This window comes from Chrysemys picta, chromosome 20, assembly GCF_011386835.1.
Source record: "Chrysemys picta bellii isolate R12L10 chromosome 20, ASM1138683v2, whole genome shotgun sequence".
Classification (NCBI taxonomy): Eukaryota; Metazoa; Chordata; order Testudines; family Emydidae; genus Chrysemys; species Chrysemys picta.
Window position 1 is genome coordinate 21,473,600 of NC_088810.1, and position 120,669 is coordinate 21,594,268.

Consider the following 120,669-nt stretch of genomic DNA (forward strand, 5'->3'; position numbering starts at 1 on the left):
GCCGTCTAGATTTGTCTTGTTGCCAACTAATGGCAATACTAATTAAAGAATTTAGCCTCAAGGTGGGGGGATGGAAGCCTCCAGGTAAATGTGGCTGGTTGCAACATAATAATTAATGAATGATAAAATATCCAGCTTCTAAGGAGTTATGAACAATCAGGCAAATAACGATACAGGATTTTGGTTCACGGTTTTCAAGGTAAAGCTACAAATATCCAAGGACAGTTTCCTTTCTCCTCGCCCCAGAGTTAAGTCAAAATCTGGCCCCCAGTCTTGCAAAGATTTATACACCTGCTTAACTTCACCTATGTACCAACTCCACTGACATCAATTGAATTTATGCCCAGGCGCAAAGTTAAGCATGTGGCTGTCATCAGGGCCTGAGCTGATTTCAACTTGTCTGCTACCCTGGTCTTGCAAAGGGCGGCATAGCTCATTGGCCTGCTATACCCAGGGTTGTGAGTTCAATCCTTAAGGGGGCCATTTAGGGATCTGGGGCAAAAATCTGTCCGGGGATTAGTCCTGCTTTGAGTAGGGGATTGGACTAGATACCTCCTGAGGTCCCTTCCAACCCTGAGATTCTATGATTCTGAAACAATTTGCAGGATCAGGCTTTTGTTTTAAACCAAGAAAAAATAAATGTAGTTAAGATCCCCATTTCCACAACCGCTTAAGCACCCAGGTAACTTTCCATTTGTGAGTAGCCCCACTGAGTTCCTTGAGGCTTACAACGAGTATTTAAGTTACTCACTCACGTCAGTGATTTGCAGGAGCTGGGCCTAAATGTGTCTTGTGGCAAACAAGGTAGGAAAAAAAGAAAATACAAGACAATCCAACTCAAGATACTTTATATGGACAGAACGTTCTGGTTCAGTGCTGCTATTGGTCCTGTACAAATAAATAAGTAAATAAAGTTTCCAGCTACAGTTATGAACAATGGCACAAATACTTAAGGCCCCAACAATGAAGCTACTTATGTGTATGTGTCAATGTGGCCAACTCTGGCTATATTTAGTGTGTTCCTTAAAGCGGGAGTCATAGGATTAGGTAAGAAACTTGGCTTTCATTTAAAGAAGAGATGTTTCTAGCCCTTTTGGTTGCAAAGAAAAGCTTGGAAATGTGACCCTCCCCTCCCTGCAAGGCTCCAAAATGAAAAGGGGGATAAAAAGAACCCTAAACATGTCGTTGTTTACAATCGCATGATTTTTAAGCCAAGGACCTGCTTGTGTGGATCCGAATCCAGGGTCAGGGCCTTGAATAAAGGGACTACTCACAGTGCGTGAAGTCAAGTCTTTGCAGGATGGCAGCCAAAGTTGTGAACAGACCAGAGAGTTTGAAGTCCATCGGGGTGGGAGGTTATTGAGATGTTAATGTCTGATTCATAAGCTCCCTCTACCACACTTTTCCCCATCACTAAAATTAAAAGCAGCCAACTTAAATCAGGACTGAAACTGGTGAAGGTCTGAATATCGGGGATTTCCGCTTCTGTACTCCCCCTTCCATTTCATCGACGGACAGTCGAAAGAGCAGGGCCAGGGGTTGAATGGGGAGAGCTCCTGGCAGCTGAGGGCTTGATCTTGCAAGAGGCTGAGATCCAGCTCCTCAAAGATAATTACACACCTAAACTCCCATTCATTTAAAGAGGAGACAGGCACCTAACTACCTTTGAGGATCTCGGCCTGACTGCTTTGGCCTTGATCCAGCAAAGCATTGAAGTGCATGAGCAGTTCCATGGAGTTCAATAAGACGCCCCATGTGCGTAGCTGTAAGCGTGTGCTGAAGTGCTTTGCTGGGTGAGGATCCAAGTGCTTGCCGGATCAGGGTCTTAGCTGGTAATTTCCCCCCCAATGGCTTTAATAATCACCTGGATCGACCGATCTTCAGCTGTCGTTAAGACTGCGCCGATCACAACACATCTGCCATTCTTCTCGCATTCTTGCCTTTCTTCTCCATGCTCGTCCGAAACGTTTAACAATGTCATCTTCCCGTCTTCTTGGAGGCCGACCAGGTGGTCTTTTCTGGTCTCGCGGGTACCACTCAGGAATGATTGTGGTCCACCTATTGTCCGTGAACCGTGCTATGTGGCCCGCCCATCGTCTCTTATTATATCTGCTTTCCGTGACAATATCTTTCACACCGCTGCGTTCTCTAATCATTTCATTTGGGATACGATCCAGAAGGGAAATTCCCAACATCGCTCGTTCCATTGCCCTTTCAGCTACCGACAGACGCTGTTCTTCTCTCTTCATCAGTACCCAGGTTCCACTGCCATACAGCATGTCTGGCAGCACTGTTGAATTGAAGATATTTGTAACACAACGGGGACTTGCTCTCAGTTGAAGCCTTTAGCCACTACTTTAATACTAATCATTAATTATTTATTAATTGTAATTAATTATTATGGCTTTACTAATAATTAATACATAGTTAATCATTAGTATTAAAGTAGTGGCTAAAGGCTTCAACTGAGAGCAGGTCCCCGTTGTGTTAGGGAGTAGTCACACACACAGCAAGAGACAGTCCCTGCTCCAGGAAGCTTCCAGTCTAAACAGACAAGGCGGACAAAGGGCGAGAGGAAGGAAATTCTATTATCCCCATTTGCAGGTGGAAAATCCAGATTTAATTCAAAATTTAGGTCTCTATTAGTATTAATTATTATCATTTTTCTTGTATGTGTATTACCATTAGTCCTAGCCCTTGTGGTCGCAAAGATAACTTCTGATGCAGGAACCGGCTGTAAACCGAATTAGTGAGGTCTACCTGAGTTTGCCACCCACCTGAAACAATAACTCCAAGAGGTCTGAACTTTCCCATTCATCTCAATGGGTTGATCATTCTGAAGACTCATGATGACAATGGTAATGCTAATGCTGCTAACTACAGTATCTCACTGCTGGAAGAGAGGGAGGAAGGCAACCGTTTTATCTCCCTGGAGAAGACCCATTCCCAGCTTCTTAAGAGTTTCCTTTATCGTCCGTGTCTAGAACCATCTGCTTCCTGAGTCACTCGCTCAGCCCCAAAGTCCAGATGCTTCATCCCATCTGGTGATTGTGGTTGGTTCCCCAACAGTCCTCCTTCAAGTTCATGCTGCATTCTTTCACCTCCCGATTTGACAGAAGACAGAAGGGGCTGTTTCTTACCGTGGGCCAGATCATGCTACTGTCACTCTCACTAGATTGTGCCTTATGCTCAGCATAATCTCATTGGAGTCAAGGGGGCTACTGGAGGAACAATGTACTACTCAGTGCGAGTAAGTGTGTGGTAATTAACCCTCTGTCTACGTACAGCATCTAAAACAACATCCTGGCTGAGGCCAACCCTTAGAAGTCCCAACTAGGGTGACCAGATGTCCCGATTTTATAGGGACAGTCCCGATTTTGGGGTCTTTTTCTTATATAGGCTCCTATTACCCCCCACCTCCTGTCCCGATTTTTCACACTTGCTGTCTGGTCATCCTAGTCCCAACTGAGCTCAGGGGCCCATCATACTAGGCACTGTGTGTGCACACAGAGAGAGACAGCCCTTGCTCTGGAGATCTTTGCAGTCTAAATAGTCAAGACAGACAAAGGGGGAGAGGGAAAACAGACACAGAGTGGGGAACAGCTTTGGCCAAGGTCAAACAGCCGATTTGTAGCTGAACTGGGAATACAATCCAGGTCTCTGACTTTGTCTAGAGAGCCCTAACCACTAGACCAGGTTGCTGGCGATGATAACATAATATAACGAATTATAATTATCTACGTAAATCAACCAAACGGATAGAGGGAGAAATCACTCCTCCCCACTATTCAGAGTTCACACAACCATATAAAACCAGCCACATCACAAACATAGTAACCAAAGCCCCTTCCGCCAGGTTAGAGCTCCATAAATCTGAGGTATAGCTGCTCCGTGTTGCCACCTAGTGATGTGGACTTGTGAACATCCCAAAGAAGCTCCCACAGTATCTCTCAGGACAACCTCTCTCCTCTTTTGTTTTCATTGCCTTGCATGGATTTGGATGGCTTCTGGCATTGAAACAGCCCTTGCTGGGAAATGATTTGGGTTCAGTGGTGTAATGACAGTGCAAATGTGTTGCACAAGAGACATTTTTACGAGCAGGCATGTTTAAGGAACTACCACAGGCAAAAATACCATGGAGGTGAAGGAAAACTACAGAACATGGGATCAAAAGGGTACGTTAAGGGAGCTCTAGAGATCTCTTGTGAAGGGGCACTGCTGGTTGTAGTCTTTGGAAGCTCAGGATAGATTTTTGAGATGAGCGTCAAAGGAGGTGGGAGTGAAGTCCTGACTCTAACTTCATTTATGACACTAAACTTCCGTTGACTTCAGTGGGAGTTTTGCCTGAGAAGTGACTGCTGAAGTGGACCTGATAAGAGCTTCCATGACTTTTTGGTTGTTGTAAGTTTCAGTGGAAATGGTTTTCATTAGCTTGTGAAGACAGAGAGCGAGAGAGAGAGAGAGAGCAAGAGCAGGAAGAAGATTTAAACATTTCCCAGCTCTGATGGAAACCCAATCTCTTTTATGATATGTACAGTAGCATATAAAAGCCCCAAGATCAGGGCCCCGTTGTGCCAGGCACAGTGCAAACATGTAGTGAGAGAGAGACAGCCCTGCTCTGAAGACTTTACAATTGAAATAGACTAGGCAGAGGATGGGTTAATATTTCTGTGTCACAAACAGGGAACTGAGGCACTGACAGGGAAACAACTCTGTGAGGTCACACTATAAGACTGCAACAGTGGCAAGAATTGAATCCCGCTCTCCTAAGTACCAAACCGCTACCTTAACCGCTAGACCAGTCCTCCTCTAGCATGCGCTAACATGACCAAGAAAGTAAAACTGACTAAAAACAAGAGTGAAACCAACCAGTTTCATTTTGCTGTGCCAGTTCATAAGAAATGGAGAGAAATTCACAATAAAGATCATAATCAGTGAGAAGTAAATTTGGAGGTTAACCTTCTTTCAGCTTCTGAAACCTGAGATCTTCATAACCCAGGGGAGAACATCCATTTTTAACACAGCAGGGACTTGCCAGTTCTTCAAGCTAATGTCTAGGGGCTGGTGACCAACTGCAGATTAGCCAATACCCAACCCTTCCAAAATGTAAAATGAAGGCACTGACATCACAAAATGTATTTTGCTCATTTCTCTTAATTTCACTTTAATTATTTATGTTAATAGTTCACAGCATACTAGCAAATGGGCTTCAGTAGGCTTTGAATCAGGCCCCACGTTTTCAAAGAATAATAATATCTCAAGTCTTCATTCTGCTCTTGTATGTCAGGAGGACCTCCATGGAAGTCAGTGGAGTGATACCAGTGTAAAAACAGCATGCATGAGATTATTATGATTATTGGTTTGTATTGCAGTAATGCAAGAAGCAACTTGCCTAAGCAGCAAATCAGTGGAAGAAATGGAAATAGAACCAGGGTCTTTTTGATCAGAATTCATCCCTGGGCCACACAGCCCTTCGCTAAGCAAGATGAGAAGTGGGATTTTTGGTGAGAATGATTCCGTTTGTAGCTAACCCAGATTCAACCCTTTCTGGTCCAAATCCTAGGCACTGAGGGATTTGCCTGGGTGATTTGCACTCGGTAGTATTCCTGTAAACACGGTGCAATGATATGGCAAAGCAGCATGTGCAGTAAGACAGAAAGGCTGGGAGCGCGGAATCCAGTACGTGTGCGTAAGGGAAGTAGGTATTTTGATTGGGAGGCCTGTGCAAAGATGGGCCCAGTTACTGCGTAACTATTTTATGTGCTGCCAGCGGCCTGCTGCTGCACCCCGTTTGACATGTGTAACCTTAATAGTAAAATGGCTAAGTGCTAATGCCCCTAGCTGTATCACTGGAAACAGTGCACAAGGTGAAAATCGGTGGCTTTTTATGTTGAGGGAACAACAGAACGGTTTAGGGGAGCAATGGGGCTGTGATTAAGAGCATGACATTGGGAGGCAGGGCTCCTACCCCTGGTCCCCACAGCCTTGAGCCCCTAACTGAATCCCTGACACCACTCACCACACTCGGCTTTGGGGTTAGCAGTGACTCTAGGGTGACCAGACAGCAAGTGTGAAAAACCAGGACAGTGGATGCGTGGTAATCGGTGCCTATATAAGACAAAGTTCCCAAAATCAGGACTGTCCCTATAAAATCAGGACATCTGGTCACCCTAGGACATCTGGTCACCCTAAGTGACTCCGAGAGGAAAGTGCCTGCCTACTGAGCCACTCACCCTGCTCCCTACACCCCTAGCACTGCATTGGGGCACTGCAGTTGGCACTGGCTCAAAGGGGAGATCACCATTTGGTGGCCACGGGGCAATTACTACGAGTCCCAGCATGCACTACAGCGCCCCCTGCTGTTAGGGAGCGAGAAGAGTCTCCCTTGGCATTGTGGGAGTTGTAGTCCATCTGCCATAGGGCGCTCTGGGTCCTGATTTGGCGATTAACTAACAGTCCTGGCACGTATTGCGTCAGGTCCCTCTCTCGGCCAATGAAGAGTTCGCCGTGGTGCATTGTGGGCGTTGCTGTCCACCCACTGCAGTGCACCATGGGAGTTGTAGTCCTGTCCCTATGAACACAACTCTCTAGCCGACCTTTTTTTGCAGATAATAAATGGTGGGGTAGGAGAGGGCATTCATTACAATGCATTATGGGAGTTACAGGTATTTGAGTCTGGGAAAGCTATTAAATCCCGACGGGCCCAGTGCACTCTGGGAGCGGCCTATGAGACAGCGGTGAGCGTGACCAAATGACTACAAATCCCAGGATGCCCAGCTTCCGGTCTCTGTGGGCATCAAGGGCGTTTTGCCGCGGTGCCCTCTGGGATTGGTAGTCTTCCTCGACTGAAGGGGGTCCGTGAATTGGCCGTCGGCCGCGGTGCGTTCTGGGAGTTTTAGTGTTCCTGGGAGGTCGGGGCAATGCTGTCGTAACTACCGGCAGCCGCGGTGCACGCTGGGAGTTGTCGTCCCGCCTTTGGGTGAGCATGGACTCCCGTTCCCGAGATGCAGCGCGGCGGCCCCCCTGCGGAGAGCCAATGGGGTCCGGCCGCGGTGCCCTCTGGGAGTTGTAGTTTTGTTGTGCTGAGGCGGGGGGGCGCTCTCGGCGGCCATTAGCTGTGTGCGCGCTGGGCTGGCGGAGAGCGGCTGGGTCGGAGCCTTCGCCTCCCCTTTCCCCCCGGGGGTGGAGCTGCCATGGCGGCCCGCGCGGCTTAGCCCCGCTCCCCTCCCCCCCCCCCAGCTACGGTAACCGAGGAAGCGGGCGCGGCCTAGCCGAGCGGGCGGATCCCCGGGCTCGCGTAGCGGCCGCTGCCGCCCAGGGCTGCCCCTCGGCCGGCCGCGGGGCGGGGGCCATGTCCCTGGTGGCCTATGGCAGCAGTGATGAGGAGAGCGAGGCGGAGGAGGCCTCCGGCGAGGAAGAGGAGGCCCCCCCCGTCCAGCCCCCCCCGGGCCGGGGGCTCTTCTCTGCCCTGCCCCCTCCCAAGCTCCCCCTGCTGCCCCCCCACCAGCTTCTGGGCTCCGGCTTCCCCCTGCTGCCCCCGCCCCACGGGGGGCCGCCCCCGCCCTTCATGCTGGGCCCCCCCCCCGGAGTCAGGGGCTTCAGCACCCCGCCCCCAGGCATGAGCCCTGCCCAGGCCTCTGCTCTGGGGCTGGGCCTGCCTGAGCCAGCAGCCTTGGGGAGCCTGGGGGGGGAGCAGCCCAGGCTGGGGGGGCTCCCGCTGCCCCCGCCCAGGGACCCCGCCGGACTGAATCTCCCCCCTCCTGCCATGGCCTCGGCGGCTCCCCCCGGGGCCGGGGCCGGTTCGGGCCTCCCCAAGCCGAAGAAGAGGATTGCGGCGCCCGAGCTGCACAAGGGGGATGTGAGTATGAAATAAAGTCTTGTGTTCTGGGGATCCGGTGACGCCTCCACCCTGAGCCGGGGGGTGCCCCCGTAGAGAGGCATCTCCCGGAATGGAATGGGGGCGCCCCCGGTGGGGGAAAACCCCTTGGGAGAGTGGTCCTGCAACCGTCCCTCTCTTATTGGGGTGATCCGATGGTGCCCGTGAAATGTGGCCATGACCCCAAGCATCCGAGCACGAGAAGGCGCCGAAAAAAGTTGACACTGACATTGAGGTCTCTCAGGGGAGACAGGTCCTAGCTGGCAACTCTAATCCTAAAGTGCTTTGCAGAATTCAGTTAACCTTATTTACAATCATCATACAGCAAAACTAGATCGTCCATAGTCTTGTTCGTTAGAAAAGTTAACTAGTTAATGAGTTGAAGCCTGACTCTGCCAGTTTTGGGATAGCCAAAATAATTTTTATTTTGCTAGCCCAAATTTCACGTCAAAACTAAAATTTGTTTATTTAAAACTAATTATCTGAAGGTTTTAGATTCCCTCTGGGACATTTAGGTAATAGGTTATCTGTAACTTGCCTTTGTGTTTTCACAGTGTTTCTGATCCATTGGGTCCCTAAGCACCATGAAATTGCAACTAATTATGTGCTGTACAATAGGGAGGGGAGGAGAATATTCTTGGTGAAGAACAGAGGGTAACCACTCCCGTAGAAAAAGGCCTTCTCAGGGTATGCAGAACTGATGGGACCTCAGTTTCTCTTTTGAAAGAGTCTCCACAAAACTCAGTTCTTTTACTGCTAAAGGATTAGGGAGCTAGTCCGTGTTGCTGGGATTCAAACCTTTGATTCTAGGACATACATATGTCAAACCTAATAGTGAAACTAGTTGGGTTAGGACTACTCCCATCAGCAATGCCTTCTATTTGGAAAGCGTCTGTAATATTTTAGCGTAAGGGCTTAAATTTAAACCATGTGTGGGAATGGAATTGATCTGTATACCAGTAAAATGCAACTTCCTCCTGAATGGAAAGTGACAGCTTTTTAACAGTGCCCTGCAATCCTATTTGATAAGACTACGAAAGGAAGTGGAAGAATATCCTAATCCAATTGCTCTTGTGGCAAAACTTAGGGAGGAAGATTATAGTTAAACCCCACAAAGGGTCAGGACTTTGTTTTAGGTCTCTACTGAAAGATGGCATTTTCTCTGGCACACTGTCTGCCTGTTCCCTGTCAAGGTGTTACCTATTTTATATTGCCTCTCAGGATGCAAAGAATAATCAGCAAAGTCCTGGAGAGACCACAGACTGTCTATTTTGAGACAGGCAGCTGCAGGAGGTGGACACTGAGTATGAACTTATAAATAGTTGCAGGGATATAATTGGTCAGCCAGCATCTTAGCCTTGGGAGAACTGGAACTGTGTCAATGTCAATTCCCCTCTCACCTTGCTAGGAGTCTGCAGGGATGTCAGAGGGGACATTGAAGAGTGTACACTGTTCTCCATAGTCCCCACAACTCAGGGCGCTGGTTTGCCTGTTAAGTGGCATAGCCTAACAAATTCCAGAGCCATAGATCCCTCTGCCAAGATGACCAAAACATAAGATATGTGGCAGAGAATATCTTGTTGCTATACCTTGGGACTGTTTATAGTGAACTTGAATTTAGTCAAAGCATTGACAAACAGCAGGACAATTCATTCATTCCACTTCACGCTGCTTTGCAATGTGCATGCCTCCATCCCAGTTAGGGTGATAGGGGGAGGAAATGGCTTTGCTTTAGGTGTGCTTCACTCTATCCATCTCTAAAATCCTGTGTCATAATCCTCTTATTTCTATCCCTTCTGCTGGCTCCAATGATGATGTACATCTGTTGGGCAATGCAATGTATTGATCAGTCTTGTTAGCAAACTCATTAGTAGCGTTCTGCTTTCTCACATCTCCTGTTTGCTCATTCCCTTCTTCACAGCATCTGGCTGAGAAACAGACATTTCATAATAAAACAGATGCCAACCTATTGCAGTAAAGTTAACGAGGAGGCTTATTGACAACTCTTGTGGGATAGTCTTACATGAAAGGGATCTGTTTCTCTTAATGTATTGATCTCCCCCTCCCCCCAATATAGCAACATATTAACTTTGAACACTTATGTGGCACAGATTATCACTAGCGATCATGTTGATGAGCAAGGGTCAGTAAAAAGAAATGCATAAAAATGGGGCCATTCTTAATTCTTCACTACTCAGTACCTCTTTTCCATTGTGACAGTCGTCCTAATCTTTCAAACCCCTCCTCAAAATTCCCTTCTTTCACCTTGCATCCCACTGGGGAATTCTACCTCAATTTCTGCTTCAACATAAAAACAGAACTCATCATGTAAGTTCTTGTAACGCTTGACTCTCCTTAGCTGTTTACTTTATCTAGTTTCATGTTCTACGTTTGTATAATTTAGGTAGTAAACTGGGATGAAGGCCATGTCTCCCTTAATCTCTGTAAATCACCATGGAAAGCTATAGGACTGTCTACATCTTTAGGGCTGGATTCTCTTGTACACTAAGGCCCCGTTATGATGGCAGAGCGTGGAAAGGGGCCTCAAGTGTAAGAGAATCAGTCTCCAAACACTAATTTCTAATGGGACTTGGGTGTCCAAAACTTCTAAGCACCTTTGAAAAATCTCCACGCTAAATTACCAGATCCACAATGTTATGAGTTTCTTTCCACTTTGGTTTACATTGTCTAAACACAAAAGCAGAGGGCTGTCAGTTTTGGGGTGGGTATTTTTTGTGATTTCAAAACAGAGCCTGACTTATAAAAGCCTCAAACTGAGTTTTGCCTCAATGTTTTGTTTCTTATATTAAAAAAAAAAACAAAACAGCAAAAAACTAATCACTGGTGAGCAGTTAAATAGGTGTAAGTTGTGCCTCTCATTTTCTCCCACTCACTCCTGCTTTGTAACAGTATTAAAATGACAGTCTTAATATTTTAAATCCTGACTTAAAATTAAGTAAATGGGTTTTTTTGGGTCCACATACCTTACAGATGAGCTTAATCTTAAATTGGACAAAACATTTTCAGTTGCGTTGAAATTGCTCTTATGAGCTTTAAAGATCTAACACCAGTGTACGTGTTTATATAGCTATAGTTTTTACAGTAGCTTAGGGTTTTATACATGGCCCTGTCCAAACTGCACTAGTTACAACTGTTGCTAAACATAGCGGCAAGTAGCACAGTCTTGCTTCCATTGTGGGCAGTTTGCTTATCTCTCATGATAGTAACCAGGGCTAGCTTTCAACAAGACAGCACTTCTTGACCTGATCTCCCCATATCAGCAGGACTGGAGGTGAAAGAACTTCGATCTCCTACTGCCTTTTCAGCAGCTAGGGTCCTTGCAAATCAAAAAGCTGGCCCTGCTGCTAACATGATCTCTTTGATAATGAGTACATTTCTTCTATTTTTTTTTTTTAACTGTCACAAGTGCTACTTAAATTGTTTTTTTTTTCCTTTCTCAGTCAGATTCAGAGGAAGATGAACCGGCAAAGAAGAAAAATTCTCTTCAGGTAATGACTTAAAATGTAATTCTCAAACTTATACTTCCTGTGGAAGCAACTTGATTGTCACAATCTTGGGTTTACAGCTGGGGCCCTCAGGCAGGCTCCTATCAGGACTAAGGGGGCACTAATGTACAGTAGCAAACCACCAGAGTTCCTAGAGGAGACTGTTTTTGTGGCATACAAGTATGTTATATTCAGGCTCTACAACAACTGGTTAGGCTGGTACTAAAACTTTATCAGTCAGTTGAATCAAGTTGCCACAGGTTAGATGACATATGAAACTTAATCTCTAGTACCAAACATAATTGGCAGACAGTCAAGTCACTTGGAACTCTGAACCTGCTTCCAAGCCCATAAAAATGCGGGAAAGTAATCAGACACTTGATTATCACAATGCAGCAGACTTCAAAATACTGTACTTCAGAAAAACGACGGTAAGCCCAACCCTGCTGCTTTTGAAATTGAGGCAGTGCATTGACTTCAAAATGGATGGCCTTTTGGTCAAGGCACCGGAAAGGGGCTTGGGAATTGTATGTTCAGTTCCCGTCTCTGTCACGACTCTCTGTGTGACCCTGGGGACTTAGTTCCTGATCCTGCAACTTGTTGCACTTTGGCAGCAAGATTTCAGTTCAAGGACCCTAAGGGTCCATTTCTTTATTACTTAGCCTCTAGACCTCCACAGACAAGCTGGTTACTTCAGTGTTTTCAAACTACCAGCCAAGCAAGCCCTATCTCCAGAGATTGGTGGTACACCCCGACCCTGATATAATGCGACCCGATAGAACACGAATTCGGATATAACGCGGTAAAGCAGTGCTCTGGGAGGGGTGGGGCTGCGCACTCCGGTGGATCAAAGCAAGTTTGATATAACGCGGTTTCACCTATAACACGGTAAGATTTTTTTGGCTCCCGAGGACAGTGTTATATTGAGGTAGAGGTGTAGTTCCTAATAGAAACAATGTTTAAAAAAGAGTAATATACTTGCAGATGCATTGTAGGTTGGATAAACAGGAGAACTGAAGGTAACAGTTTATTGCTTCCTGTCCTATATGGGTCTAAACATTGTTCAGGAGTGGCTGATCTATTTAAAAAACACCTATCATGAGAGGCAGTATGGCCTACTGCATAGAATATGAGACTAGGACTCAGGAGACCTGAGTTCTTTTTCTGGCTCTGCTACTGGCCTGCTGGATGACCTTGGTCAAGAGGCTTCATCGCTCTGTGCCTCAGTTTCCCTTCTGTAAAATGGGGATAATGATAGGGACCTCCTTTGTAAAATACTTTGAGATCTAATCACTGCATGCTCAAAAGCATGGGGCTGTAGGGGCAATCTTTTAGTGTCTTGCTCCCCCCAGTATTCTGCCTCCCATTGCTTCCAGATGTGAACGTGATGATGGAATTTGTTATGACTTCTATTACGATAGCTCTGATGGGCCCAGTCGTGGATCAGGGCCTCATTGTGCTAGGCTTACAAACACGTCAGAGATTCTCCCAACCCTGAGCACTTACGCACTATTCATGCTTAGATTGTAATGTGTGGCCTGCAGGGTAAAGACTAAGCTGTGTGGTGTGAAAAGCTGGCACAAACGCACAACTCCTCAATCTCTCCCTTACTTGCAATCAGCCTGTATATATGAAAGCTGGATTAAACCCCATACTGGAGGGTCTAAGGCAGTGGTGGGCTGCAGGTTGCCCACCACTGGTCTAATCTTAAAAGGTTTCTTTAGGATAATGCTCTGAACATGGCTTTAATTTGGAGAACATAGACCGATGCCTTTGAGAGCTATACATTCACTTAAAAGTCCCCTCTTAATTTTGGATAAGGAAGCCTCTGGCATTTTCCCCCTCTCCGTTGTAGAAGTGAAATAAAGCCTCAGTTCACAGCGCTAGCATTCTGCAAAACCTGGTCCTCTGGTCTGTCAGATTTTTCTGTCACCCCCTTCAGAGCAGAATATCGCTCCTTTGTATCTCAGGCCAATGTAATTTTCAGTCCCCGCAGTGCATGCTGAGTAGTGGAGGTGCCCATTGGCAAGGTTAGATAGAAGTGAAATGGGGGGAGATATTGGGCACTGGGTTAGGAAAATAAATTCGCTCATCTATTTTCTTGTCTCCTATTTTTATGAATCATCTTTTCTGAATGAAACGACCAGGGACTCAGCGAGGGCACTGGCTTGTCTGCTTTGCTTCCTCAACCCAAAAACTTGACGGTGAAAGAGACAAACCGGTTGCTTTTGCCCTATGCTTTCTCGAGGAAAGCGGCAGAAAACGCCCCTGAGTCGAAGCCAGCTAAGGCTCCAACCTCCTCCTCCAAGCCAAAACCTCTGTCCAAGCCCGCGGTGGCCACGACTCCTTCGCCATCCGCCATCAAGGCGGCTGCCAAGAGTGCTGCCCTACAGGTGACCAAGCAGATCACCCAGGAGGAGGACGACAGTGACGAAGAGCTCGAGCCAGAGAACTTCTTTTCTTTGTCTGACAAAAGTGAGCCCAGCGTGGTCAGCGCGGACACGTATGTGTATTCCGGCACCGTGGTGACAGAGGATCTGCCCCCTGGGACGGAGCCGGAGCCTGAATTCCAGGATGCTGCCGCTAATGCCCCTCTGGAGTTCAAGACGGCTGCGGGTTCAAGCACCACTCAGCACAGCTGGGCCCCCAAGCCCGGAGAAGACTATGGCAACCAGCCATATAACCAGTTCCCTGGCTACAGCGATGCCAATGCTCCCGGGGCATACTATCAGGTAAGAACCAGGATTACCCATGGGCAAAATACAATGGGCTTGGTTTCAAAAGCCGCCTTTGAATGCGTGCTGTAAATTACCCACCAGAGCAGGTTATAGCACTTGGCGCTTGAATCTGTGCGAGCGTTTTCGGGCTAGCAGCCCCGCACACTGAGGCCGCGGCTGTGAGGAGGTCTCGAGGCATGACTGCAGTATTACCTAACTTTTGAAATGCATCCACAGAATTGCAGCTGCCATTGTCTGGGTGCAAAATCGGGGGCCTGTTCAAGGCCATTACAAAACCTGGGGGCAGTGTCTGAGAGAGGGTTGGTTCTTACTGATCCAGCAGGAGGGTTATGCTAGGGAAGTAGCAGTTGAATACATGTAGCCAATAATAGATCTTAAAGGGGAAAAAACAAGGTGTGTGTCCTGTTTGCTGCTTCATAATGTCTGAAGGTGGGCTAGAAACCTCTTTAAGGGTCTCTAGGTTTTTTTTTATTTTTACCGTTGGGAAAGGAAACGAGGAAGCAGACACCACACCCAGCTCAAACTGCAGGGGTAGCGTAGGCAGGTTGAATGCAGTTTCCACGAATGGGATCCAAGGAGTTAACATCTCTGCTCTTGCAGAAGGTTCCCTGCGTTCTTGGACTTGGTTTTACTACAACTCCGAATGCCTGTCATTAGCACAGCACCTCCTCACGCTGTGCTGGGGTATTGGTTTGATGTGTTCTTCCCACAACCCTACTTCTCGAGCCTTCTGAGTCTGCCTCTGTGGCCTCACCTGCCCGCATTAACCACTCATTAATCGACTTTCCACATGAAGCCAAAGGGTGGGGAGAAAGCCTTAACGGATTGTTCGTGTAGTGGAGTTCAGGAGCTCCCCAAATATTCACATAGTCCTTTTGAGGGCAGAAGGAAATCCACGCATGTCGGTGTATCCTGAAAGTAGGCAAAGGTGCAGTGAACAGTACATCAGAGTGTTGGGGTGGGGACACTTTAGGTGTGGTTATGAAGACACAAAGCCATGGCTCCAACCAGAGCTGAATTGACTGCAGTCTAAGGTAGTAGTCGCCACATAAACATGTGTAAAATGCCACTCAGTCCGATGGTGCTGCCAAAGTAGTGATGAACTGGGGAAAAGGGTTTACGGCAGGATGAATCCCCCCCGAGCGGGGAAATAAATTCTCTTGTTGGGCCCAGGGCAGGGCATGTGCATGCCTCAACATGGGCATCAACAGCCTAACACACCTTTAAGGTCAGGTGATATCCCTGAAGGCAGCCTTTTAAAGGTACCTCACCCTGAGGGCATCTGGTTCCAGATCCAGAGCTGCATCTTGGTATCTGTGTCCAGTTTTGTTCCAGTAGCTGTCTGATCGCACCTTGATGACAACCCTATTTTCCTCTCGATTACAGGATTACTACACCAGTGGCTATTACCCAGAGATGGATCCAGCCCTTGGACCACCACAGGAGATGGGCACCGACTCGTCCTTCATGGATGATGAAGCGGTTGGCATTTATTATACCTATTATACTATAGCATCCTACCACAGAGTTCACGTTTAGATGTTATAGGAACATAGGATCTGCTTGGCAGTTCAAAACACTGGCCACTCAAGCCTGGTGTCTCGTGACTTGCCATGCCAGATCTGGCTGTTGTTCTTTCAGGTCTAGAATCCTGTTATGGGCCGTGGTCGATACCTGCTGCTGCCCACTTCCACTCTCTTGAAGTACACACAGTCAGTTTGGTAATACCATATCTCATGGGGAAAGGGAAGAATTCCTTAAATGAACCAATAATACATTTGCTTTTAACGGTGTTGAGTGCCTAACAAAAATATTAACACCCCTCTCAATCATCCCCTCCCCCCTCCAGCTGGATAAGCAACATAGCCAAATAAGAAGAGATCAGAAGCAGTATTAACATTGACTGATCTCACCCCAGTTCCCAGAAATAAATCAATCTTCCGTGCAAAAGAAGAAAACTAACTCTGGGTTGTAAGTCAGTGGAGCTCTGCTGACTTTGATGGAGCTACAATGGTTTACGGTGAAGTCAGTGGAGCTACACCAGTTTGCATCAGCTGAGAATCTGGCCTTGTTGCCTGTATATAAGAATGATCATACTGGGTCATACCAGTGGTCCATCTATCCCAGTATCCTGTCCACCGGCAGTGGCCAATGCCAGATGCTTCAAAGGGAATTAACAGAACAGGGCGATCATCAAGTGATGCATCCTCTGTCCTTCAGTCACAGCATCTGGCATTCAGAGGCTATGGGACAACCAGAGCATGGAGTTGCATCCCCGACCATCCTGGCTAGTAGCCATTGATGGGCCTATCCTACATGAACTTCTCTAATTCTTGTGTTTCTGTTCTTGGAAGAATGTTTGGCATAGCCAGGGGCCCTGACCACTAGATATGTCATTAGGCTTTCCTGCCTTTTTCCCTCTTATACTAGTCCGCGTTACGAGATCGCTGATTGCAAGATAGACAGCTCAGAAGCACTTTTTCTCACACCCCAGCCCCTTCCAGTGATCTCCAGCTCTTCTGCTCCAGGTGATCTGGTTTGCTTTATAAGCTGATCTCCGCTATTTCCAGCCGGAGACAATCCAGCAAGTCCAGCGTAATCTTCACTCAGGATATAGCAAGGAGTGGATGTCACACACCACATGGTGTGGTATGCACAGGTGCGAGCTGACTTACAGCTGCAAAGCAATACAACAACTGCCGCTAAAAGACCTCGGATCTACCTGCCGTAATGCAGCAATGTGCTCCCTTCATGTCCCAAGGGCTCAGCAGCTTCAGGTCAAAATCCGTTTGAAATGCCCGACAAATTGCTGCCACTGTCCAGAAACTGGAATCAAATGATGCTGCAGAAAGCACTGGCTGTTGTGTGCAGTCTCTTCCGGCTGCCTCAGCTCTTTTCATATGCCACCACCCTGCTGCGTTGCTTTGGAGACCTGTTCAGTTGTGTAAGGTGGATTTGCCAGTGACCACATTTTCAGTGCTTCCTTGACTCTTAGAATGGGGGGGCGTGGAAGCCAGGACTGCTCCGTTCTATTCCTGGCTTTGCCAGTGACTATGGGCAAATGTTTTCACTTGCTTCTGTCTCTCCATCTTTAAAATATATTTCCCTACCTCCTGGGTTAGGTGTGGGGGAGAGAGTTTGTGGGGCTCACTGTTTGTAAAGAGCTTTGAGATGTGTTGATCTGTACAAGAGCAGAGTTATACTATAAACGAAGGACTCTCTGGATGGGAAAATGCGCATGGTCGTGGCCCAGCACCGCAGATGAGAAGCTGGATTGTTCCAAGCCCCAGTCACCTTTGCTTGGTACAGTGTATCAGAGCTGTGTAATACGAGTGTAATTCTCTTCTGACCTTTGTTTTAATTCCTCTTTCAGTTCAAGCGTCTCCAAGGTAAGCGGAACCGTGGGAGGGAAGAGATCAACTTTGTGGAGATCAAAGGGGATGATCAGCTGAGTGGAGCCCAGCAATGGATGACCAAATCCTTAACAGAGGAGAAGACCATGAAATCATTCAGCAAGGTATGGGTAGGAAGTATTGCCGAGTGGGTAGAGCACTAGACCAGGATGCTAAAGGCCTGCCTTCAGTTCCCAGCTCAGCCCCAGATCCGGGGCAAGTCATTTAATCGATCTTATGTCCCAGTTCCCCACCTGTACAAAGGTAATGTTGAGGATAAATCCATTAATGATTGTGAGCCACTCAGGTGCGGGTCAGATAAGTAGATGGGTAGCAGAGGGATGGCAAGCCACGGGCTGCTGTTCGGTTGTCCCTTCAGAGCCTCAAGGAACTTGTTTTCACATCTCTAAATTGCATTGGCAAGACTGCATCCATTTCTTGTGCTCGCGTTTTACAAGGAATGTTGAAAAATTGGAGAGGGTGCAGAGAAGATCTACAAAAATGATTTGAGGCCTGGAGAAAATGTCTTACAAGTGAGAGACTTTAGTTTATCAAAAAGATCAAGAGAGGATTATGGTGTAGAGCACTTTGATGGGGAGAAAACACTGGGTACTAAAGGGCTCTTTAGCCAAGCAGAAAGAGGCAGAACAAGAACCAATAGTTAAAGTTAAAGCCAGACCTATACAAATTAGAAATAACACGCCCCATCAGGAACAAATGGCCAAGAGCAGCGGTGGATTCTCCCTTTCTTGAACTCTTCACATCCAGACTGAATGCTTTTCTGGAACATGCCTTAGCTAGACACAAGTTATTGGGTTCAACACCGGGGTAGCAGGGTGAGCGTCTCTGGCCTTTGAAAGACATGAGATCAGACTAGGTGATGTAGTGGTCCCTTGTGGCCTTACAATCTGGGACTAATGTAATGGTGAATAGGAATGAAAGGATACGCCTTTCCAGTTATCCAGCTGCAAAGGGAAGGGCATCTGGGAAGCATTCAGGAACGCGGTGCAACCTATATGGTGGTGCCGTTCCCAAGCCGATCACTGAAAACCAGCGGTCATGGGACAGCAATGAAGTTTGCAGGGAGGTTGTTGGGAGTGAACAACTGAAGCAGGAAGGCTCTGGAGATGGCGCCAAAGTGCTGCTAGACCTTGAGAACTTAACCCACAGCTAGCTCACTGCTCAGGGTAGGGACCATGCCTTGATTTGTAAGGCACTCAAATCTACAGTTATGTAGGGAGTATACAACCCTGTATAGTGTAGAATGGATTTGTACAACACTATGCACAGCATAACCCTGATCCTAACCCGCGCCTCTGAGCACTCCCCTAAGAGAAATAGTAACAAACGCTTATTTACTGCAATTCACAGACCACAGAAACAGAATTGCAAAATAAAATCTTCCCATGTAGCGGGCACAAGGAGGCAGCGTGGTCTGGGGATTGGAGCAGAGGACTCGGGATTGGGAGATCTGGGTTCTGTTCCCAACTTGGCTTTGACTCGTTGTGATCTTGTAACCCTGTCTCTGCTTCCATGCCCTTCTCTGTAAAATGGGTATATAACACCTAGCTCCTGTATGTGCTGTGCGGCTTACTCGGTGTTCATGCCATTCAGAGCGCGTGGAGGAAAGTGCTGTGTAAGTACAAAGTAATTAGGCACCGCATGGCTGCAGAGCATCTTGAAAGAGATGCTTAGCCCCAGTGTGTGAGCAGTGAAGACCGAGTAGGAGCTGCTTCAACATGGGATCTGTTGTATAGATTCATACAGTCCAAGCCCAGAAGGGAGCATCACGACCATCTAGTCTGACCTCCTGTAGCACAGGCCAGAGACCTGCCCCACAAAAATCCCTTTTAAACTAGAGCTTCTCTTTTAAAAGGAAAAAAAACAAAATCGCCAGTGATGGAGAACCTACCACAGCCCTTGTCAAGGGCTTTAAAACAAGCCAAACACTTCTGGTTTCTGGAGCATTGGCTTCCTGTCCATGTGACACCATCCCTCGCTGATTTCACTAGGCAGGGCAGTGTCTTTCCAGCACGGATAGTCACTTTGAATTTGTTTTTTCTTTAGAAAAAAGGAGAGCAGCCCACAGGACAGCAGAGACGAAAACACCAGATCACGTACCTGATCCACCAGGTCAGCTGCCTACCTTGGGTGTGAAAACATCCCTTGACAATGTTACAAATGTGCTATCACTTAAGAGCAGAGAGTATCAGTGGAAATGAGCTGATGGAGTCAGTAACTTCTGCAGTTACAAGAGAGAGGCCCCCCAGTTTGTCCCACATCAGGCAGACCTCAGTCGATGCACGAAGAATTCCCATTGCAACCTGCAGTGGTTTTGTGGGGGGAATTGAGGGCTGCAGCAAGCTGTGTGGGGCAGAGGCCAGGGCTTCCTTTGCTCCTTGCACAGACCTGAGCCCACTGTTGGTGTATCAATAATTTCTGGGGTTGAATCCATTTGTGGTGTTTTCTGAGCAGCCCTCATCTCCCTCTCTACTCTACCAGAAAGGGTCACTAGAGGGTAATGCAAGCCACTTCCCTTCTGCCTGTTTCCGTCCTCCCCAGCTGGGGTGAAGGTGCTGCCTCTGTTGTGCTATGCAGGCTGGTATATGGATGGCTGATCTGCAGAAGATAAAAGCCCTAGGAGACGACAACAAAGCCATGTGGTAGAGGAGAGGGCAGACACACCATGTGTGTCTGGAGTAGCAGACAGCCTTGATGCTTGTCTGAAATTACGGATTTGTTGCACCATGAGACACAGCTCAGCCATGGAGTTTTGGCACCAGGCTAACGGGGTCTGCCTGCAACATAGGGAAACAGAACAACAGAGGTAGGTAGAGAGGGTTCATACAAACAGTTTACAGCCTGGACCTCCCTTTGGCAAGCTTGCCGGTATGTGCATCAAGGCTGGTTACTGTGCACCTTCTCTGGATTCCCCAGCCACTCGATGAGGTATACCAGCCTCTTAGTGGACAGCACAGCTGTAACACTAGGAAACGCCATGCCCGGGCCAGCGGGAAAGGTGACAGACAGTACCTCTAAAGGTATTTCTGGTAGATCTCGGATAATTCCCCTGACCTCCCACACTGCCACTCCTCCCCGTCTGGGGCTGCATGTAATGGAGACCAAATGCTAAAGCCAGTAGTGTCTTGCCACTAGATGGCAGAGGGCCTCCTTTTGCTGGGAAATCACTACCACCACTTCTGGCTTCCTGGCTGGAGGGTGAGGGCATCAGTGCAGTTGCCTTCCTCAGCAGAATATTTTCTCCCACCTGAGGCCCAGCACCCCAATGTGGAGCTTTAGAGAGATGGTTTGTGTTTGGAGGTCAGTGGTGTGAGGCCACTGGGTTAGCCACCCACTGTTAAAGTTGGCTGAAGGGAGGGTTGACGAGTGGTTAGAACGGGGGCCTGAGAGTCTGGACTCCTGGGGTCTGTCCCGGGGTCTGTATTGACTCGCTATGTGGGTTTGAGGCACATTAACCTACTGTGGCCCCCGTCCTCACACTTTGCGGAGGGGGGAATGACTGCTCCACAGGGCTTTTGAGACTTGCTGCGTGGTCTGTGATTGAACCTCTTGGGGAGTCTCTGGGGTGAGACCTCTAAGGAACTAGCTGCTGCAGGAAGTGTTCTGTGGAATCAGCAGCGAGCCAGTGTCCCAGCACGAGTTGAAGGGTGCTGTGCTGCTGTGGGTGGGCCGGGCCACTAAGGATCCCATGGCACGTCTCACATGACTAGGGACTCGGAGCATTGTTCCAGCTTGGCTTCTCTGCATCCACCTGGATACAAGATTATACATTTCCTCTCGTAAATCGGGTCGCATTGCTGTGTGGCTGCTGAGGCTCCGCCCCCAAAGGAAGTGGCATTTCAGGTATGGGAGCAATGCCTAAGCAGCGCTTATCTATTCAGGTCTCTATCAGGATATTTATATCACACCAGTGGTTTTCAGCCTGTGGTCTGCACGCCCCTGGGGGTCCGAAGACTGTCTAAGATTTCCAAAGTGGGCCGCATCTCCCTTTGACATTTTTTAGGGGTTCACAAATGAAAGGCGATTGAAAACCCATAACCGTGGTGCCAGAGAACTAACTCAAGTGCTCTGAGCTTCTCATTGTGGAGGGACAGAGAAGGGCAAAGGACGATTAAAACAATGAACAACTGTTCTGATTTTGACCTCTTCTCCACCCTCTTTTCTGCAGGCGAAGGAGCGAGAGTTGGAACTGAAAAATACGTGGTCCGAAAACAAACTCAGCCGGCGTCAGACCCAAGCCAAATACGGATTTTAGCACCTCTCCTATTCTGTGGGCGTTAGCCCAGGTGACCTACCATGTCAGACTCCTCCTGGCCTACCAGGAATTGAGGAGGCCCCTGGATCTAACTGTGTGGGTGGGAGGATACAGCACTCCCCTGTCTGTGAAGAGAAAGGTTAAATACTAACCATTTCTGAAACCAACGCTGTAACTTTTTTAATGATAATATAGAAGGTTCAAATCAAGTCTGGTTCGTGCAGCTGGGGACTCTGGCACTGGACAGCCACAGGCTTGTCCGAAGAGGACGTGACTGGCGCAAGGTTGTGAGCTCTCATCCTGTAGGTGTACAGACTACCCATTTTTTTCTTTAGTCACCAGAACCTTAGGTAGAGTCTCAATAAATTTCCAAGTCCAACACTGCTCCTTTCTTTAGACCTACTGTGTGTCAAGAGTGTAATTTCCTTTTTGAAAGGCAGTTTCAAGGGCAAACTTTTTTGTAGTATTATTTGAAAACCCCTTTGGGATAGTTGTACATGTGTAGGCACATTTCTCTTCTTACAAGCAATCTGAGCAGGTTTGAAGTGTGTCTGCTTGTTTTGTTTTCCTTGCCAGGCCCATGCCTTCCTGTAAATTTTGAGTCCCTTTTGAGGGAAAATTTTTGTTTTCAAGGTGGATGTTGGCTAACGAGACTGCTTGTTTCAGTTTGAAAACAGCACACAGATACCCCCAATCTCTGGACTCCACGGAAGATATTCGGGTTTCCTCTGCCAGCACAAGAAGCGATTGTAAGTTCTGGGACATATAAGAATGGGGTAGGTGTGGGTGTGCGTCCCCAGGCCAAGGCCCAGAGCGCTGTAAAAGTCTGATCCAAATACTAGTTGAATCCAAGTACTTCTGGGGTGAGATGGTGCTGGCAGTGAACTGAAGTCACAGCAGTATTTCCTATAATAATCCAAACCTAGGCAAAAACTGCCTACAGCACATTTTTATTTTTAACTTATCAGCCTATCTGTATAACTCCTACTCCCTGCTGAGGCATCAACTCTGGTTTAAATGTTAACTCCACCCACCTGGCTGGAAAAGGGAGGCAATATCCAGACTTAAATGTGTTTCACAGTACACTTGAAAAACGAGTTTCTTCATTTCACTTAAGCTGGTGGACTTCCCAGAGGCAGAGACGGGCATGTCTGCAAATAATACACAGGCCAGCTCTCTGAAGATGTGTGTATCTAGCCATTCTTGCTGGCCTCACTTCCTAGTTCATTGTTTGCTGCCGAACTCTTACCATGCTGAAGCAAGGAGCGAGTCGGTCCAGTTCTTTAAGTTCCATTCCCGACATCAAAGGTTTTATTTGTTGTACCACAACTAAAGCAGTTGATTGAGGCAATTCCATTGAGGAAAACGCCAAAAGGCAATTTGCTCTCATCTGCTCTGTTCTCTCCGCCCCTCCCTCCCCCCCAAAAAAGTACCTGGTGAATGAAGTCTGATTGTATTTTAAAATCAGATTTATAGGTTAGTTCCCTGGATGTTTTAGTACATGGCAAAGCCCATTTTGAGTGTTCCAATGACCAGAAAACAGTTACTGTTGAGTAATTTATTCATATCTGTACAGTGAAATCCTCTGACAAGAGATTTGATAAAGGAATAAAACTTTTAAATGAACCAAACCACCCCTCCGGTTGCCTCTCCAGGGGATGGGATTGTTCACACGCTCTTGCCACTCTCAGGAACTGGATTGGCCCAGGAGTGATTAGATCTTACCGGTTTTAATACACTGAACCCACGGGGCCTGACTCCTGTACACCAAGGCCCTGTTGCACCCCACTGGCATGGATACAGCCTTAACTTACACCCACTTGAAGGTCCCTTCTGCCAGAGCTGTGAAAAAGGAGTGTTAAGGCTTGTCTACACATACATTGCTGTAGTAGCACTGCTGTAGTGCTTAAGTGAAGATGCTACCTACACCGACAGGGGAGAGCGTCTCCTGTCGGTGTAGGTACTTCCCCTCCCCGAGAGAAGCCCTCCTGTCCACGTAGTGCTGTGTGCAGCCGGAGTTCTGTCAGTATAACTGTGGCACTCGGGTGTAAATTTCCCACATGCCTGAGTGATGCCGTTGTACTGACGTAACTCTGTAGTGTAGACCAAGCCTTAGTCTCAATGAGAATCAAGGCCCGGACCCTGAACACCTGGGACTACTCAAAACATAGACACAGGCGACTTGGCAGTATTTCTACATCGGAGAATAGGTGACCCTGCTGGGCAAAAGGGGGACACCAGAACTATTCTCCCCTTCCCTGGAATTGAACAGGGAGACTTCAGGGCCATGGAACATTCAAATGGCTTCTCCCGGCGGAGCTGAATCATGGAGGGGCCTGTTGGCCCAGATGCTGGCTCATGTGAGCCCGGCCGTTGCTTTTACGCTGGTCTGTTCGGTGGTGGGGTTTGCGGCTGCCCTCCCCACAAAGAAATGGTAGGTCTTGGGGTGGAGAAGGGGGAAGAATCAGGTGGACACCAGAAGCTCTCTGGCCACTTGCTTAGTAGCCGTGTTACCAGGTGCACACGTGAGTCAGATCACCCCCGGGGGAAGGGGCTGCGTCGGGGAGGAAGCAGAGGTAAGGGCGTTGGGGGTCTTAGGGACCTTTCCCATGTTTAGGATTTCTTGTAAGTTTCACCTTCACTCTGAATTTTCTGGCTTTGAGAGATTTTGTTTGTTCCCAACTGCAGCGTTTCCTGGGCCTTTCCTCTGTATGTTACCTAGTGGAACCCTCAGCCGCTCTCCCCCAGGCGCTGAGACTTCTCGCAAAGCATCCTTGTAGCATGCAGTGTTTCCTGCCTATCACCTTCCACGATCCATCCATTTCGTAGCCCTGCCACTCTCTTCCCACATCCCCCAGTACCTCCACCCTCTGCGCCCCTCCCCAGGCTGCTCCTAACTGGCAGCTGTTCCTTGAAGCAGCGATGACACAGGGGGGTCCTGTCCGCTACTGTGCCGGAGCCTAAAGACCATCCTTCCTCTCTGAAAATGCTGCCTTTGAACCTGCCTGTCGACCCGTCCGGGTGGGGAGAGGAGGAATTACAGCTGTGCTTGGGCTGAGCCGCATCCGGATCAAATGCTTTTCCTTCTCTTCGTTGTCTCTGGGGATGCTAAGACACCTTAAGGGCAGTTCCCGGCTCAGTGAAGGCCCATCGCTTTTATTTATAGACAGCCCGTGGCGGTGACCAATTCTTGCCCTGAGAAGGGAGAGCGAAATACAGCCCATCGTGGTTACAGAAAGCAGCAGAAGGTCCATAGGACTTAATGTGGAACTTAAACCCTGAGTCCTGCCCTTCATTTAAGCAGGATTTAAATGCCGCCCACCCTGGAGGCAAGTCAATTTCATCCCATTTGCTTCTGTTTATTCCCCTTATTTAAAAATAAGGATCCTTCTTATCTGAACAGCTCTGCAGCGTCAAGTCAGTGGGCATCTCCGTCCATGCCAGAGGGTGTTCGTTACCCCATTTGGACTTGGTAGTTCCACCCCATGAAGCAGCTTCTACGGCCGCCCAATGACATCAAGAAGCAAGGACCCTGCTCCAAGGGGAGGAGGGAAGGAGATGACATCATGGGTCCAAAAAAGACACAAGTCTTGAGTACCAAGCAACCTCTGACTGAGAGCAGGAGGGATGGGAAAACCGATAAAGCTGGTGTCGTAGCTGTGAGGAAGAGACTGTGAGCCGAGGACCTCGCTGGGTTTTTTATTGGCGTTGGATCTCATTGGCCTTTCCATGGAAAGATCTTCCCTGCTTCCTGAATCTCCCACCCTTGGAAGTGGGGCAGAGCGCGAGTGTGTGTGATCCTTGAATTCACGGTGCAGGCTGCTCTCAGCACAAACGTGAGAGAGGCGGTCGGAGCAGCGGTGTCTTGAGGGCGTATGTCTGCAGCAACTCTGTGTCCTAGAGAGCAGCTGATGGGGAAGAAGTCTTCTCCGGCGGCTCTCAAGCCCTGGAACCCTTGGCAGGGGGTGTCCTGCCGGCTTGCCTTGAATGTGGGAGGGCTCTGAAAAGAGTGAAAATGCTTGTGTCACGCATCCCAAAGAGTTGGGTGTTTGCCATTTTCCTCTTCCCAGCTCAGGGAGGGTGGGCGGGCTCTGCAGGGGCTGGGCAGCAGGGCTCACTGGGGGATATGAGGGGGCACAGGCAGCTTGTGGTGGGGGGTGTAGTGACCCAAGCTATGGAGCGTGTGACTTCTTGCTATTTAGGTGACAGAAAACTTAAATGCCTGTGAGAAAATCTAGCAACTTCCTAAGAGGTTAAGACCCCCCCTCCAAGTGTCCCCTCCGTCTCGTAATTCTCTGTCCTTTCTCTTTCTTCCCTCTGTTGAGGGTGGCTGTGGCTGGCTATTTTCACCGCACCAGTGTTAATTTTGTGCTACTGGTTTACAGATCAACTAACTAGCAAACAGGTCGGGCCCGTGTCTTTTAAGAGTTGTTGAATTTATATTCATCGCAGCATCTAAAACTGCAGCTCCATGGGCCTGATTCTCCGTAACTCAGCCCCACGGATGCTGGCCTGGAGTGTAACGGGGCCGCAGAGCGGATGGAAATGGCTGGCTGAGGATTCCCTAGCTCTCCGGGTAGGGTGGCGCTGGTGCCAGGGCCCTGCTCCCATCTGCCGGGGTAGGAGGTGAATTGGGGGCATGGCCAGAGAACCATAGAGGGCCCAGCACCTGCTTATGGAGAGTGCAAAGATGGCTGAAAATCCATCCCAGCTCCAAGCCCAGTAATAGGGCAACTGGTAATATATCCCCCTCCGGCTCTTATCACCCATCCACCTCAACGGGGGTCAGTATCATTATCTCCATTGGATGGATGGGGAAACTGAGGCACAGAGTGGCAAAGTGACTTGTGCAACAGCAGGCTCGTGGCAGAGTTGGGCCTAGAGCCGCTGTGACTTAACTCTGTCCTATGTGCTAGCAGCCCCTAGACAACACTGCCTCCCTTTCATGTTCAAGGCGGTGTTAAAATTTTAACCTGCCTTTGAAAGGATGCTCCCGTCAGTTTAGCCTACAAGTGGTTGGTGGTTGTTTTTTTTTTAATTAAAAAGCAGATTTTCCTCCCCAAAAGGCTACTACAAGAAATGCCTTTCCCCATTCTCCTTTGAGATTCATCAAATCCAGTCCGTCCCCCCCACCCGCCCATCCCTCGAGGGTTTGAGAGCCGGAACAGGCTGGAGCGTGAGAACCCGAAAGTGACTCACTTGCCCAGGGGTAGGTTCAGTGCTGCATGGGCCTGATGCTCTCTCTCTTTCTCTGCACAGGGGGCAATTCCAGCCACCGACGGCTTGGCCCTACCCCCGATGAAATCCAGGTGCATCGCAGTGGAGACTGGATCTGGCCCGAGTCCCCCTGCGCCTTGCAGTGTCATTTGCCCCAGTGGGTGTGAACGCTAGCTGTGGGCTGACATGATGCATAAGGGCTGACTGTCTCCTTCTGCCTACCTAATTTCTTCTGGATTTTCCCTAATACCTACCTAGGAGTTACTGCTCCCCGAGGCGTGCAGGCTAGGATGGTCTCCAGAAATCAGCTCGTAAATGTTTTCTAGACCTTCCTTTCCCCTGGTGGCTGCTGGTCTGGTCAGGCTGGCTGGCTTCCTGCTGTAAACCAGGTCATCAAACTCCAGCGGGGTCTGAGAGGAAGGAGGAGAGAGGGGGAAAGTGAAAGGGACGCAGAATTGCTGCGCGCCATTCCTATTCAGGCCCTGGGGAGAGGCGTGGGACGGGCAGCGCTGGGGACAAGGATTCCTGGTGCACCCACGGAGCAGGGACAGCAGTAAATCACCCTTCCCCCCCCCTCCATGCACCATTCCCCACCAATATTCCTCAGCCCTGACTTCAGCGGCAGCATGGGCCTGTGGGTAGGGCACTAGCCTGCAACTCAGGGAAGCTGGGTTCTGTTCCTAGCTCTGCCACTGCTCTGCTGGGTGAGCTTGGTCATGTCCCTGCTCCATGCCTCAGTTTCCCCTCCCACCCTCTGTCTTCTCGACATAGATTGTAAAACAGAGACAGGCTTTTGCTATGTATCTGCAACACCCAGCACACGGGGGCCCTGATCTCCGGTGAGGCCTCTAGGCATTATGATAATACTCCAGAATAGTGGAAGGTTCAGGGGAAATCAGTATCCTTGGCCCATTAAGCCCATGGTCCAGCAGAGGGGGGAAATAGCATTGGTGGGTTCTGTGTGAGCGACCCCCACCCACTAGAATCAGGACTGAGCCCCACCAAACTCATTGCACGCAGGCCCCCAAGCAGCCAGCGTATGTGAGTCACCAGCTGGATTTGAACCAGCGACCTAGAGTGTCTCAGGGCCCATCAGACTCGACTTGTCCTGCCCCCTTGTGGCCATTTAAAGCGCAACTCCCCACTTGTCCTTCCACCTGGCACCCACCTCCGAAGATGGCCCAGACGGCCTCCCCCGGTCCCCCTCGGCGGTGAGAGCTGCAGGCAGCCGCCTCCTCCGGGACCCCTGCCCCGACATGCTCCGGAGAAGCCTGCGGTGTCCTGGGGACGGCTCGGCGGGAGGTCTGGATGAGCCCCGAGGCAGGGTGGAGGCCGTGTCCTGCAGGACTCTGGGTAGAGCCTGGGGCCGGGGCCGGCCCGCCAGCTCCACCTCCGCGTAGACGTTCTCGGGGTCGGGGCTGGGCAGCGAGCCCCGCCCCATGGCATAGAAGGGGATGGGCTCGTCGGGTTCGTAGTAGATGCGGCGTTCGGGGGACGGGAAGCCCTCGCGGGGCTCGGCGTAGGTGTGGAAGCGCATCAGCTGCTGGTACTTGGCCTCTGCGGGCTGGGCCGGCGTGGGCTGCTCAGTGGGGACGGGCGCTTTGCTGACGTGGGCGTAGGGATCTGCAGAGGCCCCTGCCTCTTGCATGGGGCTACTCGGCCTCTGAGCGGGGCCAGCTTTGGCGGGGAGCGGGGGAACGGAACAGGGAGCCTAAGGGAGGAATGAAATGAAGTCAGCTTCTGTCTAAGCAGTCCTGCTCCTCCCCCCTTTGTCTGTGTCCATGTTTACCTCCTTGGAAGGGCATCCCTCGTTCCTTTGCCCTGCAGCCAGCGGGCAGGGGTGGGTCTGTTGGCCGGGCGCCTGGGGCTGTCTGAGAACCAGGCTGTATGCTTGGCTGCCTGCTGCTGGGGGGACATTTGCTGGCTCGGGTGGGGCGCCGGACCCTGCTTCGGCTCCAGCCGGGATCCCACCACTCTCTCGGCTCTTGTCGCTCTGCGGCAAATGGAAAAGCTGCTGAGCGATAGATGTGGCATTAGAAGAGAGGGGAGAGAGCGCGGTGCAGCGGTTAGGACCCTCTTTTAGATGTTTGTACAGCACCTAGCACTGGGACTCCTAGGTTCTACAGCAATACAAATAACCAACTGCAACAGAGCACAGGGCTGGGTGTCAGGACACCTGGGTTCTCTTCCTAGGGTGCCGGGCGTAGTGGGGAGAACAGAGCACAGGGCTGGGTGTCAGGACACCTGGGTTCTCTTCCTAGGGTGCCGGGCGTAGTGGGGAGAACAGAGCACAGGGCTGTCCTAGGGTGCCGGGCGTAGTGGGGAGAACAGAGCACAGGGCTGGGTGTCAGGACACCTGGGTTCTCTTCCTAGGGTGCCGGGCGTAGTGGGGAGAACTGAGCACAGGGTATTGGGACTCCCAGCGTCTATGCCACTGACTCATTGTGCCATCTGGAACAACTTGCCTTTCAATTGCCTCATGGTGGGGAAATTCTCCCAGTGCACTGGGGATCGTTCTGCGCTGCTGCATGTCTTGGGGGACACGATTCATTCAGGTGCTAATTACTGTAACACCTGTGACGGCTTCAGATTCCACGGCTGTCATGGTGCTGACCTCAGCCCCTGATGTTGCACAAGCCCAGACCCTCGCTGCTTGGCCTGGAGAATCCCCATCAGCAGTACAGGGCCTATGACACACAGTGGAGCAATTGTGCTCCCCTCCAGCAGAGGGCAGTGGTGACACCAGGCAGCCAGCACATTCCCGTGCCTGTCTTGTGATGGCAGTTGCGGCATTCCAGCGATCCCTGGGCACGCAATGGGATGCCAGGCGCTCTGGGCGAGTCGCTCTCTTACCCTGGGGCACGGTGCTGTCAGGAACTCATAGTAGGGGGTGACGGGGGCGGTGGTGTAGTGCTGAAGCAGACCCTGGAGCTCAGCGTGGGCGCTGTCCTCTCCTAGGATCACGTAGCACTCGTCTTCCAGCTGGTCGAGGATGAAGTGCCGGCAGCGATCTCTGCCCCTGGAGCCCGGAGAGAAATCAACACGGGGGTGGTGAAATTCCAGATGCACTGGAGCGAATGGGAATTATGCCACTTCCACCCAGTGCGTCTGGGTCAGCGGCGGCTTGGCGATCCCACCTACGGGGCTGGCTTAGGAGCAAAGGGCGGCCAGGTGACCTCACCTGTACGACAAGACAAATCCCACCGTGCTTTCACTGAAGCGAATCAGAAAAGAGCCCAGTGGCTTCTCCTGCAGCAGCTGCTCCGTGTCCCTGTGTGGGAAGGACAAACGGGGTCAGAAATAACCCGGGCGGGAAGCAGCGGTTCCTGGGTGAGAGAGGCGGCCTCATAGGGCCGGGGTAGGTGCTGCTGGTAGTTTGGGTACAATATCTCAGCCCCCCGCCACCCCGGCTAAGTGAAACTCCTTCCTTAGCCCTATCTGTGGCAGCAGGACGTGGCGCTGCCTGTGGGAAAAGCCCCAGGGTCCTGGGGACGCTGCTGTGGGGCCGAGGGCAGGCAGCCACGTACCTCCCACCGCCGGCTCCGGGGTACCTGCCAGGCACCCCCGGCCCCTCACCTCCTGCTGATGAAGCCGTGAAACCAGGGCGGCAGCTCCCCCTGCTGGCGGATCCGGCTCGCCTGCGTTCGCTCGAACCACGCCCGGGTTCGGGCCTGCAGCGCCGACGGGGCCTCGGGAGGGTCCAGGCCGGGCCCCAGCCTCGCCCGCGTCTCCACTCCATGCGCGGGGTCCCCGAGCAGAGACCAGCTCAGCTTGGCGCTGGCCGCCGGCCACGAGCTGAGAGGGGCCTAAGGGAGTGAGAGCAACAGAGGCCTAGATGAGGGGGAGGGTGGCGGAGATGGGGGCCATGTTCTTACACACACACACACACACACACACCCTTAGTGCCAAGCTGGGGCAAGCAGTGACTGAGGGGAGAGCCCCCCCACACCGGCCTGCAGCATGGTGGATGTGGCAGGCGGAGCGCCAAGCCCTGAGCCTGGGCGTGGCGAGGGCAGGAGAGGCCGTGCCCCCTTTGCCAAGCCCCTTCTTTCCGGCAGCCCCTTGGGGTTCCCTTTGTGCTGACGCCGCTGGGGAGCTAATCTCTGCTTCTCAAGTAGAGACTTCTGTTCCAGAGACCCTGAGCGGATCCTCGGGGGGTGTCTGTCTTTCTAGGACCAAAGGCCCCGGCCTCTCGGATAAGGAACCCGGGCGAGATGCCATGAGCGGGCAACTGGGCCAGGCAGGCGTCCCAGGCCGATTAACAATAACCCCCCTCCAGGAGCCAGCTCTGGGTGGCGAAGCACCCGGCACCCGCAGCTCAGCCGGAGGGAGGGGGGGTTCTTTGCAGCATTCTGCTAAGGCAGTCGTGAGGGCTTGGCCGCTTTGTGGGCATTGTGGGGGGGGGGGGGAAGCCAGGGAACAGGCCCCCCTGCAGAATTGGGGAATGGTCAGAGCCAGGCAGAACCCAGCACGTCCTGCTGCTATCATCAGCTGGAAGCTGGCGCCAGGGTCGCTGAGGGTCCCGGGTCTGCGAGCAGGGCTCAGAGCTGGGCTCACAGCCACCCTTTATGCCCCTTGCCTCTCCCATGCTCGGTGCGCCGCCCGCCACGTCCACAGAGCCTACGTGCTGGGGGCATATGCCCATACACCCACGGGGAGATAGATACTGAAGGGTGGCTAGGAATACGGACCGGTGGGCAGGTACTGTGGGGTGGATGGACGGACGGACGGATGGATGGATAGATACAGGAGGGGGAGACAGAAGGATGGACGGATGCACAGGTACTATAGAGTGAACAGATGGATACTGTCGAGTGGATTGATGATGGACAGATACTGTAAAGGTGGACGGATGGACAGCTAGTGAAGGATGGATGGATGGACATATGGACCGGTGGACGGTTGGACAGATACTGTAGAGTAGACAGACATGAATGAATGGACGGATTCTGTACTGTAGGGTAGACAGGCAGTATGGAGTGGACAGACGGATGGCTACTGTGGAGTGGGTGGGTGGGTGGACGCTGTAGGGTGAATGCCCAGTTACAGATGGGGGGCTAGACAGACGGATAGACAGGTGGACAGAAGAGGGGGCTGAATAAGGTACCTGATGCATTTCCCCCCCAGCACACACATTTGTTCCATTATTTAACCCGCTCTGGCAGCCAGGGCACCCTCCCCCAGCTCCCCTCATTCTGCACCCGTCAGACGCTCCCCGCACACCGCAGAGCCGCGGGAGGGGCCCGGCACAGCCCCGAGCAGCTGGAGATTGGCCAGTCCTACACCTCCCGGGTGCCATGACACGAAGCCGCAAAGGGCCAGCTCGAGGGTTCCCAATTCCTACCGTGGTATAGGTGCCTTGCTCCCTCTGAGAGCCAGGAGGCTGCTTCTCCTTCTGGGCCCCGGCTGGCGCTCTGCTGAGCCCAGCACTGGCGCCGTCCAGCTGGGGCAGCTCATCCGCGTTGTCGTCTTTGCTGAGACCGTTGGGTTTAAATGTGCTGAAGAGGAGGGGTCCCTGATTGTCCCAGACGTCAGCCCCTGGGGATGGAAACAAACAGGGCTCAATCCTCCAGCAGGGCCCCCCTGCAGGCGCAAGAGCCTTCTCCTCCGCAGCTCTCGTCCCCATCCCAGGTCTCTTTCCTGCCTGGCCTTTGGCCCCTGTATGCAAGCCACCTGGGGGGACTGCACTGGGCGGGAAAGAGGAGGTGGAGCTGACCTGCAATGTAGATCTGCATGGCCTCCACTGCCTTGCTTCCTATGGACCCTCCCAGACAAAACAATATCCATTGATGGGGAAACTGAGGCACAGATGGGCCATGCTCAAGGTCACCCCCAGCAAGCCAGAGCTAGGATTAGAACGCAGGTCTCTTCAGGGCCAGGCTAGTGCTCTATCCACTAGGTTACGCTGCCTCCTAAGTCATAAGCGCTGTCTGTCTATCCTAGCCCGACCCAGGCCAATGGGAATGTTGCCACTGCCTCCCTGGAGGCAGGATTTCACCTTGATGCTGGGAAATGGTGCCAAACGGGGGCTGGCTTGAGAGAGTGCCCGCTGAGCTGGAAAATGCCCCGGGAACAGGGCAGCCTGAGGCCAGCCAGCCTGGCCTTGCTACACCTGGGCTGGGTGCCGACCCTAGAGGTGGAGCTGATCGGGGCTGCTTTGTTCTGCTCCCATGGGGGTGGGATGGGGTTGGAGGCTGGCTGAGGACTAGGGCTAGCCGGAGCCCTTGCAGATGGAAACAGCCTGGCAGGAAAGGAGTTTGTTTGCTGCTCTGGTCGGCCTAAGTCTAAAGGATGCTGTTATGCGTTACCTGCCGAGTCTAATCTGCAGTTGGAGCAGTCTGGGGAAACTGAGGCAGGGTGGCTGCAATGCCGTGCTCTGCTGTGAGGGGGTGCTCTGAGATGGTATGTCTCGCACCCTTCCTTAAAGCCTCGCGGTGCTGGATTCTCCACACACCCGCCAGCGCTTGGGCCTTTATCGCTAGTCTCACAATTCTGGGTGTTTTTCAGCAAGCCCCAGCTCCTGGAGTCCTGTGATGAGGTGAGACTCTCAGCTCTCTCTCTCTTTGTTAAAATACATTTCTAGCTTGGGGTGTGTGTGTATTTTTTTTTTCAAAATATGAGCCCTGGTCTAATCCTAAAGGCCCAGAAAACTAGAAGGCAAATAAGAAGTTCCCAGAATGTCTTATTGTTTTAAACAAAATCTCATGATTTTCTGGGCTCTGAATCATGGCTTTCGAACTCTTCGAGTTGGCAGAAGTGCACCCTGTAGGTAGCCCTCGGTGCCTGCTTTCCCCAGGTGTCCATGATGCTGTGGGGGCGGAGGGGAAGGGAATGAATCCCCTGGGGTGCAGCCAGTTTCCAAACGCAGCCACTTTGCTCCAGAGGTGTGAGGCGGGGCGGAAAAAAATATCGTGCATCTTCTTCGCCCGAGCAAAAAGATGCAAACTAAATGCAGCTGCCTTGTTGACTCTTAGCTGAGGACGCAATAAGACAGCTGCTGTGCTGGGACTGCAGCTAGGTCAACTCAGCCTCCCTCTCCGCTGTGCCCTTGTGCTGGACGGCACCGGGAGCAAAGTCTAGAGCTGCCCCTGGGACGTTTTCCCTTCTAACAGGCAGTTTGGGGTTGCTTTGAAACTTTGCCAAACTTTCCCACGCTGGATATCTGAATTCTTGGGGAAAGTTTCCGCTAAAACCGTTCGGCTGTTTCGGAGAAAGAGGGTAGGGAAAAATCCGTCCTACCCATGCAGAAAAAATGCTTCCCATCCCATACGTGACTGTGTCATCAAAGACTGCACCAGAATTCAGCCCCCTTGCAGCCAGTTTTCACAGGAAGCCTTAACTGGGCACGTCTTAACTTTGGAGGGTTTGATTTTTTGTGAGCTTAACGTGCTTTTAATGTTTTTTTAACGTAATCGCAACCTCTTCGGGGCAGAGACTCTCTCCCAGGGCGTATATCCAGCACTTCGTGGCCCTAATCCTCGACTGAGACCGCGAAGGCTACTGTAATAATCCCAGGGAATACAATTGTTCTGTTGGGTTCTAATCCTGATCTAATTACAGGGGACCTTTCAATAGTGTTTAATAAGGGTTAATTAAAACAGGAAGTAATTATTTAAACCAGTTGATCAATCCCACCTTAGCATCCCGGAGATGTCTGCCAGCGATTGCCGCGGCATATTTTAATATTTTAATATTTTAAGGAGCCCTTTTAATAATACCCATCTCCTGCCACTCAAATGGAGAGCAGCATTGCAAGGCCCCAGTCCTGCAATGTGATCAATGCGTGTTTGTGCCCACAAGGACACTGGCTGATCCCCTTGGAGCTCTGCCCAGGGACAGGGTTGCATTCCCAGGGATCTGACTCCAGGATCGGGGCCTATGCTGGTGCAAAAGAGAGAGACACCTCTCTCGAAAGAGACCTAACTGTCTTTTCTTGTTGCTGCCGCCGAGTTTCTCCCAGGATATCAGAGAGACAAGGTGGGGGAGGCGATGTCTCCTATTGGACTTTTGACTCCTGTTGTCGAAAGAGACAAGTTTTCGGGCTACAAGGAGCTCTTCTTCGGGGCTCAAAAGTGTCTCTCTTTCACCAGCTGAATTTGTTCCCATAAAAGAGATCCCCTCCCCCTCTTGTCTCTCATTTCCCCCCCTTTTTTCCTATAAGAAAGAAAAGGCACCAATTCACGCCCCCAGCCCCCCGGTCAGCCTGAGCACCGCGGGAGTGTGGGCTGCTGCCCATTCCGCTCGGGCAGCGTTTGACATCTGCTTTGCACTGGGGCAAACAGCCAGCCCGAGGTGCAGGAGGCTCGGGCCTCCATCTTCGAAAGCGTTGGTGCTAGGACGGAGCCGCGCTGCGCTCACCCCTCCCCTTGGAGAAAGCATTGCAGGGTTGGCTCCGGAGCAGGGCCCATCAAACCGGCCGGCCCAGGTCAGCAGCTCGGGGCGCGGATGTCGTCTGGAGGCTGGCATGGAGCGAGCTGTGTGGGTCTCGGAGCGACCCCTGCCTGCCAGGCATTCCCCCAACCCAGCCCCCACAGCTGGGCAACCTCCGTAAAGAGCCCCACGATTGCCTGGGGGTGGGGGCTGGGCTCAGCTCCAAGCTTGGCTCGTGGGAGGGGACCTGGGGCTCCATTGCCTCAGGGGACTTGTCCTCCGGATCACACCCGTGAATGAACAGCTGGAAGGCCAAGGCCGCCTGGGGGGGGGGCAAGTGGGGCAATTTGCCCCAGGCCCCACAGGAGCCCCACGAGAATATAGTATTCTATAGTACTGCAACTTTTTTTTATGGAAGGGGTCCCCGAAATTGCTTTGCCCCAGGTCCCCTGAATCCTCTGTGCAGCCCTGTGCAGGACTCGTGCATTGGATCAGCCCAACGCCTGGCGGGCAGTTGCCCCGCTGTGGCATGGGGCATTGATTCCCCTGGCTCTGCTGCCCCACTCCTGCCTGCAGGACTCCGGTCTCCATGGCTCTCGCCCACGTCCCTCTTCACTGGACTCCCCTTAAGGGAACAAATCTGCTCCAGTGAAGAGCGGTCGAGGTCTTCCCCCGCTCCCCAGTGGCTCCTACCTGTCCTAGGTCCCTCCTTGAGCGGGGAGTCCATGCCCTGCGGCGGCCCGAGCTCCGAGACCCTGGCAGCGATGTCTGCCGGAGGTAGGGGAACTGATAAGTCCTCCTCACGCTCTCTCTGCATGCAAAGGGCAGGAAGCAGCTACCGAAGCCACAAGATGCTGCTCGTTCACGGGCGAGCAAAGGAGCGCCGCCGGCGACGTCATGGAAAAGGAAAGTGCCGCGGCAGAGTTCTGGGGCGAGGTGCTGGGGCCGGAGATGAGAGGGTGGTGTCACCGCAGCGCCCGGCCGGCCCGGGCCTGTGACACAAGGGGCGTGATGGGAGAACGTCCCTGGATCCGCGAGACGCTGCGCGAGCCAGCTGTGACAGGCTGGGCTCGGTCGCCGCTCCGAGGGGTGGCTGCAGTAGGGTGACCAGAGAGCAAGTGTGAAAAATCGGGACGGGGGTGGGGGGGTAATAGGAACCTATATAAGAAAAAGACCTCAAAATTGGGACTGTCCCTATAAAATCGGGACATCTGCTCACCTAGCAGACAGCCAGCACCCGTAAGCTATTTAAATAGCCCTGATTCTTATCTAGGCTAACGCCCCTCCGTGCCAGGCTGGGACACTGAAAAGTCAGCCAGCTAGCGGCGGCTGGGGTTGCTTAGAGGGGTCTTCTGAGTGCCGGGCCATAAGACCTGGGTTCGAGTTCAGACACTGCTCTGGGGGACCTTAGACAAATCATTTGAACTCAGTTCCCCCTTGTATAATGGAGAATCGTCTTTCCTTTGTCTCGTTAGACTATAAATGACCGCCGCTCCCCTGGAAGGAACTGTCGGTGGCTCTGGGTCTCTGAAGGGCCTGGTGCAAGGGGGCCCTGACCTCCGTTGGGGTGTCTGGGTGCTGAAGCTAGACAAACAACTACCATCAAACATGAGACCCCCTTGGTGGTATCCTGCCAGGCCTTTGAGATCAGGTGCGTTTGCTATTTGGAGGCCTGACCTGGGCTACATCACCCGGGGAAGCTGTCTGGGGCCAGGCTAGACCTCGAGAGCGTCCTGGCGAGCAGGGCACCCTCTGCTGCAGGGAGTGGGGTGGGCGACTCAGCAGGGGGTGCTCTCCTCCCCGGCGGGGCTGTGCCGCTGAGAGCCGAGCAAGTGACCTAATTCTCTTCCTGAGGAAGCAGAGCTGAGGCAGGGGGGTGGGTTTGAGGCTCCGAGCTTCCGCCACCGTTCTGTGTGCCCAGAACCTGTCCCCGATTTCCCAAGGGACTGAGTATTTCGTGATCCCGGCGGGAGGCTTGTCAATTAACCAATTCATGTTCGGCCAGGGCTTTGGCAACTTAAAGAGCCCGGTCTTGTGTATCGGATTCCTAGATCCCAAGGCTAGCGGGACCACTGCGATCACCTAGTCTGACCTCCAGGCCAGAGAACGGCCCCAGAACAATTCCTAGAGCAGAGCGTCTAGTGAAACATCTCGTCTTGATTTAAAAATGGCCAGGGATGGGTTAAGGAAGCAACTTGGCAGCCAGGACTCCTGGGTTCCTTTCCGAGCTCTGCCAGGGGAGACATTAGTGGTTAGAGCAGAGGGCTGGCAGGCAGGATTTCTAGGTTTAAACCCCTCTGCCAGTGATCCTGGGTGAGTGTCTTCCCTTCTCTGTGCCTGATTCCCCCCCGCAAAATGGGGTAAAATATTTGTCCCCCTAGGCTGTGAGTAGAAACCCCCCTCTCTCAGTGGAGTTGGGGAAAAGAGAAATTTAGGAGAGCTCGTAAAGTCGGTGAGGGGGGCGGGTGGGTCAAAGGTTATGGCCCCACCCACCAGCTGATCTTCATACAAATATTCTCCCTCCCCGGAATGGGTGTTTTGCTATTATCCAGTCTGTGAAAAGTCGTCTTCAATCTGTCCAGCCTGGAGGGAGGAACAGTCCCATGGGGGGGGGGGGGAGGCCGCCAATCACACTTCGCCAATGGCTCCCATAAGCTGGAAACTTTGTCTAAACAGCTCATACTTGGCAGGAAAAGGGGGTTGAGTCGTGAACTACCGGCAGGCAGAAAAAGGGCAAAATCCTGTAATTTACTTATAAGGAAAAATGTACCCAACTCCATGCAGGCAACTGCAAGGCACTGGCTCCCTCTAGTGGGCCAAACCTCTCCCTGCAGCCTAATTAGCCCCTGTGTGTTGCAAATGTAACATTAGAGCCCTGGGATAATAATAATGATGATGATTATTACAGCAACTGCTAAAGGCTCCAGTGGAGATCAGGGCCCCGTTGTGGCGGGCGCTGCCCAGATTAAGAGACGGTCCCTCCAGAGAGCTGGACAGTCTCAAGATACAAGAGACAAAGGGACGCCCAGGAAGAGTTCCCCTTTGTGTGAATCTGAAGTGAGATTCAGGGGTGGGTGGGCCCAGCCGAAGGGAAAGCAGATGGAGTGTTTGGGACAGGCAGGCTTCCTGCTCGCTGGCTGGCTATAAGGAGAAGAGAAAGAGATCTTAATTGCATCTCTCGGGCCTGTGGTAACGAAGGGCACATCAAGTATTGTTGTTTAAACAGATCAGAAATGGCAGCTGAGATTAGATCACCTGCCCATTGGCTCAGGGTGGTTCCATGTGCTCCTCTGTTTATATGCCAATCGTTGCCAGAGAGCCGGGTTCCAATCCCGCCTACGTTGCCTTTTTTCTTTTGTGTTGTGTTTTTGCCCCTTTCCCTGACTTTCTGCAGTTACCCAGCTGGGCAGTTCAGGGCCCCTCGGCACAGAAATGCTTCATTAAATCTGTCTAGTGAAATCGGCGGAAGCCCTGTGTTGATTACTTTGGTATAACACCTTGTCTACACAGGAAAGTTTGAGCAGTTACCCCCCCCATGTGCACACACTGTTCCAAGTACCAACGTACCAAGTGTTTTTGTTTGTTTAGTTAAAACCACTTCTTCAGCAGCATAAATTAAACTGGGGAAAAAATAATAGCCCCTGGCTTTTATAATCCGTACCTCTCGACATGCTTTACAAAGGATCTCAGTGTCGTTATTGCCATTCTACAGATGGGGAAACTGAGGCACGGAGAGGCAAAGTGACTTGCTCCAGGCCATCCAGCAGCACAGCCCGGACTAGATTGCAGTTCACCTGAGCCCCGGTCCAGTGTGCTATCCACTAGGCCACACTACCTCCATCTGCCAGATACTCTTATCCCAGAATCAGGGTGGCTTATACCAGTATTACTGTTTCAGTTTAAATTCTCTCTGTAGGTTACATGGTGCAGTTATCCCAGGTGGACAAGACTGCAAGCTCTGGCCCCTCGTCAATGCCTGGACAGCACCTAGCACTTTATGGATGGGGCTACAAATGCACAATCAAGCTGTTGTGGCATGGCTGAGTTGGTGGAATCCTTGCAGTTCCAGTGTCCTTTAACCAGCTGGGGGTTCACTCCCCCCGACATGCAGTTTTATTCTACCTTAAGAGATCTGTCCCTCCTTTCTCTTCACACCTCAGCAGCCTCCTAGCCTTACCCTGTTTCCCCTCTGGGCATTTTGGTTAGAATATTTTTATCTGTCAAACAGGTTTCCTGTTTGCAATCCCCCAGCTTCTGAGCCACAGAGCAAAGACAGAGAAAGGGGAAGAGACGTCTTTTTTAACAGATGATTCGCTCTGCTCTCCGAGCTCAGCAACTGCTAAGCAGAAGGCAGGAGATCCTGTGGTTCTGGGAACAGCCGGACTCAAATACCCTCGGATTTGCTGTTCCAGCTCCGGGAGAAATCAAGGCACTGGGCAATGGTGCTTCGAGTGGCGTTAAGAAAACTGCCCTAGCTTCTGCTTGCTGTAGGCCTCGATTTTCCATTGGGAAGACCTATCTCGGGGCTGTCTCAAGCGAACTTGATGGAAGGATCATATTTTTTTAACAGGTTTTCTCAGGGTCTTGCTCATTTCAGAGTTTGCTGCTGCTGCTTATGATTATTATTCTTTATTTAAATCCCATGAAAATCTAGGAACTCTGAGTCACTTTATTTGGAGCCTGCTTTGCTGAGTCTGGGGGAGGTAGTTAAATAAAGAGGAGGAGGAGGAACGAAACAGATGGGATTGGTCAATATCAGAGGAAACTGGCCAGAATTCCCCACCAGGAGAGGTGTCATAGATCCGAGCTCTTTCATATCTATCGCCTCTCAACAGAAAACTAACCAGAGCGGGTTCATCTGAGCTGCCTACACACTGGGGAGACAAGACGTCTTGTTGTCCAGAAAAATTCTGGAGCGACTCTCCTGTATTGGTTCTGTGTGCGGTGGGATTTCTGGAAAGGACGCAGTCACAAGCCACCAGAAGGCTAGTTCCAAAGAAACACAAGAGGGGCACAATTACCGGGAGCCGAGAACTTGGTGAGTAAGGATAGATGCCACACAGAGTTTGTTCTCATCCACCCAAAGCAAACAGGTGGTTGTCTTTGTAATCAGCACATCCCCAGCTGGTGTAATTCAGCCGGGCTGCAGCGAAGTCAGCGGAGGGATGCTAACTTACCCGAGCGGGGGATCTGACCTTGCCTGGTTTTATTGCAGTGGGGAAGATCTCGGGGGATCTTCTGAACGGTCAGTGATGAGGTGTGGGAGGTGATCTACCGTCTTGTGGTGATCCTTTTAATCCGGCAAGTTTCGGAACAGGGGCTGCAAAATAGTCATCAAAATCGAATCAGAGAAATATAGGGCTGGAAGGACCCCAAGAGGTCCATATCCCCCCCCCCACCCCTGCTGAGGCAGGAGCATTTACCAATCCATGCACAGAAATGATTTGCCCGCTCCAGAGAAAAAGCAAAGGATATTTTTCCTTGCCTGAATGGATCAGACTTTTGCAAAGCTGTTTGTGTCCATCCATGGGCTGCTTTTTGCTAGTCGGACAGGGAGACAGGGGAATGTCTGGATCAAAGGGTTGAGTCATCTATTTCTCCACAGCTCCCATCATTTTTGTCTGCCATCCCTCCTCATTTGGGCACCAAGATATTTTGAAAGTGGGATTCTATATTTGGAAACTGACTGGCTTATTTTCCTCTTTATTGATTGATGCGAATAATATTTATTTTGTGCAGCTGCTTAATGGAGATGAGGCTGATTTCAGTAAACAGCCCCTGCGGGCAGGGAGTGAGGAGTTATTTTTGGATCAGCGACCGGGGAGGGGGGGGACTCTTATCAATGGGAGCAGATTGGTACCTGTCACTGGGAACAGCGGCAGATGCGGCAGAAACCTCCTGAGTTTCTGCATTGCTTGGTTGGGTCTGTTTGGAGCAGACAGCTTTGGTTGCTAGCGCTGTTGAGTTAATTCACAATTCCCTGGCTTGACAGTGATGTGGGTTTTACACAGCTGAAAACAACCCAGCCCCGGGTGTTGACTGGTTTAAAATCCCGTTTGAAGCCTTCTGGAAATCGATGTCTGTGTAGGTTATGGAGCCTTTTCTCTTGTAGGTTGCTGTTGTTACGGTTACACCAGGATATGTTAATGGCCATCAAGCAGGCCTTTGATCTAAGACAATCACAGACCTGGTTAAAGCTAAGCAGCCTTCTTCCAGGCTAAAGGGAAGGAGTAACTAAGCCCCCTTTTACACAGTGAGAGCTGGAAACAATAGAAGCCACCGCCCAAGGCAATGAGTGGCAAGGTCTGATCAAGATGCTAAATTGTGTGGGCTGAGGGGTTCCCTGGCTGCAAAGGCTGGGGTGAGGTGAGTGTTAGGCAGGCTGGGTGTGTGAACAGCAGACAGCAAGAGATGCAGTGTCGCGAGTGGCACTGAGAGAGAGCAGAGGCAGAGCTCCTTGGGCACAGAACGCACTGGAGAGGCAGGTGTGGGGATTACTGAACAAGGAAAATGATGGCTGTTGTTTGTTCCTACTGTGTTCAGGGGCACGAGACCTTGTGCTCATTCTTTGTAAATAAACAGGATTGCAGCAAAGAATATACCTGCCTCGTGTCATCGGTTTCTGAATGACCCAGCAAGGCCCTGAATATTGGCTAAATGCTCGGACCAAAAGAGCAACAGAACCTTCTAATATGTGTCCAGTGGCTTCTGTGAAATGGGTCCATCTCAGACTGCCTTCCAGCAGGCCAGGTGTCAACGTGGCACATAACTGACTGGCTCTGCCTGGTGATCTTCTTGGGTCACGGAGCCCTAACTCCCCGTTAGGCCTTGGAGGGGATCCCAGCAAGGGCAGAGCTGAGGAACGTTGGCCGCACAGCTGAAGACCTGGCCCTGCATGTTTTCAAAGTCTCCTGCTGCCCCAGCGATAGCTAAGAAGCTATGTAGGGAGCTTCCGCAGAGCTGACCCGGCTCTGAAATTGCATCGAATCTGGGTGCATCCTATTTGGTGGACAGTGCACTGGACTGGGATTCTGTTCTTGGCCCTGCCACTGGCCTGCTGGATAACCATGGGCAAGTCACTTCACCTCTCAATGCCTCAGTTTCCCCATCTGGAAAATGGGGATAAAGATTGTGACTTCCTTTGGAAAGCCCTTTGAGCTCTGCTGACAAAACGTGCCCGATGAGCAGTAGGTGGTCAGGACGATGCTGTTGTTAAATGTACTTTGCTCTGGACGGGTTGGAAGGTCTGTTTGTATTTTTTGCTCTTGGGGAACAGCTGAACTATTTCAAACTTAACCGTGAGCATGGCTCAGGCTCTTAGCCACTCCGCATGCCTCCCCTCCCTTCCCTAATGGAATTCCTGTGGATTACAACAACAGCACCGCACGCCATCGGTAAAACATCGGTCAGCCCAGCCAGTGAAAAAACTGCCGGCTCCCTCCCTCCTTCCCCCATCCTTCTGCAAGCATCACGAACCCACGGCAGTTATCTGGAGTTTGCCCCCGGATCATAAGAATGGCCCATCTAGCCCAGTGTCCTGTCTTCTAACAGTGCCAGCTGCTTCCGAGGGAATGAACAGAACAGAACAGAACAGGACAATTAGTGAGTGATCCATCCCCTGTCATCCAGTCCCAGCTTCGGACAGGCAGAGGCTTTGGGCCACCCAGAGCATGGGGTTGCGTCCCTGACTGTCTTGTTCCTCAGTTTCCCTAGCTCTGTCATTTAATTCCTGCTCCACTCGAGAGCAGGTTGGAGGTGCAGGGACAGAGCGGAGGCTGGGACGAATGAGGGGAGATATTTATTATTAAAGGCAGCAGGGCTGGGCCAGATTTGGTGATCTGGTTTCAGGGAGGGAGAGGCGGGTGGAACCCCTTGAGTTTTAGGTTCAAAGATCCCTCTCCTGCCTCGGAAACAAGCCTGCTGAAAGTTCACATTCGAGCGATGCAGGTTTCCTTTCTGCCTCAATACTTTGCCAGCCCCTATGGCTGTGGCCTCTTAGCCCCCATTCACACTCTGAACCCCCTGGAGTGTTATTAACCCCCTTTTATATATGGGGAAACTGAGGCCAGAGAAAAAAGAACAGGAGTACTTGTGGCACCTTAGAGACTAACAAATTTATTAGAGCATAAGCTTTTGTGGGCTACTGCCCACTTCTTTGGATGAGGCCAGAGAGGGCAAATGAGTTTGCCAGGGTCAAACGGAGCCAGGAATAGAACCCAGATGTCCTGATTCCCAGTCAAGCTCTGCTCCCCGCCCTGAGCTGCGAATATAACCCAGAAGTCTGCCAGTCCCCTGCTCTAACCACTGGAGAACACTCCCCTTCTCCCATAGTTGAGTTTAGGAATCAGGATGCCTGGGTTCTGATCTGTTGCCCTAATCATGTTGTCTCGCTTCTGGGCAGGACACCATCAACACCAGTCAGGGAACTGGGGGGGAGGGATAGCTCAGTGGTTTGAGCATTGGCCTGCTAACCCAGGGTTGTGAGCTCAATCCTTGAGGGACCATTTAGGGATCTGGGGAAAAATCAGTACTTGGTCTTGCTAGTGAAGGCAGGGGGCTGGACTCAATGACCTTTCAAGGTCCCTTCTAGTTCTAGGAGATGGGATATCTCCATTTATTCATTTATTTTATTAACTGGACAGTGCTGCATGTCCTCTACCAACCAGTTGGGATACCAGCTCCTAGCCCGGAGTCAGATAACTGGAGTATATTATCTCTTTCCCCTGGCAGAGGGATCAGCAGCCTGGCGCACTGTTGCCAAGATCTTCCCATCGAAGTTTCATCCCACTAAAGCACAAACAATGTCTGGAATTTAGCAACTGCCACATATTTTCATGTCAGTAAATATAGCCTAGGGCCACCTCCCCACCCCCTTAATCAAGGGACTGTCCATTGTAGTCAGATTTAAAGGGACAGTTCGGAAAGATCTGGATGCTCCCAGCAGCTCTGCCAATGCCCCTCAGTCCTGACTCCCAACTGCTGTTCCAGGCTTCTCCTGGCCAGCCTGTGCCCCCCCCCATTCCTGCACCCCCTGCTTTGGGAGAATCAGGTCCCAGGATCAAAGCTCTCCTCATTCTGTCATATGAGGGGCTGGTAGTGAAATCCCTGCGGCAGAATGAGCGTCTTCTCTTTAGTCTTTCGTTCCGCTCTGGGCAGGGGCTGGGAGCCTGGGCTGGGGGATGCAGCTGATCAGAGAATTGAGGAAACATGGCCCAGGGGCTGCAGGGGCCAGGCTGGGAGTCAGGCGACCTGTGGGCTGGTCCCGGCTCTGCCACTGGCCCGCTGGGCGACCTTGGTCAAGTCCCTTCCCTGCTCTCTGCCTCGGTTTCCCCCACCAGGAAAAAAGAGGCTAAACCTGATGGAGCCCCAAAGGACTTGGTTAGTGTTTGGGAAGCCCTGCGAGAGTCCCAGGGCAATGCAGCGTTTGCGATAGCAACCAACAGCTCCTGCTGCTGAAGCCCTGGGATTTTGGCTGCCTCTAGCACCTAGTCCTTTGTCAGAGACCTGTCCCCCCCCCACCCCGTGTTTCTGCACCCACAGATTTCCCCTTTTCATCTCTTCTTCCTCCAGCCACTTGAGTCATGGTGCAAATAACGCAGCTCCGCAAGCCCTGATTCTGGTTTGCCCCTCTCTGGCAGAGCCACGCGGTCTTGAAGTGAGTGTCACTGGAATTCATGCCGCCGGCTGACAAATGAACATACGGACGAGAATTGGGCCCTTTGACGTCAATAGAGCGATGCTGATTTGCACCAGTGGTGGATCCGAGCCAGTGTCCTTTTCCCTTGAGATAAAACTGGCCATCAATCCCACCCGCGCCACAAGCCCCGTCTGGAGGAAAGGCCAGGGCTGCGTTCTTAGCATTTAGCAGCTCAGCGCCTCCCCACGAGGGTCGTGTGTTACCCAGGAGCTTGGGGCTTTTGCTCGGCTCCAGGCCCGGGGAATTCTGCTGGCAAGCAGCCAGGCGTTGTTTTTTCCTGTTGGGGGACGACCCCGCCCTTGAACGGGCCGCTGAACTACCTCGAGCTTGTTGTTTACCCAGGGCCTTGTGCGTGCTCAGCAGGGCAGAGGTGTTTAGCAGCGTGGCCTAGGGGACAGAGCCCTCGAGGTGCTTCCGGAATAGAAACAATCGTTTTGGCCCAGGGTCATACAGCAAGTCAGGGGTTGGGCCGGGGACAGAACCCAGGAATCTGCTCTACCCACTAGCTCAGCGGTTCTCAAACTTTGGCACTGGTGACCCCTTTCACACAGCAAACCTCTGAGTGCGACCCCCCTTATACATTAAAAACACTTTTAACATATTTAACCCCATTATAAATGCTGGAGGCAAAGCAGGGCTTGGGGTGGAGGCTGCCAGCTCGCAACCCTCCATGTTATAACCTGGCGACCCCCTGAGGGGTCCCGCTCCCCCAGTTTGAGACCCCTGCACTAACTCAGGGTGCCTCATGTAGACAAGCCCCAGAGCCGGCAGAATGGCGGGGGAAGGAGACACTTTAAAAAAGATCATTCTCGGTTTTCTTTTCGTATGTGAAATCTTTCCGCTTTTCTTTCGGAGCTCGGGAGGAACCGAGAACGGAGCCAGGGGAAAGTTGGGTCGAAGTGGTAAATAGTTTCGGCTGGGGTGGGAAATGAGAAACGTCGAAACGGGTTTACTTTGTGTCAGAAAGACGGTCAGGAATTTACCTTCACCTTGATTTTAAAAACCATTGCACCTATTAAAAAAACCCAAAACCCCTCCCTAAACTAAACAAAAAATACTCGGTTTGGGTGGTTGAAAACCAGGCTTTTCCGAATTGGCCACTGAACCGAAGACTTGTTGGTTCACCCGGCCCTAACCAAGCATCAGAAATGGTTGTGGGGGTGGTGAGATGGAGCCAGCCGCTCTGTTATCTCGGAGTCTCTCCTAGTAACTTGCGATTGGTTCTTTCTTGCCTTGTTGTTTCCCTGAGCCTCAGATAAGAGCCCTAGGCTGAATGCGTGCGGAACAGGGCAGTCCGCGCTCATAACCTGCTGCAATTCCTGGCTGGGTCAGTAGGGGGTGTGAATGCCAGAGGGGGTATTACAGGCAGTGGCAAACCCAGAGCTGGCTGCATTAGGGTTACTCCCAATTGCCCTAATCTAACCTCAAGCCGGCCTTGCAGCCCCCTCCCCCGCCCCGCCGAGAGAGCCAGGCAGGGGAAGGACGAGCAGGAACCGGGTACTAGAGAATACAGAAGTCCTGCCTGTCGCCTCCAGCCCTCGGAAGGGGAAGTGAGCGCGGAGGCCCGGGCCGGGGGAGCTGCGCTGGGAGGTGTGTAAAGAGGTGTGTAGAGAAGGCCAAGGTTCCTGCGTCTCGCCCCTGCCTCTGAGAGAGGGCCCTAAATCGGTATCCAAACTCCCCATGCGTAACATGGACCTGCCCCTCGAACTCAGCTCTCCCTGCAGGACCTCCTCTGTCCCTGACCCGAGCTCCCGCTCCCTTCATCAGCCCCGGCCTTTCTCCTATCCCGGGGGCCTCCCCATCCCTAGCAGCTTTGGATAGGATCCTGATCAATGCAACGGTCCTGCCTCTTGTCCCCCCACCCCTGCTGTCCCTGACCTGAGCTCCCGCTCCCTTCATCAGCCCCGGCCTTTCTCCTATCCCGGGGGCCTCCCCATCCCTAGCAGCTTTGGATAGGATCCTGATCGATGCAACGGTCCTGCCTCTTGTCCCCCCCTCCCCCGCAAGGTGGGGGCCTCTCTCCATAGGGGGCTGGCAGCCAGCAGGCCAGACGGCTGCCCCATGGATCCCACAGCACCTGTGTTTGTCTCGGTGCCTTGCGAAGGGCGGATCCCAGGCGCTGTGAGGGACGTTGTTGAGAAGGGGAGTTGGGGGTGGTGGGGTTGTGTTGTGTAGGAGGAGCAGATTGGGGTCCAGGGAGGTTTTTTGGGGTCTCCTGCTCTTCCCCCCCCCCCAGGGTTGAACAGCTGGGCCATGATCCAGCATCGGGGTTCCCTGCCCTCTTGGGACCAGTTCCTGGAGAGGGCAGAGGATTGGAGCAACCCCAAGCCTCCCATCTCCCCCATGCTCGTCATTTCCTGCTTCAAGCCTCAAATTGAAACCCTCTCTTCCTTTCCCCCCCAGCAGGAGCTGTTCCCCCCACCCCAGAGTGAGGCAGTGGGGCTGCCCCATGGCGGGCAGGGGCTGGTGGTGCAGGCAGTCGGCTGTCACCGGCTCTGCAGTGGTCCTAGGAGAGGGGTCTGCTTTGTAGCTGGGGAAAGAATCTTAAGGACTCTTCCTGCCCCAGTCCAGCCCCCCCCAATTTAATCCTAACTTCACTCTCCCCTCCCCCCAACTGGCGCTAGGTGCTGTACGAACACAGAACAGACAAGCAGCTTCCAGGCTGAGCCCTGCTTGCTCGCGCCGTGCTTGGAACTGGGGGTGGGGAAGATCCTAGAGTCATTCCCACTTCTGTCCCTAGGTCACTCTAGGGGAGAGGCAGTGGGGACTAGTGGCAGCCTAGGGTCCCCCTCCCCATGCCCCTCAGGAGAGCTGAACTGACCTGACCTTGGGCCTGTCCCTTCCCCTGAGTTCACCCCTCCCACGTGTTCTCTGTCAGTCTCACCTGGAAGCTGTTGGGGCCAGGAGGGTGTCACCCCATCTGTTCGTACAGCCCCTTGCACAGCAGGGCTGCCGTGGCAATGGGGTGTGTGTCTCTAACCTGCCCAGCATCAGCCCTTCCCTCCAGCCGCAGCCGGTCCTGGGCAGATCAGCAGCCTCACTGATCATTTTTTAAAATCCTATATTAAAAACCAGGGGCCCAATTTATACTCCCAGGGGCCGCCCGGGGTGTGTGAGCAGTAGCAAGGCCAGGGGGTGTGAGCTCCCCTAGAAGTGTGTGTGGGTGTGTGTGTGTGTGGGGGTGTCCCTCGGGGGCAGGCCGGGGGGGGGCTGTCCTTGTGCAGAGAGGGCTGCCCAGCCAGCGCCCCCACCACGCTCCCGGGCAGGATTTTCACGCTCCAGTCTGGGAGTGACAATTTTCAGAGGATCCCTCGCTGCGGCTCCACCTCCCTCTTTGGGACTTCAGCCCCCCCAGGCGTTAGGTGAGCGGCAGCCTTGGGCTGCAGGTGCGCTGGGAGCCGGGGCGGGAGGGGGCAGGCAGCCAAAACTCCCCCCCCCTCCACTCCCTGCGGGAGTTTTGCGCTTCGCTGCGTGGGGAGCACTTTCTCCAGGCTCCCTGCCCGGCCATGGCATGGCTTTAAGGGGGCCCCAGCGGGTTCCTGCCCCGGACAGGTGGGTGGGGGTCCAGGGCCTGGCTGGGACGGGGAGGGGGTTGTCCCGGTTGCGGGGGGGGGGGGGGGGGGTCCTGGCTTTGGAGCAGCCAGGCTGGGGGGAGGCTCGGGGGGTCCTGCAAATGTCTGTGTGTCCGTCCGATCCAGCCCCAGGCGCGCAAAGGGGCGGGTGCGTGTGTGTGGGTCGGTTGCAACGTAGCCCGTGTTGCATAAGTGTGTGTGTCTGTCCGCGTCCTGCACGATGTGTGTAGCGGGGGGGTGCTGAGAGCCATGGACCCCAACTGCAGACCCTGCCTATGGAAACCGCTTCCAGGCAGGGGGTGGCAGCTTCCCCCTGCCCCCCTAGTGCCAGCAGCTGTGTAAGTGTGTGTTGTGTAGCGCTGCAGTGGTGTGTGCTGCACAGTGGCAGGGGTGTGTGTGTGTGTGTGCCAGGAAGGGGTGTGCACATAGAAGGGTTTGTAGTGTTGTGTGTTGGAGCGTGGTGTGCATGATGCGGAAGGGGTGTGGGTGAGATCTTTGCAGCGTTGTGTGTATGATGCGGAAGGGGGGGGTGTTGTTGTGTCGATAGAATTGGCTGGGAAGTGGGTTGTATATAAACTATGCTGGGGTGTATGAACTATGCAGCATTGTGTGTGTGCTGCACAAGGGTGTGTGTTTTGTATCTAGAATTTGCAGTGGTGGGTATGTGCTGGGAAGCGGGTTGTATATTCTTTATGGTGTTGTGTGTCTGCTGGGAAAGGGGTGTGTTGTGTCTATAGAACTTGCGGTGGTATGGGTGCATGCTGGGAAGCGGGTTGTACATTCTTTATGGTGTTGTGTGTCTGCTGGGAAAGGGGTGTGTTGTGTCTACAGTGTCTATAGAATTTGCGGTGCTTTGGGCGCATGCTGGGAAGCGGGTTGTATATAATCTATGGTGGTGTGTGTTGTGTGTGTGTGTGTATATAGAACTTGCAGTGGTGGGCACATCGTAGGGAGGGATGTGTGGTGTGTACTGGAAGCATTGTGTGTAGGCTGGGGAAGGGGTGTGTGTTGTGTGTATGTAGAACTTGCAGGGGTGTGTGCCCTAGGAAAGGGTGTGTGTATGTAACACTTTGTGCTGTTGTGCGCAGGGAGTGTTGGGTGTCGCCGGGGAAAGTTGCGTCTCTAATCTTTGCAGCGGCCTGGAGGTGCAGGGGAAGGAGGAGCGTGTGTTGCACAGGGGAACACACACAAGTGGTGGGGAGGGGTGTGGCTTGGGGAAAATGTATAGATCAGCTCTGGGATGTGTGTGATCCAGTGATACTGTGTGGGTGTCTTATGGAGGTGAGGGGAATGGGGAGGGGGGGGATGACAGAGGATTCCCCAATTAGCTCAAATCCATTGATCCAAGACCCTGCCACCCTCCAACCCAGCTCCGCTCTCCTACAGATTGCCCATGCAGATGTATCCCTGCTTGGCATCTTCCCACGGGAGCACCATCCTGCGCTGTTGCCACCCCGCAGTGCTCAGGTACAGGGCCGTTGCACGTGGTCCCATGGGGAGGAAGCGCAGCTCCGAGCAGGGCTCCAGGGAGCAGGGTCTAAACCCAGCGAGACGGGCAATCTCCCACCCCTTGGAACTGGGACGTAATTGATCCCAGGGAATCTGTTGTGCCTGGTTTGTTGGTCGAGGCACCTCCCCGGCGCAAGGACAGAGTGGAGCTGGGAGGCAGAGCAAAGCAGAGGAAGGATGGCCTAGTGGTTAGTGTGGGGGGCCTGGGGCTTTGGCATTAGAGGTTCAATTCCCACCTCTGCCACAGACTCCATGTGCAACCTTGGACATGTCACTCAGCTTCTCAGTTTCCCCATTTGTACCATGGGGCTAGTGACATGGCCCTACCTCGCAGCAGTGCGGGGGGGGGGGGGGGATAGATAAAGATTGTGAGGAGCTCAGATATGGGCCGGGGGTTGGGCAGAGATAGTCAGCATGGAGCAGGGTGAGAGGAGGCTTAGAGCTGACTGGGAAATCAGTTTTGTATTCCCAATAAAAAATGAGATGAAAACCGAAAAGGTTTTGTCATCTACTTTGGGGGGTTGACTGGTTTGTTTTTTGTTTTGTCCAAAAAATGGAGCAAACGTTATTGTTGTTGTTTTTTCCCCCTCAAAACTGTAAAATTTCAGCCCATAACCCAACATTTTTGTGGGTTTGGCTGGAAATTGTGTTGGTTTTTCAACTCACCCCCTCCCCCAGGTCATCAAAGATACATGTTTCCTGCAGTCCTGTTTGGACAAAACAAATGGGTTTCATTGAGGTGGGGAAATGTTTCCAATGAAAAATTCCAATCGGCTCTCAAATGAGCATCTCCCTGTCAAAGCTATTGTTGTCCCTGGGCCCAGTGTCTGCATGTGGGGTCGGGGCTTTGGGATCTGCGCACTCAGGCCGCTCGGACGTTCTGCCTAGCCTCCTATCTCCTCTCTAGAAGTGAGTGGGTGCGCCAGGGGCAGGTGTAACTCTCTGCAGATGGCGCGTGATTGTGCAGTGCTGTGTTGTAAGACCAGAGATTTCTTCCTGACCGCCCCTGGTGGCTCATGCCCTGAAGCATCTGTATTGTTGCTATCTGGTGGTTCTTCTCAATATGAAACAAAACTCTGCTGGGTTGTCCCTTTGTAATTCTGCTTGCAGTGATCCAGAGTGCTGCCTTCTTGGCTTCTGTCGCTTTTCACTGTGACCTCCGAGAGGGTCCATCTGTACCCCAGGTGCACCAGTGCTGGGGGAACTGATTTTGTGTTGCGGTGTAGATTGGCTCTTGCCATGTCTTTATAAATTGCATTAGGACCTTGGACTCCTCCCCCCAGTGCCAGGCTGAGACCTCTATTTTATGCTGCAAGGTCAGTCTTTGTTCCAAGTCCTCTGGCACAGCTGGGTTTGTAATCCGCACAGGGCAGCATTGTGGTGCAGGCATAGTTACCCAGATATTTGCTGCCTGGAGCCATCCATCACTGTGTGGTCACCCCGTCCCACTGGTGAACTTCCCTGCAGCCCCTAGAGCAATTACCGGCCTAAGTATGGAACATAAAATAACTTGGGCACTTTTGAATGTTGTTTAGAAGGCGGAGACAAGAACTGAAACTGGCTTCCCCTGGGTCACACGCTGGGCTGGACTCGGGAGGCCTGGACTTTACCCCAGCTCTGCCACTGGTCTGCTGGGTGCTTGCCTGCTCCGTGCCTCAGTTTCCCCCATCTATAAACTGGGGATAATGGAGGCTGCCCTCCTTTGTAAAGCGCTGTGAGATCCGCTGAGGAGGAGCGCTGCGTAAGAGCTGGGTATTGTGATGATTGTTCTTTGACCAGGCTCCTAGAAAGCATTTGGGCAAGCCTCCGTAGGAGAAACCTGACCTCACCTTTCCCCAGAGAGGAAGCCGGCTGATGCCAATTGAGCAGGGGCTGCGGAGCAGCCAAACGTGTCGCCCTCTGGGAGCGCTCGCGCAGCTGTGTCTGAGAGCCGAGGGGACTGGCACTACACAACGGAGACGCTGATCGGCCGGCACAGGGGAGTACCTTTTGTTCTTGCATCTGTCCTGTCTCTGGATGTGGTCATCTCAGGACTGTTCAGCTAAGCAGGTGTTGGCTGGTCAGTTCTTGGATGGGAGACAGCTGTGAGGATCGCCATGTGGTATATGTGCCTTCTCCCCTCTGAATCAGGGCTAGAGGGTGCCGTGGAGTGTGGGGGGGTGACCCCTCTGAACAACGATTGAACTTTCTGCCCTCTACTGAATGGCATCTGAGCCGCTCAGCGGAGTGTCATAAGCCCTATACAGCTAGCAGGGATCCTCCTTTAGTGCAGTGGCCCAAGTTCTGTCCCCAGCATTACCAGGAAGCTCTGGTGGACAACAGTGGGTGGAACCACATATATGACAGATGCAGTGATCATTTCCCCCTTAAATCATTGGGGTCTTTTGTCCATTATTCTTCCCTACCCATCTGCTGAAGTAGATTTAGGAGGCAGATGCTGATAAGGCCTGAACTCGTCAGACCCAGAAGAACAATGAGAATCTAACGTTGTTATTTCACTCTGTGTGGGCAGTGCCGGTCAGTTTCACTTCCTCTAGTCATTTTCACTTTCTGGATTGGTGATTGCTAGCCACAAAGCACTTGTGTTCCAGGGTTAAGAGGACCATAACATTTTGAGATCATGGGTTTTTTTTGTGGTGGTGGTGTGGGGGAGGGCTCTCTGTCGGGAACCCCTTGCTCAAACGGTTGGGTCACTGATCCTTCCCCAGGCCCCTATGAGGTACGGTGACGCTGAAAACCATTTAAATTCACACGCTGACTTGAGAGCACTTAGAAAACCCGGCAGTTAAATGTTAAGTGATTCTCAGCAGAGCCGCTCCTCCGCTATTGTCCAGAGGGTTTTCGCTGCTTGTGTCCAAACACTTTTGCGTAGCTGGGCCCAGGTTTGGACAGGAGACCTGGCGGACGGGCGGCGACTGTTGCCAAACCGTTTGTGCAGCTAGGCTGAGGGTTGGATAGAACCTGCCCTTCCTTATGCTGGTTTAACCCCAGTTAATTCCAGGGGAGCTGACCCTGATTTACCCCCGTCCAATCCAAGTGTCTGGCGTTGCTGAACAAGCAACTGAACTGCTGCAGGGGGCAGATAACAGTTGGCTCTAAATAGCGGCTTGGTCTGCATAGCTTTCCAAAGCACCAAGCCGGTCTCCTCACCCTGTTCTCTGGGGGGGGGGGAACAAGGCACGGAGAGGGCAAGTGACTTGCCTGAGGTCACCCAGGAGGTCAGTGTCGGAGGTGGCAATAGAACCCCGCTCTGCTGTGTCCCAGCCTAAGGGCTGCTGACTAAGGCCTGGTCTACGCTAGGAAATTAAGTGGGCTTAACTACGTTGTGAAAAATCCACGCCCCTGAGCAGTGCAGTCAAACCGACCCAGCCCCCGGGGTAGCCACCGCCAGGTCAGTGGGAGAATTCTTCCGCCGCCCTCGCTCCCGCCTCCGGGGGAAGTGGATTGGCTACGCCGAGGGGAGAACCCCCTCCTGTCGGTGTGGGTAGCATCTAGACTGAAGCTCTGCAGCATTTCAAATGTAGACAAGCCGCGACTCCCTGTCTGGAGCTGTAGCCACTAGCCCGCGCTGCTGGATGAAGGGGAGGGAACCCCAGGGTTTGCTCGGTGGTGTTTCGTTGCCCCTATCCCCTGGGGCGGGGGGAACAGTCCATAGCTGTTGGACTCAGCTGTGGGGCTCTCTGCCGACTGTGGCTTCCTGGCCCGTGATCGGGGCCTGGGAAACGCAGACACGGCTGTTTGGAGAAGCAGGAGTAAATGAAACCTTCGGGTGTGCCGGGAAAGTTTTGTCACCAGTGTCAATGGAGCGAGGGCTGGGTGTGGGGCCCGCAGGTCTCAGCTGCCTGACTGCGTTGCTGACACACCGGATTAATGGGCCTGTCACCAGAGCCTCCAAGCCCTGTTGTTACCAGTGAGTTTAGCTTCACCACCCCTCTACAGGGTGGAACATTGTTACCCCCCCTTATAGAGATGGGGAAACTGAGCCAGGAGGGAAAGGGACCCCCCCCCTCCACCCCTAACTGTCATTAGTAGAGTTGGGAATAAAACCCAGGAGTCCTGACTCTCAGCCCTGCCCCCCCCCCCCATCTCTAATCACTAGACACCACTCCCCTTCCAGAGCTGGGAAGGGAACCCAGGAGTCCTAGCTGTTGCCTTAGGCACTTGGCCAACCTGCCTCTCTGGATGGCAATCAGCTGGTTCGAGGTCACAATGCCAGGAGGTAGCAGGTTACGTGGGAAAGGTCCCTGAGTGGCCTGGACGCAGGGCCAGCTCTGGCTTTTTTGCTGCCCCAGGCAAAAAAGCCTCCTGCCACCCCCCGGCGGGGAGCACGGCAGGGGAGGGCGGCGAGGCCGGCCGTGGCCCCGCTCTTTCCAGCCGGCCGGGGGGAGGGCGGCAAGGCCGGCCATGGCCCCACTCTTCCCGGCCGGCCGGAGTGCTGGGGGAAGCGCTGCCCCCCTCCAGGTGCCGCCCCCAGCACATGCTTGGAGTGTTGGTGCCTGGAGCCGGCCCTGCCTGGACGTGGGGGCTGTAATTAGCATGTGGGGGGTGGCAGGGCATCTAGCGTTGTGATCTCTGGGGCACGGGCAAACAGGCCGTCTTCTGTTTCCTCCCAAACGTGCCTGGTTCCCTGTGTCTCTGTCCTATCTCCCCGGCTCTGGGATTCAGGATGCATTAGGGCCGGGATCCTCTGGCAGGCCCCCCTGAGGAGTGGAGCTTGGATACTTGGCAAGCTCTGGTGTTTGGTTTGAGTTTATTGTCCAGTTGATCTGGAAGATATTCGAAACCTGCTGGCTTGTGATTTCAGGGGAGGATCTAATTAAAAATCAATCCAGAGACGCGGCTCGTCCGGTTCCAAACATCCCCCACGGCCCCCCCAGGCCCTCCCCCAGCAGGAGCCGTGAGTCACCTCACCGGGGGCCCTTGGGGCTTCACCAGAGAGGGATTCAAAACAAAAGGGTAATTGCTGTCGCCAAAACTGCACAGGGGGCGACTTCTCTGGGGTCGGTGCTGCAGGCCCCCTCGGCAGTGGGCGAGTCGGGGGAACGACAGCCCAGGGTTGGGGTGCGGGGCTGATCCTCTGTTCCTGCGCTTGGGGTGGAGATTAAGGGCTTTGTGCTCTCTGTATTCTCAGGCTGTGCGGGGCCTTTCCAGCTCCTGGTGCCATTTAGCGCAGCCTTGGGGCTGCTCTAGCTTATGCCCTGCCACCTATGGGCCCTGGGGAGCCGAGGATACCCATAGTGCAGTGCACTGGGGCTGGGCGCAGGATCCTTCAGTCAGCTCCATGCTGCCTGGGGAGCCCCTTGCACAGCAGGATTCTCCAGCCCCCTTCTGCTGCCAGAGCGGCCTGGGTAGAGCCTTGGGGAAACTGAGGCTGAGGCCCGGGGGGGGGGGGGGGGGGTGTAGCGATGAAGGCCCTGATCCGCAAAGCCCCATTGATGTCGTTTGGGCCTTTGTCCAGGCTGCATGGACCAGCTCAGGGCCAAAAAGTGGCCGTGTGCCTCCCCCTCCCCCAGGGATTTTCATTCCTTCTCCCCCGCTGACTCAAGGCTGTAAATCCCTCGGCAGCTCAGCTGTGACCCGGCAGAGTAATCTCCCTTGTAATCGCTCTCCGGGGTCTCCCCCGCTTTGCTTTCCGGCCGCCTTGTTGTGCCTTGAGTCTCTGTCTCGTTTCGGCTTCTGATTTTGTTTCACGCGGGTGTTCATCTGCGTCCCTGCGGTCGGGCCCCCTCCGTAGCCCAGGGGGCTGGAGAGGAGCACGGGGAGCGACAGGTTAAAGGGCGCCCGGCCCTCCGGATTGGGTGTGAAGGTCACAGGTGGAAAGAGTTTCTGTGGCGTCTGCTGGAGATGTGGACCCAGGTGGCGGCTTATTTGATGGTGTGTGTTCAGGGTTGGGTCAGGACTGAGGGGCATCAGCAGAGCTGTGAGTGTGTGTTTAGGGCTCGGATGGAAGAGGGGGGGATTAAGGGACGTTAGAAGAGCTGGGGAGACCTGGGGGCGGTGGGTCAGGATTGAGGGGTATCCGCATCCCCACGTTCTGCTTTTCTCTGGCAGGTGACCCTAAGCGCCACTGCTCACAGCCAGGCTCCGCCCATGACGGCAGGGCCGTGCCCCGTCCTCAGCACCACGTCTCTTCCCAGCTAACCCGGGCCCTTCGTTTGTCTTTGCAGCTGATGGCTGAGGATGGCGGGGCCGTGGGCCTTGCCAATGGGGAGGCCAGGAGCCCCTCCGACACCGTCCAGGTGAGAGTTGACCCTGGTGATTGGTGGCTGGGATCTGCTCTCTCCTCGGGTCATTGAGGGGCCGGGGGTCCTGGCTTGGGTGCATGATGCTCCGCAGTTTTCTCCCCCTCTGTTTTCCCGTCTGGGGATGGCGGAGTAGTGGTGGGGTCTCCTGGAAACAGCCCTCTGCCAGAAACCGTTCAGTCCTGAAGAGCTCTGGGACCCAGTAATATCCTGTGGCAGCAAGTTCCACAGGTTAATCTTACACTTTTTTAAAAAAAAGTTTGCTTTTAAATTTATCTGACATAATTATCTGGGCCCTCTTACTGCAGCATTTGAGCACCTCCCAACCAGTAATGTATATATTCTTGAGGCAGGGCAACTATACCCAGTGTCTAGGTGGGGAAACTGAGGCACCGCAGCTAAGTGACTCAGCCGAGGCCACACACAGAGTCTGTGGCAGAGTAAGGAGTTGAACCCAGGTCACCCCAGCCCCTGCTTAGTTGCCTAGCCGCTGGACCAGCCTCTCTTGGCTGCCTTTCGCCTCTATCAACTTTCCTTCAGTCCCCGCAACCCAGCTCCCGGCTCACCCGTCTGTGGAGCAGTTTGTTGGTTCTAAAGAGGCTCACCAGGGATGTGGCTAAGGGGCAGGGTCTGCGCTGTTCTATAAGGAGGGATTAACGGTGCATGGCTTTGTATCCAGGTGAGAGCTGGGTGGTTCGGAGCCTGGAACCCGGGCAGGGCAGAAGAAGCTTCTCTAATCTGCCAGGTGGCGGCAGAACGAGTGGCTGGAAATTGACCCAAAGTTGGAAGTAAGGGGCACGTTTCTAACCCGGCTCAGCCTCCTCGCGGACGTGGCGGATTCTCCGTCCCGTGGCGTCGGCAGGTTGCGACCGGGCGATAGTTGAAAAGACAGGGAAGACCTGGTGGAGTACAGGCTGGAGGGTCTTTCCCTGCTCGGTCACTGACTTTTGCCCCAGATCCCTAAATGGCCCTCTCAAGGATTGAACTCACAACCCTGGGTTTAGCAGGCCAATGCTCAAACCACTGAGCTCCCAGTACGGCGTTGCAGTGTGCTGTTTTGCTGTGACTCACCCCAGAACTGGCTGCTTTTCGGTGGCAGGTGAATGATCCCTGTGCAGCAGTGGGATGTGCTGTTCAACAACTGTTGCGCCCCACCCCAGAAGTAGCTGCACTGCAACCACCCCATCTACTGGTTACCGTTGAAGAGTCGATATTTGCCAGTAGAGACCAGAGTGCTCCCCTATCTTAAGTCCTGGGGGGAGCGGAGCCTGGAGGTACCCGTGCGTGCTAACCGACAGTGCTTTGTAATGTCACTCACTGTGTGAGGAATTCTTCTAGCTCCTCAGAGCGCTGGGTCTTTGCCGCCCCGTTTGGATGGAAGACGCTGCAGCGTGCCGGCATGGATGGAGGCGTGCCAGCCGAAGCCGGGCGGCAGAGGATGGCGTGTGGGAATGCGGGCCTGCCAGAGGAGTCACCTCTCAGGGATCACAGCTGGGCCCCTCTCCCCAGCTCTGTTATTCCCCAGGCGTGATCCGTGTGACGAAGTGACCCTGCTTGTGAACCTGTTGTTCCTGTAGCAATGCAGGGCGGGAGAACCCTGCTGTTCCTCAGTGTACCTTAAAGGCGTGGGGCCCGCATGGTGACCGTGGCAGGGTTGATGTTAACCTCGGTAGTGGGGGCTTTGCCCCTTCCCATCCCAAAGAGCTCTACAAACCTTCACTCGGTTTCAGCCAGGAGACCTCCTGCTGCCAGTATCCCCCTTCCCATGGGGAAGTGGGGTAGGGGGAAGGGAAGTGATTTGCCCAGTGGCATGCAGGGAGTCGGTAGCAGAGCCAGGAAAGAACCCAGGAGTCCTGGCTCCCACTCTCCTTTGCTTTAACTAACTAGACCCCACCTCTCTCCTGGAACCAGGGATTGAACCCAGGAGTCCTGGTTCTCAGCCAGTTTCTCCGTCCCAAATCTGGCAGTAGAATGCAGAAGTCCTAGCTCCTACTTCTCTTTGCTTGAACTAAATAGACCCACTCCCATTCCCCGGCCAGGGGTAGTTCCCAGGAGTCCTGGCGCTCGGCCTGCTAGGCCTTAAACACACAGCCCGGGTAAGAGCACTGCCCCGGGGGGACTCGTACCGAATTTCTGTGACCACTCGTGGCTGGCTCGGTGTGGATTGAACTGGTGACCTTCTGCAGCAAGTACAGGGGTCTCTACCCACTGAGCTAAAGGAGGGGCTCAGCCACGGTCCTGCTGGCTAAGCTCGGGGGGTTGCATTCAGTCTCTTCCCTCTGCCTTCTGCAGGAGACCAGCTGGCCCGAGGACGATGAGGTCTTTATGACGGAGCGGCTGAGCCCCACTGCCATGGCCACGTTCAGACCCGGCAACGTGGAGGAGCTCTACGAGCTGCTGGAGAAGCTGGGCAGGTGAGGGGCCGCAGGCCAGGCCGTCACGCTGCATCCAGGCTGGTTCTTGGTCCAGCGTGACCCAGAATCCTTTGCACACGCGCCCTGTTGCGGGGGGTGGTGGGAGGTGCAGCCTGGGAGCTGGATGGGGCTCCGCGGGCAATGGGGCGAGCTCGGGTGGGTCCGTCTTTCTTCCTGCGGATGTGTGCCTCTCTCACACACGCAGACCGAGGGTGCTAAGGATGGGGTCTCTCTCCCCAGCTTGGAGTGGAACAACCACAGCAGGAAACTCCTCTTCACCTCCCTCCCGCCCTTGTCACAGGTCCGCCCCCACAGGAAACCCCCTCCCCGCCCCCAGCTTTTTCTCACCATCCCCCCCTCCAGCTCGGGGCCTGCTGGCTCCCAGGCTCAGACTTCCCCTTCGGGCCTCCTCTAGACAGGTTCCTCTGCAAACCTCACAACAGTCCGCTCAAGTTAAGCCAGCATCAGCGATTGCCTAAAGCACCTTCTCTAGCCACTAGGCTCTCCTTCCGTCCTACGGCTGCAAATAGAACCCAGGAGTCCTGGCTCCTTTTCCTCCCCGCCGACCCCCGGGGATAGAACCCAGGAGTCCTGGCTCCCACTTCTCTGTGCTAGACCCTCTGCATCCCTCCCAAAGCTGGGGGGGGTTTGGAATCCTAGGAGGTCTGACTCCCCTCCACCACTAGGCACCACTCCCTTCCCTAGCCGGGACTAGAACCCAGGAGTTCTGCTGCCCGTTCCTGTGCGTGGATCACGCTATCTCCAATAGACCACGTCCGAGCTTGCATCTGGCGCTGTGCCCTTCCCCCCTCCCCTCGACATCTGGATGGCATTAGCGTGCGGCTGGGAGCGCGTGTCGCAGGCCAGGCCTCGGTGGAATGGTTAACGTGGCTGGCACAGCGAGGGGAAATGAAGCGATGGGATACACCAGGCAGGCCGGGCGTTTATGGAGCTGTAGATTTCACGGCGGGCTGCGTGCGCGGCTGTGCTCGGGGAATGCCAGGGCTCTCCAGATGCTGAACGTACATTCCTCGCACGAGGGAGTTTTATGGCTCGCGCCTTGTAGAGGTCCCATGCCACAGAGCTGGAGCCAGATCCCGCCCCCGGCACGGCTGTGCAGGGCGTCAGCCAGTGACCGGACTGACCCCTGTTCTGTCAGGCCAGGCTGTTCCAAATCAGAGTGTGCAATGGGCTTCGTCCCCTTTGCACTGTTTTTTTCATCACTTTCGTGAAAACACGATCGCTGACGTCTCAGTAGTTCATTGGCTGCTGTTTCTAAGACAGTGGGGTCTAGGGGTTAGAGCAGGGGACGGGGGATCAGGACGCCCGGGTTCTGTTCCCAGTTCTGGGAGGGGAGTGGGGTCTGGTGGCTGCGGGGAGGGGGCTGGGAGTCAGGACCCCTGGGTTCTGTTCCCAGTTCTGGGAGGGGAGTGGGGTCTGGTGGCTGCGGGGAGGGGGCTGGGAGTCAGGACTCCTGGGTTCTATTCCCAGTTCTGGGAGGGGAGTGGGGTCTGGTGGCTGGGGGGAGGGAGCTGGGAGTCAGGACTCCTGGGTTCTATTCCCAGTTCTGGGAGGGGAGTGGGGTCTGGTGGCTGCGGGGAGGGGGCTGGGAGTCAGGACTCCTGGGTTCTATTCCCAGTTCTGGGAGGGGAGTGGGGTCTGGTGGCTGGGGGGAGGGGGCTGGGAGTCAGGACCCCTGGGTTCTATTCCCAGTTCTGGGAGGGGAGTGGGGGCTGGGGAGAGGGGGCACTGCTTACCCGTTCTGATGTCCACTGCCCAACTCCTGCCCCCCCACCCTGCTCCACCAGCCCCCACCCACCAAGGTCTCTCTCCACCTTGTCCCCGCAGCGGGCACTTTGGGGTGGTGAAGCGCTGCCGGAAGCGGAGCTCGGGGACGCTCTACGCCGCCAAGTTCGTGAAGATGCGCAAGTGCAAGGGGAGCCGGCTGGGGCTGGACCGCGAGCAGGTGGAGCGGGAGGTCAGCATCCTGCAGCAGTTGGAGCACCCCAACATCCTGCGTTTGCACGACCTCTTCGCCAGCAAGGCCGAGATGGTGCTGATCCTGGAGCTGTGAGTGGGAGGGGGGGCAGGGCACGTGGGCTCCCCCTCCCCCCACTCTAATAACGCTCGATGTGTTTAGCGCACACCTCGCCCCCTCCCTGCTGGGGGATCAGCCCCCATGGCACCCATGGGGAAACTGAGGCACAGAGAAACGGACAAGACTTTCACCAAGGTCATTCAGTGGCACAGTTGTCAAAGAACCCAGGAGTCCTGGATCCCGGTCTCTGCCCTAACCCCTATACATCACTCTTCCCCCTCCCGAGATGGGGATAGAACCCAGGAGTCCTGGCTGCCAGTCCCTACTGCTCTAACCACTAGTTCCCACTCTTCACCTGGCTGGAAACAGTTGCTCCCGTCCCCAAGCATGTCATACCTGGGCTCTGAGCTCTGTGCCAGCTCCCCATGGGTGAGTCGAGGTGTTTGTGATGAGTTTCAAAGCCCCAGAAGGCACGAGTTGCTTAGGTCCGCCCCGCACGCAGCAGCTACGGTCCTCTGGCACGGTGGAGCCGTGGGGTCCTGGCCCTGAGCGCTCTGGGATGGGGCAGCTGAAGGTTTGAAATCCTGAGCTCTCCCCTTTGGATGGCGTCTCTCCAGTGTGAGGAGCATGGATTTGACTTAGTGTCCGCTTAGCTATTTGAGGTCGGTTGGCTGAATTTTTTTCATCCAGGCAAATCTCATTTAGATCCTGCGGTTAATGGGCCTGATTCTCCATTGCCCTGCTCCTTGTGCTGGCAAAGTGGGTGCCACAGTAACCTTTCACACCCCCCCCCCTTGTGACTGCACAAGGTGACCAGGACCCTATGTGATCCATGCCTGTATGTGTGTCTGTACACTCCTATCTGTCTGCCTTGTGTGTATGACATGACAATCTGTCTGGATAGCGCCTCCTGTCTAGAAGGCTTCTGCACGATGGCTGTACAGGGGTCGCTTTCCTGCCCTCACTGAAATGCAGCCACTTCTTAGGTGGAACGCTGCCGCTGATTAACAGCAGCATTGAGCAGGGAGCACTCGCCCTGCTTGGAAATGCAGCCACCTCTGAGGAGGAACGTGGCCGCTGTAATGGACAGGAACTGCAGCGTGGAATTGGGGCAGCGTGGTCGAGTGGGTCGCGCACAGGTCTCTTAAGTCAGAACTCCTGGGTTCTATTCCCCACGCTGCCCTGTCCTGCTCTGTGACCCCAGGACAAATCACTCCCCTCTTTGTGCCTCGGTTTCCCCAGGGGGGATGTGGAACTGACCCCACCTACGTCAGGGCTTTAAGATCCTGTGATGCCAGGGGACAATGGAGCTCTAGCATGCGCTTGCTGCTGTCCCTGCCCCTCAGGCCAGCCTGGCTCCGGCCACTCCCAGGGCCCTGCCGTAAGTGGGAGCAGGATTGGGCCCTCTCATGTCTCTAGGCCTCACCCGCTCTCCCTCTCCGCTCTCAGGATCCGCGGCGGGGAGCTCTTTGACTTCATTGCCGAGAAGGAGACGCTGACAGAGGCGGAGGCCATCGAGTTCCTGCAGCAGATCCTGGAGGGCGTCGCCTACATGCACGGGCGGCACGTCGCCCACTTCGACCTCAAGGTGCCCAGCCCCCTCCCTGCCTGGCGCAGGCACTGCCTCTGGCCCCTTCACCGTTGATTCTCAGTCGCTCCCGGCTCCCGCCCTGCATGTGGGAGGGGGTTGGAGACGGGCGGGAGGGGGCCAAACGCCCTTTGTAGCTTTGCAAGGCTCTCCGTGTAAATCAGAGCGGCCTCAGGGCTGCTCTAACTCGCACTCTCCTCCCTGCGGAGCAGAGAATACCCATAACGCAGCTTGCTCCAGCCGCCCCTCCGAGCCGACCTCATTCTGGGGACTGGGCCAGTGCAGGGCCCGTGACACCAGCTCCACCCCAGCCAGGGAAGCCCCATTCATGGGGGTGGGGAGGGGCTGTCAGGGGGCTGCTTCCACCCACTTCAAGGCCCCTGTACACTGCCAGAGCAGCTTCAGAGACCCCAGGCCCATGGTGCCCAGCCTGTGGCTTTCCCCATGTGCAAGGGGGTCTGGGATGGACCCATGCGTGTGGGCTGGCCCCATTGCAGAGCCCGCTCTCCCCTCAGGCTGCCTCCTGCCCGTCCCATCTCCTCTCTCCCCCTCCCCGCAAACTCTCCTCTCACTGAACTCCTCGCACGGCCTCTGAGGTTACACTGACACCTGCTGGCCAGAGGTAACACTGCAGGCTCTGGTCCGTTTCATACACCTGCAGTCCCCCGCTGCTGTAGAAATTAGATCTCCCCTGTGAGATGGGGCCAGGGCAGTGGACTAAAATGCAGCCCAGACAGTGGGGCTGTTCTCCCTGGCTGCATGAATCTCCCACTTCCACGCTCGGATCTCAGCCTCGCCTGGCGGGGGTCTCGGAAGGAACTCGCCTGGGAAACCCACCGTCATCCCTGCTGGCTTCCCCCTCCAATCACGCGCCCGCCGCACGACTATTCCAACCTCCGGTGCTGCCGCAGCCCAGCAGTGGGCACAGGGGAGGCTGTGGGGCATGGGGCCTGCCAGGCGAGTCGACCCTGTAAGCCCCGATGCTGCCCCTTATGTCTGTTTGCACCAGTGCAAAGTGGGTGCGAGATGCTGCCCATCCCGCTCTGATCACGTTCCCGCACTTGCTTTGCACCGATGTCAATGACCACGTGGGGTGACGGAGAACTGGGCTCATGGTGTCTCCCTCCCTCCCCTCCCCCACAGCCAGAGAATATCATGCTGCTGGAGAAAGATGTCCCCAACCCGAAAATCAAGATTATCGATTTTGGTCTGGCCCAAAAGCTGGAAGATGGAGTAACCTTCAAAAGCCTTTGCGGGACTCCGCAGTACATAGGTAAACAGCTGAGCACTAATGATCTGCTGGGAAGGTTGCCAGGAGCATGCGGGACTCATTGGCATATAGGTTATTGGGATTAACCTGTGGAACTCTCTGCCACAGGATATTGTTGAGTCACATGGTTAGGGCCCTACCAAATTCACAGTCCATTTTGGTCAATTTCATGGTCATAGGAATTAAAAAATCCTAAATTTAATGATTTACACTATTTAAATCTAGTGAAATTTCACGGTGTTGTAATTGGAGGGGGTCCTGACCCAAAAAGGAGTTGGGGGGGGGGGGTCGCAAAGTTATTGCAGGGGAGGTTGCGGTACTGCTACCCTTACTTCTGCGTGGCTGCTCACGGGGCATTGTTGGCTCGGTGCCCAGCTCTGAAGGCGGTCGCCGCTCTCCAGTCACCCTGCTCTGAAGGCAGCACAGAAGTAAGGGTGGCAATACCGCAACCCCCATAAAATAACCTTGTGACCCCCCTCCCCCGCAACTTCCTTTTGGGTCAGGACCCCCAATTTCAGAAACGCTGGTCTCCCCCGTGAAATCTGTATAGTATCGCGTCAAAGCACACGCAAGACCAGATTTCATGGTGGGAGACCAGATTTCATGGTGGGAGACCAGATTTCACAGTCCGTGACGCGTTTTTCCTGGCCGTGAATTTGGCAGGGCTCTACACGTGGGCAGGAACTTGACTAATCTCGTGGGTTTCCGCAGCCCCTTTCATCCCAAAGCACTTGGGAATATTCGACAGCAAGGAATTTCACCCACATCTAAAATGGAGCCACCTCTGGGGCAGAACACAGTCGCTACTTTAGGACAGGAAGTGAAGGAGGCTCTTGTTTCCTGCTAACCTGCAGTGGGGGTGGAGTGTAAGGAGGCAGAAGGCAGTAACCAGAGTTTTGGGGGCAGGGGCGATGTAGCTCGGAACAGCCCTTCCCTTCCTAAAGAACCAGGGGATCTTAATGACCGCCCATGGCTAGGACTCTGGGTTCCTGCCTGTCTGAAAGAGCATTCCAACATCCCCTAGCACCACTCGGGCAGTGGGAATGGCTGGATTTTAGAGATGGAAACCCAGCAAGGTTTAGCGGCTTGAGGGGTGTCCAGGCTGACCCTGAGGTTGTCCATAGAGAGGTCCTTTCTGCTTTGACTTGCTGTACATCTTGTGTCCCATAGGGGGCGAAGAGAGTCAGGCAGTGGATGTAAAGTGACTATTCTGTATTTCTATTTTTTTTTTTTCTCCTCCAAGCTCCCGAAGTGATTAACTACGAGCCCCTGAGCTCGGCGACAGACATGTGGTAAGGACGGGAAGCCTGCATGGGGCCCCTCATTAAAGTCGTGGCTCGGGCTAGGGGTATAACGCGAGCTGTCGTCGGCTCAGCCAAGTTCTCCGCATCACCCAGGCAGTATTCCAGGGTCCGCTGGCTTTGTTTTAAACACGCCATGTGCCGCGGGGAGACGATTCCCCGGCCTCTCCCAGCCAACTGAAGAGCCACAAAAATGATCCGACAGTGACTGTCTCAAGGAGCTCAGTCCGCTCGGCTTCTCAGAACGATGATTGAGAGGGGAGGGGTGTTTGAAGTACCGTCGGGGGGAGAAAACACCGATGCCTCTTTTCTTTCTGACTTTCCTCCCATTGCTGCTAGTTTCTCGTTCTGCTTAAAAGAGGTTCTGTTGTCCCGTCCAGGAGCGCGCGGGCCGTGCAATCGGTGGGTCAGTCGCACGCCAGGAATGGTGGAAGCGAGCAATGGGCTAACCCGTCATAGAGTGGAAATCTGCTCCGTGAAAGTGAGGGAGTGACGCTGGATCAGCAGGATTTGGGATAAGGGTCGGGAGCAAAAAAAGGGTGAAATTTACCCCGCTCTGCTGTTTGTTTACCAGGATCCCCTCCCTGATTTCTCCCAGTATAGCCTGTGCGTACTGATTGTCCCCAGCCCTCAGGCTGACTAACCGAGAACATGTCTTTGTTTATTTCAGGAGCATCGGCGTTATTACCTATATCTTGTAAGTACCCGACATCTTGGGTGTCTCTTCTTGTCTGACCCTCCCATCTTTAGCCCTTGCTTGGGGTTTTCTATCCAGAGACCACCCCCAAGCGCATCACTGGAGGTCAATATCATTATACAGAGTGGGGAAACTGAGGCAAGGCAGGGCCACAGCTTCCCCAGGGGTGGGTCGGGGGCCCTTTGGACTCAGCCGGCTCTCAACAGATCCTTGTCTCATGCAGGCTGAGCGGGATGTCCCCGTTCCAGGGCGAGACGGATGCCGAGACCCTCTCCAACGTCGTCGCTGGCAACTACGAGTTCGAGGAAAAATTCTTCAGCGAGACCACCGATATGGCCAAGGACTTCATCCGGCAGCTGCTGGTGAAGGAGCCCCGGTAACGTCTGGCACCTGCCGCAGCCCACTGGGCAGCAAGACCCTGAGGCTGGCACCTGCCAGCCATGGGCAGGGGGTTCCCCTGGCAGAGCAGCTCAGAAAGCAGGGGGTGAAATTCACCTCTGGGTACAGCCGGCATAAAGCACCTGGCCGAGGGCTTAGGTGGGACGCGAGGGGGGCCTCGTTCTGTCACTCAGCACCAGGTGATTTCCACCCCTAAGGATCTAGGCCAGGTGTGATCCCAGCTGCGGGGGGTGGTTCGTTCAAGCCAACGTACCCCCCCAAACTCCCAGCTGGAAAGGCTGGCACAGAGGGTGCAGGCTGGCCTGTGATTTGGTCCGTCCTGCATGGCGCAGGCCAGCCGGACCACAGCCTGTAACCTGCTGCTGGCTTAGTGCTGGAGGGGGCAGGAGGAACAGCTGGTCTGATAACCTGGGTGCCCTGGTGGCACCGGAGAGGGGCTGGCACGCAGAGGGGCCGGGAGGACAAATTGAGGGGGGACGATTGAATCCTTTGCACTACGTGGGACATGGACGGGCTGGGGAGATGGCTCTGGGGGGCGGGGGAGAGATTCCTGCCACGGGAGGTTCTCAGCAGGGCAGGGAGCGCTCGGCGGGTAAGCACCGTGAGGGGAAAAGGCCCGGGGTTTCCTGGAGAGGAGGAGCGGGAAAGGTTTTTCTTTTCTGGTGGGAAAGCAGCAAACGGTTCCCGTTTTTCCCACTGTAGGAATCGCATGAGCGCGGCCGAGAGCCTCGTCCACCCGTGGATCAAGGTGAGGGGGCCGCTCGTGTTTCCAGGGGGACGTGGGGAGGTGGGGACCGCCAGGCTAGCAAGCAGGGGGACGCCCACGGCGGTGTCCGGTCGGTCCTTCTGTGGCCCCTGGGGGTCATGGCAGCCACTCCTGGTAGTTTTGCTCTTCCCTGAGGGCCCAGGCTGGGGGGAGGGCACAGAGCCTGGTGCGAAGCCAAAGATGGGGGGGGGGGGGGGCGGGCCTTAGAGGCAGCAGGTAGGTGCCTGTCAGGTGGAGAATTGGTCCGGGGCCATTGAATGCGGGATGAGCCCGGAGTGGCAGGGAAGCCTTTGGACGGGGCCGTTTTCTGCACCATCAGGAGTCAGATTCCTGTGGGAAACGGGCTCCTGAAGATGTATAACAACCTTCTAGGGCAGCCGGTGAAGAGAGGACCCCCCTCTCTCCTCCCAGGCCACTGCAGCTGCCAACAGACCCCAGGGGTCTGGGGAACCCTGGGCCCGGTTCCCTAGGGCGGAATTGAGCTGAGCGGAGGAGCCCGGGGCCTGCTGGGTGATTGTGGGTGCAGGGGATTTGCCCCCTAAGGGTACTGGGGTCCCCCTGCTGCCTGTGAGCATGAGCTGGGGCTGGGGGTGGCATGCTGGGGGTGACGGCTCATGCGTTTGCCCCTTGGCAGCCCCTGAGCCGGAAGCAGGCCACCAACCGTAGCCGCTCCTCCATCAACATGAAGAACTTCCGCAAGTTCAACGCCCGCAGGAAATGGAAGGTAACTCTGCCCCGGCCCCCACATCCCCAGGGGGCTGCAGGGGGCGCTCTCCCTTCCCAGGCAGGGCTGGCCCCAGTGCGGCGCTAGGGGGCGGGTGCCTCATAGGGGGCACTCTCCCCTCGCAGTCAGTCACCAACCCGCTGACCCCAATGCCCCAGGGCAGTCCTTGGGGGTCCTTGCCCCTTGCAGCTGTGACCCTAGGGGAAGACCTTTCATTGTTCCATGGCACTCTTTGAAACAACAGAAGCATCAAGCCCCGAGCTCTGGCTACAATTCCCCGACCTAAAATCCCCCGGCTTGTTTCAGCTGGGTGCAGGATCCCTCTTTGCTTCCCGTCCTAAACTTTTCAACGGCTGCTGCGTTCCACCCCAGAGGTGGCCGCATTTTAGCGGCAGGGAAGAAATCCTTCAGTGTGAAAGAGGCCGCATAACAGCAGGCTCGTTAATAGGGGACGTCGCTCCTTGGTGTGTGTGTGTGGGGGGGGAACCCTCTTAATACGTGGGCGTGGAGGCTCAAAGGGTCCTTAGCCTTAAGCTGCCCCGTTGCGTGTGTTTTTCTCCCCTCTCCCCCCAGCTCTCCTACAACATGGTGTCTGCCTGCAACCGGCTCTGCCACCTGAAGCTCTTGTGTGGCCAGAAGAAGGAGGATGAGACTCTGGTGAGGCCTTGTTGATTAGCTGGTGCGCTCGCTCCCTGCGGGGAGAGCGCCGGGGACCTTCCGCTCCGGACTCACCGCGTAGGGGTTGGGGGAGTGATGGATGAATGGGCAGGGGCAGGGCTCTGGGCTGGGTTACAAGTTGGGGTGAGCGTCAGGGGTCACATGTTGGCGGGTTCGGGGTGGGGTTAGATGCTGGGGTGAGCATTGGGGGTGGGGTGAGCACCCAGGGTAGCACTGATTATCCAGGTACCAAACGGACCCCACCTTCCCGGAGCTCCAGGCACCCCTGGGGGTTCAGAGCCAGGGCTGCCGCTGGCCGGCCGGCTCGCTAGTTAATGAAACGCTTCGTGCCCGCCCTTCTGCTGCTTCTGGGTGCCCAGGGCTGGCATAGACCTTGCCAGGCATGGGCAGGATCTGCCTGGGGGCAGCCAGGCAGGGCTGGAGTGAGTGTGAGTGTGTGCGTGCACAGCAGAGGACCTGGGTGTGTACGTGTGCATGGGGGGGACCTGGGGGTGCAGGGGGGGGTGTCTGTGTGCACGGGAGCCTGGGTGTGCACCTGTCCGCAGGTGTGTACACGTATATCATGTGCCCTCCCTGACCCTCTCTGGTGCCTCCCCCTTTTCCAGCGCGGCTGCGAGAGCGACCAGGAGGATGAGACCACCCACCCGGTGACGCTGCTGCGCCGGCGGAGAAGCAGCTGCTCTTGAGACCCAGCCCCCAACCACAGACTCCAGCATGCGCCCACTGCCCCACACCCACCCTCTGCGTCAGAGGTGGGGAAAGGCCCTGGGAGATCAGATGCCCCAGGCTCCACCCCGGCAGCTGGGCTCTGTCCGCCGAGGCCCGGATGGCGGGAAGGGGCATTGACTTTGGTCGGCGGGGACCAGCTGGGAGCGGGAGGGGGCTGGAAATGGGATTCCCTCCCCCCATGCCGCTCTCTGTCTGGATGCCTGAGGACAGGGAGTTGGCTGCGGATGGAGCTGGTGAAAGGGGAACACGTGTCAGCGGGAGAGGCTGGGGCAATGCCCGCAGCCCCTTGGCACCCAGTCACCGTGTCTGTGGGGCGAGGTATTGGGGGGGGGGGGGGGTGGGAGAAGAGATCCCGCTATTAACCCTGTCATTATTCAAACGGAGCCCCCCCCCCACCACCACCACGAGGGCCTTTCAGGGTGCATTTTCTGTACCCCTCTTATGCTTTCCAATAGGAAACCCCCCTGTGTGGCTGTTCTGTCTGGCACTTGTGGGGTTAATTGGAACCTCCCCCCCCCCCCTTCAGACATTGTGTTCCGGAACTCATGGGGTTAATATGAGTCTCTTCCCTCCCCACTCCACCGTGCCTGCTGTCCCCCAGCAGTACCCTGGCGGGGGGATGGATGGCGGCTCGGCTGGGTGCCAGGTACCTTTACCCAGCTGTTGAGGGGCAGCCAGAGAGCCGGGTGGGTGCCCCTTCCCCAGCACCCCACACTTGCATGCTGGCCTAAGGCGCATGGCAGGCCAGACCCCCCTCCCTCCCCCCCCCAGCTGCCCAGGGAAGATCTGCCCAGTTCATTTCCCCCTCTGCCTGATTATTTTTAAATAAATAAACGTGCCAAGCGTCTCCCCTGTCTCCTGCCTGTGCCGGGTGCCTTTGCAATGAGGGTCTAACCCCCCAGGTGGAGCCGGCCCACGCTCCACAGCCCTGACCTGAATCAGCCCAGCAGAGCCGGCTCTGGCCCCTTGGTGGCGCTAAAGCCCAGCTCATGGGGCTTGGCATCTCCCCAGCTGGATGGTTGGTAACTGGGTGCTGGCACTGGGCTGGGTGGTGTTCAGGACTGAGCCCTACGGCTCTCCCTGCCCTAGGGCGCTGGCCGGCTAATGGCCTGTCTGTCCTGGGAAGGGTAGGAAGGAGTAGCAGTCAGAACACCTGGGCAGGGCGTGTCCCTTAAAGGGGCAGTCGATGCTTTTTTGGTCAAGGTCCAAATTTCTTGGTTAAGGTCCAGACGCCGGAGCCGCATTTTTCAACCGCCGTGACAATAGGGAGGATAAGAGGCAGTCCGGCTTTGGCGCCTACGGCCTCCCCCTGCCTTATGGGGACAGGGGTGGAGAGGAAACCGAAAAGTTGGCACGCGCTGGGGAGCAGCGCACTGGGGCGAGCGAGCGCTCTGCCCTCTGGGCCTGCCCTCACGGGCGCGTGTGCAGAATGAGAAGGGGGACGTGGATGCAGACGTGCAGCTGGACGTGCAACGGCTGGCGAAGGTAACGGGAGTGGCAACGGTGGCCTATTCAGAGCGGACGCTCAGGTTTCTGATTGACGCCCAGTGCACCGGGCACTGCTACTACAAAGCAAAATAATCTCCGAGCGGCGTTCTACTCTGCAGAGGGCCCCGCCGGGGCTTGGGAATTTAGAGCGTGTGAGTGCAGCACTTTGTTCATGCAGAGGGGTTTTAAATCCCCCCTTTTTTCATCACCTGCGGCAAATCCGCAGCCTTCTATCTGCAGGACTGGAGCTCAAGGGCGTGTGGATCTGCCTGCTCTCGCCTGGGAGAAAGGTGACAGGTGGGAAAGCCCGTTCCGTGAAACCACTGACTCGGAAAAGCAGTCGAGTTTGCCATAAACCCCAGGTTACTATTGTCAAGGAGAAAGGCAGGCCTGGGAGCTGGGGCTTTCTCCCTGGCAAAGCAGCCGATCAGAGCAGTGGTGGTTTGTTTCGTTACGCTGAAAAGCCAGAGTCCCTAGTGGCGCAGATCTAATGCGCCCCTTCTGCCTCGAAAATTGGCAGCCAGGTAGTTACTGCCCGTGCCATTAAAAGTTCCTTTAACCAAAGAGCGGTGAAAGCTGTGTCTGCGGTAGAACGCTCCCCTGCTTGATCCAGCCTGGAGGTGAGACGGCGGGAAGGCCAGTTACTCCGCTGGGGCTAGATCCCACAAACTGGGGCGACCGACCGGGTACAAAGCAGAAGCCGCCCATCAGGCCAGCTTTTCTCCTGCTCCACTGCCCTTCCAGAACCCCGGCCTGACACCTCACGGTACCCCCGTGCTGCACCCCAGAAGGGGACGGGGGTAAGTGCTGCATAGCAAAGGGCCCGTCCCCTCCCCTCCTGTGCTGCTGAGGAAGGGGACAAGGAGGCAGGAAGGAACCATTGCTCCTGATCAAGGCACTGCTCTTCCCAGAGGTGAGGGGAAAGGGGCCAGGCTAGCTGGCTGGGGCAGGAGAAGATCTGGCTATTTCAGGCCCTGCTCTAGGACATCAGGACTGGGTCAAAGGACCCCTGCTCCAGTTGCACCAAGCTGTTTGCTGGGTGTGTGGGCTATTGGGCCAAGGCTCGGCGCAGGTCCCTTCGCCTGGGGCTGGGGTAGGGGGAGAGCGGGGGTTCTCTGCAAGAAGTTTGAAACAAGAGGCAGAAAAAAACCCATCCCGTTGGGCTTGAAAGTTTTCCCTGAAATTTTGTGATCTGTTTTGGAAAAAAACCATCCAGTGGCCTCTCTGCAATCATGCCCATCCCTGTGGCGTCTGGGCACTCAGACATTTATCTAACCTAATTATTATGGATATCAGGGATGGTCTAGACAGTATTTGGTCCTGCCATGCGGGCAGGGGACTGGACTCGATGACCTCTCGAGGTCCCTTCCAGTCCTTGAATCTATAATGAAGGGTCACACCACGTTCCCCCAGCAGCAGCACCCCAATCCTCCAACCTCGTGACAGCTGGGGAAACTGAGGCCCGGAGACTTGCCGGGGGGGTCGTACAGTTGATGGGTGGAGGAGCTGGGGCTGTTGGCTGCAACCCCCGCCTCCCAGTTAGCTGGTGCATTTGGGGGAATCTCTCTTCCCTGGTCAATCTCTGGCTCCTTATTTTCCAAACAAGCCCCCCCGGCCCTGGCCCAACCCCATCTCGGTTCAGTTTTCAGGCTAAATATTTTGAATGTAGCAATCGAAAACAAAAGGGAACCCGAGTCCGGCCCCTCGTGCCTGCTCGGGGCCTGGCAGCTCCCACCATGTCACCGCGCTGCCTGCAACCCACCCGGGGCAGTGGTGCAAGGAGGCAGGGCCCCTAGGCGAAGGTGGGAGCGCTTTGGCCCTGCCCCTGGGCTGGTGTTTCACCTGGCTGCACTTGGGGAGGGCGGGAGGCAGCTCCGCCCAGTTGTCTGCGCCCAGGTGTGCTGCTTGGTGCAGGCTCAGAGCTCGGCTGCTCGCCCAGCCCTATGCACGCAGCACGGGAATCGGGGGGCGCAGAAGCCGGGGGCTTTCTCCTTGAAGCCCGGAGCGAGGTGGATCGAGGCCAGTTGTGGTGGAGGCCGAGGAGCGGCGCTGTCCCTGCCAGTCCCCTGGGAATGAAGTGGGAGGCGCTGGGGTCCCTCTGTTCCCAAGCTCCGCAGCCGGGGTGGCGCCTGCTTTCCGCCCCTTAAGAGAAGCTGCCGCGGGCGTGTGCGCATTCTGCCTCGCTTTGGAGAACGGCCGGGGGCTTTTCTGTTCATGGACCATGGGGGCGGAGAAGGAGACAGTGGCACCGTCATCCCTCTGCCTCCTGCCGCTCGGGATAGCTCTGCTGGTGCTCAGCCTCGTCCCACCTGTGCCTGCGCTGGCCACCCCTGGAAGTAAGTTTCCCCAACCTGGCTAGCAGGCCTCGAAAGTCTGCTCCGGGGTCGCCGAGAGAGACTCGGCTCGACGGGCTGGGGGTGCGCGGCCTCAGCAGAATCTCTCCCGGTGGAGGCTGAGCGGGATGGGACGGGTGGGTGACCCAGAGGCGAGGGTGAAGGAAGCAGGCTGGGACTGCAGACGCAGTGGGGGGCTAGTGGATGGAGCACCAGGCTGGCGGGCAAGAGATCCTGGCTCCTGTTCCCGGATCTGCACCCAGCCTGCTCCATGACCTTGGGCAAGTCCCATAAGAGCAGCCATGCCGGGTCAGCCCAATGGTCCATCTAGCGCCTAGCCTGTCTCAGGTGCTTCTGAGGGAATGAACAGAGCAGGGCACTTAGCCAGTGATCCATCCCCTGTCATCTGGTCCCAGTTTCTGGCAGTCTGAGGTTTAGGGACGCCCAGAGCACGGGGCTGCATCCCTCACTGTCTTGGCTAATGGCCATTGATGGACCTAACCTCCAGGAACTTATCTAGCTCTTTTTTTAACCCAGTTGTGCTCTGGGCATTCACAACATCCCCCGGCATTGAGTTCCACAGGTTGTGTGTGTTGGGTGAAGACGTATTTCCTCCTGTTTGTTTTAAACACGCTGCCTAGTAATTTCAGCGGGTGCCCCTAGTTTGTGTGTTAGGGGAAGGGGTGCCTCTGTGCCTGTTTTCCATCTCACATGTGTCTTTTGAGGTTGTCAGCTTTCCTGGAAGAGGGATGGCCTCTTGCTATGTGTACGTGCCGTACCCAGCACATCAGGTGCTCTAATTCTAGGTCTGACTGTAATACAAATAGCAAAATACTAATGGGACTTGGGAGAGTGAGGGCCAGGTCCCAGCTCCGTTGCTGACTCGCTGTGTGACCTTGGTTAAATCACTTTGTTGCTCTGTGCCTCAGTTTCCCCATCTGTAAAGTGGGGACAACCATCCTCCATTTGCTGGTCTCTACTTGGAGTGTGAGCTCTCAGGGGCAGGGACCCTCTCTGACTATTGTGTCCGTGCAGCCCCTACTATAATGGGGCCTCCAGGTCAGCATGGGAATTTGGATCTGGGACCTCAGGATCGAAAGACGGGTGACTGCTCCCGCCTGAGCTAAAAGAACCCGTGCTGCAGCCGGCTCTCTGTGGCCCAGCCACCCCGAGGAGAGCACAAAATGGCCCATTGTAACTCACACCCAGTTGTTCTCCCATAACCGCAGGGCTCTCTGCACCTTTCTTGGAAGCAGCTTGTGCTGGGCACAGTAGGAGACGGGATACTGGGGTAGATGGGCCCCCTGGTCTGAAACAGTCTAGTAATTTCCAGGGTCCTTTGTTGCTAAACACACTGGACTTTCACCATCAATAACTGCTGATTCCCTCATTTTTCAGTGTAAGGATGAAACAAAGTGCCCGTGAGAAACTGGCCGTTTTGACTTCAAAACACAGAGACGACCCCCCCGCCCCATGTTCTGGAGCAAAAAGGAACAAGCAGGAACTTTTGGGGCAGGGTGGGGGGTGGTAGCTGCTTATTTGGGTTCTTAAGGGGCTTTTGACTGGTGATGAGAAGTTGATCCGGTGGAGTGAGGAACACAGGAGTCCAGGCAATAAATAATTCAGGTTTGCAGGGAGTCATGGAAAGAGACGTGAAAGTGGAAAATTGTAGCTAAGGGGGGGGCTGGAGGAATTGAAACAAAGACAGCAGCGGGGCTGGGATCAAAGGCAAGAGTTTAACCCCTGCTCGTCACGCTGCGCCCGCTGGCTCGTGAAGTGAGGCTGATCAGAGACAATCCAAAAATGTCCCATGGAGATGTGGGGAGCAAGGGGGTAGGGGAATAGCTATTTCTGGGCTTTGGGATTGGAAAGAGAAGCAATGCAATCCGGTAAAGACCCCTGAGCTCTGCTAGAGTGTGGCCTGTGGGCTGAGATCAGGGGCGTGGGAATTTAGACACCTGGCTCCTTTGCTGGGCCCTCCCCTGGCAAGTCCCGTCCCCTCCCAGTGCCTCAGTTTCCCCATCTGTGTAATGGGGAATGATGGGGAAATGATACTGACCCATCTCGCAGCGGGGGGAGGTTGAACTAATAATGAGTGTGTGGGAAGCCCTTTGAGAGCCTCAGGGGCTGGGTGTGGAGCAGGACTAAGCCGTGTTGTTATAAAGGACGTGTGTCACTGGAGCCCAGCGAGGACGCAGCCACAGCGGTTTGGGGGTGTCAGAGCAGTGGCCTAGGAACACAGAATGCCGTGCTGGGTCCTGGGGGCTGCTGGGTAATAGAGAACGTGGCTTTTGGGGCCGGGGCTTCTTATAACCTACACATTTATTGGGAGCCCGTCTGCCTAAAAGGCCAGCACCCGGGTGGAGAGCACCTCTGGGGTGTCTATTGGGAAGATGCCGGTGCGCCGCCAGGGGGAACGCCACTTCCTTGTGACCCTGCATGGGAGCTGTGTTTTTTTCCCCAACTCCAGTCCCACGGGAAGGCTGCTGGGTTCTGAACCTCTCTCCTCAGGTCCTCTGCCCCCTTGGTGGGAGGTGAGGTAGGATCAGGGCCTTAGAGGAGTGAATCAGGCATGGCTGCACGTGCTACCTTTCCTGCTGGCTGTGGTTCGTGGCAGGGGCGAACGAGGCGGGGACGGATGCCCAGACTCGGGAGGGGGTGTCCGGCCTCACCAGTGCAGCGGGGTGTGGGAATTTTTGCCATTCACGTCAAGGGGCCCCGGATCTCACCTCTGGGGCTCGCCCAGCTCCGAGCAGCTGGCTGGTGCCGGTGTGAACAGACCTGCTGGGGCGCCGTAAACAGGGAAAGCGTCTGATGGAATCGCTCCTGATTTAGGTGAGCATAAATAGGAGGAGACTTGGACCCTGTTGGGCCAAATGCATTAGCCAGTGGAGCTGGGGATTTGGCCATTTGATTTTGTGGCTTGAGAAAGCACTGCGTGATCTGGGTCACCCCTCGGGGGAAAAAAGATGGATCAAAATCTCAGCGCTGGCTCCAGATCCAAGCTTCTCTTGGCACGTGCCCTGCGTTCATTACCCACTGTAAAATCCCGATACAAACCCTGGATGGGAACTAGCCCCAGTTTGGGGGTTTGAAACCCCGTCTTTCCCACAGTGTCTGGACCACTATAAGAACGGCCCAAGGGTCCATCTAGCCCAGTGTCCTGTCTTCCGACAGGGGCCAAGGCCAGGGGCCCCAGAGGGAATGAACAGAGCAGGGAATCACCAAGTGAGCCATCCCCTGTCGCTCATATATAATAAAGATTATTATAATTGATATCCCGGCAGCCCTACATGAGATCATTACCCATTGTGCTCGGGGCTGTACGTTCCCACTCTAAGAGACAATCCCTGCCCTGAAGCGTGTATAGTTTAAAAGCCCAGACCGACAAAGGAAGGATTGTCAGCTGGGGCTACGTGTGGGGAAACTGAAGGTCTGATTCTCTATCTCCTGCTTTGCTAATTCTGAACACGGCTGTAGGATAACAGGCAATGTTAGTGACTAGGCTTACAGGGAGCTGGGAGCAGAGTAAGGAATTGAAGCTAGGTCTCTTGATTCGTCAGCCAGCATTTTAACCACTAGGTCGCCCTCCCTCTTTAGCGTCAAGCGGTAATCTTTCCTCTGGAATTTAGGTTCAGGCACCGTCTCTAATGTCCTTGGGGAGTTTCACAGCAATACTGTAGGGACATGGGTTACTCTGGGAGTTAGCTAGGTGACCTGGAACATTTATATGTCATTCTACTAATGCGATTCACTGGGGGACGGTGTTGGGAAGGAGTTCCTGGAACGGAGATGCAATCGGCGGCAGTATTGCCGTCCCCTGGCCCTAAATTACAGTATATAAAAATACCTGGTGCTTACAACCTTCGGGGACAATCGCCTGCTGCCTCGCACGTGTTGTCTGGATTTATAGTCGGGGAATAAAACCTGAAACCCCTTTGTATTTACAAACAGAGAGGAATCAAACTAGCAGCACCTGGCATCTCCTTTCAGAGCTGCACAGGGCACAGACTGTGTTGGGGGATGAAAAGTAAAGTGTCAATGAAAAGAATAAAGAAAATTTAGTCAAAACACAATTTGCTGGCTGGCAAGCGGGGGGGCCCTCGAGCGTCTCACCTGCTCTGGCAGAGGGCAAGGGGGTTAATGAATGACCACAGTAATAACAGAGCTGCAATTGAAAAGCGTGTTTGCGCTAAACAGAGCTGGGAGGTGGGAAAACCACTGGCCGTGACATGTGCCACCGGCGATGCCCGCTGAAGTCGGCTGGCGGCGTGCCCGAAATGCAAGGCAGAAATAGCCCGGCGCTGCAAAATGGGGCAAAGGTGAAAAGAAACGTGAGCTCCGCCAGCTTTGCTCCATTGCTCCGCACCTCGGGTTGGCGCTGTCACCTGGGCAAACTGGGCGCAACACTGCCACCGGCCCAGCCCGTGGGCTCAGCGGCTCCGCTGGCGGGAATGGCCAAAGGTGCTGATTTCCACTGGCGGAGGAGCAGGCCTGGACGGGTTTTGCACAAGGGTAAATGATACCCCGATATGCAAGGCAGGGCAGAAATAAAGAACCATCCGCCAGGAGGCGGCTCCCTTCCAGGAGCTGGCAGAGCGTGGGACTTGAGGCGTGCACGGGAAATAAAGCCCTTCTTAAGTTATTGCAAGGTTCCCAAATCCCTGAGCCATGTGGTTTGAGCATTGGCCTGCTAAATCCAGGTTGTGAGTTCAATCCTCTGGGGGGCCATTTAGGGATCTGGGGCAAAAATCTGTCTGGGGATTGGTCCTGCTTGGAGCAGGGGGTTGGACTAGATACCTCCTGAGGTCCCTTCCCACCCTGATCGTCTATGATCCTCTCCCCCGAACGGCTCCCTGGCGAAGCTTTGGCGGCTGCTACTTCCCCCTGGAAGAGTTTTCCTGGCAGGTGGCGTGTTTAGGGTTGAAGCCGAGTTCACTGTGTTTGATTTGTGGTGTTTACTGTAAATTTTGGGCTGGAAAGCAGGCTGCCCTGAAAACTGTTCTCTTGATCATAACTCGGCATCAGGTTTCACTTGCGGTGTGAAGGGGGAGCGGCCTAGGTTTCTGAGGCCAGAAGGGTGCTCGAGGAGTTTGACCTGCGAAACTCAGGAGGGACTGGCTGGCCATGGGGATGACGTAGCCCATCATGCAGTGCTCTCTCCTGACAGCCCCCCCCCCCCCAGACGATGCTACTGCCCCACGGCTTGGTTCTTGACGGAGCATTGCATGCTGGGAAGTGTGGTCTCCATGTGCCCCCGTTGCTCTGTCAAACTGGTGACCAGCACGTCGCTTCCATGCCGAGCGGCAGGATGGGAAGACATGGGGTGGGTGGCATGCAGCTCCCTGCCCGCTGGTCTCTAATATCAGACCCTCGGCGAATTTCCTGGCCAGCGGCCGGACAGGCTTAGGGGCCTGCAGAGTTGGACGTTGGCCTGTTCTGAGCAGAAGAGCATTCAGGCTGTTTCTTCCAGCAAAGGAACATTTATGGGAGACTCCAATATTACAGGTAGGGTAGGGTAGGGGGACCCCAGCTCCAGTCCTGGGGCCAGTCCTCACTAGCAACTGGGCTCAGTCCTTCACATAAGAACATAAGAACGTCCGTACCGGGTCAGACAAAAGGTCCATCTAGCCCAGTATCCTGTCTACCGACAGTGGCCAATGCCAGGTGTCCCAGAGGGAGTGCACCTAACAGGTAATGATCAAGTGATCTCTCTCCTGCCATCCATCTCCATCCTCTGACAGACAGAGGCTAGGGACACCATTCCTTACCCATCCTGGCTAATAGCCATTAATGGACTTAACCTCCATGAATTTATCCAGTTCTCTTTTAAACCCTGTTATAGTCCTAGCCTTCACAACCTCCTCAGGCAAGGAGTTCCACAGGTTGACTGTGTGCTGTGTGAAGAAGAACTTCCTTTTATTTGTTTTAAGCCCATTAATTTCATTTGGTGGCTCCTAGTTCTTATATTATGGGAACAAGTAAATAACTTTTCCTTATTCACTTTCTCCACACCACGTCCACGGGCAACTACCTGGCTGGTGTCTACAGGCCTGTCAGCCAGGGGGAGAAGGGCAGCGGAGCCGCTGCACCCGGCAGGTTACGGCGCAAGAACCGGTGACCTCTGCAATTGGCACCTAGCGCCCTCAGTCATCTATTGTCCCCTCTGAGCAGACAGGGCTGAAGGCTCTGTTGAAAGACATAGTAAACTGAGTGGGTCTCCATGACAGGTCTCAGAAGGGTAAAAGACACGACGGGGAAGTTGTCTGGAATAGCTGTGGTGGGCTAGCTCCCTGGTGGACGCTAGTCGGGAAGAAATGCACTTCTGGTTTGCTTGGGTTTGTTGCTATTAAATCTTTTTAATGTACATAATTCTCATAATCCATAAATGTGTCATCATGTGCTAACCTGGCCTTAATATACTTCAGACATTTGACTCTATATAATGTGAATGGTTAGACTCTAAATAAATCATTTGCATTGCAGCTGCAGACTAGCAAAACCTGTTCCTAAAAACCGTATTCTGTTTTATCCTTGTTTGATGTAAAAGGGCTCTGCTGGTTTAATAGTGGTGCTGGGGACCAGTGCTTAAAGTTAATCCCAATGTGCGATTTGAATGGATTTGGTTGTTTTTTTTAAAGTCACAAGCACAGAGCAAGCTCCAGAATCAGTTATTCAGAGCGTTACAATAGGACACTGAGGGTCCAGCTGAGACCAGAGTCCTGTTGCGCTAGGGGCTAGGCAAGACAGAAGTATTGCCCTAACTGGGAAATGAGGCACCTAGCCCAGGTTCGTGCAGGGGGAGTTGAGGTAGAACTGGGAGTTGAATTGAGGATTGCGTGATGTCCTGCTCAGGGCTTTCTCCCGAAGACCATCCTTCCTCTAATTGCTTGGGAAATGTGTATATAAAACCATTGGGCAACAAATCAGAAATACCTGTGTGGGACAGAAAGTGCATGTTCTCTGGACGTGGGGTGTTGAGAACATGCTGTGTTTGTGTGTGACCTGGTGTGACCTGGTGTCACACACACCTATTTAGCAATGCTGGCCTGGAAGGGGGGGGGGAATTAATGAGAATAACCTCTCAGGAGGTTACTTAACCCCCTCGGTAAATATCAGCCATGGGAGAGAGATTAGAGGCGCTTGGGGATGAGAAAATCAGATGCCAGGGAGCTCGGATGGTTGCTACCAGACAGATGAGGTGGTTTCCAGCCTGTGTGTTGGAGCAGTGTGCTAGCTTAAGATGGAGCTGCGCTGTGAAAGGCAGGTCATCGGGGTGCTGGAACCCCTGTCTGGACATGGTTTCCATCAGACGCAGGGTTTACAGTTCGGTTCAATGGCTCTCAGCCCCCCCACTATACAAATTGTTCCAACACCCCTGCAGATTGGGTGGGTTGTATGTGGAGGCCCAACTGAAATGTTTCCACTATACTTTTTTCCTGATGAAAAAATCTCAGATTTTCTTAGGGTGGGTGGTGTCAAAACTGACTTTTTTCCACTGGGAAAAGTCTTTTTTTTTTTTTCCTTCAATGGAAGTTTTGATTATTCCCACGGGGAGATTTTGAAACGAAACAAAAGGTTTCAATTCAAGATGACTCGTTTTTTTCCAACGCTGGAATGAAAGGGCCGTTTTTTTTTCAATATGACTCAAATTTCGATTGGAATCAAATTGAAATGAAAAAGTTTTGTTTCAAAATTTCCCGGGGAAAACTTTCATTTTCATTCCAAAGATTTTCCTGGGGGCAGGGACAGGGTGGGGGAAATAAACCCAAACACTTTCACTCAGATCCAACATGGAGCTTTGGTTCTGCTCATTGTACAGATATAGGCCACCATCACAAAATTCAGACCGTTATTTCAAACCACTCCCTCCATTCTCCAAAATTTAGGTGGTTTGGGACCTGGGCCTTTGGTTCAGCATATAATGATAATATCACCATATTGCTTTTTATCAGTAGATCTCAAAGCATTTTACAATGGAGGTCAGTATCATTATCCCTCTTTGACAGATGGGGAAACTGAGGCAGAGAGTGTGCCTTGTCTAAGATCACCCAGCATCAGAGTTGGGAATAGAATCCAGGTTTCCGGTGTCCTAGCTGAGTGCTCTAACCACTGATCCACGCTGTCTTATATGTTACCACCATGCTGTGCAGCCATATTTTATGACCATCTGTGCCCATCAAGGTTTGGGTGGAGGGAAATGCAGGGGGTGGGGGTGGGGAAGGGGCTGGATTATAGAGGTGTGCCAACAGCAGGCTCTAGGGAGGAAGGTTGGTCTTTGGTTAGAGCACTGGCCTGGGGCACAGGAGAGCTGAGTTCCAGTCCTTCTACTGCCACAGGCTGCCTGGCTGACCCTGGGCAAATCACTTAATATGGGTGTTTCCCCCATTTGTAACCTAGAGATAATCACCCTTCCTTTGCCTGTCTTGTATCTTTAGATTGTAAGCTCTCTGAGGACGGGAATGTCCCGTATGACACATATGTGCAGCACCTTGCACAATGGGACTCTGGTCTTGGTGGATCAGAGCCCCATGGGGCTGGATCATCGACATCAGGGGTTCTCAAACTGGAGGTTGGGACCCTCAGGGGGTCACAAGGTTACTACATGGGGGGGTCGCAAGCTGTCAGCCTCCACCCCAAACCCCGCTTTGCCTCCAGCATTTATAATGACGTTACATATATTAAAAAGTGTTTTTAATTTATAAGGGGGGTCGCACTCAAGCTTGCTGTGTGAAAGGGGTCACCAGTACAAAAGTTTGAGAATCACTGATCTATAGGCTACTGCGATACAAAGGGGAGGGGGCTGGTGCATAGATGTCCCACTGGCCAGGGGGTTTGGGCTCATCTGGAACTGGCTGGAGCTCCCAATGCACCTCGGCCTGCAGAGTCTGTCCTTCTGGCTGATCCAGCTGCCCTCACATGGGGACACGGTTCCCCTGGGCAGGAGTGTCCCAGTGTGCACTAGGGCGGCCCAGTCCCTCTCTCCCTGCAGGCTTGTCTGCCTGAAGGCAGGCTACGAAGGGCACCTGCCCTCGGCTGCTGGGATTTTCCATCCCTCCCTCCCACAGGTACCAGCCCTTCCCCACTGTGTGGAGCGCTAGGTGAGGCAATCAGTGGAAGCCCAGAGGAGCTGGAAACTTCCATTGAGAAACTGTGGGGAAGTACCTAACAGGCAACACATCTAATCTAGCAACCCATTAAGAATCAATGTAGACGTTCAAGCCCTAGGTTCTCTAATACGGGTCAGCTGCCTTGAGTCCCCCTAACCCTGGGCTTATAGTGCAGTGTAGACATACCCTCTGGCACCATGTGTATCTATCTGTCTACCTTTCTGTTCCCATGTCTATCTATCTATCTATCTATCACACCACTCCCCACTTTATCTGTCTCCATCTGTATCTATCTTTCCATCTATCCATCATTCTGATTGCGTCTACATCCAGTTATTTGCTGGGTTGAACTAAATCGATTTTAAAACGGTGCCAGTTCTGCTTTCCTAGCACACATCGGAGTGCTGCCGAGAGGAGAGAAAAACAGAATTTCCATCCCGTGGGAAATTCTGGGATTTTGACCGTTTTTTTTTTTTTCCATGTTGAATCGGGACAAAAAGTCAAAATATCAACACTTTGTAGAAAAGAGAGTTCCGTCCATTTGGAAATGTGTAAATGTTTTGGTTTTGAGCCATCGCAGTGCTTGATGGGCGCTGTAGTTCTGCATCCTTCATGCCCTTATGTTTCTTTATGGGTCCTGCTCCCTAGCTGTACTACTCCTCCCATGATACACTGTGGCAATTCAGCCGCAGCTGAAAAATGTGATGCATCATGGGAGATGTAGTCCTAGCAGGGAGCAGAGTCCCTTAGGGAGAATGGAAGCGTTTGAGACCTAGAACTACATCTCCCATGTGGCACTGCAGCGGCTCAGCTGGACGTAGTAACTAATGTTGACCCAACCTGAAATGAAACAGTGAGAAGCTGGGTCTAAGTGAGTGGGGAATTGAAGGCCGGTTCCCCAAAATCTAGGCCAAGTCTGGGCTGGCTTGGAGGGCTCATGCCTTGTGTTATTCTCTTCCAGTCTGCTGCAGCATGGACATCCGCAACGACGTCTCCCAGCTGAGGAAGCTGGAGAACTGCACCATCATCGAGGGCAACCTGCAGATCCTCCTCATGTTCACCACCGCCGCCGAGGACTTCCGCGGCCTCAGTTTCCCCCGCCTCATCATGATCACCGAGTACCTCCTCCTCTTCCGGGTCTACGGGCTGGAGAGCCTGCGTGACCTCTTTCCCAACCTGTCCGTCATCCGGGGCACTAACCTCTTCTTCAACTATGCCCTGGTCATCTTCGAGATGCCCCACCTCAGGGACATCGGCTTGCACAGCCTGACCGATATCCTGCGGGGCTCGGTGCGCATTGAACGCAACCAGGAGCTCTGCCACATCTCCACCATCGACTGGGGGCTGCTCCTGCTCGACTCGGTGGAGAACAACTACATCGTGAGCAACAAGCAGGTGGAGGAGTGTGCCGACGTGTGCCCGGGCATCCTGGACGTGGAGAAGCCCTGCGTCCAGACCAGCGTCAATGGGCATCTAGAGTATCGCTGCTGGACATCCAGCTACTGCCAGAAAGGTTGGTGTCTACCCTGCTCTAGCTCTGAGGTGCTTGGCCGGCTTGGTAAGCTAAGTAGCTTTGCTTTGGGATGGGGGCTTGGATGGGAGACCGTGTGGTGGTGGTGAGGCTGTAGGAGCGGGGGTACGCTTCCCTGGGAGACAGGGTACTGCTAGGGAGTTCTGTTCTGCAGGGACTGGTAAGGCTCTGCTGTACGAGGGGTGCTCTCTCCTCTGAGCCTATGCTCCGAGGGGGTGTCTAAGTTTCTGCCTTTCCCCACAAGGGGTGAAACCAAGTTCTTGCCTGTGTGTGGCGCTTTTCAAAACCAGAGAGGGCGCTCTGTCCACGGGAAGGTCCGCGGCGCGTAATGAAGACCCATGTCCCTCCAGGGCTTCCGCAGTTTCAAGCAGGGATGTGAGTCGCTTCCTGTCCTAAGCGGCGGCGCTACTCTTGAACAGCTGCCAACAGCCTGCCCCAGAGGTGGTTGCATTTTAGGGTTGGCCCGGAAGTTTGGTGTATTTTAAAAGTAGCCCTGGGAAAGAGGGACTAGTGGGCGGAGTGCAAGTGAGGTGGTCAAAGTGTCGTGTTCATGAAGTCGATAACATGACGCTGCAATTTGCCACATGGATGTAAACTCTTCAGGGCCAAGACTGTGACTCTGATTCGCCTTTTCGCGCCAGGCCAGAAGGGGCCACTGTGCTCGAACCTCCTGCATAACGCAGGCCAGAGAACTTCCCCAAAATAATACCGAGGGCAGATCTTTTAGAATAACATCCAATCTTGATTTAAAATGGCCAGTGATGGGGAATCCACCAAGCCCCGTGGCAAACGGCCCTCTGGCATTGAAAAGGGGCCTCGGTGTAAGAATCAGGCCCCATGTCTTCAAATCCTTTTGTCCTGCACCTAGCGCAATGAGGCCCTGATCCTGATTGGGGCCTCTGGGCATTACAGTGATCGAAATGTTCATTAAGTAGTTAAACATACGAATGCAATATTATTACAGGATAATAATAAATGCTAAAATATGGGACATAAAATAGTGCTTGATATAGATGGATATAGGGTGAAACTCTGCCTCTAGAGACGTCATTGGCAGGTCTGCTATTGACTCTATCGGGGCCAGGATTTCATTCATGGTATAGGAGAGAAACTGAGCTTGTCTACACACAGCAGCTGTGCTGTTTTCACTACAGCGGTGTAGTAGAAGTACCCCTGGGGCCATGTCCACACTACAGACCCTGTGCCCCTAGGGTAGAGTCAGCATTCGCTAACAGAATGGGTTTTTCTGCTGGTGTAGGAACATCACCTCCCCAGACAGTGTTAGCTACGCCAACCACAATGCTCATCTGTCTGCAAAGCTGCATTTCGGCAGAGCCACATCACTGGGGTGGGCATGGTTTTTCACACCCCTGACCGGTGTAAATTGTAAGTGTAGACCTGGCCGTAGTGTGGATTGTCCAGGGATGAAGGTGCTTACATGTAGTTTATGCCCAGTGATTTCCTGTTGAGGAAGGGAAATAAGCTACCCCACTCACCTTTATCCTGGTCTAACTGGGTTCATTCTAAGGATTGTGCTGGTATAACTATATCAGTAAAGAATCACACCCCTCACTGACACAGGACAAAATCTGCGTGTAGAGGGTGAGGGTGTGGTGCAGCCTCAAGATTTTATTTGCAAGGATTCGGTATAGCCATTGAGTGGCAAAGTCAGACGTTGGCTGTGCCTGTCATCCCAGGAGCACTCAATGAAATTAGAAGGCAAGAGCTGTAAAACCGATCCCAGGAAATGCTATACAAAGCGTAATTAGCCTGTGGAACTCATTGCTACTAGATGTTATCAAGGCTGAGAGCTTAGCAGGATTCAGAAAAGGGATTGGACATTTGCACTTGGTTAATGGATGTTTTCATGGTTACACGAGAGAGGATAAAAATGCACGAGGGATGTAAACCGTCATGTTAGCCAATTGCTAATTGAGAGGATTAAGAAGAAAAATTCACATGTGAACAAGTTATACCTCTGTTGTCCATTAGCGGGTTTCTTGGACCTTCAAGCATTTGGTGCTGGCCACCATGAAAGACAGGATACTGGGTTAGATGGACCCTAGTCTTAAAATCTAGGAATTGCTAGACCACTATGAGAATCTAGTTTGACTTCTGCATAACATAGGCCATAGACCTTCACCAAGTGATTCCTACATGAACGAGCCTCTTTGCACATCCTGCACTGACCACACCTTCATGCGTTCTGTTGACGTGACACCTCATAGAGGACATTTATTTTTAGAAAACGGTTAGTTTGTTTATTTAAATTTCACTGGCACTATTGTTGATAATCCTTCCAGCATGTGTCGTTTGCTGGCCACCTGAGGTGACAGGTGGCAGGATCGTAGGGAACAAATAAATAAGTCACTGAGAGAAGTAGGGAAGCTGGCTTGCCAGCGTTTAGTGGACTAGCTTTGGTGAGCAACTCACAGAAGTGCCCTGCTCTGACACAGTTTGCAGAAACAGAGAGGGAAACGTATTAACTTTCAGTTTCAAATGACTTTGTTTTTAGATCAAGGGGCAAAACCAATAGCAAGAAAGAACAAAAGTAAAGTCTCTCTGGGGAGAGCACAGTGTGTGTGTGTGCCTCATCGGGTAACAAGCTGCAGCCACTGCCCGAACAGAATAGCTGCCGCGTAGAAATTTTAAAGGGGCGGTACACAGAAAACAAAAAGCATCACAATTTTGTAGCTGCACTGTATACCGTAAACACCTATTTCCAGGTGGTGTAACCTGCCCGTAATCTCTCTACCATCTACCTTGCTCCTAACCCACCTCTCCCCTCTCTGGCCCCTTCCATTTGAATGAACCGTCAGCATTTAATGACCTGGGCTGGGCCTAGAGGTGAGATTTTTTCCCTTTCTCCTTGCTAAGCTGCCCCCTCTCCTCCATTGAAGTGTTAAACTAGACAGGGACTCACGTCACAGAATTTGGGCCTGGACTTGGAACAATCCAAAATTTGAATCCAGGATTTGGGTTTTGGCACATTATAAATGGGTGTGCGTGGGGTGGGGGAGTGAATCATTGGCAAAATGTGGATCCAGATTCAATTCTGGATCCAGGTTCTGAGGTTGAACGCCTGTCGAAGATCTGATTGGGGTTTGAGTTACACGAGGATTCAGTTTTCCCCTGGAGCCTAAGGGAGATGAAAGTCAATGGGCATTAGAAACCTAAGGGACTTAGGTGCCTGTGAAAAACATCCCAACCTGTAATGCCCTAGCAGGTCCGGTTTAACCAGCTGGCTTGAGTCAGACAGAGCAGGGACGGTGTCTGCTCTGATCCTTTTCTTGGGGGCTGCCTACACTGGAGGTCTCTGTTCCGGGGTAGCTCTGCTGGTGTAGACTTGAGATCCCCTGTCCTGGTGTTGCTGCTGTAGCGTGTCCCGCTCTGAAACCCGGTAGACAGACCCCGAGACTTCCCGTGAAATCCGTGGAGGGGGCCGTCGGATGGCTGCTGCGCACTAGCAGACAGAGCGGCGCGTCTCCACGCAGCTGGGGCGCTTCTTGACGGGCACACAATGGGGAGTAATAGGATCTGCTTTGTATCATCCTGTTGAGAAGAGGCCAGCTCCCAGCTGCCGTGTTTTCCCAGCGGTAGGGTAAATATGGGACCCACCCGGGCTCGTTTGCTGTAAACAGGAGGCCTCGTAATGAAATATACACTGTAAACACAGATCCTTATCGGCAATGTAACCTCCTGCGGCGGCTGCAGCGCGGGGACAGGGCTGCACCTCCGGCTGCCCCGTTCCCACCGCAGGTCTTGCCAGGGAACTGCAGGGCTCAGCTCGGTGGAGGGATTGCTGTACCGGCTTGGAGTGATCAGTTTATCCGTCCGTTCGTCCATCCGTCCATCCCCCCACATACCCATCCATCTATTTCTCGCTCCCTTCCACCCATCCTCATACACACCCCTCCATCCATTCTCATATGAACCCCTTCATCCATTCATCCCTCCCCACACCCATCCATCCATCCCCACACGCACCATCCATCTATTTCTCTCTCTCTCCCTTCCTTCCTTTCCATATGCACCCTTCCATCTATCCTCATACACACCCCTCCATCCATCCATTCCCCCCACCCCTCCATCCATCCTCATATGAACCCCTTCATCCATTCATCCCCATACACACCCCTCCATCCGTCCATCCCCCCACATACCCATTCATCTATTCCTCTCTCTCTCCCTTCCTTCCTTTCCATATGCACCCTTCCACTCATCCCCATACACACCCCTCCATCTGTCCATCCTCATATGAACCCCTTCATCCATTCATCCCTCCTCACACCCATCCATCCATCCATCCATCCATCCCCCCACATACCCTTCCATCTATTCCTCTCTCTCTCTCTCTCTCTCTCTCTCCCTTCCTTCCTTTCCATATGCACCCTTCCACCCATCCCCATACACACCCCTCCACTCATCCATTCTCCCCACCCCACCCCTCCGTCCATCCATCCATCCTCATATGAACCCCTTCTTCCATCCATTCCTGCCACCCCTCCATCCATCCCCACACGCCCCATCCATCCATCCATCCATCCATCCATCCATCCCCCTCTCTCTCCTTCCTGTTCTACCTATATGCACCCCTCCATCCATCCCCATACAGACCCCTCCATTTATCCATTCCCACCACCCCTCCATTCATTCATTCCCCCCACACAAACCCATCCATCCCTCCCTTTGTCTCTTCCTTCCCATATACATCCCTCCATCCATCCCCCCCACACCTCTCCATTCATCCATCCCCAGACACACCTCTTTATCCATCACCCATGCACCTGCCCCCTCCAACCCCATCACTCAAGTGGCTGCTGCTTTAAAAATGGAGTCCCCCGTGATACCTTTGGCCAACCACACCCTGTAGCCATCCTTCCTTGTCCCCAGGCCGGGAAGCTCGAGGGTTTCATCCAAACCCAGCGACGTCCTGTCTTAGCGGCACAAGCGTGATGGCGTCATGGCTTGAGCCAGGCGTGACCAGCCCTGTTTCCCAGATGGGGGAGACTGAGGTGGGGAGAGGGCTAAATGACTTGCCCAGGACCTACTCAGAGGGAGAGCAGAGACTAGAACCCAGGCCCCACCTGGCACCAGCATGAGAGCTCTGCGCCTCTGCGGGGTTTGAACCCACATGCATCTAGCAGCTCCAGCACGTGACCTCCCTAAGGGATGCAGCGTTCCAATGGCGACCTACACCTACCTGTCCATAGCAGCAAAGTCTCCCTCCCTCTATCTCTTTCCCTTTTCCTAGCCCTCCCGGAAAAGTTGGCCACTGGTGGAAGTTCTTCCCTTGGAAACAGAACTTTAGAGCTCACACGGCGCCTTTCATGAAAGGCAAAGGCCCTTGGTCGATAGGCTCTTTGCCTCAGTTTCCCTATGTGATTTGCCTGTGGAGTTGGTGGCTAGGGCAGGCTGAAAATTTTGCATCAAAACTTTTTCAGTGAAAAATTGGGCTTTCAACTACAGTTTTGTGTTGTCTGCTTCTGGTGGAAAATTTTAAATTTTCATTAACCAACCAAACACACAAAACCAGACATTTCCATGGGAAATCGAAATATTTCGGCCAAGAATGAAATATTTTGGCTGAAAATCTAAATATTTTGCTGCTGGGGCACCTTATGGGAGTTGTAGTTTGGGTGCTTTGAGCCCCCATTCTCCTCTATGGGCTGGGCTCCCCAGTTAGAATTCATCTCCCATGATGCACTGCAGCCATGCTGCTACCATGATGCTACCTTGCCTCATCAAAAGGGAGCATCATGGGAGATGTAGTCTGACCAGGAAGCCTGGGCTAGAGAGGGAAGTGGGAGCTACTGCCCTGCCAGCCGTCCTTAGGGAGCAGCCATATAGCGAGATGAATTTGTCCCCACGGAATGGATGCTGTGGGGCACCCAGTGGAAGGGAACCGGGGTGGGGGTGAGGACTGGATTGAGACATGCCATGGCCCCGCCCTGCGGTTTGGAGTGATGGTTTTTGTCCCCTTCCATATAGCAGGAGGGAGTGGTAGGGGAATCCCCTTCTGTACCAGGGCCCCCCACTACTGACCCCAGCAGCTAGGTGAGAATGAGGGGGGGGGTGGGCCAGGCCTACTGCACTCCTCCTCTCCTGCCCCACACACAGCCCCTTGCTGAGGTGGGTTTGGCAGGGCCCATCAGAACAGAGGGGCTTGGAGCTAGGGCTCAATTGAAAGGAAAGGGGCAGCTCCACCCCTCCCAGAGTTACTGGCTCAGGCTCTCTGCAGACTCAGGCAAGCATCTCAGTGTCGGTTGCACTCGAGGCAGCATAGCCAGGCCAGCATCACTGCATTGGTTACACACCTTACACGCCGGTCCCATTTTTGAGCTGTCCTCGAAAGCACGGGCGCTATAAATTTGTTGTCAGTGGAGGCTGAGGTTGGGATGCAATCTCGCGGCTCCAGGGGCTGGGTACAGACCCAGAGAGCCGAGACCTTGATCCGGCTCTCGTGGGGAGGAGAGGCGGGGGGGGGGGGGGGGGAAGAAGAATGGACTAACCTCTAGTCGATTTCTCTGTCTCTTGACCCCAGTGTGTCCCTGTGGAGACGGAATCGCCTGCACCGCCACCGGGGAATGCTGCCACCCGGAGTGCCTGGGAGGCTGCAGCCGGCCGTGGGACAGCAGGGCCTGCGTGGCCTGCCGCCACTTCCACTTCAACGGGCATTGCCTGACCTCCTGCCCGGCCCGCACCTACCGGTACGAGGGCTGGCGCTGCGTGACGGCTGAGTACTGCGCCAGCCTCCGCAAGGTGTCCGAGAACCCCCGGGAGGCCTCTGAGTTCGTCATCCACCATGAGGGGTGCCTGTCCGAGTGCCCCTCGGGGTACACGCGCAATGACAGCAGGTGAGCGGCTCTCCTGGGGGCTGAGGCCCCTGCAGCCCTGCATCCTGCCAGCCCCCACAGTGACTCCCCACCCCCCGCACTGACTCCCCTGCATCCCATCTGCCCCCGCAGTGACCCCCTCACATCCTGCTTGCCCCCGCACCCGCAGTGACCCCCCCCAGACCCCGCAGTGACTCCCCCTGCATCCCGTCTGTCCCTGCAGCCCTGCATCCTGCCAGCCCCCACAGTGACTCCCCACCCCCCGCACTGACTCCCCTGCATCCCATCTGCCCCCGCAGTGACCCCCTCACATCCTGCTTGCCCCCGCACCCGCAGTGACCCCCCCCAGACCCCGTAGTGACTCCCCCTGCATCCCGTCTGTCCCCGCAGCCCTGCATCCTGCCAGCCCCCACAGTGACTCCCCTGCATCCCATCTGCCCCCGCAGTGACCCCCTCACATCCTGCTTGCCCCCGCACCCACAGTGACCCCCCCCATGCCCCACAGTGACTCCCCCTGCATCCCGTCTGTCCCCGCAGCCCTGCATCCTGCCAGCCCCCACAGTGACTCCCCACCCCCCGCACTGACTCCCCTGCATCCCATCTGCCCCCGCAGTAACCCCCTCACATCCTGCTTGCCCCCGCACCCGCAGTGACCCCCCCCCATGCCCCACAGTGACTCCCCCTGCATCCCGTCTGTCCCCACAGCCCTGCATCCTGCCTGCCCCCGGAGTGACCCCCCTGCATCCCATCCGCATCCGCAGTGACCCCCATCCTCCCCAGTGACCCCCCTGCATCCTGCGTGCCCATGCAGTGATCCCCTTGAATCCCGCCTGCCCCCGCACCCACAGTGACCCCCATCCCCTGCAGTGACCCCTGAATCCCGCCTGCCCCCACAGTGACCCCTCATCCCCCGCAGTGACCCCCTCGCATCCCACCTGCCCCGTAGCAATCCCCTACCCCTGCAGTGATTCCCCGCATCCCGCCTGCCCCCGCAATAGCCTTCCTATCCCCTGCAGTGACCCCCTATCCCTGCAGTGATCCCCCTATCCGCCGCAGGGGGTGTATCCCAGGCAATGGGGCACTAACAAATCTGCCCCTGTCTCTCTCCCCCTCCTGCTCCTTCCTTTCCTCCCCAGCATCTTCTGCCACAAGTGCGAGGGGCTGTGCCCCAAGGAGTGCAAGGTGGGCACCAAGACCATCGACTCGACCCGCGCGGCGCAGGAGCTGGCCGGCTGCACCTACGTCGAGGGCAACCTGATCGTTAACATCCGCAGGGGCTGTGAGTGTTCCCCTCTGCCCCATGCCAGATGGGCCAGCCCCCACGCAAACACCCCCACCCGCCTCGGACCTCCTTCCCCATCCCCCACCTGTTGACACACAGCCGTGAGAACCACCAGCCGGGTTTCCCAACCTATCCCGCCATTCAATATCCGACCCCCACCGCATCTCCAGCTGTGGGGTAGCTGGGTGGCTTGGGGGTGATTGGGCAGGCTCTGGGGGACCTGTCCCCTGCAGGTCCCCTTTAGATCCGGCCTACAACCACCAGCTGATGCCCGTGGGCAGCGGGTGATGTGAGTTTGCTGGGTCCCGCCGAGGGGCCCAGGGGCAGGTGCTGGGTCGCTGATGGAACTGGGAATAGAACCCAGGGTGTTCGACGCACCGGCCCGTGCTCTCTCCTTTGCAGTCCTACGAACGGACCAGACCTGGTCATGGGGCTGGCAGTCACTGGTTTGTGAATTGCCCTCCACGGCCCGAGTGCAGGGCTGGTCTCAGGGTGGCTGACGCACCCCGAGGGGCTTAGATGTCTGTGTTAGACACCCAGGTTTGTGTGCATGTCCTGTTCAGCTCCCTCTCCCCCTAGCCTCTCCACCTGGCGTTTGACGTGGGGAATCTCCGTGGGCGGCCGCCCGTTCCTTAGGGGCTCTTTCTCCCTTCCTGCTTCCAGATAACCTGGTCTCGGAGCTGCAGAACAGTCTGGGACTCATTGAGACCATCACGGGCTTCCTGAAGATCAAGCACTCCTTTGCCCTCGTCTCCTTGTCCTTCTTCAAGAACCTCAAGCTCATCCGGGGGGACTCCATGGTGGACGGGTGAGAAGCTTGGGAAATGGGGGCTCTAGCTAGGGGGTAGCCACTGCTCCCACCTCGACCCCTTCAGCCACTCTCCTTACCACGTGTTAGCACATGGCGGATTCCCGGTCCATCTGGGCTTCCTGTGCCTCCCACATCCGGTGGCCTCCATCCCACCACTGGCATCAGTCCCGCTGCATCTCCAGCTATGGGGTAGAGGCCCCTTCCTCTTGCATAGCAGAGGGCAGGACATGTAGTGTTAGGGGAGCAGCTAAGGACCCTTGCCCTGGGCACTAGGAGATCCCTTGCTTGGAAAACATGGCTTGCATTGTATAGCATGGAGAGATGAGAGAGAAAGGTCTGTCTGTGTGCGTGCACCCGTGTATGTGTGAGAGACCTCGGCAAACACGTGTGTGGCTTCGTGTCATGTGTTCATGTGCTTCTATGCTAGGAGACCTCCACGTGTGTGTGTGTGCACGGATGCATGTTTGTGTGAGCGTGTGTGTGTCTGGTTTAGGGGTGCTGTGTGTGTATGTGTGTATGGGAGTGGGTGCCATCTGTCTGTGGGTCCGTGCGCTTCTGTGTGCTGTGAGTGCACCTCGGGGGGGGGAGAGGGGCGTGTGCATGTGTGCATCTGTCTTGTGGGTGTGAGAGAGAGGTGTGTGTTTGGGCGTGCGTGCACACTTCTGGGTGTGTGCGAGCGAATCCCCTTGTTTGAGGTGTCAATCCCGGCCCTGTGGTTCCAGCCGCCTCTCCCTTCGCCCTCAGGAATTACACCCTCTACGTCCTGGACAACCAGAACCTGCAGCAGCTCTGGGACTGGAGCCACCACATGCTCTCCATCCCCGTGGGGAAGGTGTACTTCGCGTTCAACCCCAAGCTGTGCCTGTCCGAGATCTACCGCATGGAGGAGGTGACGGGCACCAAGGGCCGGCAGAACAAAGCCGAGATCAATCCTCGCACCAACGGGGACAGAGCCTCCTGTGAGTCCCGAGTGCCCGGCTGGGACCTTGTCACACCCCTGCCGCCCTGGGAGCGGGGAGGGAGCGAGGAAGCCCAACAGCATTCGCTGGGGTGGCTGCTGAGAGCCCCATGCTGCCATCTGGGGGGCCTGGAGCCACCAGGCAGCGAGGTACCTCCAGCCCCCGGCCGTTGCACAGAGAGACTTTAAGGGATGGGCTCAGAGAAGAGCCACCCCGTCCCCTTCAGTAAACCCTAATCGGGGGCTTCTGGGGGCGATTGGGTGGATGCCTCTCTTAGAACCAGACCAGCACACCCATGGGTGACACGAGTTGGGTGGGTCTCAGTGAACCCCCCCCCGCCCCTCTCTCTTTGGCAATCTCAGCAGAGAGGCCTCTGCAGGTCCCCACCCCTCTGGGCACCCCCACCTCTGAGTCCCCCGAGCATTCTCCGGGAGTGATCAGCCCAGCCTCGATCCACTGGATGCTCCCAGCCCCTCTGCTCCCAAAGGCACTGTACACACCAACTTCCCCGTTATGCCTCTGACCACAGCTCTGCTTAACCCTCAGCACTTAGCCTTGTTTCGAGTACAAACAAGAAGTTGATTTAACAAAGGACCGTGAATCAAGGGGTAGCAAGTTGCACTGCTGGGAACAAAGGGTTACGTGGCAAACGAAACCATAACATGCGTTCTAGAGCCCAGTCTTCATTAACAGCCTGGTCCCAGGGCGTAGCTCGCCCCATAGCCTTTCCAGCGTCTCCCAGCTAGGGCCGGCACAGTCAGTGGGAGCCTTTCCCGCTGCTGCTCTGGGCTTTGGGGCAGACTCCAGTGGGGGCTGCAATCACCCCTGTAAGAGGGCAGCACCAAATTGTTAGAAAACGCCCTGAGCCTCACACCCCATAGCCTCTCCCCAGCGCTCCCCAGACTCCACACAGCACAGCCCCCCTCCCAGTGCTCTCCCCTCAGGCCAGTTCCCCCCAGCACCCCGAGCTTCCCTCAGGCCCGTTCCCCCCAGCCCTCCCCAGCTCCCCTCAGGCCTTGTTCCCCCCCAACTCTCCTCCGGACTTGTTCCCCACCTCAGCTCGCCTCAGGCCCTGTTCCCCCCAGCCTCCTCCCCAGCTCCCCTCAGGCCCCGTTCCCCACACATCCCCCAGCCCCCCTCCCAGAGCTCTCCCCTCAGGCCCCTGCCCCCCAACCCCCCCCAGCTTCCCCCAGGCCCTGTTCCCCACACATCCCCCAGCTCCCCTCCCAGAGCTCTCCCCTCAGGCCCCTGCCCCCCAACCCCTCCCAGCTTCCCCCAGGCCCTGTTCCCCACACATCCCCCAGCTCCCCTCAGGCCCCATTCCCCACACATCCCCCAGCCCCCCTCCCAGAGCTCTCCCCTCAGGCCCCTTCCCCCCAGACTCCTCCCAGGCCCCGTTCCCCACACATCAACTAGCTCCCCTCAGGCCTGTTTCCCCCAGCCCCCACCCAGCTCCCCTCAGGCCCGTTCCCCCCAGGCCCCGTTCCTCACACATCCCCCTGTTCCCCTCAGATGCTGTCCCCCCCCCAAACTCCCCTCAGGCCCCATTCCCTGCAGTCCCCCTCAGTGACCTGCAGCCCCCCCAGCTTTTTTGAGGCCCTATTCCACGCAGCCTCCCATGCTCTCTGCTTCCATCGCAGGCAAGACCCAGACTCTGCGCTTCGTTTCCAACATCACCGAGTCCGACCGCATCTTCCTGAAGTGGGAGCGCTACCGGCCCCCTGAGTACCGTGATCTGCTCAGCTTCATCGTCTACTACAAGGAATCGTAAGTGTCCCCCTCCCGCCCCACCGCCAGCTCCTGGCCGTGCTGCACCCACTTCGCACGTGCCACGCCGCTCCCTCATGTGGCTGGAAGCCAAGAGGGTAACAACCTACTACTGCCACCAGCGAGTGACGTGACTCCTTTAGCTCAAGTGCTGCAGCACTGACGGTTCCGGTCCCGCCAAAGGGCCCGGGCCAGGGGCTGATTCACTGGCAAGCTTGGCTCTTCCATGATATCCCTTGGGATTTCGGGGAGGCTGCGAGGGGGTGGACAGGGGCTGCTCACTTAGGACTAAGCTGCAGACCCCCCTTGTGTAGCATTGCTGCGGGGCTGTTAAACAGCTGCCGTGCTCCACCCCAGAGGTGGCTGCATGCATTTCAGTGGCAGGGGAAGTAATTCCTGCAAAGGACCACAATAACCGGTAGCATAAGGAGACAGGGCTCCACTCCACCCAGCTGGTGTGTAACCGCACCCTGAGCCCCTTGGTGCTTCAGGGATGTCCCTAATAATTGGGAAACTCAGTGGGCATGTGGGTGGGAAGAGGGGCTGGGTTCACAGAGGCGGCCTGGGCACTGACCCCCGGGGGTGGCGTATCTTCCGGGCCAGGCCCTTTCAGAACGTGACCGAGTACGTGGGGCAGGATGCCTGCGGGGCCAACAGCTGGAACGTGGTAGATGTGGAGCTGCCGCTGAACAACGACCAGGATCCGGGGGTGGCCCTGCTGAACCTCAAGCCCTGGACCCAGTATGCCATCTTCGTCCGCGCCATCACCCTGACCACGGCCGAGGAGGGGCGCAACTACGGGGCGCAGAGCGAGGTGGTGTACGTCCGCACCATGCCGGCAGGTAGGAGGGTGGCCACAGGGGGGCATTGGAAAGGGCTGCCGCTTAGAAAACATGCAGGGGCTGGTGCATTGAGAGGATAACAGCCTACTACTGCGACCAGCTAACAGAGCTGCTCCTTTAGCTTAACTGGGAGAGGCCTGTGCTTTGGTGCTGATGATCCTGGATTTGAATCCCCCGTGAACAGCCTGAGTAGGTTCCTCTGCCCGGGGTGGGGGTGGGGAGATGGGACCCTGCCCAGCAGGATCCAGCCCCCGGGGCACCATGGTGGTTGGGGGAGGTCGGTGCAGGCGGCTCCATAACAGACAAGGGTGCAAAGTGGTGTGTGCGCGGGGGGGATGTGCAGCCGGGAGAGGGAGCAGTGGGCTCCAGCCCTGGATTTCTGGGGCTTAACGTAGCTGTCTCTGCAATGCCGGTGTCCAGCCCCCACAGTGCCCCGGGACGTCCTGTCCATGTCGAACTCCTCCTCCCACATCATTGTGCGCTGGAAGCCGCCCAGCCAGCGCAACGGGAACATCACCTACTACCTGGTGCTGTGGCAGCAGCTGGCCGAGGACCTGGAGCTCTACGTCAATGACTATTGCCACAAAGGTGAGGCCTGAGGCCGGGGAGAGGGGCTACTGCAGAGCCACGGGCGAGAGCAGCGATGGGAGGTGCTTCCGCCAGGCCCTGGAGGTAGATCAGAGACGGGGAGCTCGGTCTCGGGGCTCCACTGGACCCTCGGCTAAGGCTGGTTAGCGCCCCATGGCGATGGAGCTGAAAGGCTGCGATGTGGGCTGTGACAGCACTGGCCTCGTCCCATGACTCAGCCCCGCTGCCAGGTGGCTATGCGGGGCCCATCCATAGTGGGGATGGCAGGATCAGGACCCAGGGCAGAGGGAGGACGAGTGGATTTCAGGAGTCTCCGAGTTTACCCTTTGCGGGAGCAGAGGACAGGCGAGGTGATGGGGATGGAGTCAAAGCATCGCTCAGGGGAAGGGACCTGGACCGGACGTGCCCCCTGGGGCCTTGGCTGCTGTTTCCAATTGGGCTCCCTGGGCCGGAGCCGACACCCCGTGACCCTGCTGGGAGGGCGTCAGCGGCGAGGCAACGAGGGGCTGTGTCTCACCCCCCCTGCTCCTGGCCCCACTCTCTGTCTCTCTCTGCCCACGCCCCCAGGCCTCAAGCTGCCCACCAGCAGCGCGGACACCCGCTTCAACGTGGACGACAGCGGGGGCCCCGAGCTGGAGCAGGACACGGAGGAGCGGTGCTGCCCGTGCCACCGGGACGGCGGGCAGCTGCAGATGGAGGGCGAGGCTGTCTCCTTCCAGAAGAAGTTTGAGAACTTCCTACACAATTCCATCATCATCCCCAGGTACTTGGGTGGGGCTTAGTTGGGGGGAGGGTATTCCAGGGGCGGGGCTTAGTTGGGAGGAGGGTATTCCAGGGGCGGGGCTTAGTTGGGGGGAGGGTATTCCAGGGGCGGGGCTTAGTTGTGGAGGGGATTCCAGAGGGCAGGGCCTAGCTGGGAGGAGAGGGGATTCACTCTCCATCCCTGCAGTGCCGTCTTCATAGCCACCTACCAGAAGGATGGCTCAGCCAGAGGTGGGGGATTCCCTGCCCAGCCTCTCCACTCCATCTCATCTCCAGATGCTGCTGGGTAAAGCTTAGTCAGGTTTCAGGAACAAGGGGGACTGCTGACCCATTGCAGCAGCTCCATCATCATCCACATGGCCCGGGGGCGGGTGGCTTCGTTGGGATGTGGGGGACCACTACCCAATCTTGCCTGGAAAGACAGGGACGGGAAGGGAAGTGTGGGCTGGTGATTAGAGCAGGGGACTTCTGGGATCTACTCCTGTCTCTGGGGGAGGAGTAGTGTCCGGTGGAGCATTCAGGACTCCTGGGTTCTCTCCCTAGCTCTGGAAGGGAGTGCCATCCAGCGGCTGGAGCAGAGGTGCTGGGAGCCAGGACTCTTGCGTTCTATCCTTGCTATAGCCCTGGCACAAACTTGCATTGTGACCTGGGGCCAGTCTTTTTGCCTCTCTGTGTCTCCGTTTCCCATGTGTAAAATGTGGATGATGATGGACAGGACGGGGGCACCTGGGGATGAGGTTTAGCTGAGCTCTGTGCTGACCCTAGCCCAAGGGTGGGGTTTGCAGCGAAATTCCACACCAGGTAAATTTGACCTGTTTGTTAAGAGTAATTTCCCGGCACTCTGATTTTTAGGTCTAGGGTTTTGGGCAGCCAGAGAGAGTTACTCCTTTGCCTCTGGGGTCCCTGCCATTCCTGACTCTGGGGTTCGGCACGGTCCACGATAATCCGCTAACTAGTCCCCTTTCATTTGTGTCTTTTCAGACCCCCTTGGAAGGTGACGTCTGTCAAAAAGAACCCTCAGAGGTAAGTGAGGCTCAGTACACCATTGACACACAGAGGATAGGGTTAAGAACAGCTGTGAAGAGAACCCAGGAGTCCTGACTCCCAGCCCCCTCTGCTCTAACTCACTGGTGCCCACTCCACCCCAGAGCCATGGATAGTCCTGCCTCCCTGCTCTAACCACTAGACATCACTCCCCACTTCTCTCCCGCAGGACTCGGAAAAGGCGCAGAGACATCTTGGCTCTGACCAGCTCTGGCCACCCGCTCTCCAACACCTCCTCTCTGGAGCTCCCAGGGAAACCGCCGTCCCTGAACCTAACAGGCGCTGCCCCCAAAGCTCAAACGGATTTCCGGATCTTTGAGGACAAAGTGGTGCGGGACCGGACGGTCATTTCCCAGCTGCGCCACTTTACCGAGTACCGCATCGACATCCACGCCTGCAACCACGCCGCCCACACCGTGGGCTGCAGTGCGGCCACCTTTGTCTTTGCCCGGACTATGCCTGAGGGTACGTACTGGCCCCGAGGAGGGGGGACATGGGAACCCTCCATCTTGTGCTAGAGGGGGCTAAGACAGAGCAAGGCATGGCCCACTCCCCTCTCTGGACACTTGCTTCAGAGCCAGGCTTCCAGGATACCACCAGCTCAATGAATTTCCTGGTCTCAACCCCGAACCCCTGGGGATCGCAGTTCGGATCCACCAGCCTGATCTCAAGTCTGGCCCAGGGCTGGGGTGGCAGGGGGAGCGGTCGGTCGGATGGCAGGGCGTAGAGCAGCGTGTTTCTGGGCTAGTGCATTTCAGCCTGGCCCAGCCCCTCCGCTCCCCACCTGCTGCGGGCCCCTGCGGGGGTGAACTGGCAGGTCTTTGCTTTTCTCTTCCTCGTTCTGGTGGGTTTGGTGGCGAGGAGGGGGGCCAGGGCTGATGGCCCTGGGGGCCGAGCTGCACTGGGGATCCGCACACGCTGCAGCGCTCAGATCCCCCCACCCCACGCTGCTCCCCGCGCTGAGCGAACCTCTCGGCCTCTCCTGCTTTGCCTCTCTAGTGGAAGCGGATAACATCCCCGGCAACGTCACCTGGGAGCCGGCCAGCAAGAACAGCGTCCTGCTGCGCTGGGAGGAACCCAAGAACCCCAACGGGCTCATCCTCAAATACGAGATCAAGTACAGCCGGGAAAACGAGGTGACGAGACCCGTCCCCCCTGCCCTCCGAGCCCGCTTGGCCCATGGCACCTGCCTGCCCTGCCCCAGGATAGGAGACCCCACCCACACCAGCATTCATGCATGTTCCTGTCTCCGCCACAGTCTGCTGTGGGTGTTGCTCCCATGCAGTCAGATCTGGGGGTCCCCGGTTTGAGCTCTGGGGGTCCCTGGTTTGTGCTCTGGGACTGGCTAAGCTGGCAGCCGGTACCTGGGCTCTGTTCCAGCCCATCCGCTGGCTAGCGGCTGTGTCGCTGGTGTGTGCTGGATGCTCTCAGTAGAGAAGGGCAGTGTGGGGTAGTGGACAAGGCCCTCAGTGGGGGTTCAGGACACCTGGGTTCCATTCAGGGCAACTCCACTTGCCTGGCCCCTCTGTGGTCCAGCAAGGGCTCCCACTTCAGGCTCCCAGCTCCTCAGCCGTGGCCTCTCTCGGCTGGAGACCCACGTCTCTCTCCCTCCTGAGTGGGTCATTTCCAGGCTGCGGAGTCCCTGTGATGTCGCCCGCAAGAGACAGATGGCTGGAGACAGCCTGCTCCACGTGTCTCCTCACGCACAGTACCCGGCGTCCTCGTCGGCTGCCACCTGCCCTTTCTGAGCAAGCGCGTTTACCCGTAAGGGGGAAAGCGTTAGACAGCAAACGTTAACGCCATCAAAGATCCTAGGCACAGGCTAACCAGCTCACCCGAGCTCACCCCCACGCCTCTCCCTTCCTGGGGGGCTGTGGGCCCCCTTCCCGGTGGAGTTACAGACAGGAGTACAGAACCATTTGCCTTTTTAATACAAGGCACTCATTGAATACTTAAACCCTGTGTGGGGCTCAGGACACCTGGGTTCTTTCCTTTCTACCCTTGTGCAAGTCCCTCGCTCTCCCTGAGTTTTCTCCCTCTCCTCCCAACGGGTTTCTTTTCAGCCCGTGAGTTCTCAGAGGCAGGCCCTGGCTTGCACGGTGTGTCTGAGCTGCACACCCAGGCCCTGCTCTAGGTGCTACTGTAAAACACCCCAAAATAAACCCAGGGCTATTCAGCACAGATGTCACGGCGACTGGCCCCAAGTCCGCGGGAACATCCGTGTCTCTCTCTCCCCGTCCCAGGAGGTCACCACCGTGGTGTGTGTCTCTCGCCACCGCTACGCCAAATACGGGGGTGTCCACCTCGCTCTCCTGCAGCCGGGGAATTACTCTGCCAAGGTCCGGGCCACCTCGCTGGCCGGGAACGGGTCGTGGACTGGACTCATCAAATTTTACATCCTTGGCCCGGGTACGTATCTGGGGTGTTGCAATTCCAGCTCTCCCCAGCAGGGGGCTGGCTGGGGAGGGAGCTCCCAATGGGGAGCGGTGCAGAGCGGAGCTGGGGTTGGGGGGGGGAAATTGCTGGCTACTCCTCTCCCTAGACTCTGCTGTCCCGGGGCAGGGGTGGGTCTGCTGGCTTGGGAGAGTCACAGTCTGTATGGAGACCACAGTTCCTTCCCGTCAGAAGTGGATTAAGAAAATAAGAACGGCCAGACTGGGTCAGACCAAAGGTCCATCTAGCCCAGTATCCTGTCCGCCGACGGTGGCCAAGATCAGGTGCCCCAGAGGGAATGAACAGAACAGGTGATCATCAAGTGATCTATCCCCTGTCGCCCATTCCCAGCTTCTGGCAAACAGAGGCTAGGGACACCATCCCTGCCCAGCCTGGCTAATAGCCATTGGTGCACCTATCCTCCATGAACTGATCTAGTTCTTTTTGGAACCCTGTTCTAGTCTTGGCCTTCACAACATCCTCTGGCAAGGAGTTCCGCAGGTTGACTGTGCGTTGGGAGAAGAAATACTTCCTTTTGTTTGTTTTTAAACCTATTCATTTCATTGGGTGACCCCGAGTTCTTGTGTTAGGAGAAGGAATAAATAACACTTCCTGATTTACTTTCTCCACACCAGTTATGGTGCCACTGGCGTAGGAGAGGGCCCACCGGGGCCATGCTCTCTATGCCCACATCCCAGCAGGAGAGGGGTAGCTCTGCTGCTTGCATCTCAGTGACGGGCCTGTCTATTCCCTCCCCTTTCTCCCCCATGCAGCCGAGGAGGAGTCTGGCGGCTTCTACGTGCTGCTGACCGTCATGCCCATTGTCCTCATGGTGGTGATCACCTGCCTGGTGGTCTTTGTCTTCTTCTACTATAAGAGAAGGTAGGTAACGCCGCTTGGCTCGGGGGAAGGCTGGGAGCATGGGAACCACTGGCTCTGGGCTTGGAGCCAGTCACCTCCGGGACCTGGCTATGGAATCCCATTGCCTGTTGCCACTTCCCAGGTTCTAAGCCCCGTGGAGGAGCAACGCAAAGGAGCCTGGACCCAGCCAGGAGAGATTCCCCCATCCAGTGTCGTCCCCTCTCCCTCCCGGTGCAGGGGGGGACATGGCTGGATGGGGCTGCACTCCAGTTGTGGGACGCTCCTTTGTATTTAGGGCAGACCCTGAGTCCCCTGGGCCAGTCCAGGATTCAGGGGGCGCAAAGCCACGTCTACCCCCATCTCCTGCTGGGCTGGGCCTCCAGACGGAGGCACCAGGCAAGACCTGAGCCTCTGTTTCCAGCGTGTGGTGAATACATGCTGGCTTTCTGCACAGCTGCCTGCAGTGAGGTGTCTTGAGCTGTCTAGGGGGAGATGTCCCATTCCCTGGAATACGGGAAGAGCAAACGGGACCCCCCCACACACCTTCATCCCCCTGCCCAAGTGCAGAACCGGAGGCACTGAGATTCCAGGCCCCCAGTGTTTGAAAACCTTACGGTCATGTCTAGGAATGTGCCTGGAAACAGGCTGTATTCTGTGCTTCAAAAGCTGCCAGAACCCAACCAGACCAGCCGTGTATCTAGTAATTCAGCCTGGTATGTTGTGTGTATTCACTAAATAACAATGGCTCTTTACAGATGAGGTCAAATTTGCTTAAAAGACATGGGGTTTTTTGAGGTGTGTGTGTGTGTGAGGGGAATTGTGGGGGATGGCAGCAGACGGGGGAACCAGAATTAAAGGACCCTGTTTGCAATCATTGGCTTTCACTTCCCCCCCTTTCCCCACCTGCCTTCTGCAGAGGTGACCAGCACTGATTCCCCCCCTCCAAATCTTTCATACACCCATGGCCCGGGAGTACGTGACAGCAACTCTCAGATCCCAGCCCAGATAGGGCGCCGCCTCCCTCGACTTTATTTGCTTGCCCGAGTCAGAACAGGAAAACACCAGCTGTGAGCCTTAGATCGCATCAGTTTTCAGAAAATAACCACCCCACAGATTCAGAGGAACCCTCAGCCATCCAGACACAGCTGGCATGGCCCCTGCCACGGCTGGTAGGAGTGGACGGCAGTCTGGGTTGAATAGACCAGGTTGCTCCATGCTTGTGCTGCAAACCAAAAGCATCTCTGCATGTGAATGGGAGAGCTGAGATCCGGGTGTGTATTTTGATGGCCCTGGATCTCTATGTAGCTCAAAGGGGCCAGATCCCTTCCTGTCTTTGGTCCTGATTCTTATCTACACAAAGGCCCCGGCAGTGTAAAAGGGGTGTCAAGTATCACCGACTCCTGCTTCCAGAGCCGTGTGTGCTACTAAAATGGGGCGGGCAGGGTCCTGGGTGTGAATGAGAATTGGGATCGTCTGGTTGCATTTTGACTGGATTTGAATTTTCAGTGTTTGCATTTTCCCCAGTAGCTGCAACTTCCCCTTCTGAACTTGCAGGGGCGTTTTACAAACTGCTCCGAAGTTCAGTCCTGTTGGAACACGGGCTCAGCCCCTGCTGGGGTTCCTTGCCTCCTGAACGGGGCCTTCTGATGCCTGGAAGGGCCAAATCCCCCTGGTGCAGTCATTTGGCTGTATACCATCGCTGCCCTGGGGTAAATGACCATGCCAGGCGCGGAGCAATGGAGAATCGGCCCCTCGTGCACATCCGCTGAGAACAGTAACTCCAGAATTGCTAGTCCTGGGCCGTATCTTGAGAGGAGCAGAGCTGCAGGGGCTTGGGACATGGATGAGTTATGGCAGGCGCCCGTTGCCTTGGGGAATGCTCCAGGAGCTTGCCTGGCTTGGAATGACTTGCTGCCCTCGCTGGACGTTGTCGGAGCGAGGCACTTATTTTTGTCCTGCTTTCCCCCGCTCTTAGGAACAATGACGGGTACCCGAGCGGCACACTTTATGCTTCGGTCAATCCGGAATACTTCAGCACCTCGGACAGTACGTACGGCGCTCTCCAGAGAGGGGCTGGGACGTTGGCAACTTCCAGGAAATAGCCATTGCTGGTTCCAGCGTCGAGGGGCCGCTAAGTGATATTACCACTTTATGGATGGGGGAAATTGAGGCACAGAAAAGAATAGGGTCGCACAGGCAGTTTGTGTCAGCGCTGCCCGTGCTGTGTTCGAACCACTGGACCCCTGCGCCTTGCTTAATCTCTCCGCTCAAGATGGGAGTCTTATTGTGAAGGCCTCTGGGGCTGCTTCTTTGGCCCCCATCCTGCACTTGGGTGCATCCTTGGAGTAGACAGAGCCAGGCTGTAACGAGTCCGCTCCACAGAGGTACTGAGCACTTGCTGCTCCCAGCCATTTCGGTGGCAGCTGCGGGTGGCCAGGATCAGGTTGTCAGTGAGTCAGTCCCACAGCGGGTCACGTGGATGGGTAGTTGTGCATATAGGGTTCCCGGGGGCACGTGAATGTAGCCTTTTAAACACCAGCCATTTGTCTTGTCTCGGAGTCACCTAAAGGGTTAATCCCATCCCCGTGCCCATTAGCTTGGCCCGTGAAGCAAAACCCCACAGTGTGGGTCCCAGCCAGGATGGAACCTGCAGTACTAACAGCTCGAGCTAAAGCAGCAGCTCCCTCAGCTGGTAGCAGTAGTAGACTTTGATTTTCTTTTGTGGCTCAGCCACTAGAGGGAGCCATGAAGCACCCTGCGGTAGCATCGGCATAATCCTGGCCTGTGTCTTCCTTGTCAGTGTACATCCCGGATGAGTGGGAGGTGTCACGGGATAAGATCACGGTGATCCGGGAGCTGGGGCAGGGATCCTTTGGGATGGTCTACGAAGGGATCGCCCAGGGCATCGAGAAAGAGGACGAGGAGACGAAGGTGGCCTTGAAGACCGTCAACGAGCTGGCCACCATGAGGGAGCGGATTGAGTTCCTGAACGAGGCCTCGGTCATGAAGGCGTTTAAGTGTCACCACGTGGTATGTGTGGATCCGGTGGGGAGGGGACAGGGGGATGGATTCTAACAAGGGCTGGTCGTGGTAGAGTTTCTGTCTCAGGACATGCGTTAGTTCAGCCACAAGCTATGGGCTTGGTGTAGGAATCACTGGGTGATATTCTCTGCCTGGGCTAAGCAGGAGATCAGATAAACTGATCAGAATGGAATCTATTCATTAAAAATATTGTGACCATTTTTTTGGACCTTTTCCCTGTTGGTTTTTGTTTTTCTTTCATCAAAATGTAACATTTTGAAATCTTGGAAAAAATTTTGACCAGCTCCTTGAAATACGGGGAAATTCCCTGAAATGTTGTCTCACGTCTTCCCCCTCAAAATTCAAATTTTCAAGCAAAATGTTTACATGAAATTTGAAAGATTTGGACCAGCCCATTTTAACTGAATGTGAGAGAGCTGGGTGAGAAATATTTTTTTTCCCCCTGTGAAAAATGTTGACTCAAATGAAACAGTTTGGGTTGAAGATTTTCTTGATTTTTTTTCTTTTTTTTTTTAGGTTTTCATCAAAAAGCCCCAAACTGAAAAGTTTCAGCTGAAAACAGGAAAATTTATGATTTTCAAGGTTTTTTTTTTTTTAAATGAAAACCTGAAAAATCTAATTGAAAATAGACATTTTCCTGCAGAATTTTCTGTTTAAACAAAAAAGCCATTTTCTCTTGCATCTGGAATATTTTCAACCAATTCTACACTCCCATTTAGCTCCCATCCCAGACAGGCACCATCACTTTCCTTCTGGGAGCTTTGTTGGCGCTAATGTTTGTTTGCCATGTCCGACCAGATCAATGGGCCATCTCCTCTGCTGCCTTATCGCTGATATATCAGGCCAAACCATTTAGTTTGCTATCCTGACCCTTGTCCTTGTGGATCAAAGCAGTCGTCCATCCAATGGGGGTCCTGCCCCACAAGACAGCCCAATGGTCTATCCAATCCGTGGTGCTCCCCCACAAGACAGACCAGGGGCCCATGTACTCCACTATCCCACCAGCTGCTGTCTGAGAACAGATTCTTGGGCCATCTAGTTCGGTATCAGGTCTGCTGCCGAACGGGACAAGGGCAGGGATCTGGCTAGCATCAGATCTTGCCTCCTGCCCAGACCGGATCAGATCAGTGGCCCCTCTAGTCTGGTTGCCCTTCCGGCTCCCCAGCCCCTTCGGGCCCAGCCACCCCCCAGTCTTTGGTGCTGCTTTTCTAACTCCTGTCTGGCCTTGGCCGCAGGTCCGTCTCCTTGGCGTGGTGTCCCAGGGCCAGCCAGCCCTGGTCATTATGGAGCTGATGACCCGAGGGGACTTGAAGAGTTACCTCCGCTCTCTCAGACCGGACGCAGAGGTGGGTGGCTCGCTGGGGCCGGGCCTTGTGCTGTTCTGCTGCCCGGGGCCTGGAACGCAGGAGCCGGCTCGGGGGGAGGAGACGGGACCCAAACTCAGGCTGTCTCTCCTGGAAAGTGGCCAGTCAGCTTCTTGATGGAAGGGAGGGAATGTTAGGGCAGGCGGAAGGCGCTCGCTCTCCGGGAACCCAGGGGGTTTGGCTGGGTGGGGCTGACATCTCTGGATACACAGAGTGGGGACTGCCTGGACAGCCACAGGAGAAGGTTTCCCCCACTTTGCCACTGGTCAGAGCCCCCCAGGCCTGATATGGAGGGGCCACGTCTGGACTCCATGACCCACTGACTCTCTGACATCATCCATTCCTATACTGTCTGTCTGTCCATCCGTCCATCCATCCCCATATACTCTATACCTATCCTTCCATCTCCATACTGTCCATCCATCCCCATACTGTCCATCCATCCATCCATCCCCATATACTCTATACCATCCATCCCCATACTGTCCATCCATCCCCATATACTCTGTCTATCTCTCCATCCCCATACTGTCCATCCGTCCCCATATACTCTATATCTATCCCTCCATCCCCATACTGTCCATCTGTCCATCCATCCCCATATACTCTGGCTATCCATCTGTCCATCCAACCCTACACATTCGATGTGTCTATCTATGCCCCTACCTGCCCTGCTGCCAACCTCCTTAGCAGTCCCGTAGGTGATTTAGAATTAGCTTGGAAGAAGATACGCCCCACATTTGGGGTGGGGATTGGAAGCTCTCTGGGGCAGGGACCATCTCTTCGCTCTGTGTTTGTACAGCACCTCACACTGGGGGGCCTGGGCCATGACTGGCTGCTTGCCACTACCACAGTACAGATAATACAAAAATAATTTAGGTCCCAGCTGGTTTGGGTCTCCTGAGCCCATGAAATTCAGATGTGGAACTGCCAGGACTCTGGTCCCGCGGCTCCTTCCACAAAAATTGTCCACGGATGTTGATAGAGGGACTTGCATACCCACCCCGGGGCCCGCCCCTCGGTAGCCACATGCCCTTCATCCCCCTCCATTTTGATGTGTCACTCAGAACAACCCTGGCCTGCCCCCCCCGTCACTCAAGGACATGATCCAGATGGCAGGGGAGATCGCCGACGGCATGGCCTACCTCAACGCCAAGAAATTTGTGCACCGGGACCTCGCCGCCCGCAACTGCATGGTGTCGGAGGACTTCACGGTGAAGATTGGAGGTGGGTGATGGACATCTCAGTCCCGGGCTGGCCTGGGCTCTATCAGCCCCTTGCAGGGTCAGCCCCTCACTTTATCCACTCCTCTGCATGTGGACGTTGCATGTAAATTTTGCTGGCCCAAAAGGCTTGGAGAGTTCGGGCCAGTCCTAGGTTAAGCCTCCGGACCTCTTGGAGTCAGGCCATCTCTGCCTCGGGCCACTGGAGATGTGGGTGAACACTCCGGATTTCTGAGCATCAGCCCCTGAGTTGTTGTTTTCTCCTCTGTGCATAGAAGGCAAAGCTTTTTCTGGTGCTTAGCACACAGGACAAGGAGCCCGGACTCTTGGCTTCCTTTCCTAGCGTGACGGCTGACCTGGCAAGCGACCTTGGGCAAGCCCCAAAACGGAGCAGGTTTGGGGTGTCAGTTCCCTGCCTCCTCGTGCCACAGGGGTGGAAGGCGCCGTGTAGACGCCAGTGTTACTACCAGAGAGCTCAGGTGGGACAGATGGTCCTTGTGAGTGACCCCTTTTCTCCTTGGCTCCTTCTTCCCTGCAAGATTTCGGCATGACCAGAGACATCTACGAGACGGATTATTACCGGAAAGGTGGCAAGGGGCTGCTTCCTGTCCGCTGGATGTCCCCGGAAGCCCTGAAGGACGGGATCTTCAACACCCACTCTGACGTCTGGTAGGTGTTCGAGGACCATCGGGAGTGATCTGGCCTGTCCAGTATCCCGCTCCCAACAGCAGACAGTACTTGATACAGGAAGATGGGATCCTCTCATAATGAACCTGGCTGCCTGAGCAATGCGGGGTGGGACATAATGATGTGACCGGCATATGAGGGCTCTGGTTTGGTGATTTCTGGTGAGGGTGGGGGAACCACGCCTCGATGGGTACGCTGTTGCCGCGGCTCTCAGGGGGAGGCAGGAGGCTGATCCAATCTGTCCCTGTGTCCCGGCAGGTCGTTTGGGGTGGTGCTCTGGGAGATCGCCACGCTGGCCGAGCAGCCCTACCAGGGCTTGTCCAACGAGCAGGTGCTTCGCTTTGTGATGGACAACGGCATCCTGGAAAGGCCTGAGAACTGCCCGGAGAAACTGTAAGTTGTTCCCGTGCCCCTGAGCTCCCTGCCTGGGGTAGGAGTCCTGGGAAGAGCCCCTCCATGGATGCGTCTGTGTCCCCTGCCCGTCCTATCCTGGGCTTTAAGCGTAAGGACCGGATCCAGACATCGTTCCACTCTGCCTGGGTCTAACGCCGGTGGCCAGCTCGTGTGAATAGTGCCCATCACCATCACCACGGGCCTAGACGGTGACCTTCCCAGGAGTCTCTAAATAAGACCTAAAGCTGGGAGAGAACAGAGTTGTGGGCCTCCATCGGCTTTCGCCCTGCTCAGTGGAGAATGGGAGACAGGCCTGGCCCTGCTTCCTAGCGGGACGGACGCCACCAGCACGGACTGGTCCCCTGGCCAGCAGCCTCAGCAGAGAGGCCAAGGGCTGAATGGGAGACCCAGCTCGCCCCTGGGGCACTCCTGCAGGGGACTTGGGCAGGGCAGGGCAGTGCGTGGGGACTATTCTAGGGGTGGATACCCTCCGCCCCAAGGGCATTAAGTCGGGTTCCTGTCCCCGGCTGGAATGCCGGGCGAGGAAGGACTGATCCTCCGGCTGGCTGGATCCGATTGAAACCCGTCTGTCTCCTCTCTCCCTCCCCCCAGCCACGAGCTGATGAGCTGGTGCTGGCAGCAGAACCCCCGCCTGCGCCCCAACTTCACCCAGCTACTGGAGAGCATCAAGGACGACATGGACCCCAGCTTCCGCAACCTCTCCTTCTTCTACAGCGCCGAGAACAAGCGCCGGGGCTCCTGCGAGCCCTCGGACGTGGAGACGGACAACCTGCTGGAGGAGGAGCCGCCCACCGCCCTGGCTGCCCTGCGCCTCCCCCTTGCCACCAACGGCAGCCCCGGGCCTGCCGTCGCCCCACAGAAAGACCTGAGCTATCCCAGGAACTGCTGTCACCTGAACGGGGCACCGTACCTCTGAGAGCTGGGGAGCTCCCGGCCACGGCTGCTTCCAAAGCCTTTGTTGCAAAGAAGACCCCGTAGCTATTATCTGTTCCATGAGGACCCTGCAATGGATCGTCTGGTTCCGCCACTGACCTCCCTATAGGTCCAGATTCCCAGGGATCCCCACATTGACACCCCTTCCACTCATCGCGGCACTGGGATTGGATCTGAGCCACGTAAGCAGCCGGTTTTCATCCCTCCTGGTGGGGGAAAGGCCCCCAGCTGCACCCTACGAGTCCCTTCAGGTCCCCTGCCTCCTGGGTGCCAGGGCTTCTCGCAGGCTTTGAGAGGGGCGGCAGAGCGAGACGCTGATTACCGATTTGGGGGAGATGGTGACTTGGCCTTTGAATTGCAGCAGAGCGTGTCTGGGCAAAGGGGAAACCCGGGGCGCCCCGCGAACACAGAGCCCGCTCTGTCAGTGCCGTTTTCGAGGTGTGGCGCGGGGTGACAGATGCCTAAAACGGACACTCCTGTCGCTGACGGGCAAAGCCATTGGGACGAGCAATGTACTGTGACAGCTCCTTGGCTAGAAAACAATGTCCCACTTCTTTGGGCCGGACAGCGGAGGGCTGGGCTGTTCCCTGGACACAGGGGTCTTTTCCCCTTTGGTGGGAAATGCAGGCGAGCGGCTGCTCCTGTGGGGGGGGGGGGGTTGTGCGGGGGTGGAGGGGCACCTCTTGCCCCGTGTTTTTTTCTCTTGGTTCTCATTTGAGTTGTTTGTGGGGGGGTGTTGAAGGCACTTTGGGATGTTTTTCCCCTTCCGGACAAGGCACAGACAGATCCTTTGCTGGGTGGAATCGTCAGTGCCCCGCTGAACTCGACAGTTCCAGCTGGAGTGCTGGGCGCTCCAGGTCTTTACCAGCTCGATGGCTGGGAGCTGCTGGGAGCGACGGCCTCCGGCTCAGAGCGGGCAATGGCTGGAGGTGGATCTCTGAGACTTGGGCAAGGCTGAGGCTGTGCGGCCTGGCATGCTCAGACTCTAACGATGCTTCCAGCCCCCGGGACGCACACACCGATCCAGACCTCAGCTGGCGTAACCGGACACAGCTCCATTGCCTTCAGGGCAGCCGCGGCATTTTCCACTGGCTGGGAGGGCACCCAACAGTGACCTGTTTGCTGTTGAATCCCTCCTCCCTTTTTGCCAGGGAAGGAGAAGTTGCATCTTCTGGCTCCCAAGGACGCACGTTCGTTCTCCAGGCCGGTCCTAGATGTGGGTTGGAGGCAACTCTCTGTCTCATCCCGAGGTCTCTTTCTAATACCCACCTCGGGACAGGTTACGTTGCAGCCAAGCTCTAGGGAATGTCAGTAGCTGCTGGCTCCCAGAGATAGGGATCTGCACGGGCAGCAGTGTGGCATTGTCCTCTGGGCCGATGGGGGTCGGCAGGCAGAAGGGCTGAAAGCCTCCAGACGTTATTATTTATTATCTGTTGTGAGTGGCCCCTGGGAGCCCCAGTCGCAGCCCAGGACCCTACGGTGCTAGGTGCTGTACAAACACCAAAAAAGATGGTCCCTGCCCTCCGAAGTGGACAATCTAAGGGCAATTTAGACGGCTCGGGAAAATTTTTCCTCTCCAGACTGCCGATGAGGGGTAAGATCTTCCCAGTCCCGCTGAGTGCTTTCCCCTTGGAGGCCGGTGGTGCAGAGACTTTAAGGATGGAAAGGGAAAGACCCCTTGGAGCACCTAGTGGGAAGCAATTCCTCTCCCTCCTTGTCCAATCCTTGTGCTTGGTTTCTGGAAGTCACCCCTACCAGCTCCGCGGGAGTTTTGCCTGTGGGATGGCTGGGAGGACTAACCCTTGAGTTTCAGATGTTCAAGTCCTTCGTTCCCCTAACCTCCTGCCGCATAACCTGTCTCACCAGCCCTTAGGTGTCTGTTGCTTTTCACCAAGCTCCCTCTACACGCCTTGACATCTTTTTTGTATCAAGGAGATGCAAACTCGGCACCTTGTCCTGGCTGGCTACTTACCAGTCCGAGGTAATTGGGGCTCTGTTCCCCTGGGCTTTGCAAGGGACATCGGCAGTATCATTCCTGGTTTCAGCATGAGTCCCATGAGATTTGGTGTTTCTCCTAAAGCTCCAGCTGCTGGAGTCATGTGATGATGTGAGAATCTCAGGTTTAATTTTTTTAAAAAAGAAGTTTCTGTCTCTCGTGGTTGTGAAGAAAATCTTGGAAACTTGACTCCCAAAGGCTCAGAAAGCAAACGGCAAAGAAAAAGAACCCAAGGTTGATTTTAAAAAAAATCTCATGATTCCCAAGCCAGTCTCAGGATTTTTGGGGCCTCCCTCATGCTGTCTGAACTCGTGAAGTGGGGATGTTCTGCCACAGGGCTGGGAAGTTGGACACTCATTTTGCCATGAAAACTTCACTGCTGAGAAGTTTGAGGCTTCTCCAGCCATTGTATTTCATGCTATGAAAGTGTTTGTTAATGACAGAGCCTTCCTTCACAGCGCCCCTTGTTCCTGAATAAACTCTGTTCCACCACCCTCTTTCAGATCCCCGGCGGGAGATCTGCAAGGACAGAGTTTTACTGATTTAAAAAAAAAAAAGTACGAAGGTGATTTTTTTTTCTCTTTTTGTTTTTTGGAGGGAAAGGAAAAAGAAGAAACTGGAAGGCTTTAAAACTGTGCTGGGGTAACGTGGCTGCGGGCGGAAAAGCCCCAGCCGGAGCTGGAGCGAAAGCAGGATTGGTCTGGTGAAGATTTGAAGCCGAGAGGTTATGAAACTCCGAACATCTCCCTAGCCCTTTTCATCAGTAGATCTCAAAGCTCTTTACAAAGGGGGCCAATATCATTATCCCCATTGCACAGATAGGGAAACTGAGGCACAGAGAGGGGACGTGCCTTGCCAACGGTCACCCAGCAGAGCCAGGAATTGAGCCCTGATCTCCTGCCCTCTGTCCAGTGCTCCGTCCACTTGGCCGCACTGCTTAAAACCACGCTCTGGACCAAGCCATGTTCTCAGTGACACACACCTGCAAACGCAGTGGTCACAACATGTTTTGTGTGTTATTTGTTGGAGCTGGTTTCTACAAGGGACTTCGGAGAAGCCGGCTTCAGTGACTGCACAGAGAAGTACAAATAAAGGAGGTCATAAAGCTCCATGTTTTCTATTAGTCATTGCTAGCGAGTATGTGTGTGTCATTGGTGGCATCTCGGTTCCTGCCAACAGGGCTCGAATGAGGGTCCATTGGCAACGTTCTGTCAAAGCTATGTGTGGAGGGCAAAATCGGGTTTTTGACAAACCTGATTTATTTTTTTTAGTGGAAAAAGGGAATTTCTGCTTCTCATCAGCAACCTGGAAGCTTTTCTAGTGTTTCGGCCACCAAATGGTCTGTAGAAAATGGAATTCCTTTTTTGTTTTGTGTGGAAATTGCCCCCCTCTTCCCATCCCGCCACCAGGGCTGGCTCCAGGCACCAGCCCACCAAGAATGTGCTTGGGGCGGCACCTGGAGGGGGGCGGCACAGCGCGGCGCTCCAGCCCGAGAGCGGGGCCCCGACTGGGCTCGCCGCCCTCCCCGCGGCGCTCCGGCCACCAGGGAGAGCGGAGCCCCGGCCAGGCTCTCCGCCCTCCTCCCGGCGCTCTGGACGGTCGGGGAGAGCGGGCCCGCGGCCGGGCTCTGTGCCCTCCCCTGCTGCACTGAGGGGAGGGGGGCAGCGGGCGGCTTTTTTGCCTGGGGCGGCAAAAAAGCCAGAGCCGGCCCTGTGCCTGGGCTCCTGGCAGGTGTAACGGTTCCCATGCTGCTCGGCCAGGGGCAGGTTCCCCCCGGAGCCTCTCTCACGGCCGCGCTGGGCTCCAGCGAACGCAAGGGGAGGGGATTGAAAATCTGGGGCCTGTAAAGAGGGGCTCAGTCCAGCTGCAGCGCTACATGGGGCCCAGCCGCCCTTAATGCCATTTTCCCTGCCCAAACCACAGCAGGGCATTACAGCGAATGTCCATTGTGACTCACCGCCCCCCTGCCCCCCATCGCTTGTCAGTCAGCACATGGAAACCCTAATTCATCGTCACCTCCGGATGAGCTTTCAGCAGTGCCGGCTAACCCCCAGCCCCTGTTGGTGCCTGACAGCTGGGGAAACTGAGGCACACCGCCTGGGGGCAGTGACTCACCTAGCCAAGCGGATGCACCTGGCCCATGGCAGCTCTGCTTCTCCCCACAGCCCCGAGAACTTGCCCCTCATACAGTCCCCCTTGCCATGTGCCTCGCCGCACCTGGAAGGGACTCATCCCATCCTGACCTTCTCTGCTGATTGGCCAGTGGTTGTGATGTAGACACAGAAACTAGGCTGAGACCTCACCAAACTCATTTCATGCAGGGGCCCCTACACGGCCACCAACTTGGAGACCCCTGGTCGTTACTTCCTGAGCCTGGATCCAAACCAGCAGCCGTCTGACCCCACTGTCCCTTTCCTCCTCGGATACTTGTTGGATCCATGTCCTGCCTGTGACTGCCGCCCCAGCTGCCTGAGGGCAAGATTCATTAAACACCTTGTCCGACACCGGTCATCCCCCATTAACCTGGGTGGGCCCCTTCCTACACTCCCTGCTGGGCCCTGGAGAGGGGACCCGCCAAGGAGGTTAATGAGTAACCCCCTTGTAAATTACACAGCCAGGACCCGCCAGGGCACCAGACACAAGGCCACCATGTGGGCTTGGGGCCAGCCAGGTTCATGGGGCCGGGAGGGGGGCTGAGTTTGCTGGGGAGTGGGGGGAAGGCACAGGTCATTAAAGTGGCTGACAAGTTAACCCCTGGGAGTCGGCCAAGCCCATCACCCTCCCTGAGCATTAATCCCTTGGGCAGGTGGAGCCCGGTTCTCCGGTACACCCCCAGAGGGACACGGAGGATAAGGGATCTACTAGTGGTTGGGGCAGAGAGCCATGGTGGGGCCGGGCACAAACAGAGTAAGCCATTGTTTAGGCCCCAAGCAGCTCCAGGGGTGTGTGTGGGGGTGATTTGGTGTTACCCCCGGAACACCGTTCATTTGATTTAACACAGACTTTTTCACGGGTGGGGCAGCGTGCGCTGTGGTGCTCTGGTTTGTGCAATTAGTGCAATGAGCATTTTTAGGGGATGAGAGAGACATGATGGGGAGGGGGACAAAATATTCCTGTTTAGGGCCCCCACTGGGTTTGCAGAGCTGGGCAAGCCAGGCACTCCAGCCCTTGGATTCCTTCCTGCCCTCGTCTACCACTCTGAGTCCTTGCCAGTCCTGGGGCGGGGGACTGAGATGGGAGCAGAGAGATGGGAGCCAGTGGCCCGCAAGGAGCAGTGTGTGAGACACCGACACGCAGTGACTGATCACAGCCTGGGAACCAGCAACGGACGCATCCCCAGGCCTCTGATCAGCAGCTTAGATGGGGCTAAACTGACCTCCTGCTGGCCCCAGAGATCAGCTCCTGGACAAGAGGCGACCAGCTCCGCCTTGTGGCTGCAGCCCCGGGGGGCAAAGTCCGTGTTGCCCATGGACCCTGCGTCGAGCCTGGCATCAGGCTTTATTTTCCAGGGAGGGAAGGAGAAAGACAAATTGAACCAACTCTACTGGCAACATCCCTCGCTGACTACGCAAAGCCTCCAGCCTCTGACAGGGCTTGAACAGGGGGAACTTCAGCGCCACAGCACAGTGCGGAGCAGCTCCGTCGGCTAGCAGCAGTAGTAGGCTGTTGTCGCCTAGCCGGCAGGCCAGGCAGCAGCGAGGGCCATGACGCACTCAGCGAACGGGTCACGGTAGCGGAGAGTGAGATTATGGCAGATGCTAATCTGGCCCCGAAACTGGAGATAACAGTGACCTGCGTTTCCCCCAGAAGCAGGGTCCCCAGCGGCAGGCCGGGCGGGTGTTCCCTGCCCCACTCCTGGGCTAAGGTTTGGGTGGCACTTGGGAGTTGCCGGGCTCTGCGGGACAAGCCCTGATCCCAGGCTCCGGCTGTGAATTTACAGGGACAAAGGAGAGAGGAGAATGCTCTCCGGAGCCCCTCCACCCCCAGTCCACTGCAACCGCAGTGCCTCCAAAACCTAGTGGATCTACACAGCCATGGACCCCCCCAGCCCTGACCTAGCTCCCAGCATAGAAATGCAGCTCCCTCTGGGGTGGGGCATGGCCGCTGTTTAACAAATGTGCAGTGGCGCTTTAGGAGAAGAAGTGAAGACTGCTGTATCCGTTTGAAAAGGGAGCGACAGGGCGCTTTCCCCCCTGAGCTGGGGAGGGGGCAAGTCTGGGTTTGGCAAAGCCGAGGAGGTAAGGAGGGGAGGGTGTGAAACAGGAGGCCAGACCTGGGGCGGGGTGGATGTGTCCCAGAGGGTGTCCAGGAGGGGGCAGCACTTGTCCGGGCCCAGGGGATGGGGTTAGCTGGACCCTGAGAACTCAATTAGCTACCTCAGCACAGCTGGGGGGGGATCAGTGCTGGGCCGGGGCGGTGGCTGCTTCTCTGTCCAGGGAGGGGGAAGCCCCTGCCGAGAGGGGAGAGGCGGCTGGATCAGGAGGGCTGGAGCCGGAGGGTCCGATACCAGCAGAGGTGAGAGAGGCCAGGGGGCTAGGTGGCTCTGTTAGCTTTGGGGGGCTGCCCCCTTTGCGTTAATGCTGGGGGTGGGTGGTGTGTCCAGGGGCACAGGTTGCATGGAGCAAGGTGTCTTCCCGGGGCATCCGTGCAGGAGAAGGCTCTGACACGGGGCTGAGTATTTTCAGGGGACCCCAGGTGCTGGGGCAGGGCAGGGCAGCACTGGGTGTTGCGCCCCCTATGGGGCAGTGGGGCAGTTTTGCCCGTAGGGTGGAGGCGCATTGGCTGGGTGGCAGGGGTGGGCAGTGGCCAGCCCCTACAGGCCCCACCTGGCTGCAGGGATGTGGGCATGGAGGGATGGCAGGGGGCTGCGATGGGACCCTGGTGGCCGGCAGGCACTGGGCCCGGCGGAGTCAGGGGGCACCCACAGGGAGCAGAATTCATGCACGGGCAGCCTGGCCATGAACCCACAGCTTGCTGCGGTGCCTCAGGTCACCTGGCATCAGGCTCGGGAACCCGCTTGGTTCTGAACAATTCTGGCGGGGAGCCCCGGAGACGGGCCCAGCGCTGCCCTGTGCCCCCAGGGACAGAGCGCGCTGAGCACCTACTGCGCCAACAAGCCCCCTCCCCGGCCTCACCCTTGGGAGAGGACTGGGCGGACTGTTAACTCTGAAACCTAATGGGGTTTTCCATCAGTGTCAACGCCGGAAGCTGTTTCAGGCCGATCATCTCGTGGGGACTGGGTGACGGTGGGAGGAGCCTGGGATAGGTGGGTGGAGCATCTGGCAGAGGGAGAAAATTACTGGGGCTGTTGACGGTGGGGAGAGGGACACACACTGTTCCCCGAAGGCTGGAACTCATCCCTCCGAAGATCCAAGGGGCTGGGTACAATGCCAGTAGCCAGCCAGGGCTCCAGGTCCCACAGTCAGGCAAGGAACAGCCCCACCCACCCATCCCCGTTGGCTCCCCCAGGCTGTTGGGCCGCTGAACACCTGCACACCCCGGGGCGAGGGCAGAAGCTGCCAGGCTGGGCAGCTGTGAGGAGCTGGGAGATCCTTTTGGCACAGGGCAGTCCTAGCCCAGCATCCCAGGCCCCCCTGCACTGGCTGGCCCGGCAGGCTGGGGGCGCGTGTGCAGGGATTGCCCAGCTTAAAGGCAGGGGGGAGCCTGCGTCTCCCCAGCAGGACCCCGTTCTGGGGTGCAGTGTAACGGGTGCCCAAGTCAGTCTGCGCTCGCGCTGCCCCCGGATGGGAGCTGCCAGGCCTCGGAAGAGACGTAAAACTCCGCCCTTGGCCCCGTGGGCATTTCATCCCAGCACTCCCCTGGGATTCCCTGGGGTCCCCTCTACAGCCCTGTCAGGATGCAGGGGCCTCCTCCGCCCGCTGCCCTAAATGGCGGGGCAGCATTGCTGGGAGTTGCTCATCAGCTGCCATGTTCCACGCCAGAGGGGGCTGCCCCTCAGTGGTGGATGGATTGATTTCGCTGTGCGTTGCAAAGATGGCTCATCTCCGCCCCCATCATGGGGCCTCCAGAAGACCCTAATACCGAACCTGGTACCACAGTCCCTGGCGGGGCGCACCCAGGGCACCGCGGCTCAGAAAGACGCACTGCCTGCCGGTGGACTGACCTGCCCGTCCCTGTCCCGTCCCATGATGGCGCACAGGCCAGTAGCCGGGGTGCTGGAATGCCAGTTAGGAGACCCCCTCCTGCCTCAGTTTCCCCAGCTGTACAATGGCGGCAGCGGTATGCCGCCCCCTCTGTGCGGGGCTGGGCTCTGGGCCTGGCTCGCAGGGGGCCTTGAGATCACCAATCAGTTCTCTGACGTTTCGAATGGGACGAGCGCAGGTGGGCGAAGGCAGGCGGTTCCCAAGCTTAGTGGCGGGTCGATAATTGGCAGGGGTGGGTGAGGAGGCCCCTGCTGTGTGGCTGGGGAGGCCCAGACTCTCAGCGGAGGTCCCAGTTGGCAGCATCTCATCCCCTTAGAGATCAGTGACCCAGGAATGACCCAGGGACCCGTATGGCCCGGCAGGAGCAGAGGGCTGGGACCTCATTGCCCAGTGGGAAAGGACCGTACCCACTAGACCACCCTGCTTTCCTCAGGCTGGGCACAGCCCCGACTCCTTCCGTCTTTAGCCACGCACCGGTCGTTCTGGAGACAGTGCCTCCCTTCCCATGCGGGCTCTGTTTGGGGCTGCCATGGGGCCGGCTGGGAGCCTGGTGTCACGGAGTATTGGGGGACTCAGGGCCCTGCACCCCCGGCTTCCTGCGATTCACCATGACTCTCAGCCAGCCAGTAAAGCAGAAGGTTTATTTGGATGACAGGAATACAGTCCAAGACAGGTCTTGCAGGCACAGACAACAGGACCCCCTCAGTTAAGTCCAGCTTGGGGTCCCAGGGCATCCCAGCCCGCCCCCCTTCGGGGGGGTCAGAGCCATCTCTGTCTCCCAGCCATCTCTCCAGCCCGCTTCCAGCACACTGCCTTCAGCGACCCCTCCCACAGCCTTTGTTCAGTTTCCCGGGCTAAGGAGTCACCTGGCCTTCAACCCCTTCCTGGGTTCTCATGTTACACTCCCAGGAATGCGCCCCCGGGCCGATCCCATCCTCCAATGCAGACTATCCCAGCACACTCCCCTGTCAGCATCCACAGACCACAGTGAGAACAGGCCCAGTTCGTCACCCGGGCTAAGGAGTCACCTGGCCTTCAACCCCTTCCTGGGTTCTCATGTTACACTCCCAGGAATGCGCCCCCGGGCCGATCCCATCCTCCAATGCAGACTATCCCAGCACACTCCCCTGTCAGCATCCACAGACCACAGTGAGAACAGGCCCAGTTCGTCACATCTCTCCCCCCTTCGAGACCGAACTGAGCAGGGTCACTTTAGCCAGTGACCCGGGGAAGTTCGAACCTACCCCCGTTCCCATGGATGCCCCCGCATCCCTCCCATTCCTTGGTGAGAATTACACCAGGCCCCTCCAGTTTCACGCCCCCCCTTAGGTTGGGGGTGCTTGATGGCACTCGCAGTTCGCATGTGGGAAGGTTTATGCGGCCTGTGCCCTTTTCCCACCCCCATACCTCTGGGGTTCCAACTGGGCTGTGGTCTTCTCCCAGCGCTCCAGTCTGGAGGTCTGTGCTTTGGGCTCTCTTGGTTCAGAGCCGCCCTTTTTACCTTGGCCACCCTCCGGAAAGGCTCCTCTATGCTGGGCAAGGGTCCTAAAGCTGTTTTCCCCTTGTCCCAGGCCTTCCTCACCCTCTGACAGGGGTCACAGGATCCGCAGTACTGTCGGACAGTAACAAAGACCCCAGGCCAGTAAAAGCTCCGTAGCAGCCTCTGCTGGGTACGCCAGGTTCCCTGGTGCCCTGAGAGAGGAATGTCATGGGCCCGGCACAGCAGCTGGCGGCGATACTTCTGGGGTACCACCAGCTGCCTCCTGATCCCCCCTGACTCCATTTTCCCTGGGGGAGCCCATTCTCGGTACAGGAACCCCTTCTCCCACAGGAACCTTTTCCGGCCACCTCGTCCCATGGTCTGTACCGCATTGAGGTCGGCCAGGTCCCTTATCTTCCGCAAGGAGGGATCTCTCTGTAACTCGGCCTGGAACTCAGCAGCTGGGACAGGGATGGCCACCTGCTCTTTCTCGCCCGCTGGGTCCGAAGCTGCAGTCTCCCTGAGCCGTGTCCCTGGGCGTTCCCTCCCCCCCAGGTTAGGGTCCTGCACCTCAGGCAAGGCACCCCCCTCAAGGCCAGGGCGCAGTGCCCCTCGCCGGCTCTGACTGCGGGTCACAACTAAGGCGGTCTGGGGGCTGCTTGGCCAGTCCTCTAGGTCCCCCCCCATCAACACCTCAGTGGGCAAATGGTGGTGCACTCCCACGTCCTTGGGGCCCTCCTTGGCCCCCCATTTCAGGTGTACCCTCGCTACGGGAACCTTGAATGGGGTCCCGCCCACCCCGGTCAGGGTCAGGAAGGTGTTGGGCACCACCCGATCTGGGGCCACCACCTCGGGCCGGGCCAGTGTCACCTCTGCGCCCGTGTCCCAGTATCCATAAACTTTCTTCCCATCCACCTCCAGGGGAACAAGGCACTCGCTCCGCAGGGACAGCCCCGCGCCAACCCTGTAAACGGAGAACTTTGAATCCGGAGCATCTGGCCCCCCAGAGAAGCTGGCCTGGGGCCCTTCTCTTTCTTGAGCAGTTGATAAGCTGCCAGCCCCTCTTGCGTGAGAAGCCTGCCCCTCGTCCGTCTGGGCCTCTACCAAGTTAACCCGGTGCGGGTTCGGTCTGCTCAGTCTGTCCTTGAGCTTGGGGCACTGGGCCCGAACGTGGCCTCTTCGGCCGCAGTAATAGCAGCTCAGGTCCCGTGGGTCCCCTCGAGCCGGTCGGTTGTCCCTGATGCTGGGCATTTCCCGGGGGAGGGGATTCCCAATATTCCCCCTTTGGGAGGTCCCAGGGTGACTCTCTCTCTGCATCGCGGCGGGCCTGTTCCTTTGGGGCTCCTCCCTGCCACCCCCTGACCGGCTCTTTACAAACTCATCAGCCAGCTGCCCGGCGTGTCGCGGGTTCTCTGGCTTTCTGTCCACCAACCACAGCCTCAGGTCGGATGGGCACCGCTCATACAGTTGCTCCAGTACCAGCAGTTTAATCAGGTCCTCCTTCGTCTGGGCCCCACCAGCCCACTTGCTGGCGTATCTTTCCATGCGGGCGGCTAGTTGCAGATATGAGATCTCAGGGGTTTTATCCTGACTCCGGAACCTTTCCCGGTACATCTCAGGAGTCAGCCCAAACTCTCGTAGCAGGGCCTTTTTGAATAGTTCGTAGTCCCCTTTCTCTGCCTCTCCCAGTTGGCGGTACAATGCCACGGATTTGGGGTCC

The 120,669-nt window shown here is 55.3% G+C and overlaps 4 protein-coding genes across 23 annotated transcripts; 3 read left to right on the forward strand and 1 right to left on the reverse strand.

Annotated features, from left to right (window-relative positions):
• The first annotated feature begins 7,068 nt into the window (after window positions 1–7,068).
• PRCC (proline rich mitotic checkpoint control factor) lies at window positions 7,069–22,172 on the forward strand. The gene is made up of 7 exons (XM_008179048.4): window positions 7,069–7,858; window positions 11,338–11,385; window positions 13,530–14,114; window positions 15,507–15,602; window positions 17,494–17,637; window positions 19,580–19,645; window positions 21,702–22,172. The coding sequence occupies exons 1-7, from the start codon at window positions 7,352–7,354 to the stop codon at window positions 21,786–21,788; spliced, it is 1,533 nt and encodes a 510-aa protein (XP_008177270.3). The 5' UTR covers window positions 7,069–7,351; the 3' UTR covers window positions 21,789–22,172.
• A 56-nt stretch (window positions 22,173–22,228) lies between these two features.
• Window positions 22,229–36,537, reverse strand: SH2D2A (SH2 domain containing 2A). The gene is made up of 9 exons (XM_042843274.2): window positions 36,069–36,537; window positions 32,350–32,543; window positions 30,582–30,811; window positions 30,187–30,276; window positions 29,859–30,024; window positions 28,795–28,998; window positions 28,174–28,716; window positions 27,260–27,415; window positions 22,229–25,788 (listed from the first exon to the last, which is right to left on the reverse strand). Exons 1-8 carry the CDS (start codon window positions 36,190–36,192, stop codon window positions 27,260–27,262), a joined length of 1,707 nt encoding a protein of 568 aa, XP_042699208.2. The 5' UTR covers window positions 36,193–36,537; the 3' UTR covers window positions 22,229–25,788.
• Window positions 36,538–39,641: 3,104 nt separating this feature from the next.
• On the forward strand, window positions 39,642–69,846 carry LOC101930983 (death-associated protein kinase 2-like). 19 transcript variants are annotated; one of them, XM_065574321.1, is made up of 14 exons: window positions 48,466–48,624; window positions 50,031–50,111; window positions 56,205–56,392; window positions 58,688–58,809; window positions 60,658–60,879; window positions 62,297–62,435; window positions 63,579–63,708; window positions 64,949–64,997; window positions 65,677–65,703; window positions 65,927–66,079; window positions 66,805–66,850; window positions 67,503–67,592; window positions 68,166–68,249; window positions 68,876–69,846. In XM_065574321.1, exons 3-14 carry the CDS (start codon window positions 56,324–56,326, stop codon window positions 68,954–68,956), a joined length of 1,212 nt encoding a protein of 403 aa, XP_065430393.1. In that variant the 5' UTR covers window positions 48,466–48,624; window positions 50,031–50,111; window positions 56,205–56,323; the 3' UTR covers window positions 68,957–69,846. The 19 variants fall into 19 exon arrangements, with proteins under 19 accessions (XP_065430395.1, XP_065430405.1, XP_065430390.1 ...); XM_065574313.1 differs by lacking the exon at window positions 48,466–48,624 and adding an exon at window positions 48,743–48,982 and having other exon boundaries at window positions 56,321–56,392; XM_065574323.1 differs by lacking the exons at window positions 48,466–48,624; window positions 50,031–50,111 and adding an exon at window positions 39,642–40,413 and having other exon boundaries at window positions 56,321–56,392.
• A 124-nt stretch (window positions 69,847–69,970) lies between these two features.
• On the forward strand, window positions 69,971–112,534 carry INSRR (insulin receptor related receptor). Of its 2 annotated transcripts, none has more exons than XM_042843273.2 (22): window positions 69,971–72,823; window positions 82,892–83,443; window positions 90,006–90,318; window positions 91,434–91,576; window positions 92,243–92,387; window positions 93,135–93,349; window positions 94,990–95,116; window positions 95,720–95,958; window positions 96,379–96,546; window positions 97,114–97,309; window positions 98,290–98,331; window positions 98,522–98,817; window positions 99,352–99,488; window positions 100,596–100,761; window positions 101,559–101,667; window positions 103,622–103,692; window positions 104,447–104,676; window positions 105,924–106,034; window positions 107,120–107,279; window positions 107,815–107,944; window positions 108,221–108,355; window positions 111,903–112,534. In XM_042843273.2, exons 1-22 carry the CDS (start codon window positions 72,709–72,711, stop codon window positions 111,949–111,951), a joined length of 3,849 nt encoding a protein of 1,282 aa, XP_042699207.2. In that variant the 5' UTR covers window positions 69,971–72,708; the 3' UTR covers window positions 111,952–112,534. The 2 variants fall into 2 exon arrangements, with proteins under 2 accessions (XP_042699207.2, XP_023955646.2); XM_024099878.3 differs by lacking the exon at window positions 111,903–112,534 and adding an exon at window positions 108,968–109,954.
• The last annotated feature ends 8,135 nt before the right edge of the window (window positions 112,535–120,669 follow it).

Excerpts from the sequence above, each read along its gene's own strand:
- PRCC (XM_008179048.4), top strand. The coding sequence starts at position 7,352 with ATGTCCCTGGTGGCCTATGGCAGCAGTGATGAGGAGAGCGAGGCGGAG. Across the intron at positions 15,603-17,493 it reads CCTTCATGGATGATGAAGCG|TTCAAGCGTCTCCAAGGTAA; the intron begins GTTGGCATTTAT and ends TTCCTCTTTCAG. Across the intron at positions 17,638-19,579 it reads CCATGAAATCATTCAGCAAG|AAAAAAGGAGAGCAGCCCAC; the intron begins GTATGGGTAGGA and ends TTTTTTCTTTAG.
- SH2D2A (XM_042843274.2), bottom strand. The coding sequence starts at position 36,192 with ATGCAGAGAGAGCGTGAGGAGGACTTATCAGTTCCCCTACCTCCGGCA. Across the intron at positions 32,544-36,068 it reads CAAGGAGGGACCTAGGACAG|GGGCTGACGTCTGGGACAAT; the intron begins GTAGGAGCCACT and ends TTCCATCCCCAG. Across the intron at positions 27,416-28,173 it reads CGTCTGGGCCATCTTCGGAG|ACCCCGCTGGAGTTTGATGA; the intron begins GTGGGTGCCAGG and ends CCTTCCTCTCAG.
- LOC101930983 (XM_065574313.1), top strand. The coding sequence starts at position 48,920 with ATGGAAACCGCTTCCAGGCAGGGGGTGGCAGCTTCCCCCTGCCCCCCT. Across the intron at positions 63,709-64,948 it reads CGGGACTCCGCAGTACATAG|CTCCCGAAGTGATTAACTAC; the intron begins GTAAACAGCTGA and ends TTCTCCTCCAAG. Across the intron at positions 67,593-68,165 it reads ACGCCCGCAGGAAATGGAAG|CTCTCCTACAACATGGTGTC; the intron begins GTAACTCTGCCC and ends CTCTCCCCCCAG.
- INSRR (XM_024099878.3), top strand. The coding sequence starts at position 72,709 with ATGGGGGCGGAGAAGGAGACAGTGGCACCGTCATCCCTCTGCCTCCTG. Across the intron at positions 83,444-90,005 it reads ATCCAGCTACTGCCAGAAAG|TGTGTCCCTGTGGAGACGGA; the intron begins GTTGGTGTCTAC and ends TCTTGACCCCAG. Across the intron at positions 104,677-105,923 it reads CGTTTAAGTGTCACCACGTG|GTCCGTCTCCTTGGCGTGGT; the intron begins GTATGTGTGGAT and ends CCTTGGCCGCAG.